The 129,785-nt window shown below is 42.0% G+C and overlaps 2 protein-coding genes, 1 non-coding gene and 1 pseudogene across 9 annotated transcripts; 3 read left to right on the top strand and 1 right to left on the bottom strand.

Moving 5' to 3' along the window:
- The first annotated feature begins 18,333 nt into the window (after positions 1–18,333).
- On the top strand, positions 18,334–92,447 carry Phc3 (polyhomeotic homolog 3). 7 transcript variants are annotated; one of them, XM_057756849.1, is made up of 16 exons: positions 18,334–18,357; positions 22,204–22,369; positions 26,803–26,958; positions 31,261–31,338; positions 37,674–37,832; positions 39,980–40,078; positions 47,062–47,305; positions 54,346–55,217; positions 55,505–55,552; positions 60,064–60,217; positions 64,428–64,678; positions 73,124–73,283; positions 77,943–78,057; positions 80,140–80,272; positions 80,363–80,594; positions 84,583–92,447. In XM_057756849.1, the coding sequence occupies exons 1-16, from the start codon at positions 18,344–18,346 to the stop codon at positions 84,735–84,737; spliced, it is 3,036 nt and encodes a 1,011-aa protein (XP_057612832.1). In that variant the 5' UTR covers positions 18,334–18,343; the 3' UTR covers positions 84,738–92,447. The 7 variants fall into 7 exon arrangements, with proteins under 7 accessions (XP_057612832.1, XP_057612838.1, XP_057612835.1 ...); XM_057756850.1 differs by lacking the exon at positions 18,334–18,357 and adding an exon at positions 18,359–18,488; XM_057756855.1 differs by lacking the exon at positions 26,803–26,958.
- A 1,715-nt stretch (positions 92,448–94,162) lies between these two features.
- Positions 94,163–109,011, bottom strand: Gpr160 (G protein-coupled receptor 160). Its single transcript, XM_057757123.1, has 2 exons — positions 108,878–109,011; positions 94,163–95,422 (listed from the first exon to the last, which is right to left on the bottom strand). Exon 2 carries the CDS (start codon positions 95,357–95,359, stop codon positions 94,268–94,270), a length of 1,092 nt encoding a protein of 363 aa, XP_057613106.1. The 5' UTR covers positions 95,360–95,422; positions 108,878–109,011; the 3' UTR covers positions 94,163–94,267.
- LOC130866136 (U6 spliceosomal RNA) lies at positions 103,724–103,827 on the top strand. The gene has a single exon (XR_009056311.1). It is a non-coding gene; the product is annotated as a U6 spliceosomal RNA (small nuclear RNA).
- On the top strand, positions 104,246–108,979 carry LOC130865948 (CDK5 regulatory subunit-associated protein 2-like; annotated as a pseudogene).
- Positions 109,012–129,785: the final 20,774 nt, after the last annotated feature.

The raw sequence follows: 129,785 nt of genomic DNA, 5'->3' as shown, positions 1-129,785 counted from the left end.
TGGATTGGGCAGAGGCTACCTCCCTCTTGGATCTGCTCTGTTCCCTTTAACATAGAAGTTTAAACTCATGACTTGAGATTACTCTTGATTTCCTAGTATAAATAATCATAACAAAGGGACTATTTTGAATGCTTCTTCAACTGTACCCATACTTTTGGGGTCATCCATCTCACAGAACTTCCTCATTTTCTTGTGATTTCCAGAGAATGTTGTTTAACCTTCACTTTTGGGACGGTGACAAATTTCCCTCTGATGCTGGTGTCTAATACTGTGGTCAAAGGACATGCCTTTAGTTGTTTCAGTCCATTCAGCTTTATCACAGCTTGTTTTATAGGGAGCACTGGGAGAAGATTCCGTGAACTTGAGAAGACTGTGTGGTCAGCTGTTGACAGGTGAACTTTTCTACACTCCCGGCCCACTTTAGTGGTTTTTTTTTTTGTTTTTTTTTTTTTTTTTCTTTTTAGAGACAGGGTTTCTCTATGGCTTTGGAGCCTGTCCTGGAACTAGCTCTTGTAGAACAGGCTGGTCTCGAACTCACAGAGATCCGCCTGCCTCTGCCTCCCAAGTACTGGGATTAAAGGTGTGCACCACCACCGCCCGGCCCCACTTTAGTGTTTTTGTTAATGCCCTGGGGGCAAATGTTCTGCCGTGTTCCTTATGATGTCTCCTTTCCTTTCCTCCCCTCCCCTTCTAGGGTTTCTGCTATGCAGTCCAAGCTGACCCTCACACCTCAGCCTCCCAAATGCTCGTATTACAGACGTGAGACACTGAGATTACTTTTTACTTATTCGGAGTTTTCCCTGTGGTTGTGGTGAGAATGTCCATAGGGTTTCCTTTACTCATGAAGCATTCTGACAGTGGTTTTATATGTAATGCAGTTGAAAATAGATAATGTAATATACAAGCAGTTAAACGGAACACAGAAATGTAATTTTCAGTAACAAACTACTGGAAAATATTGAGAAGATTGAGGCAACTCCTTTGTTGTTGTTGTTGCTAACCTCTTTAATTAAAGAAAATAAAGGTCAGTAGAAGAGAGCCTTTTGTTGCTTGGTTGTTTGGTCTTGAGACACTATCGCACTATGTAATCTGAGCTGGCCTGAAACTTACTCTATAGATCAGGCTGGCCTCAAATTCATAGAGATTCGCCTGCCTCTGCCTCCCAAGTGCTGGCATTAAAGGCCTGGATCACTGAGCCCAGAGCAGCAGAGCTGTGAGGACCTGGCCTAACTGGAATCATATCTTAAGGATATGAGTATCTTATACTCATAAGGAGAAAGAGTCTAAGGATAATCGTACCTTAAGAAACATTCTGCCTGGTTAACGGTGGCGCACGCCTTTAATCCCAGTATTTGGGAGGCAGAGGCAGGTGAGTTTGAGGCCAGTCTATTCTATGAAGTGAATTCCAGGACAGCCAGAGCTATTACACAAAGAAACCCTGTCTCGAAAGAAAGAAAAAAGAAAGGAAGGAAGGAAGGAAGGAAGGAAGGAAGGAAGGAAGGAAGGAGAAGCAAAGAAGCCTTTTTTTTTTTTTTTGACTCTCCCACTGATGGACTTTTATATTCATTCTGAATTAGCTCCACCCCTGTGTGCCCTTCAGATGGGATCAAATGTGGAAAAGGGTTTGCTCTGCCCTTCAGGTGGTCGTGAAAATCTGCCACTAGATCTTTACTATCTGTTTCTCAAATGATACAACATGGGAAGCCTCCCAGTCCAATTTTCCTGTTTCCTGAATGTTATAGACCCTTAGGCACACTGCAACAGTAGAGCGTTTGCCTAGAGTGCATGAGGCTCTGAGTTCATTTCCTTGTACTGAGGGAAGAAATCAATATCCTCAACTTGGCATAAGCCTCCACCCTCTGCAATTTCACTGAAACTGGGACAACATCATTAAAAGGAGAGAAAACTATTCAGACTGGAAACCCTGGTCATTTGGAGGGTTTTATTGCCTTATCGAGATAAGCATTGGCAGCTGGACTCAACATACTTGCCTCTGACTGCTTGTAATACCTGTAATAGAAAATCAAATTCGTGCTAAAAACCCATATGTTTAAGAGACTTAAAAGTATTATTTGCAAATGTTCTCTCATTTTGCAGCCATCAGAGAGCTTGTCCCATTCTGGAGCGAGGCAATAGCCTGTCTGGAGAATGGTGAGAGAGAGAACAAGTGATAGACACAGATTCTGTGGTCATGCTTTAATATCATGTCATTTTACTTAAGCTTTGCGTGTGGGGGTTGGGTGTGTGTGCATAATAGTATGTGCATGTAGTAAGGAGGCCATTTGTTGTTTCCCGGCTGCTTAGCCCCGAAATTGTAGAGAGCCGCGTGAAGTCACACCTGATGGCAATGTGTAGAGAGCTGCGTGGAGCTGCACCTAATGGTGCTGGCTTCCGCCCTCCGCTATCCCGAAAGCGAGTGTTCTCTGTGATAATCAACTCCTAATATCAACTAGGTCTGACTTATGCTATTATCACGCAATGATCGTCAGCTGCTTGCATATGCATGGACCTATGGGCAGTGCCCACCTGGCAATCTGGGGTTGGCAGGCCAGGCCTACTTAAGGGCTGGGAGAGTTTGCCCGGGGAGAGCGAGCGAGCGAGCGAGCGAGAGAGAGAGAGAGAGAGAGAGAGAGAGAGAGAGAGAGAAGTTGTGAATAAAGTCCTGAATAAACTGCAGTAGGAAGAGCTCCGGTGTTGCGTCCTTCTTGCTGGCCAAGAGGGACCGCGACAAGTGGTGGCCTCATACGGGGAACCTCCAAACCTCTCTCCGTGGAGCCCAGAACTTGCTGTAGTCAGGGGATGCACCGGATAATCCTCAGGTAAAGACTGGGGATCCGTGAAAAAAGCGGGTTTTCCGCTCTCGCCCGTAAGAAGGGAGAGCGGGGAAGTGAGAGCCATGACAAGAGTGGACGGGTCAAAGTGAAACTAAAAGAAAGGATTTTAGAATGGGCGTTTCAACATCACACCTGAATTTTCTGGCTCTTAACGAGCTGTTACGGAGCACATTGGAGAAGTTTTTGGCTGAATGTGACACAATTGCACCTTGGTTTGCGTCTCTGGCAATCTTAATGTGTCATCCTGGGACAAACTTGGTAGAGATCTGGATTTTACCACCGAACAAGGTACGCTAAGGAAGGGAGTTATATTCACGTGGTTTGAATTACTGAGACCTCCTGAGTTAGCAGTGGAGTGTGAGCAGCTACGGCTCCAAGGCCAAGGAGCTCCAGGCGGCAAGTGCTGAGGGGCTGCAAGCGTGCAAACACCCGGGACCTGCCTCAGGACACAGAAGCACAGCACAACCCGCACAAGACTCGTTGGCCTGGACCTCTGTCCCAGCCTGGGGCAACCGCCGCCCCACCCCGATCTCCTGCTCTATACACACCAATTATACAGTGTTAAAGCATGAATATAGTTTCACTTTGAAATAGAATTGCTTTATTTTTAAATGAAGCATTATTAAAAATATTTTGTTTCTTAATAATCATAAAAATAAAGTTAATTTATTGATTCCAAAACACATGCATACACAAGCATGCACACACATACAGGTATCCATACACAAAATAAAAATAAAATCCAGTAAAAAGTTATAAAACACTTGTCTAGCCAGGCAGTGGTGGTGCATACCTTTAATCCCAGCACTTGGGAGGCAGAGACAGGCAGATCTTTGTAAACCTGAGGTCAGCCTAATCTACAGAGCGAGTTCCAGTATAGGCTCCAAAGCTACAGAGAAACCCTGTCTTGAAAAACCAAAACTAACCAACCAACCAAACAAACAAATGAAAAACTCCACCTATCTAATGAAGACAACCAAATACCCAAAGAGGTCTAAGAAAGTTCAGCTAGTAGTACCTTCTGTGGGTTAAATTGGTGCCAGGCACCAATGTAGTCTCTTCTCTTTCAAGCAAAGTAGAGTCCAGATGTGCTATCAGGACACGAGCTAATAAAAAGAAAAAGGCAAAGTAGTGCCCGATACAAACAATAAGTAAGAACATTTCCTAGAGTGGCATTTCTCTTTGAGAAGGAAACAACACATTGTTTCCAGTTAGACTAAACGGAGGAAGTTGACCTGCAAATGACATGTTGGAGCTGGAGAGATAGCTCAGTAGTTAGGAGTATTTGCTGCTCCTAAAGAGGTTCCATGTTGGGCTGGAGATATGGCTCAGCGGTTAAGAGCACTGATTGTTCTTCCAGATGGACCCGGGTTCAATTCCCATGCACCTACATGGCAGCTCACAACTGTCTAAAAATGCAGTACCACAAGATCTGACACCTTCACACCAATGCACATAAAATAAAGTTAAATAAATCATTAAAAAAAAATAAAGAGGTCCCATGTTCAATTCCCAATATCCACCTCAGGGTAAGTCATGACTCACTGTAACTCTAGCTTCCAGGGATCTGACACCCTCTTCTAGACTCTGAGGACACAGTATTTATGCACATATACTCACACTCAAACACACACACAATTAAATTTTTTTTAAAAATGTGGATGATGTGACTAAAAAGCCTCTGTCCAAACGCAGAAATTTCTTCTGAAAGTTGTTTGTTTCTTTTGAATTGAGTACGGAGAACCGAGCTTAGGACCTATCACGTGCTAAGACCACACTGACCCAATAAGCTACAGCAGAGAGCACAGAGACGTCTCACTGCTTAACGTTATTTAATGGTGTCTGCACAGTGCCAACCGTTCACCTTAAAATAGAAATTACCTTCCGATTTAGAGAAGCAGAACTTTCCTTAAAGATGGCATATTACACTGAAAATGGAAACACATTCTAATAATGTCTCTGAACGGGCAGCTTGCCACAGTCTCCTTCAGGAGGGAACCAGTCCTCTCTCTGATAAAACTGCTGGACTTTCCCTGTCTCTCAGAAACCACCTCTGCTTGCTTCCCATTGGACTCCAATATTTCTGTATTGATTTTCTTCTGATCTTCACTGGGACTAAATCAGATTTGGGGGCCACGGATAAATCAGGGGAAAGATGGAGCTCCCAGTTCGGAATGGTTTCCTGTTGTCTGCCCGTGGGAGGGCCGTGGGAGATAAAGCCACCAAGTTCATCAGCACACTCTGCTCTCCACCCAGTGACTCGACCGTGTGACTGCTACTAAATGGTCTCCTGTTCCAGAGAACCAACTAGGAGGGAACCAGTAATTACATCGCAGAGCTCCACACTCAGCCTTTTGAAGCAAGCTGCCATTTTCTTTGGTTGCCTCATGGAGCAGGAATGTTACTTTGTAAAGTCTTGTTGACACGCAGAAAATTACTGGACCTTCCCGTTTGTGGTTGTATCTAGTCAGTTACTGGATCTCTCGGCCCCCACATTAAGAGCTGCTTTGCATGTAGAGGCTACACAAAATCAATCTATTTTGATTATACGGTAAATGCTGCAGCTGCCATTTGCTAAAGGAGAAGAAAGTAGAAGAGGCTCGTGAACTTTCAAACAAAAAGATTGGTTTGAAGGCTAAACCGCGTAAGCAATGTCCATGCTGGGCTGGAGATGTAGCTCATCGGTGGTGCTTGCCTAACACATGAAGTCCTGGGTTGGATCCTCTCAGAATTTCTTTTTGGGTTGCTGTGATAAAACACTAACAAAATCAATTTAGGAGAGCCAGGGTTTATTCTGGCTCACAGTTCCAGTTCCAGTCCACCGTTTGGGGAAGTGGAAGCGGCAGGAGCTCCCGGCAGCCAGTCACATTGCATCCATAGTCAAGAAGCAAAGGACAAACTATGCTTACGCTCTGCTCGCTGTCTCTCTCCTTACCCAGTCCCCAACCCAGCCTTTGAAACGGTGTCACCCACCTTTAGGCTTTGTCTTCCCACCAAAATTAACCCAATTGGAAAGACCCTCGTGGGTCTGGAGAGATGGCTCAGGGGTTAAAAGCACTGGTTGCTCTTTTAGAGGACCTGAGTTCAATTCCTAGCACCCATACAGCAGCTCACAACTGTCTGTAACTCCAGTTCCAGATCTGACACCTTCACACAAATTTATATAAAATAAATAAATTTTAAAAAAGAAAGAAAAACTTCCGCAGGCATGCACATGGTCCAATCCAGTCTAGATAATCTCCTATGGAATTCCCACCATAGGGGTTCCAGGTCCTTCTGCCAAGTTGACAACGGTGATTAACCATCACAGATGCCCAGGAAGTGAACCAAGTGCGGTGGGGAAGCTGTAACCTCAGCCCTGGGGAGGCAGAGGCAGGACGATCAGAAGGTAAAGGTCATCCCGGGCTCCACAGGAAATTTGAGGCCATCCTGACTACACAGAATGATCTGTGCCCATCCACCCCATTTTGTTTTTGAAATCGAATTCAGTGATTGGCAAAACTAGCTTCTCTTGTAGAGGACCCGGGTTTGGTTCCCAGCACCCACGCCAGGCAGCTCACAACTGCTTGTACTCCAGTAACTATTGTCTGTAATCACATTCTAGGGCATCCGATGCTTGTGGGCACCTGAATGTACCCAGTGTACAAACATATGTATAGGCACACACAAGCACATAAAACAACTTTAAATCCTTACAAAAATGTGGCATGCTGAAAAATGTAAATAAGATAGGCAGAGAGGAAAAATAGAAACGTCAGAGGACTGGCGGGGAGACTCCACATACATGTGGACATACATGCACATGTAGTGATTCAAATAAGAGAAGGCTTGGGTGAGAATGATCTCTAAAATCTGCTTTGTTGGAGTTGACTTTCTTAGAAAACCACTACATATCAAAGATCTACTAGGGGGACACTCTTGCTCTTCCGGAAGGCCCATGGGACATCCTGAGCGGAAAGCGTCATTTCAGCTGCCGGACTTGGTGTGAAAAGTCATCCCATGGCTTCACTCTATAAAACTTGGGGTATCGCTTGCTAAGGCACAGTTACTGGGGTGAACGTGAGTACGCTGGGCCTGTGATGCAGAAGGCGAGGTCTCTTGGGGGACGTATGTTCAGATTAGCAGCTATCTTGCATGTGATGGATGTACACGTATGGGCTTACTGATCTGAGCGTGGACTCACATATGTAACTCCTGTTGATAGCTGAAAACCAGAAATCAAGCAGGGAAACCATCATTGCTGTGATCTTCCTGAATACTGCCAAGCAGCACTGGGTGTCTGCAGTTATCAAGAGGACTGCTTAGGACCGGTGAGATGGCAGAGTGGGCTAAGGCACCTGCTGCCAAGCCTGACAACCCAAATTCAAGTCTGGGAACCACATGACAGCGGCAGAGAACTGCCTGCCACAAGCTGCTTTCTGACACCACACGAAGGCACCCTACACACAGACACAAATAAATAAGATAAAAATGATTTTAATTTTCACAAACAACTAATTATTACATCATAAAAATTATAATGGAAAGATAATATTTGTATTGACAAATGGAAAAGTAAACCATTGTTTATGTCTACTTCAACACTAAACCTCAGTAGGACAGGAAGGAAGTCGGTAACATCAAATAAAGCAAGTCTTTATTTTTTGCTTTTCTATCATTAATCCCACTGCTTGAGAATAAGACCACCACCGCAGTTTATAGCCAGATTTGAAACAAGCTTTAATTAAATACTGGCCAGGTGGTGGCGCACGCCTTTAATCCCAGCACTTGGGAAGCAGAGGCAGGTGAATCTCTGTGAGTTTGAGGCCAGCCTGGTCTACAAGAGCTAGTTCCAGGACAGCTAAGACTGTTATACAGAGAAACCCTGTCTTGTAAAAAACAACAACAACAACAGCAACAACAACAAATCTCTTCATTGTAGGTGTTCGTGTACACGTGGAGGCCAGAGGACAGCCTCAAGAGTTGCTCCTCAGAGCTGGGCGATGGTGGCGCACGCCTTTAATCCCAGCACTTGGGAGGCAGAGGCAGGCGGATCTCTGTGAGTTCGAGACCAGCCTGGTCTACAAGAGCTAGTTCCAGGACAGGCTCCAAAACCACAGAGAAACCCTGTCTCGAAAAAGCAAAAAAAAAAAAAAAAAAAAAAAAAAAGAGTTGCTCCTCAGGGTAGGCAATGTCCACCTTTTCTTCCGGGAGGCAGGGTTTCTCAGCAAACTGGAACTTGCCAGTAGGCTAGGCTAGCTGTCTGCTGTCTCTTGTTTCCCCAGAACTGGGATTACAAGTGTGTACCACCGTGCCTGTTTTTTTAAATATGGGTTCTGGGTATCAATCTCAGGCACTTATGTTTGCAACACAACTCCTTTATTCTCTGAGCTATCTCCCAGCCTGTTGTTTGGAATCTTTCAAACAGAATCACGGGATGATTAAATTACTAACTGGAAGTTGTTTTGTTATCCATGCCTCTTCTCCAACATTAATATGCACCTAAGTCGGCTGTGGCCTAGAGGGTTTAGAATTGGGTCTCAGAGCCTCCATTTCAGACTGGTTTCACGTGATGTTAATTTTGTGGATCTACAAATTACAGTTTGAGGTATTTAAGAGTTGGGGCTGGAGAGATGGCTCAGTGGTTAAGAGCACTGGCTGTTGTTCCAGAGGACCCAGGTTCAATTCCCAGCACCCACATGGCAGCTCACAACTGTCTGTAACTCCAGTTCCAGAGGATCTGACACCCTCACACAGACAGACATGCAGGCAAAACACCAGTGCACATAAAATAAAAATAAATCTAAGTAAACGTCTTCATTTAATAAATAAAGTTCAGAACAGTGAAATGGCTGATTTTATAACATAGTGGGGTTTTCCAATCTTTGACACAACTTAAAAGTAGTTAAATATGTAACTTAGTAACCTGTTCCTTTAACAACCAGTAGGTTCCCTACATGCGGACCAGTGTACGTACTGAGAGCCATTTCTTCATATACCATTTTTCTATTCAGTCAGCTTTTATTTATCCTTTTCAAAAAATTGTTAGTAAGGGTTCGCTAGATGGGTCCACAGTTAAGCTGAATCCTCCAGTAAGCTCCGAGCCGTAGCAGTTGAGAGCACTGAGTGGGCTTTCAGTCTACCACCCACGTCTCTGACTCCATTTCCTGGGGATCTGGTGAATCCTGGCCTCCAAGGGCACTAGGGACGAACATGGAACATAGTCATACATGCAGGATTAACACCCAGACATGGAAAATAAGGTAAAAAAAATCTTTTAAATTCTATTGTGGTTTTCATTGTCATTTGTTTGTTTTTGAAACAGGACCTCACGTATTCCAAGCCAACCTCAGACTCCCTATATAGGTAAAGATAGTCTTGAACTGCTAAGCATCCTGCCTCTACCCCCTAAGCGCTGGTGTTCCAAGCACTCTACCAAACTGAGCTATATCCTCAGCAATATTTCATCTGGATTTTATGTTTTAACCTAGTTAGACAGCTCTGAAATCTGATTATGTTCAGGCTGGATTATTCCATCTCTTTCTATCACACAATTAGGAAGCAAGCGTGAACTAGAAAGGGGGCAGAGTGTATTTTCCTTCACTCTTAATAATTTAAGACTACAATTCAAACTTCTCTTAAAAGTGAGTTTTCTGACCTTTAGAGGGAAGTCTATGTTTTTTATCTGTTTAAAAATTTTTCTAGAAGTGTTTAAAAATAATACTAAGAAATACTTTACACATATTCTTTATTAGGCTATTGGTCTCTCTGTTGCTTCCACAGGGAACTGCTAGAATGTTTCCAAATGAAAGCGGCTGCCTCTGTTGAGTCTCCCACTTAAAGCAACCTCCGGTTTCTCTTTCCTGTCCAAGCACTAAACAAGCCTGAACCTGTTATGCTTTTGAGAGGAGAAAATGGACTTGTTCAAGGTGAGACAGCTGCAAACTTAGGAGCCCTTTCTATGGTAGGGAAAAGAATGGAACTTAAGGCTGGTAGCCTCCCTCCCTCCCTCCCTCCCTCCCTCCCTCCCTCCCTCCCTCCCTCCCTTCCATCTTTTCTTCCTGTCCTGCCAATTAAACTCAGGGCCTTGCTTGTGCTATGTTTACCACTGATTTATATCCCCAGTTGAATTTCATAGTTTTGAAAAAGGAATTGTTTAAATGCACAAAAGATATCATGAAATATCTGTTTCTGGAAGATCTCTGTGAATTTGAGAGCAGAGTGGTCGACATAGTGGATGCCTAAGGAAGAAAAACAGAAAAAAAGGAAAGGAAAAGAAAGTTACTGTATCCACTAGATACAAACTTCTTTTCTTTTAATAAACTAAGAGATAATGTTTCTGTCCCTCTAGTTGGTGCAGTCCTCTTGGAAAGGCCACACATCAAATAGCAGTAAGACTGTGTAACAGTCCCAAGCTATAGAGCAACACCAAGGAAACTGTTAATCTTGGGAGAACAGGTAGGATCTGTAGAAACCCAGGGCTAGGTTAGAGAACCAAAAAACAAACAATGACAAATGAAACTCTCTGATAAGTTATCTCAGAAACAGAAGCAGTCCCCATTCATTTAGAAAAGACTTTCATCAAGACTAAAATAAAAGCCACCTTATCAGGAGCTAAAAAGCAAAGGTTGGGCGTTTAGTTCAAGGACAGACAGGAGCCTCCTTTCACAGGCAACAGGCTAAAGCCTGCTTTTAGGCTGTTCAAGCCTGCTTTTCCTCAGCAGAAAAGACAGGATTGATGATCTTCAGGACTAATGGCAGTCTATAATTCTAAGACTCGAGCCCCATGCTGGGAACCTTTGATTTGAGAAATCCATTCAACTTTCACCTTCACTTATAAAACCTTCCTGTGCACCTAGCATGGTCTAGCTTCAGCGTTTTTGGGTCGATATTAGAAGTTGTAAATCAGCTTTTCACCCATCAGATATGTTTATTGAAGGCTTATTATATACTTAGTCCTTTGCTAGACATTAGGTAGGAAAACATAAACCTTACACTTAAGTAGATCGCAGTAGCCGGAGCTCAGCCAATATTTACTTAAAGGCGTGTGATAAGGTTCAAGGTAAGTCAGTGGGGAAAAGAACAGTTTCACTGTTGTTGCTTTTAAACAAATGATTCTGGGACAGTCAGCTACCCATCCCACACAAAGGAGTGAAGGCAGACCTCTACCTCAGCTACTTATAAAAATGAACTTAAAGGAGGTCAAAGACCTGGATGGAAGAGTTTATTCTAAAACACTTCGGAGAGATTGTCCTTGGTTTATGACTCGAAGTAGAGAGCGATTTCTTATATATGATTCCGAAACCACAAACAACAAAAGAAAAAAAAATGGGCCGGGCTTGGTGAAGCACAGCTTGAGTCCCAGCAGAGGCAGGTGGATTTTTGTGACCTGCAGACCAGGTAGGTTTACACAGAGAATTCCAGGACAGTTAGGGCTGTGTAGTGAGAACCAGCTAAAAAGGAAAAAAAAAAAAAAAAAAAGATGAATTTGGCTTCATTGAATTAAACGTGCTGAGCTGGTAGGCGGTGAGGCACCTTTAATCCTGCTGGGCTTAAAGGCATGCGCCACCACCGCCTGTGATATGATTCTTTTTATATTAAATGCCCAATGGGCAATCCGCAGAGACGGAAAGCAGGTTAGTTGTTTTTTTTTTTTTTTTTTTTTTTTTTTTTTTTTTGGTTTTTCGAGACAGGGTTTCTCTGTGGTTTTGGAGCCTGTCCTGGAACTAACTCTTGTAGACCAGGCTGGTTTCGAACTCACAGAGATCCGCCTGCCTCTGCCTCCCAAGTGCTGGGATTAAAGGCGTGCACCACCACCGCCCGGTTTTTTTTCGAGACAGGGTTTCTCTGTGGCTTTGGAGCCTGTCCTGGAACTAGTTCTGTAGACCAGGCTGGTCTCGAACTCACAGAGATCCGCCTGCCTCTGCCTCCCGAGTGCTGGGATTAAAGGCGTGTGCCACCATCGCCCTGCAGCAGGTTAGTTGTTACCTGGAGTAGCAGGAAAGTCAGAGAGAGGAGAAATACATGATCAGCACAGGGCTGCTAGAGGGGTGACAGAAATTACAGCATGCTAATGATTATGCAATCATGTGCATATACTCACACACACTCCTGAATGTTTATTTTAAATAAATTTTATGTTATATGAATTATATCGCAGTTAAAAAAAAGCCTTGGTAAGTGCTATGCGTATTGAACACTATAGGAACAGCTGATTCCATCTGGGAGAGGCTGTGAGAAGTGGCACAAGAAAATGGTATGTGGAGTTTAAAACACAATACCAAGTGAAGACAGTAGGTAGAGGAAGTGAGCCAAAAGCCCGCCTTTGGGTGCTGGTGAGACGGCTCAGTGGGTCAAGGTGTGTTTGTTACACAAACCTGGCAGCGTAAGTTTCATCCTGGGACCCCACAGTGGTAGAAGAGAATGACTCCTGAGGGCTATTCTCTGACCTCCGCATGGGCACGTGCAAGCCCACACTCATATGCATCGTATGTACACACATAACTAATAAAATAAATTTTAAAGAAAAAAAATCACACATGCTAGTCCTGCCATTGAGTAACTATGCGGCCTTGCTAACACAACTTAATCTTACTAACGTGACAAAGCTCTTCTGCAGGGTGAAGACCGAGGTCTGCTTCACGGATTGTTGCGTACAGTGGGTGGTAGAGCCCATGCCAAGCAGTCGTTGGGGTTCGGTGCGTGCTGTCTTTCCTCCTCCTCAGTATTTTCTTACCGCTAATTTTGGTAGGGCTGATGGTGACTGTAAAGACTTAGCAGGGGAAAGACTTTCCTTGTGTTTGAATGGTGAGGATTTGATGAGGCTGGTGTCTAAAGGCAGCAGGAAGCAGACACTGGAAGATGTTTTTGAATAAAAAGACTGTTTTTAAAAAACGGTCCTTTAGATTTAGTCTTGAGAGATGCAGAAACCAGGGGACATTTGCAGGGAGGAATAGAGTGCAGACTTGAGTCTTTAGATGAGACCAGAATGGATCAAGATGTTGCTCGGTGATCTCATTAGAGGATGCAATTCGCAATTTCTTGACCACATTGAGTATGAGCCAGTGCCTGACATCTTAAAGGCTTTTTTTTATATATATATATAAATGCTATCTGAATATGACCTTGAATTTCTAGTCCTTCTACCTTTACCTCCTAATTGCTGGGAATGACACGCCCAGCTACCCTTTTCCAAATACTGAATTACCTGGAAAATATTCTACTCCCTTTCCAAAATACATTGCTTCTGGGCTCCTTCAATACTATGTTGAGGCTTAACATTTGTTGTAGAATAAATAATCTGGTGTAAATCAGCTTTCTGTTACTATAACAAAATAACTGAGGTGAATAACTTATAAAGGAAATGGCTCTTGATTTCAGAGGTTTTAGTGGGGACATATGCTTTCTTTGGATAGGTGCTTTTTTGTTTCTTATTTATTTATTTGGTTTTTTTTTTTTTTGACAGGGTTTCTCTGTAGCTTTGGAGCCTGTCCTGGAACTAGCTCTTGTAGACCAGGCTGGTCTTGAACTCACAGAGATCTACCTGCCTCTGCCTCCCGAGTGCTGGGATTAAAGGTGTGTGTCAATACTGCTCAGTGGGACAGGTGCTTTTTGGTCTGTGGTGAGGTGCAATATCATAGCAGAAGTGTGTGGTGAAGGTCCAGACTGGGGAGAGTGAGGAAAGCAGAGAGAGAGAGAGAGAGAGAGAGAGAGAGAGAGAGAGAGAGAGAGAGAGAGAAAGAGAGAACAAGAGATAGAGATGGAAATAAGAGAGTGTTCAAACATGCCTCTCTCAGGTCCGTGCTAAGAATTCAAGGCTCTGAGAGGGGTAGGATGGAAAGACACTGGAGCGTTTCAGCAGCACCGTGTCATACTGTGGTTTACGTTCCATCTGGGAGCTACTGTGTGAACAACAGAGCACAGAACAGGAGCTGAAACAGGGTGACCTGTAGGTGCACACTGCTGCGGTCTGGGAGAAAGAGAATGGTAGCTTGGCCGAGGCTGGTGAACAAGTTTCCCTTCTGCTGATGGGCCAAAATACCCTGACAAAAATCAACTCGTGAAGCCGGGCGGTGGTGGCGCACGCCTTTAATCCCAGCACTCGGGAGGCAGAGGCAGGCAGATCTCTGTGAGTTGGAGACCAGCCTGGTCTACAAGAGCTAGTTCCAGGACAGGCTCCAAAGCCACAGAGAAACCCTGTCTCAAAAAAAAAAAAAAAAAAAAAAATCAACTCGTGAAGAAAGGGGTTTATTTTAGCTAACAAGTCCAGGTGACAGCCTGCCATTATGGGGAAGTCAAGGCAGGTTATCAAACAGTTACTCACACCTATCCACAGCCAAGAGCCAAGAGAAATTAATGCACACCTGCTTGCTTGCTTGAGCTCAGCTTAGTTTCTCTACCCCTATACAGTTCCAGAGCCCTTGCCTGGGGAATGAGGCCGCCCACAGTGGACTGGATCTTTCCACATCAGTTGGTTTAACCCAGCAGCCTACAGACACACCTAAAACAGACAGTTTCTTACTGAAGCTCTCTTCCCATGATTTAGGTTGCATCAAGTAGACAATTATGGCTAACTACCATAGTTGGTAACAGTGGAGGCGGTATACAATGACAACTTTGAACTTTGGTGAATTCATTTGTGCCCATGGTGGTGGGGACATAGATGAACATATCATTTGAAGCTGTGGCTGAATGGATTTCAGGGGTTTACAAATGATGATACGACAGAAAAAGGACTCAAACTGGCTTCATCCTAAAGTCCCACTTCTCAAACTCTCTGGGATGCTGGAGTGTTAAATGCACACCATACAGAAAGGCTGAGCAGGAACGGTCCAAGGTGTTGTTGAGTGCTTCTTGGGTATTCTACTTGTACTGAGGTCTCGTGACAAAATGCCTCTATAGTGGGTGATGGGTGGTCATGGTCCAAATTCTGCAGTTAACATGGATTTTTTGCTACGATGGATCACATGACAGCTAAGTGCCCTTGCAGTTTAATGCTCTGTGCTGTCAGTGTTCAGCATCCGGGGAGCCAACAGTGTACGCTGCTACTCACAAGTGTACAAAGGAAGATAGGACTGGCAAGTGTGTGACTGACAGAGAAGTGGCAGGCTATAGAAATATTTTAAGCTTCTAGATTATTCGATTTAGTAAGTGTTTGGTTATAGCACATTATTTTTAATAAGAGAAAGCAAGTCTATATGCCTTTTTCTAACTTATATAGTGGAATTTTATGCCTCATGCATCCAAACATATAATTGTGCATCCCCCCCCCAACTAGTATATAAAACTTTCCAAAGGGTCTTAATGATTTTCAGTAGGTCTGAGACAATCCAAAATCATGTTTAAAAATTACTAACAGGAGGCCGGGCGATGGTGGCGCACGCCTTTAATCCCAGCACTTGGGAGGCAGAGGCAGGCGGATCTCTGTGAGTTCGAGACCAGCCTGGTCTACAAGAGCTAGTTCCAGGACAGGCTCCAAAACCACAGAGAAACCCTGTCTCGAAAAAACAAAAAAAAAAAAAAATTACTAACAGGTTGAAAAAGAGGAACAGGGACATTGTGGGGCCACACAGGAAGCGCTACCCTCCCTTCCAAGGTTAAGTGTAATTTTCACTCACCCATATCATAATTAAGATGGGTTTGCAGTAAAACTGATTTTCTCAGTGAATGTGTGTGATGGCTATTCTTGGTTGTCAACTTGTCTATAGCTGGAATCACTAAAGTGCTCATGGCACCTGTGAGGGATTTTTTCTTAACTGAGTCATTTGAGGTGGGAGGACCCCCTTTTTTGGTTTTGTTTCTTGAGACAGGGTTTCCCTGTGTACCTCTGACTGTCCTGGAACTTGCTCTGTAGACCAGGCTGGCCGCCAACCCACAGAGATGCACCTGCTACTGCCTCCTGAGTGCTGGGATTAAAGGCGTGCAAAGGCATGCGCCACCACTGCCCAGTTGGGAAGACTCATTTTTAATCTGGATCTTTTGCAGTGGGAGGAGTCGCCTTTAATCTGGGCACACCTTCTTCTGGTAGCCTATATAAAGACACGGGAGAGGGACCCTCCATCTTTGCCTGCTTGTCCTTACTCTGGTTATCAAGTCCATTCCTTTTCTGGCATTAGAGCCCACTTCTTTGGGATTTTGGCATATACTGAAGATCATTTGAGACATCCAGCCTCGTGGACTGAACAACTACTGAATTCTTGTGGTCTCTGCTGGTAGACAGCATTGTAGGACTACAGCTTGTCAGCCACTCGAATAAATCTCCTTCCTCCTCGCCCCCCTCTGTGTGTGTGTGTGTGTTTCAGTCTATGAGATCTGTTCCTCTAGAGAACCCTGACTAATAGAGATTTTGGTACCAGGATTGCCATTGGGTGTTCAAAGCTTGGCAGCTGTTCTGCGGCCTCGGAAGATAAGAATGCGTGTGAAATGCAGAGGCTGGAGGCCTCTCGGCTTGTGAAGTTCCAGAGGGAAGTTTGAGTGTAGCTGTTGCACAATATGAATTAAGTTCTGGTCAACTGAAGAGTCAGTCGTGGCTAACAAGAGAGCAGAACCATTGAAGAAGTGGGACAATTGACGGCAGCCACCCGGTGCTGAGAAATTAGCAGGATTAAGAAGAGACCAGCATCATTAAAGTGAAATCTTCTGGGAAGTTTTCCCTCAGAGCCAGCATACAGAAGCTGCGTTCCGGAGGTGACCAAGGTTGTAGCTCTTGCAGACAGCTGACTTTGGTAGTGTAAAAGTCATGCAGGTGGTCCTAGTTTTGAAGACATGATGGGGTCAGGAAGAGCAGCTTGGGCTTGGCACTGGGAGAGGCCAGGAAAAGCCATTGGTGAAAATGCAGCCACAGTAACAGTTAAAGGAGTCACACAAGGAAGTTGAGGCTTGGCACCATGAAGACAGCACAGGAGAGGCTATTGGGGAAAGTGCAGCCCAGTTGCCACAGAGGACCCCAGGATTTTGGAGATGTCAGTACTATGAGATGACCACCAAAACCGGCGACAGTCCTGGAGCCAGCTAGAATTAGAAGCCCAGCTGTGTGTGCTGTAGAATGTGGAGCCAGAGACTTGACCTGAGCCCTTCCTTCAGAGGATCTCAGTAGATTGTGAGTGGACTCTGGACATCAGACATTGAGGAATTTACACAGTTGGAGTCTTTATGTGTGATCTTGGGGATGAAAAAGAATGGAATGGTTGTGGCTTACCAAGTGATATGTTTCTGTGTCAAATTGACAAGGGGTCAGTTGTACTGGCTAGTTTTATGTCAACTTGACACAAGCTAGAGTCATTTGAGAGGAGAGAGCCTCCAATTAGGAAATGCCTCCATAAGATCAGGCTGTAGCAAGTCTGCTGGGCATTTTCTTTCTTTCTTTCTTTCTTTCTTTCTTTCTTTCTTTCTTTCTTTCTTTCTTTCTTTCTTAAAGATTTATTTATTTATTATGTATACAACATTCTGCCTCCATGTATGCCCACATGCCAGAAGAGGGCGCCAGATCTCATTACAGATGGTTGTGAGCCACCGTGTGGTTGCTGGGAATTGAACTCAGGGCCTCTGGAAGAGCAGCCAGTGCTCTTAACCACTGAGCCATCTCTCCAGCCCCTGGGCATTTTCTTAATTAATGATGGATGTCCAGCCCATTGTGAGTAGGGTCACCCCTGGGCTGGTGGTCCTGGGTCCTGTAAGAAAGCAGGCTGAGCAAACCAGTTCGCAGCCTCCTCCAGGACCTCTGTATCCATTCCTGCCTCCAGGTTCCAACCCATGTTTGAGTTCCTGTCTTGATTTCCTTTGACGGTGAACTGTGATGGAAGTGTAAGCCAAAATAACCCTTTCCTCCCAGAGGTGCTTTGGGCATGGTCTTTCCTCACAGCAACAGTAACCCTGACTGATCCCAGCAAACACGAGACATTATTTATGATCAGTATGCTTCTTTTTCTGTCAAGAACAGAACTGTTACATGCTTCACGGATCTGTGAAGTCAAGTGATGTATGTGTACATATGTCTACAAAATCCATCCAGCAGATTAAGACTACTTCGGATACACATATTTATAATATTTTACAGTTGTAGTAAATTTTTGGCTTTCTTTTTCAGAGGCAAGGTCTCCCGTTTCATATAGCCCAGACTAGCCTTTCTATATAGCCTAGGATGCCTTTGGATTTTTATAATTTCTCCTGCCTACATTTTCCACGGGTCCCGCCCCACCGGTGCTGGGGATTGAACCCAGGACTTCCTGCAAGTATTTGATCAACTTCTACATTTCCTGCGCTAACCAGAACTTTTTCTATTTCAGTCGCAGGCCCTGGCCTCAGGCAAAGATTCTGACTAGAACTAGCGGGTGGCTGCGAATGACCGCTACTGATCCGTAGGGAGACTCGGGCCACTTCGCAGAGAGCTGAGGTGGGAGGGAGACAGCGACTCGCTGGCCTCACGTGACCTTAGGGGCCCCCTGGGCAGCTCGGATCCCGCCCCTCGGCTCGGGCGAGGGGGGGGGAGGGGAGGCGCATGCGCATGCCGTGTTAGTGATGGAGGAGAGAAGATGGCGGAAGCGGAGTGAGTGACTTGCTGGTGACTGATGTCGTAACCGGGGGGCGAGTGAGGGCAGCGACACGTCCCCCCGAGGGAGCTCTCAGGGCCCCGAGGCTGACAGTGCAGGGCTGAGAAGAGGCGAGAGTCCCGGCGTGGTGAGGGAGCCGGGCGGTGGAGGAGGAGGGTGGCAGGTCGGGTCAGCCTCCCCTCGGGAGTGCGTATGGCGCGGTCCGGCCCCGCCGCCGCGCGGCCCTACCCGTGCGGCCACCCTGGGGGCCCGGGCCTGCGGGGTCTCCCCGGACGCGAGCCCTGGGGCGCTCTTACCGGGCTGTCACCCTGGCCGCGGGCCCCGCCGAGGTGTGTCGGGTTTGGCGGCCGCCGCCAGGCCTCCGCGCTGGCTCCTGCGGCCCTAAGCTGTCCGTCCGTCAGTGTGGCGGGACCGCGGAGCCGGGGGACGGCGGGGGACCGCGGGGAGGCGTCCGGGCGGGCGGCAGCTGCGGCCTCGGCGGCCGAGGCACCGGGCCTTTCCTGGCGGGCCCCTCCGGGCTCGGGCTGCAGCGGCGTGCCTCCTCCCTGGAGGGCCGCATTCTTGGGTGGCGCTGTGATGGTATGCTAGGTTAGCGACTCGAAACTTCAGTGGTTCCCGGGTAGGCCTCTGGGGGGGCAGAGCCGAACGGTGCAGGTATTTCCACGCCAAGCCCATGCACTTACCGAAAGTGTTCTTTTGTACCAGGCCTCGAAACGTAACGCGATGATTTTTGGTCAGTTGCACTCACCAATGTTTAGAATTAATGTCTAGGTTCTCTGTGACCATTTTTGGTTAGTCAGAACTACTTGCCATCGCATTTGGGCTTGAGAACACAGCTGAGCAGAATAAGACTTTGAAAGTCCAGGGTCTGGGCTGGGATTCTGGATGTCATTGGTACATGGTGCAGACGTGTCATGACAGAGGGTAGTCGGAGTAAGATTTTACCTTACCGCTGATTGCGCGTCATATTGAACAGGTGCCGGATGATATTGTGGTTTGCTGATTAGAAGGCAATTAAAAAAAATAGCAACGAAGTATAAAAGTGTACGGTTCAACTTACAATAAAAGAAGTAGTGAGAAATCACTCCTCTCCATTTTCCCCTCCTTCTGTGTTTTTTTTGTTTTGTTTTTTTTTTTTTTTTGGGTATTTTCGAGACAGGGTTTCTCTGTGGTTTTGGAGCCTGTCCTGGAACTAGCTCTTGTAGACCAGGCTGGTCTCGAACTCACAGAGATCCGCCTGCTTCTGCCTCCCAAGTGCTGGGATTAAAGGCGTGCGCCGCCACCGCCCGGCTTCCCCTCCCTTCTGTAAAGTGAATGTTAATTCAGGGGTGGTGGGCTGGAGAATGAGTCTCACTGAGGCCAGCCTGGGCTACATAGTGATCCGTTGCTTTGTTTTAGAAAGACAAGCAATGTCCTTGTTATATTCTTGTCAATGATGGGAATGTCACTTTTAAATTTTATTTCTCAGGAGAAAAAGACAGATAAGGAAAGGGGAAACTAGTAAAACCTCCCGTGGTTCTCTGACCCTGGAGTGACAGCCAGAGGGTTCCAGTTTGGAACAACGTTGACCTCAGAGGTTCGAGTTTATCAAAACATTTAGTTAGGTGAAACTTTGTGCCGTAGCATAAATGACACAAGATTGTAATACTGGGGGAAAAAGATTGTAAAGTTTGCTACAAAAATGTATTTTACTAGCTCTATATAGGAAAGTGAGTCAGTTCTATTCTACCACCGCCCCAAATTTTAGAGCAATTCTCCATGAAAAAAGATTTTTGTAAGGATGTAAGAAGTTGCGCTGGGTGGTGGTGGCGCACGCCTTTAATCCCAGCACTCGGGAGGCAGAGGCAGGCGGATCTCTGTGCGTTCGAGGTCAGCCTGGTCTACAAGAGCTAGTTCCAGGACAGGCTCCAAAGCTACACTGAGAAACCCTGTCTCGAAAAACCAAAACAAACAAACAAACAAACAAAAAAGAAGTTGCTTTTATTGACTACTTCATTTCCTTCAGTGGACTAATCTGTTAGTAAGCTAAACTCTCTACTAGAATTAGTAAGGACAATGTTGTAGACTAATAAAAAAAGCTACAGAGAGCTGTAAAAAAATTAACTTAAAATGTTTATATGTATGGGTATTTTGCCTGCATATATGTCTCTGCATTACTCCATGGTTTGTGGCTGGCTCCTCAGAGGCCAGAAGAAGGCGTCTGATCCAGGGACTCAGTTCGGAGGGTTTTGAGCCTCTGTGTGGGTGCTGAGCATCAACCCAGGCTTTTTGCAAGAACAACTAGTGGTCTTAACCATTGTACCATCTCTTCAGCCCCACTAACTTTTTAATTTTTATTCTTTAATTAATTACTTTTCTTTTTAAGAGTCAGGATCTTGGTGTAGCCCAGGTTGGCCATATTTAGCTAAGGATGACCTTCCCTAAATGCTGGAATTACGTGTGTGTGTGTGCGCCACCATACCAGGTTTCCTGAGACTTTTTAAATAACCGTGTGGCACCTACAGTTAAACTAATGATTTTAAGTCCTTAGGAATCTTCTCTAAAGTATAGCTAAGAATGACTTTGAGGGATGGAGAGATGGTCAGCAGTTAGCAAAGGACCCGAGTTCAATTCTCGCACCCACATTGTGGCTTAGAACTGTTCATAACTCCCCATATGCATGTAGAGGAGCACACAGACACATATGCACTCTTCCCTGCAGACATCCAAGAAGGCATAAATAAGCAAAGAACTCTGATATTGCTTGGTTTCAGATCTATCAAATCTATCTTCTCTCTCTCTCTCTCTCTCTCTCTCTCTTTCTCTCTCTTCCTCCCTCTCTCTCTTTTTGAGGCAGAGTTTCTCTGTGTTCTGTGTAACCCTGGCTGTCCTGGAACTCTGTTTGACGATCAGGATATCCTCGAACTCGCAGAGATCTGCCTGCCTCTGTGCCTCCTGAGAGCTGGGATTAAAGGTGTGCAACACTACCTCTGGGCTTCAAATCTATCCTTTTTATTGAAAAATGTTTTCATACAATATATTTTGATTATGTTTTTTCCCTTTCCAATTCCTCCCAGATTCTCCCTATCTCCCTACCTACCCAGCTCTGTTCTTTTCCTCTCAGTCTTTTTTAAACAAACATAAAAACAAAAGCAAAACCCAGAAACAGCTGGGTGGTAGTGGCGTGTGCCTGATCCCAGCACTTGGGAGGCAGAGGCAGGTAGATCTCTGAATTTGAGGACAGCCAGGGCTACTCAGAGAAAACTTGTCTTGGGGAATGGAAAGAAAAAAGAAACCCAGGAATATATTACCCCACCACCCCCAATGACCCACAAAAGCGAAAATCAAAATAAATAACCAAAAGATCAATTCTAGACAAAAATTGCCAAAACAAAGCAAAATGAAGCAAAAGGTCCATAAAAGTTCATTTTGCATTGGCTGACTTCTCGTGGGCATGGGACCTGCCCTGAAGTGTGCCTTGATAGATATATCCAGTGAGACTTCTTTGGAGAAAATTTATTTTCCCATTGCCAATGGGTGTCAATTGCAGATAGCTTCTTGATTAGGACTGTGTCTACTTGCCTGTCTCTCAAATCTGTCCTTTTTCAATAATACAAACATGAACTTCAATCTAGCCTTGGTCTCAGTTACTGTTCTAAGTCATTTGAATTCCGTTTAGCAGATATTACTATCAACTATTCTGTGTACAGAAGAAATATGTTTCCCTTCTATTTGGTGATTGTGTGCTAGTTTTATTGTATTAAGACATTTAGACTCTTAACTAATTGTGTTTGTAGTGAGTATTGATTAAAGTTCATAAAATAGTGCTTTTTACCAGTACTGATCCTTTGTGTTGTCTGCAGATTTAAGGATCACAGTGCAGCTATGGATAGCGAACCAAACTCTGGAACATCTTCAGTGTCAACAACAGCCAATAGCACTACCACCACCACTATCACCACTTCCTCCTCTCGAATGCAGCAACCGCAGATCTCTGTCTACAGTGGTTCAGACCGACATGCTGTTCAGGTATTTCAGCTATATGCATGGGGAGGTTAAGACTGAAGATGGCGTACTGTTTTGTTCCTAAGTCAGTTGTATGTGTTGATTCATATCCTAAGATAGAATTGCAAAAGTTCAGTTTGGGAATGCAGCTCAGTGGTTGAGTGCTTGCTAGTCTGTGTTTGTTCTCTAGTATTGTCAAAAATCAAGTAAAAGAAAAGAAATAATATTAAGTTTTTAAAAACCAGTAAAGGTATTTAATAATTGTACTGTTGAGAGGCCTTACATTTATCCATGTGAACCTTATAAGATTATGTGTGAGGCAGTGAGAACCAGTACAGGACCAAACTAGACCCTCTGAGAATGGGCGACAGTCGTATGACCAGGGCACTGAGGGTCCACTGGCAGCGGCACCAGGATTTGTTCCCATGCTTGCACTGGCTTTTTGGAAACCCATTCTCTTTGGATGGATACTTTGTATAGCCTAGATGTGGTGGGAAGGGTCTTGGTCCTGCCTCAAAGCAATGTGCTAGACTTTGTTGACTCCCCGTGGGAAGCCTTGCCCTCTCTGAGGAGTGGATGAGGAGTGGGATGGGGGGTTGGAGGGGAGGGAAGGTGGAGGGAGCAGGAGGAGGGGAAGGAGTAGGAAAAGGATTTGACATATAAAATGAGAAAAGGTAGTTTTTTTTTTTTTTTTTAAAAAGATTATGTGTCAGGAAAATTGTAATCGAATGTCTCTATGTGCTGCTGTGAGAGTGGAAATATTATGTGTAAGATGTTTAGGATAGCTGCTTTTCTGACTTATTTAATATTTGAGCCCACCAGTGATTTAGAGAGGACGTCTCACCTCCAGGCAGTGTAAGAACTCTAAGCAGGACGGCTCTACAGCCTCTTGGTAGAGAGGGAAGAGAATATTTTGAAAGATGTTTATGCAGTCACTTAATTAAGAAAGTAAAATTGACTCAGTTGAACTTTATACCAGTAGAGACAATAAAGTATTGTTTTAAAAAAGACACGAGTGTTGCAGTCTGATGGGTTCTTTGTTTGAACTCTGTTTTCATTATTCTTAATATCTGTGTGTCCTTGGGCAAAAGACCTGATTGTCTCCCTGAGCCCCAGGAAACAGTAAGATGAGGATAACACTGTACTTTTATCAGTTACTGTGAGAATTAATGAAGCATCTAGAACTGTGTGGGGGACATACAGTTTCTAATAAATGACAGTAGTGTCTGTCTGTTGAACAACTTTTTGTGCCAAGCATTTAATGAATGCTTTCCTTATGTGGATTATTTTGTTTAATCCTCAGCAGACCTCTGTGCAGTAGGCATTTTACAAATGGGAAAACCAGAGTTTCAAATAGGCTAAATAATTCCAAAATCACATTGCTGGCCGGGCGGTGGTGGCGCACGCCTTTAATCCCAGCACTTGGGAGGCAGAGGCAGGTGAATCTCTGTGAGTTTGAGACCAGCCTGGTCTACAAGAGCTAGTTCCAGGACAGGCTCCAAAACCACAGAGAAACCCTGTCTCGAAAAACCAAAACCAAAACAAAACAAAATCACATTGCTGGTAGGTTTTCTGACTTCAGCTTCTGCTTCCATGTTACTTGCCTTCATTTTATAGGACTCTCAGTTGTGTTCTTTAAAGTTGTGTGTGTTTTTTTTTTTGTACTGGGAATCAAAATGTTCTTTAATAGTTGCTTTCTTCACTGTTTATGCCACACTCCTCCCTGTGCTCTGTCCTTCATGGTGGATAGAGGACAGTTTTAGTCCAGTCAGCACAGCAGAAATTCAAACTCGAATGCACAGTATGCTTTCAATGCCTTCTGTTTTCTCTGTGTGAGTGATATGTGGAAGGATATTATATTGAAGAACATACAGATGGTATGATATTTGACTATGCTGTTTTTTCATTTTCCACTTAAACTGGATAAATTCATAAATGAAATGTTACTGAGCAGGCACTGATAGGTCTCTCAGGAAGCTCAGACTCTTGTTATTACAGATCACTGAATTACCTCATCTAAGATGTCTTCAAAGCCATATTCATTGACCCAATTAAGTATCTTCTGTTTTCGTTATGTGGATTCTCTTCACCCTGGTTCCGTAGAGAAACAGTAAGAATGGTGTGCTGTGCTGTAACTTGCAGTTTCAGTGCTGGGTGTCTGTGGTACGTAGACCGCTGACACCGGCGGTACTGAGAGAACTGGGCATCAGGCTGCCTGTTCACTTGTTACTCAGTGTGAGTTTGTAGAAATTTGTTATGGAATTAGAAGATCATATGTGGATTTATCTGACCAAAGAGAAATACTGTAGGTCTGGGTCATTTAGTGTTTTGTCCATGGTCTTTGGCTACGAGTACTCAGCTAGGAATCTAAGAAGACTTCGTAACAGGAACAGTGTGTAGTTTGAGAGAGATAGGAACACAAATGAACAGTAACTCATGGAAATCTGAGTAAAGGTCATAAAGCTCTCCTGACTTCCTGTGGGTTATAGTACCTTTACACCATGGGTGCTGTGAAACCCTGCTGTAGTGCTGAGATTGGAGCTCTGCTGGTCCAGAGTCACAGTGCGTGTGATGAGGTAGTATGACTTACCTTTTGAACAGACGGGAGGAGGCTTTTCTATTGTCTTTTTAGAATGATTGGCCTCTGTGAGGGCTCAGATTTTATATCTATTAATAATCACTGTAATTTTTATAAGTTTATTTTTAACAAAATTACTCAATGTTATTAAAAAGATTGGATTTATTTATGTAAGTGTTTGACTGCATGTGTGTATGTCCACCAAGTATGTGAAGTGCCCATGAAGGCCAGAAGAGGGTGTCCCGTTCTCTAGAACTGGAGCTGTAGATGGTTGAGAGCCACCACATGGGTGCTGGGAACTGAGTCTGGGTCCTTTGAAAGAGCAAGTGTTCTTGACAGTTGAGCCATCGCTCCAGCCCTATATATATGTTTTTCATGTGTGTGTTCGCCTGCGTGTATATATGTGTACCACGTGTGTGCCACTTTCCCACCCAAAGATGGTGTCAGGTGCTCTGGAACTGCAGTTATAGGCAGTTGTGAACGACCACATGGTCTTGGGAGCCATACTTAGGTCCTTCACTGAGCCAGGTCCCCAGCTCTAGTAGTTGTTAAAATATTCTTCTGCCAGAGTCCCAGGAGCTGGTGAGATGGCTCAGCAGATAAAGGCATTTGTATTTGAGCCCAGCAGCCTGAGTTTGATTCCTAGAGTCCACATGGTGGAAGGAGAGAACCAGCTTCTGCAAGTTTCCTCTGACCTCATGCACACATGCCTTGGTACATCAGTACACAAATAAAGAAATACAGTTTTAAAATAAAGATTAAGACTAGTCCTATGTGGAAACAAAAAATCAGGTATTTGGGGGCTGGAGAGATGGCTCAGAGGTTAAGAGCATTGCCTGCTCTTCCAAAGGTCCTGAGTTCAATTCCCAGCAACCACATGGTGGCTTACAACCATCTGTAATGAGGTCTGGTGCCCTCTTCTGGCCTTCAGGCATACACGCAGACAGAATATTGTATACATAATAAATAAATAAATATTAAAAAAAATCAGGTATTTTTTAAAAATTAAAAAATTATTGAGTCTTTTTATACTTGTTTAATTTTATACAGTGTTTAATATAATTGAAGGACTTTCAGACACGTGTAGAAAAGTTCAAACCAGACACTAATTTTATCATACTTACCTTGTTATTTACTTGAGTATTTTAAGACCAAATGGTATCCTACTCAGTGATTTTTTTCACCTTGAAATATATTGGTACGTGGTATCAGATAGCTCTGTATCTGCACTGTATAATAGAGAAGTCACTAGGCATACCTGTAGCAATTTATATTAAAACTAAAATTCAAGTTCAGTTGAAAGTCAAACCTACTTCTTTGCTCCAGCCATTTTTATGTACTTGCTGGACGTGTAGCTGGTGGTCATTGCGTTTGTCTGTATTACTGTTGGTAATGACTGCATGGTGAAAGTACCCTTTTTACATATGCCCTGAAACCTACCAAGTTGTATTCAGAAAACCTATAAAACTTAATACTAGTGTAGGAAGGATTATTTTTGTAGTCAGTAGTAGTATTCTTTTGGATCTTTGTCCATCCTATAGGTATAACTTAACATATCCCTTTCATTAGTAATTTTTTTGACTACTAATGAGATTTTAAGATTTCATGTATTTTTGCCATTCTACTTTAAATGAATGATCTGGGTAATTTAACCTAGTGATATGTAACAATAGGTAAATGTCTCAATAAGTTTAATGAGTATTAAAATAGTAAAAACTTAAACTGCACTTTTTATCCTCAAGTTTATGGTTAAGCTGATGGTTGATCTGAAGTTTCAATGGTGGAGCCTAGACTCAGCATGCATAAAACCTCAAAACCAAAGGGGGAAAAGATAGAGATTGAGACGCTGATTTGACATAGGGTCCTTACCTTATCACAGGTAATTCAACAGGCATTGCATCGCCCCCCCAGCTCGGCTGCTCAGTACCTCCAGCAGATGTACGCGGCTCAGCAACAGCACTTGATGCTGCACACGGCTGCTCTTCAGCAGCAGCATCTCAGCAGCTCCCAGCTCCAGAGCCTCGCTGCTGTCCAGGTGAGAACACAGCGGGCAGTGTGTCAGAGAGTCACAGCTGGAGTACATAGGCAGGTGTCCTGTCAGCGTTCTTCACGGCTGTGATTGTCTCCCCTAGAGGGGAGGAGAATGGATAGGTTTTGTATGTTGTCTTGTTGTTCTTTATCCAAGTTAGATAAATGTTCTGTATATGGTGTACTTTTGTCTCTGAAATTTGAGGGACAACATTGAATACTTAATGTTACATGAATTACATTTTTTTAAATCCAAAAGTAAGCTAGTTTTTTTTTCTTTTTATGTCTGTAGTTTATATTCATTAAAGAATATCAAGTGGGGCCGGGCAGTGGTGGCGCACGCCTTTAATCCCAGCACTCGGGAGGCAGAGGCAGGCGGATCTCTGTGAGTTCGAGACCAGCCTGGTCTACAAGAGCTAGTTCCAGGACAGGCTCCAAAACCACAGAGAAACCCTGTCTCGAAAAACCAAAAAAAAAAAAAAAAGAATATCAAGTGGAATAAAAGTACAAGAGGAAAATGAAATCAGTCCTATCAGTAACATAATTTTATCATTAAATGTTTGTGTCTTAAAAACATTTTCGCTAATATTGTACAATTTAAACTTTTTGTGAGATTTAGTTGTTAATCTTAAATCTCAACAAAAAATAATCTTAATTCGCAGAACCTGAAAAAAGATGTTTTTTTTTTTTTTTTTTTTTTTTTTTTTGGTTTTTCGAGACAGGGTTTCTCTGTGGCTTTGGAGCCTGTCCTGGAACTAGCTCTTGTAGACCAGGCTGGTCTCGAACTCACAGAGATTCACCTGCCTCTGCCTCCCAAGTGCTGGGAAAGATGTTTTTCTGATTGTAGGTATTTTGCTTCTTTTCAATAGTGTACTTTTGATTTTTTTTTCTTTTTTCGAAGACAGTGTCTTCTTACTTATGTAGCCCAGACTGGCCTCATTCTCATGGAAATCCACTTGCTTCTGCCTCCCAAATGCTGATATTAGAGATGTGTACCACTATGCTAGGCTTCAACAGTAGAATTTTTTTTTTGTTATTGTTTTGTTTTGTCTTTTTGAGACATGGTTTCTCTGTGTAGCCCTGGCTGTCCTGGAACTCACTCTGTAGACCAGTCTGACCTCAAACTCACAGAGATCCTTCTGCCTGCCTCTGCCTTCAGAGTGCTGGGATTAAAGGCGTGCGCCATCATCAACTGGTAGTAGAATTTAGAATACTGTTTTGAATAATACTTATGTATATGATTTAAGAAAATTGAAACCTGCCGGACGGTGGTGCACGCCTTTAATCCCAGCACTTGGGAGGCAGAGGCAGGCGGATCTCTGGGAGTTCGAGGCCAGCCTGGTCTACAAGAGCTAGTTCCAGGCCAAGCTCCAAAGCTACAGAGAAACCCTGTCTCGAAAAACCAAAAAAAAAAAAAAAAAAAAAAAAGAAAATTGAAACCCATTGACTTGCTATAGCTTGAGTTTCTTTTTCTTTCCTTTTCTTTCTTTCTTTTTTTTTTTTTTGAGGCAGGGTTTCTCTGTGTAGCCCTGGCTGCCCTGGAACTTGCTCTGTAGACCAGGCTGTCCTGGAACTAGGGATCTGCCTGCTTCTTCCTCCTGAGTGCTGGGATTAAAGGCATGCATCACAACTACCTATTTTTATTTCCTTTTAAAATAAAATTATTAGTGGTTTTGGTTTGTTTGAGATTCCCTATGAGTGTGTGATTGTATGTATTTAAATGTGCAATGATTATACCCATGTGTGCACATGTGGAAGCCAGAACAGGATGCCAGGTATCTTTAGTTTTCTCTCGCTATAGCTCTCCTATCTGTTTGCCTTGAAACAGGGTCTCTTAGGAACCAGAAGCTCACTGTTTTTTTTTATTTTTTTATTTTATTTATTTATTTATTTATTTTTTTGGTTTTTCGAGACAGGGTTTCTCTGTGGTTTCGGAGCCTGTCCTGGAACTAACTCTTGTAGACCAGGCTGGTCTCGAACTCACAGAGATCCGCCTGCCTCTGCCTCCCGAGTGCTGGGATTAAAGGCATGCGCCACCACCGCCCGGCCAGAAGCTCACTGTTACAGCTAGGCTACCGCCTGCAGGATCTCCCTGCCTTTGTCCTTTAATACTGGGTTTAAAGGAGTGTAAAGCCATGTCTGGCTTTTTATGTGAATGCTAGGGATTCAAACTCAGTGTCCTTGGGCTTACAGAGCAAGTGTTCTTACCCTCAGAGCCATCTCTGCAACTCTTCGTTTCTTTTTCATGATGGAGTAGGAACTCAACTTCTTTTTTAAAAAATTTATTTAACTTTATGTGCAATGGTACAAAGGTGTTGGACCCCAAGAACTGGAGTTACAGACAGTTGTGAGCTGCCATGTGGGTGCTGGGAATTGAACCTAGGTCCTCTGGAAGAGTGGCCAGAGCTTTTAACCCCTAAGCTGTCTCTCTAGCCCCAGAACTCAACTTTTAAAGATAACATAGAATGAAATTGATGATGAGTGTTCTTACAGTCTGGAGAATGACCTACCATAGTCTTATTTTTTTGTTTTGTTTTGGTTTTTGAGACAGGGTTTCTCTGTGTAGCATTGGCTGTCCTGGTGAATTTACTCTGTAGACCAGGCTGGTCTCAAACCCAGAGCTTCACCTGCTTCTGCCTCCCAACTGCTAGGATTAAAGGTGTGCCCTACCACCACCTGGCTTATTTTATGTTTTGAAGTAATGAGTTTGTTAAGTAGATAGTAAGCGAAAGTAAAGTATAGATAAATAGGTAGAAATAAAAACATCAAATTAGGTGCTCAAAATAGCCAGCAGGGCAAGCCCCACTGAGGCCGTCAGTTGGAGTTCCTAATGGAACGCCCTGGGTTAAGAAGAGTGTCCTGTCAGGTAAGACTCCCAAGTACCAGCACAAATAACAGAGCAGAAAAGTAATATCACATCAGGGATTTGCAAAACCAGCAAAAACCCAGCCAACTAGCTGAAGTTCCCAGTGGACATGGCCAGTTGGAGCAGAGTATCCTGTTGGGTGAGGCTTCCAAGTAAAAGAATGCATAGTAATGTATAAAGATAACATCATCAAATTGGTACTTACAGACTCCAACAAAAACCAGCAAAGAAAGAGTCATCTAGAGTTTTCTCTGTATGGTTGAGCTCCACCTACACCCTTTCCCCTATGACCAAACTTTCAGCTTTTCTTTCCCTTTTATTTTAATATTTACATATTTAAGTATTTTATTATTTATTTATTTTTAAAATATTTATTTACTTATTATGCATACAGTGTTCTGTCTGCGTGTATGCCTTCTGGCCAGAAGAGGGCACCAGACCTCATTACAGATGGTTGTGAGCCACCATGTGGTTGCCGGGAATTGAATTCAGGACCTTTGGAAGAGCAGGCAATGCTCTTAACCTCTGAGCCATCTCTCCAGCCGCCTTTATTATTTATTTATGTACATGTGTGTGTTTGTATGCTCACCTATATGCTAGAGCCTGTGGAGGCCAGAAGCGGGCATTGGATCCCCTGGAGCTGCAGTGTCAGGCAATTGTGAGCCACTGTCCATGAATGCTAGGAACCCAACCCTGCTCCATCTGCAAGAGTAGCTCTCTTAACTATTGAGCCATCTTTCCAGCCCCAGTTTGAGCACTTTTATTTCATGGAATAGACAATAATAATATCTGAAGGGAATGGTTTATGTTTTCTTCTCTTGGGCTATTTTGCTTCTTTCTTCCCTTCTATCCCAGAGTTTGTGAGGTCCAGCTCATTCCCAGGCAAGGAGTCTCAGTAGACACTTGACATAATGAAACATGCTTGGGGCTGACGTTTGTAGGGGGCAATCCTACTTCTAGTACTAACTGCTCAGTGAACTCAGACAACATATGACAATTTACCAACATAGTATACATTATGAGAATGCAGCTAATAAAGCAAGATTAGGGTCTTTGAGATGGCTTAGAGGGTAAAGGCACCAGCTGCTATGCTTGGCAACAGATGTGATGAACTGAGTTTGGTTCCTTGGACCCACATGGTAGAAGTTGTGTTCTGTGAAGCACGTGTGTGCAGTAACATAAAACCAATCCATACAGAAATGTAGAAGTAAGACCAGTCAGTGTGGCCTTTGTTTTCACCTTTGTTTTTTTCTTTTTTTTAAAAAATGGCCAGGGTCAAGCCATGTTGAACATAAAATGATTTGTTTCATAGATAGGCTTGAGAATTTTTATTGTAGTTTTGTATTATTGTGACTCAAGGAAGAGTTTGTTCCCTCCTCCCCCCAGGAAGTTTTTAGCTTTATGTTTTACAGACATGTCACAATAGTTTTCTTACTATTCTAGGCAAGCTTGTCCAGTGGAAGGCCATCTACATCCCCGACAGGAAGTGTCACACAGCAGTCAAGCATGTCCCAGACATCTGTGAGTATCCTAAAATTTCTTCTAGATTTAAAATTTTTAATTATTGTTTTGCAAAAGTAAACTTATTAGTCATGAGGCTGTTGTTTAGTTAACGAGTGCCTGGAAATGGGAGTAATAGGTTGGAGATAGAACTTTTGAAAATGTGAGGTTTTTAAAAAAGGCTTATTTTTCCAGGCAGTTGTGGCATATACCTGTAAACCCAAAGCTCTGGAGGCAGAGGCAAGTGGATCTATGTGAATTCACAAGGCCAGGCTGACCTACAGAGTGAATTCCAGGACAGCCAGGGCTACACAGAGAAACCCTGTCTCAAACAACAACAAGCATTTTTTCTATGACTTTATGTGTGAGGTACTTACAGAAACTGTGATTCCAAGTGAATAAAAAATTTGTTTTTTGTTTTTCGAGACAGGGCTCCCCTGTGTAATAGTCTTAGCTGTCTTAGAACTAGCTCTTGTAGATCAGGCTGGCCTCTAACTCACAGAGATTTACCTGCCTCTGCTTCCTGAGTGCTGGGATCAAAGGCATGTGCCACTACCTCCTGGCCGTGAATATACTTTTTTTTTAACACTTAACTTTTTTTTATGTTTTCTTTTTTTTATTGATATTTATTGAGCTTTATATTTTTCTCTGCTCCCTTCCCTGCTTCTCACCTCCTCCCTTAAACCCTCCCCCAAGGTCCCCATGCTCCCAGTTTACTTAGAAGATCTTGTCTTTTTCTACTTTCTACTTCCCATGTAGATTAGATCTATGTAAGTCTCTGTTAATATCCTCATTGTTGTCTAAATTCTCTGGAATTGTGTTTTGTAGGCTGGCTTTCTTTGCTTTATGTTTAAAAACCACCTATGAGTGAGTACATGCCATAATTGTCTTTCTGTGTCTGGGTTACCTCACTCAAAATAATGTTTTCTAGCTCCATCCATTTTCCTGCAAAATTCAAGATGTCATCATTTTTTTTGCTGTGTAGTGCTCCATTGTGTAAATGCACCACATTTTCCTTATCCATTCTTCGGTCGAGGGGCATTTAGGTTGTTTCCAGGTTCTGGCTATGACAAACAAAGCTGCTATGAACATAGTTGAGCACATGTCCTTGTGGCATGATTGAGCATCCTTTGGATATATTACCCAAAAGTGGTATTACTGGGTCTTGAGGAAGGTTGTTTCCTAATTTTCTGAGAAGTCGCCACACTGACATCCAGAGGGGTTATACCAGCTTGCAATTCCACCAGCAGTGCAGAAGTGTTCCCTTTTCCCCACATCCTCTCCAGCATAAGTTGTCATCAGTGTTTTTGATCTTGGCCATGTGAATATACTTTTAAATGGCATAATGATACTTGTCCTAAGATAGATAGCACTGTACCATGGAGTATGCCAAAACTGAATGGCTTGTTGGGTACAAGAAGTATGAAGGGAGAATAGCTGTTTTGTTTATTGTTTTGGCGAGCTAGCTCTCCCACAGGTGATTTGACCAGAAGCATATTACAATGGCTAAGTAGCTTACAAAACTTGGTTCAACAGTAGCAGAGACATGTAGTTGGATTTTTCTCTGGATTGTCAGCTCCCAAATAACAACACAGAGACTTATTATTTTGAAAGCTTGACCTTATCTTAGGCTTGTCCCACTAGCTCTTATTGCTTAAATTAACTCATTTTTTTAATCTACATTTTTTCTAAATATTTATTTATTTATTATGTATACAATATTCTGTCTGTGTGTATGCCTGCAGGCCACAAGAGGGCACCAGACCTCATTACAGATGGCTGTGAGCCACCATGTGGTTGCTGGGAATTGAACTCAGGACCTTTAGAAGAGCAGGCAATGCTCTTAACCTCTGAGCCATCTCTCCAGCCCTAAATCTACGTTTTGTTATGTGACTTTTATCTCTCGCCCATTTTGTGTATCTAACTTGTTCTGTAGTGTCTTTAGTGTGCCTAGATTCAACTCCTCCTCCCTCTCTCTGCCTGGAAGTACTACTGTACCTCCTGCCCAGCTGTTGGCCATCCAGCTCTTTAATTAAACCAGTCATAGCAATAATGTATCTTTACCCATTGTGCACATATCCCACAACAGAGACAGATGTGGTAACAGAAGTAATAATGAGCAATGAATTATTAGGTGACAGTCTACTCATGCTCTTGGTGATCTCCTTCCCCTCCGACTCCTACAGTCTTTTCTCCCCCTTGCCCATGGGGGTTTCCTGGTAGAGGCCTCTGCCCCTGCTCCCTTCTGCTGCCGGAGAAAGACTCATTAAGACTGAACAAGGAGTATAGCAGAATATCATTAGGAATCATTTCGTTGCTTCTGTTTTTTTTTTGTTTTTTTTTTTTAATCATTCTTGTCTACAAGAGCTAGTTCCAGGACAGGCTCCAAAACCACAGAGAAACCCTGTCTCGAAAAAACCAAAAAAAAAAAAAAAAAAATCATTCTTGTTTAGTTCTTCCCTAGTAACCAGTCTCTAGTTCCTGGCCATCTAGGCAGTGTGGGGTAGGAGCTCCCTCTTGTGGCATGGACCTCAAGTTAAACCAGACATTGGCCGGCCACTCCCACAAATTCTGAGCACATCTAGCAGGCAGGACAGATTGTTTGTGGAGGGTTTTGTTATGTTGTGATCATATTCCATTTTAATTTTTGAGACAATGTTTCTAATTGAAACTGAGCTCCCTGCCTGCCTCAGAATGGCTATCCAGCAAGTCCCAGGGATCTTCCTGTCTCTGCCTTCCCAGAGCTGAGATTATACATGTGTGTGTGTTCCACCTTTTCTGTTGGTACTGGAACCAACATCCTTGTGCGACAGGCACTTTATTGAATCTCTCCAGCCTGTGTTCAGTACTTTTTAATGCTGCTGTGCTGTCAGCCACAGTATTGAGTACCAAAGATACAAGTAAGTAGTCAAAGGCTATTATGGTGGGCATTCTGTTTGACAGGCTGTTTTCTGATGCCTTACTTGTAGTATGCACATTGGTGATAAACTTGAATCCTTAGTATGCCTGAAAATTTGTAATTTGTATCTTTTGTAATTATTTTAACAAAGGTGTTGTATTAAGCACTTTTCAGGAAATTTGAAAACAAGGATGATTGTTTTCAGAATTTTAGTTATTAAGCCTAAAAATGTAACTTGATCATAGCATGCCAGACTGCAAGGACTGAAAACAGACATCTACTTCATTACAGACAGAAACAGAAGCAGCAAGGATCAGAGCTGGGGTAGACAGGGAAAAGGCCAAGGAGCTGTAACACACTGAGAGGACAAAAGTCATCCCTGCTGGCCCTAGCAAGATAGATTACGTGAACCTAACAAAGAATTTCAGATAGCTGCTTTGAGGAAACTGAAAGCTTTAAATACAGAAACCAATTCAGAGATTTCATCAGAGATAGTTAACAGATTAAAATTTAAAACAAAAAATCCAACACAAGTCCTTGAACTGAAAAATACATTGAAGAAGAATGAAAGAAAAAAACGAACCCAACATCAAGAGTAAAACTAACCAAGCAAAACAAGAATCTGTGGACTTCAAAGACAGATAACTTGAAAATGCAGCCTGGGTTATAGCCTGTGATCTCCAGGAACGCCTTAGCCCCACACTGGAACCTTCTGATTCAGCACTAACACCTGTAGCCCCCACCTCTGCTCCTGAGGTTTGTATGCAATTCAAGTCTTTGCAGGCAACTAAATTTCAGTTCATATTACAGAGTTTATGAATCCTATCTAGGGCAAGGGCAGGTTGAAAGATTTAGTCAGTGGGTACTAGTCTAGAATTAGGGTTTTTAGGGGTTGGAGAGTCTGCCTGGGCTGGGAAGGGGTAACCCAGGTGATGTAAAGGGTTTCTTCTCTTCAGCAACGTCTTTTCTTACTGTGCCGTGACGTCTCCTGTGTGTCTCACCTGGGTCTCATGAAGGGAGTTTCATGTGCAGATACTTCAGGTTGACGTTTCCCTGATAGAATATTGCTGAAGAGCGCTGCTTCACCGTTTTATTCCATCAAATGCTAATGTATGAGATTATATTAGGGGACTATGCAGGGAGTGTGAATTTGGATTTTATACCCACACATGGTAAACCCCTGAACTTTTGAATCTCTTAGATGCCTCTCTCCACTCTTCCAGTACATCAGGACAGGTGTAACAACTTCCTAGCTGCTTCTCAGCATACATGAGTGGAACTTTTCACATATTGATCAGCCTTTCTCAGAATCTTGTTTCAAAATAGAGATCTCACTTCCAGCTTTACCGTATAATAGACCAATGTGGACATTCCATCTTTGTAGGCTTAATAAACCTAGAGGTGCGTTGGTGTCGTTTGTTGCTACATGTCTGGGTTTGCATTTCTGACTGACCCCTGGACATTTACCTTCCCTGCTCCCTTGTGCATTTCAATTACGTTTCATTTTCATGTCAATTTGAGCATTTCAGAGAGTATCTTTGAGACATGAATGTGTACTCACTTCCTGAATCAGAAGTCTAGTAAGCTATTTCTTAATTTTGTTCTCTACTTTGTTCCACAAAAACGATTTAAGGTGAGGTTGAATTATGTTATTCTCTGCAATTGTTTAAGAATGGGTGGTACATGAACATGAAATGACTTGGAAAGACGAGAAAGGATGTATGTATCTCTCTTTTCCCCGTTTCTCCACCTACCTCTTTCCATTTCCCCTTCGCAGATCTAAGCAAGTTGACAGTTTCTAATCTATTTTCCAGGGATCTGTTAGTCTATGCACTTTCTATTTTTGAGCTAGGATCTTGTTATGTAGTTCATGCTGGCCAGGAATTTGAAGTGCAGCTTAGTTCAGACTCACCATGAACTAGTAGGTCTCCTACCTCAGCCTTTCTAGCTCTGGATTACAAGCTTGTGTCACCCATTCAGCTACATACTAATTTTCTCTCTCTCTCTCTCTCTCTCTCTCTCTCTCTCTCTCTCTCTCTCTCTCTCTCTCTCTCTCTTCTTTTCTGCCCAGATCTCATGTTCCCCAGGTTGACCTGGCACTTAATCATCAGTAGCCCAGGGGCTGGCCATTAATCCACAAGCCTCCTGCCTTACCCTCTTGAGTGCTGGATTACATGAGACATAAATCACTACCTCTGCTTGCTAACTTGCTAAGTATTTCCTTTTTCTTTTCTTTTCCCTCCCTTCCTCCCTCTCTCTTTCTTTTTTTCCCTCCCTCCCTCCCTCCCTCCCTCCCTCCCTCCCTCCCTCCCTCCCTCCCTCCCTCCCTCCCTTCCTTTCTTTCTGCTTTTTGAGACAAGGTCTCTCTGTAACAGCTCTGGCTGTCCTGGAACTTGCTTTGTAGACAAGGCTGGCCTCGAACTCACAAAGATCTGCTTGCCTCTGCCTCCTGAGTGCTGGTATTAAAGACATGTGCAACCACTGCCTGGCTTCTAATTAATTCTTTTTTTTTTTTTTTTTTTTTTTTTTGATTTTTCGAGACAGGGTTTCTCTGTAGGTTCCTGTCCTGGAACTAGCTCTTCTAGACCAGGCTGGCCTCGAACTCACAGAGATTCACCTGCCTCTGCCTCCCGAGTGCTGGGATTAAAGGCGTGCGCCACCACTGCCCGGCTCTAATTAATTCTTTTTTTTTTAAAAAGATTTATTTATTATGCATACAATGTTCTGTTAACATATATACACCAGAAGAGGTACCAGATCTCATTATAGATGGTTGTGAGCCACCATGTGGTTGCTGGGAACTGAACTCAGGACCTTTGGAAGAACAGCTAGTGCTCTTAACCTCTGAGCCATCTCTCCAGCCCCTCTAATTAATTCTTAAGCATGACTTTAAACTTTAAAATGTTGATACATTAATTTCATAGCCAATATTCAGGATTTTTCCATCTGTTTAACAGATAGCAATTATATTTTCTTTGTTTTCAGAACCTTTAAGTTAAAACATTACAGTAATTATACGTTACCCACATGTTTTTCATATATGAATGAATTATTTGTGTTTTAATTTTTGTTCACTTCAGAAGCTCCTCAAAATATGACAGTGTGACAAAACAATGTATTACAATTAGAACTTTAAAGTGACTCTGTGTAATATTAAAGTAATTGGACATTATCCCTAGTTTTGGGGGAGGTAGTAGTAAAGCCATTTTTAAGTTGCTAGAAGTCTTCCTGAAATGTGGATGTGTTTGAAAGTTGTTCCAGTTAGTAAGTAGTCTGTGCTGTGTGTTTTCATGCAGTCTGTGCTTGTATGCAAATTGATGCCCAATATGAAGGGCTTTGTCGAAGATCAAAGCCTCTCCTTGAGGTTTCTACCATTGATTGTCTTGCTTCAGCTTCCTAAAGTTGAGAATATGGAGGTAAAACACGGAAGCATGACCTGTTACGTTTTCTTTCTTAGATCAACCTCTCCACTTCTCCTACACCTGCTCAGTTGATGAGTCGCTCCCAGGCTTCCAGTTCCACCAGCGGCAGTATTACCCAACAGACTATGTTACTAGGAAGTACCTCCCCTACCTTGACGGCCAGCCAAGCTCAAATGTATCTCCGAGCTCAGATGGTAAGATTTAAGATACCAGCTCTTCAGTATCTGAGGACTGGAGAGTTCCAATGCTTTTGGATTTGATGCAATAAGGCATTTTTAATACTTAAACAGTATTTATCAAGTGAGTGTGTGTGTGCGTGTGTGTATGTGTGTATGCTCAGCCTTTGAACACTTATAAATATGCATAAAAGTTCCACTGTGAATTAATAGGTCTTGGTAACAATATTTTTTAATACTGGTACTGATTTTAAAACCTTTTTTATATTTTGAGATCTCTACAATTGAAGAGCTTTTTATTACTGATGCCATCTTACAGTTTTATTATTTACAGTGTTATATAAATCAATTATTCTGCTGACATTGATGATTTGAGGAAATAGTTAGAAATATTAAAAACTTAGTTTTCAATGATAAGTAAGAATTTATGTCCAAGGACCTTCTGAAATCTGGATTGGAGTTCTGATAGTTTTTCAAATAATTCATAGCTTTGGTTATTACAGTCTCAAATTCTGTAAGGTTGCATTCTTATGTTTACTTCAGCTTTTATTTTTATTAATATAGGAATGTTAATTGATAATTTTATAATTAGATACCTACTGATTTCCTGATTTAATTGTTGACATTTTTAAAGGCATGTAGACATTGGCTGACATAATTTTGTACAGTTAAGCAAATGTTTTAATATATATCTTTTTATTTATATAAGATATATATATATATATATGAACCTAATTAGTTAGTTAGTTAATTTTGCAGTATCAGGGATTGAAACCAGGGCTTCATGATTACTAGAGAAGCATCCTATCAATACTCACCATCTTCGGCCTCCTTAGTATGCAGATTTTGACCAATGAACTGATTATATATCTGATCCCTATTCATTGAAAATTGGAAAGCAAGTTTTCAGTCTTATTTTTGGCAGGAATTGATGATGTGACACAACTTTTGTTCACAAATTATAAATATCACCTCTTCTGGATTACTTTTCTCTTATGAAATTGTCTTTAATAATATGATTTGAACCATTTGAAATATTTTTGTTTTGTTTTGATGATTTTGACCTTTAAAATGGGCAATTCATATGACTCAAACAAGAAAATCTTCGTTTTTGGGTGGAGTGCTTTTAGGCTGGTTGCATGCACCAAAAAGTAAGAAAATTTGTTGGTGAATTTACGTAGATTCAGTAAGTAAATGAGTAAAGAATCCAAATGTAAAAGGGTTTAGAGGAAATGAGGGGTTCAGGAAGTGAGGGGGATGGTAAATAGGAGCAGGGATAGTGAATATGATGGCCATGTATGTGCATGCTTGAAAATCACAGTGCAACCCAGTATTGTATTTAATACATGCTAGTAAATGTTCAGGGTTAGAAAAAGTCCCTAATTGATTATTTTAGTTTAAATAGCAGGAAGGTAGCGAGTACTTCTTGAAATGACTTTAAAAATAGTGTGTCTCCACACTTGAAAGCTTGCCGTTATTTACTAAATCCAGTTAGATTGAGTAGATTGTATTGTCTTAGAAATTAACGGTACTTGTTTAATATTAAAAGTTTGAAAACAAGATGGTGATGTATGGATTGTTTTTCTCTTTTGTTGTTTTGGGGTGAAGGCCTTTGGTTGCTCCTCTGTTTTAACATTCGAGCATTTATATTTAGAACAAATTGCCCTTTACAAACAGGGTTAACATCAAGAGCAACCTTACTTGTCCTAAGATCGGTCCCTTGTAGCTGAGAAACATCGTAGTATGTGGCACTGTTACTGTGTGGACTGAAGAGACTTTTTGGTATTTCTTTGCCTGTTTCTTACCAAAATTAATCTGTATCCTAGTGCAGTTTTATTTTCATTTCCATCTTAGGAATCCTGAGGTAGTAGTTTTTATTTGGGACAGAATTTGGTTTGAGGATCTCATCTCACCAAAACACATTCTTTTCTTTGAGTAGTTTTCCCCTACTCTCAGAATTGTGAGCGATTTCAAAGCTGTTGGTGACTTTTTTTGAGCTCTGTGATCACAACTTTGTTGTCGTGTGAAGCCTTTTGCGTAGGAGGTAGTCCTGACTGCACTGTCTCTCTGTCACAAAGTTCAGTCTCTTGCCTGCTTGCTACACACTGTGTGTGGGACATGTTCTTTAGTCTTAGGGTGTTATTTTTGGTTTTCTGTCTGTACAGCTGATTTTCACACCCGCTACCACTGTGGCTGCTGTGCAGTCTGACATTCCTGTTGTCTCGTCGTCATCGTCACCTTCCTGTCAGTCTGCAGCTGCTCAGGTGAGATTGTGTATCACAGTGTGGTACTGGAGGTCTGGGTCTCTCTCAGTGGAAAGGCGGTCACTGCGTTCGTGTTTCAGCTCCTCTGCTTCAGAGTGCATTGCCATGCCTTTCAGGTGAAGTTCATAAAGCACTGAGCGCTCCAAGAGCATGCTTGTTTTGTAGAAATGACATATAATCAAACAGATTTAGATTATTAGGTGTTGATTCATCAAGATTAACACGAGTTTTATTATTGACACTGTATTTTTAGTTTTGCTGTCTACCAGATTTCTTTCTTACATGTGGTATATTCTTTTTTGTAGATTTCCTTTGCAAGCAGTTACATAACAGATACGTCAAAGTAGATGATAATTTTAAGTTTAAAAATGAGTTAAATCAGGCAAATTTGAAGTTAAAAACATAAGTAGAGTATTACTTTATTTGGTACTATGGAAAAAATGAAACTTCTCTCTTATTCAAAGAGTAAACTAAAAGTAGTATGTAGGCCTAAAGGTAAAAATAAAAAATTTAATCTTCCAGGAGAAAGCGGGACAGCATCTTTGCAAGTCTAGGGTGGGCAAGATTTCTTAGGGCACAAAAAAGATGAACTAGAAACAAAAATAAGTGATAAATTGGACTTAAACTAAAAATTATTCTTTAAAGAGACATTACAAAATGAGTATCTAGGATACAAGCTGAGGGAAACTATTCTCAATATATGTATCTGACCAAAGATTGTACCTAGAATATAAAAAAATGCTTATAGTTTAGTAATAGATCATGATATCAGTTAAAAATGGAAACAATATTTGAAGAGATAGTTCACACAGAACTCTAACTATATAGGCCAGGTATGGTGATGCATGCCTTTAATCCTGGCACTTAAGAGGCAGAGGTAAATAGATCTCTGTGAGTTTGCGGCCAGCCTGGTCTATGTAGTGAGTTTCAGGACAGTCAGAAGTACAAACAAACAAACAAACAAACAAACAAAAAGACAGTATATAAAAGGCCAATGAGCACAAGATAAAAATGTCCAACATCATAGATCACAGTGAGCATCGTCATACATCCATCGGGGTGGCTGAGATGAAGACTGACACTGTACAATAGTTTTTAGTGGCTAAGTATTCTAATGCTGAATGTACAGACAGATGGTGTTATAGTCATCAGTGGAATAGTGCTCAGAGGGGAAACGAGCAAACCACTAGTACATCTCATAAGCACGACTAGCAAATGAACTAGACACAATAAGTATGTCCTCTGTGATTCTGTAGTTTTAAAATTCCAGAATCAGAAAAACCCTCCATAGTGAAAAAATTATGTTAATAGAGGTAGGAAAAATTGACTAGGAGGGATGTTCAGTGTGATGGTTGGATGTTCAGTGTGTTGGTTCCATACCTTTTTTTTTGTTTGTTTGTTTGTTTGTTTTGCTTTTGACTTTTTTCGAGACAGGGTTTGCTGCAGCTTTGGAGCCTGTCCTGGAACTCACTTTGTAGACCAGGCTGCCCTCGAACTCACAGAAATCTGCCTACCTCTGCCTCCCAAGTGCTGGGATTAAAGGTGTACGCCACCACTGCTGGCTCTGATTCCATAACTTTTGACCTACTGTCAAAACTTACAGAATAGTTGCATCTTATTGTAAGTCATATCTCAGTAAATTTCATAATGATCATTTAGATTGAATAAACTTTAAGTTAAAATAATTGAATAGACTGTTGCTTTATGTGGTACTATTTTGTTGTTTTTTTGTAGTAAATGTTTATGACAGATATTCACTCATATATTGGTCATCTTTGGCCTTTTATTTACTTACACATTTAAAAATATCTTTTGTTCATTTGGGGTATATTTTTAACTTTCTTTTTTAAGAAAAGGTTTTGGTAGTAGCCTTGGATGGCCTAGTACTTGATATTATGCCCCAGGCCTTCAATTTGAGACAATATTCTTGTGTCAGTTCCTCAGTGCTAGGATCACAGGCATGAGCCACTCTGTGTAACATGTGGGCCTGATTGTTGGGGTTTCTGTCCTGCCCAGTTCCCACAGTCATTAGGTCCCAAAGAAAATCACACAGATGTCTACATAGGTTATAAACTGATTCGCCCATTAGCTCAGGCTTCGTATTAGCTCTTATAATGTATTCTTATTCTTATCCTGCCCATTATTCTTATCTATGTTAGCCACATGGCTCAGTACCTTTTGCAGCGGGGCAGGTCCCATCTTCCTTCTTCCTTGTCTGGGCAGGACTGCAGAGATAGCTTCCTTCTTCCCAGAATTTTCCTGTTCTCATTGCCCTGCCTCTACTTCTGTCTGGTTGTCCTGCCTATACTTCCTGCCTGGCTACTGGTCAATCAGCGTTTATTTAAAACATAATTGACAGAATACAGAATTGTCCCTCACCAACTATGTGTCAGCTTCCCCAGTGCTGGGATTACAGGCATGAGTCACCATGCCTGGTGCATTTTATTTCTCATTTCATACTCCGGCTTTCTGGTAAATGTAAGAAATGAGATAGTAACTGGGCAGTGGTGCACACGCCTTTATTCCTAGCTCTTGGGAGGCAGAGACCGGCGGATCTCTGAGTTCAAGTCCAGCCTGGTCTACAAAGTGAGTTCCAGGACAGCCAGAACTACACAGAGAAACCCTGTCTTGAAAGACCAAACAACAATAAGAAGTAAATGAAATAGTAATAATTAATATTTTTAATTTTTTTAATAGAACTTCTATGTATTGATACATTTAATAATAAAGACTAATTTTCATGTATTAGTTATAAAGATTGTAGCTGAGTAAACACAGAGTTTTCTTAACTTGTTCCCTGGCTCTTTACAGTTACTTAACAGGGTCTGCTAGGTAGCGCTCACTAAATGCTAATTTTAAGATGATCCTTGCTCAGCTCCAATTGCTTTACTTTATATTGGAAATGATACCCCTCAGCTGTTACAAGTGGCAAGTGAGGCAATCAGAAGCTTCTCATCACAGTGCTGCCACATAATGAGGTATCTTATCTACTGACTACTGTTATTATTTGACATTGTGTGAAGACAAATTACACATGTGGTTCTTAGCTTTCAAGAAGCTAGAAATGAAGAGATAATAAATAACCATTTAAATGATTGATAGTTTCTATGATAAACCAACCAGCTGCTTAGGAGATAATGTTTCTTTTTAATATGGTACTCCATTTGCTTAGTGTTTCTCACGACGAAAACATTCTTATGAGTCTTTAATGCAGCTAATGTAGTTTGTGAATTGGTCTTCTGGTGACATAGGATGTGACCTGTCCAAGGTCTGTGGCTGTGTGGGTCTGACTTGGTTAAGGCTTTCAGGGGACTGAAGGGATCTCTCTGTGAACACTGATTTTGCGTGACAGTGAATGAGGCTGGCAGTGATAGGTGATGCTGACCAACAGAGACATAACTTCAGGTTTAGGACTATTGGGTATGAATGTTTGTGTGTGTGTGTGTGTGTGTGTGTGTGTGTTTGTTTCAAGGCAAGGTTTCTCTGTGTAGCCCTGGTCTGTGTGTACGTATGTGTGTTTCAAGGCAGGGTTTCTCTGTGTAGCCCTGGCTATCCTGGAACTCACTCTATAGCTATAACAGGTTGGCCTTGAAGTCCGAGATCTACCTGCCTCTGTCTGCTTTCCGAGTGCTGTGACTAAAGGAGTGTGCCACTATGGCTCTTTTTTATTTTCTTTTTTACTTTTCTGCTTTAAAAAAAATAAAGTATGTAGTTTAAAAATTGTGTTTTTTAAAATTAAGAGTATCAGATTTGTAGTTTAATGTTATTATTTAAACTACAAAAGTCACTATATCAATTCCTTTTTCCTCAGTAAAAATGTTTTTTTTTTTAGACAATCCTATTGTATACTTCTGGCTGATCTGGAAAACTATGTATAGATCAGGCTGACCTTGAATTCACAGAAATCTGTCTGCTTCCACATCCAGAGTGCTGGGATTAAAGGTGTGTGCCACCATGACTGGCACAAAAAGGATGTTTATAGAAGAATAAGATCCTGCTTACCAAAGGGCAACCTAGGGAATGCTGATTTGGGGAGAAGTCAGCTCAGCAACACTAACCCCCCGCCCCACCTCCAGTCCCCTCTTCTGCAGAGAGAATGCTGCAGTAATGTCTGCAGTGCTTGATTTCAGTTAAACGATTCCGAGAATTATTTTAGTAGTGATATATTCATTATATTTCATAGGATGTTAGAGTGAAGTTAGCAAAAATACCTCATGCATGATGTCAAAGTTTCTTATAGAATCATAGGCTTGTTTCAGGGGAAATGAAAATTAAGACTAGGATGCCCATTACTCCTCTTCTGGGGATGAATTCTCTCTCCCTAGAAAGATACTGTCCTGGAACATGTGGTCTTTCCAGTAGTGAGTGAGTGTTACTTTGGTGCTGCAGTTTCTACAGTGTAAGTTATTTACTTTAAGTTAGTATTTGAGTGAAGATGGCAGCAGGTTATCTAAAGTCTACAAGTTCATATAGAACATAATATCATACTTAACTGTGGAGGCATGAACATTAACTTTCAGGATTCCAGGAAGCAGTGTGGTGTGTAGGTATTAGGGGTCATTGTGTCAGATCTTCATTTACTGTTCAGATGCTATTCATCCTGAAGGAGCCATTCAAGTTTTTTGGCATATTTGTTCTCAGTTATCATTATTATATGGTCTACTGCATGAATCATTTGTGGAAAATGCTATATTCTCTATTATTTAGCTCTTTCTGGGTAAATTTATTGTTTTACTTATTTATTTACTTACGTATTTTAGAGTCAGGTTTTGCTGTATGGCCAAGACTGTACTGGAATTAACTAGGGTTCTTAGACTGGCTTTGAATTTGTTTGTGTTCCTCCTGCTTCTGCCTCCTTGTGCTGTGATAATAGGCCTGTGCTACTATCACTATACTGATAATAGTTTTTTGTTTTTTCTTTTGTCAAACCAGACATGGATCCCATGGCCTCATACATATTAGGCCCACCTAGCTACATCTCTGTCCTTCCTGAGATATTTTAATGTGCCTCCACCAAGATATTTAATGAAGTTTGTTAGTAAATATGAACAAATTGTAGTGTTAGCATAAGAGCCATAAGTGGAACTAAATAACCTTTCAAATATCTATATGCTGTGATTTCAAAATCAGTTGTAAGAGAATATCCCAGACTTAGGAAGTTCCCAGTTTTTGTAGTTCTGAATTGCTAGGGGTGCAAAAGTCAGTACTGGAGGCACTGGCCCTATTAGCTGAGTCTCCTCTCACCATTTCACAAATGTGTATGTTGGTCATGTACAGACAAGCTAGACATTGTGCTGTAGGCCAATCTCACTCAGATTCCATGGAAACAACCCGAGGTGAAAGGGCAAATTCTTCACAAAGAACTCCAGGAAGCTCTTCTGAGAGAGCCAAGCAGATTATTGAACTGCTAATAATGGCTTGAGAAAGAATGTTCAAGCAGAGCCAGAACAAAAGGCACCAAATGAAGCAAGTATATGGTGTATTTATAGGACAGTGAGAGCAATTTGGCAGTTGTATAAGATTGTAGACTGGAGAAGAGAAAGTGGATTCATAGTGGGTTGGGCCTACATTGTTGACTTTGAGTGGCAACCCAAGGGATACAGTACATTTTACTTTCTGTATGAGACTTTAAAACCAATGGTATTTGATACATATTGACACCATAGGAACTATGGGAGGGAAATCAGAGAGGATGCTCCATATGTTCTCACTTAGAGGGGTTTCCAATGATTGTTGTATTAGTCAGTTTTTTTTGCTCTGATAACCTAGGAGAAACAATTTAAAAAAAATAAAAGAAATTTATTTTGGCCCGTAGTTTTGGTTCATGGGGGGCTGGTGCTGTTGTTTTCTGGGGCGTAGAGGCGGGGTGTCATGGCAGGGAGTGTGTGTTAGAGCTAATTTGCTTACTCCTTGGCAGCCAGGCAGAGAGAGTGACAGAGGAAGGGATCAGGGTCCCAGTTCTCCTTCAAAGATATTCCCTTAGTGACCCACTCTCTACAGCCACTCCCTTCTGCAGCTCCAGAGCCTCCCAGCACCGCTTGTTCTGGGACCATGCCTATTCACATGTATCTTTTTTGAGGTGGAATGGTGAGGAACTTCATTTGCACACATTAACAGTAGCTGTAGAATTGATAGAAACTTGCCTGATGTAACTGTTTATTTACCTTCTGTTGATACTATTTTGGCATTTGGACCGGGAATAGAGCCTTGAGCACCAACTAAGAAGTTAGACCTCAGCAACTTGTCATTCATTAGCTTTGTCTAGGTGGAGCCTCCTTTGACCCTCCGAGACCATTGCTAGTACTAAGTGTATTTGGTACATGTTTCAGATAGGCAAGAAGCTACTGTTGGTGAGGCATTTTCTGCCTTGCTCTTTGGAGAGGTATAAGCTCAAGTGAGATGAAGTTGGATAATCCTGTCAGTTTACAGCGTTTACCCATTTCAGAGCTCTGCATAATGTTTCAGCTCAGAAAAGCCAGTTCTCAAAGACATTGAGTGGTCAGTAGCAGAATTTCAGTTTAAGAAGCTTTCGGAAAATGCTCTCATGGTGTCACACCGGAGCAGATGCTTAGATAAGTCAGTTGTCTTACAGTACTCCCTCTAACGCATTTAGAACTGGTCACTTTCCATGTAGTGCATGACAGAGCCGTTTCTTCATATTTATACTGCATTTGCCATCAGCCCCTCCCCTTAGTGTTGGTTTGGTTTTCATTTAGTTCTTCCTGGTCTTCCTGTCCTGCTCTTTCACTCACAACTGTCTTATACCCACCCTCTACGTCCTTTCCAGCCTGCCACACAGTAGTTAAGACATGCTCATGTGGAGCGACCTTTCTGTAAGGGTTTCCTTAAAGATTATTGGTTGTCTCAGGAGTGTGGACCTCTTTGTGTAGGAGGCACAATATTAATTACTGTCATTATTGTAATGATTGCTGTATCAGCTAAAGCCATGTTTTCATCTTTATTTTTTGTTATGTGGTTCTTAGGTTCAGAATTTAACATTACGCAGCCAGAAGTTGGGTGTCTTATCTAGCTCACAGAATGGCCCACCAAAAAGCACTGGTCAAACTCAATCATTGACAATTTGTCATAATAAAACAACAGTGACCAGTTCTAAAATCAGCCAACGAGACCCTTCTCCAGAGAGCAAGAAGGGAGGAAGCCCAAGCCTGGAATCTCGAAGCACAGCGGTCACTCGGACTTCAAGCATTCACCAGTTAATAGCACCAGGTGGGATGAATGTTCGTCAGAAATAGTTGCCTTATTTGTTTTCTTAGCAGACAGCAAAACAAAGGATGCATGCTACTTGAATAAGAGTAACAATTTTAAGACATTTTTAAGTGAGAATTTTTGTCAGCTAAAGAAAATCTCACTAAGTAGTTTGAAAAAATTTAGAAAACCTAGTAATTGAAACAAGTTATACAGCAAAACAGTGGTCTCTCATTGTTGTCACTTGGCACTTAACGTCTTTATGATGTGCTGCTCTCTTCATATTAATTAAATCTTTTCCTTTTAAAAAGAATTGTCTTAATTTATTTAGTATGCTTTAGTGGCACATATTTTTAAGCTTTTAGTAAAAAGTAAGTGCATCTTAATTAAGTCATTAGTGGAAATTTGTTACTAAAACAGATTGGGCAAATAAAGAAATTATTTTCCTAACTTCTCATCCACTGCTACCAGTGTGGGATGCCATCTGAGGGAAAGCTGTCAAGGAAGCAGTCCTTTTCATTCTTATTCTGCCATGCGGATCTCTTTCCTGCAGGTAATCCTGCTTCATGGTTCCTCAACCAGAGTGAGCTTTCTGACCCTTGTTCTATAGTATTGAAGTCTACTTTTCCCCCTAGACTGATTCCTCTGTGTGTTTGGTACTGAGGATTGAGTCTAGTGCCTCCCACACATGGCACACAGCGCTCTAATATGGAGTTACAGCCCTTTAACTTCTTATGTTTCTTCTGTGTTAGGATTGTCTTAGCTCTACAAACTCTCAAAATCTTGGTATTGTCTGATTCCTCTAAGTTGAAATGTCTCTTTACTTTGACCTGTTACAACTGTAGTGCTTTCTGAACCCAGACCTCTTTACTGGACAGCGAGCTCCTTGCGGGTGCTCTAGTAATGGCTGTGATAGGCCGGTTTTCAGGACTCCGTTGTATCTTTTCACCTTTTCATAGTAATAGCACGAAGGTTTGTCTTCTGTTCGTTTGCCTGTGATAGGTACGCGGGCATATTTGGACTAACCACCCAGTTTCCACACTGACGCTTTGGAAATTATCAGTCATTCCCCTTAGCATTATTTAGCTACCACCATGCTTAGGATTGTTATGAATGAATCTTAGAGAAGTGCTATGAACTTTGCTAGTAAATCCATTCATGCTATAGTTAGATATTGTTTCTCTCTCTGTAGTAAATGTCTGTACGCTGTTGTGTGGTCTGGTCTGTGTTGTCTCTGGCCAGATGACTGCGCTTTTGCACAGCATCGCCCGAGCATTCTCAGCCTCACAGCAGCACCAGGGCTCGAGTTGTGTAGAGCAGCAGTGCCTGCTGTGCCTGCGCTGACGGGTCAGAGGGCAGGGTCCAGTGAGTCCCGTCTTCTTATTCTTTCCTTAGCTAGACCTAGGCCAGCAGTCATTTTAAATAGAGAAGAAAACAGACCCTCTATTTGTATTATTTATATCCTAATATGATTGCCTAATAGGTACTGTAGTGGAGATGGTTACTGTTTTCTTGCATGTAATTTTAGGGTCTAAAAATAACCTGATTTTCTTGACCATTTCTCCTTGAGGATGGAAGCTTTCATGTGTTAGCGATTCTGTTTATTTATTTAGAAGACAGTAGACCAGACTGGCCTTGAACGCATGACAACGTTCCTGCCTCAGCCTCCTACTGTGCCTGATTGATAATTTTTTTTTTCCCTCTGAGACAGGGTCTCTCTGTATAGTCCTAGCTGTCCTAGAACTCCCTCCCTAGACCAGGCTGGCCTCAAACTCATAGAGATCCGCCTTTCTCTTCCTCCCAAGTGCTGGGATTGAAGGAATGTGTTACCACACTTGACAATAATTTTGTTTTTAATATATAAAGGCGAGAATTCACCTTTGACCACATCCCTAGAAATCAGGAAAGGGGTTTTCTGTGCAGTTTTTAGAGGGCTTTTTTCCCCCTTTTTTCTTTTCTTTAGAAATTTATTCAACATGCAGTGAAAAAAATCCTCTAGTGGTTTGGTCTGGCTGCCACCAAGAAATGTTATGACCTTGGAAGTCTCAGGTCAAAGTCTGGTCATTCCCACTTTCTGATGAGGACTGTCTTTTTACCTTGCCACTTGCCACTTTCTTTTTGTCCTCACTTGTTGTAATATGAGCGGCAGGGCTGCGTCCCCAGCACCCGACCGCACGCATGGCTTGCTTATGCCCCGAAATAATTACACGGAAACTGTATTCTTTTAATCACTGCCTAGCCCATTAGTTCCAGCCTCTTATTGGCTAGCTCTTACATATTGATCTAACCCATTTTTAATATTCTGTGTAGCACCATGAGCTGGCTTACCAGGAAAGATCTTAACCTGCGTCTGTCTGGAGTGGGAGAATCATGGCGACTCCCTGACTCGGCTTCTTTCTCCCAGCATTCTGTTCTGTTTACTCCACCCACCTAAGGGCTGGCCTATAAATGGGCCAAGGCAGTTTCTTTATTAAATGAAAGTAACTCTCCATCATTTCCCCTTTTTTTGTTTAAACAAAAAAGAAAGGCTTTAACTTTAACATAGTAAAATTACATATAACAAAACGGTTATCAAACAAGAATTACAGTTACAATATTTATATCTATTTTATCTTTTATCATAACTAAGGAAAACATAACTAAGGAAAACTATAACTATAACTAACCATTCTTCAACTCCATCAAAGACTCCAGAAGGATATAATATTACCTAAGTAAACAAGAAATAAGAAACTTTAAACTTTAGAAATGACAGAGACATCTCACTGCCTGGACAGTCACCCAAAGTTTTTTTGTACCGTTGGGGCATCCATCTTTGGCCTACAGGTCCATAGTATCCAGCAGACACATTTTCATGAAGCAGGAAATTTCAAAGACAGTTCAGTCACTATCTGTTGTGTCCTGCAGAATGTCTCACAGACCCTTTCATGAGTCAGGAACCCCGAAAGATCATCTCACCTTTAGGCAAGTTCAGCAGTCCTCTCTCTGCGGGTTCTTTGTATCCAGTTTATGCATCAGTCCATGCAAGAGCAGTTTCTTGCCCAAATGGCTATCAAACTCCTTAAGGAGCCTCTTCGGTGCCCATCTTCCTCTTGAAGTAGATTGGTGCTGCCAGGAGCAGACGTGTCTCATTATCATGAAAAGCCCTAAGTTATTAAAACATTAAATGCCATATTCTGCAGTCTTTGAAAGATATGAAGAATGCCTATCTAGCTGAAATATATCTATGCACATCTAGAAAATCTAACTAACATGACTAAAAGCTTGACAATTATCGATGATTATCCATTAACAACCTATATACATTACATTTTTAAATGAACTATACAGTCACAATACCTTAATCAAGATCAGAAATACATATACATATAACAAAATTGACCTTAAAATCCATACCAATGCAAATTATTCATATCTATATCATATCCCCCTTTATATGTAAAAGAACATTTATAAACCATATTTGGGAACATGGGCGCGGCGCCACTCTGTTGTAATATGAGCGGCAGGGCTGCGTCCCCAGCACCCGACCGCACGCATGGCTTGCTTATGCCCCGAAATAATTACACGGAAACTGTATTCTTTTAATCACTGCCTAGCCCATTAGTTCCAGCCTCTTATTGGCTAGCTCTTACATATTGATCTAACCCATTTTTAATATTCTGTGTAGCACCATGAGCTGGCTTACCAGGAAAGATCTTAACCTGCGTCTGTCTGGAGTGGGAGAATCATGGCGACTCCCTGACTCGGCTTCTTCTCCCAGCATTCTGTTCTGTTTACTCCACCCACCTAAGGGCTGGCCTATAAATGGGCCAAGGCAGTTTCTTTATTAAATGAAAGTAACTCTCCATCACTCACTTGGACTTCCCTGTGTGTGCACAGTGAGGGAGGAGAGCTCTGATAACTTCTTTAAAAACATTGTTTTGGGGGTACTTACTTATTATTTGTTGTAGGGGTAGGACAGGGGCATGAGCATTTCACAGAGTCCATGTTGAGGTCAGAGGATAATTTGTAGGAGCTGGTTCTTTCTTTCTATCATGTGAGTTCCAGGGGTCAAACTCAGGTCATCATGCTTGACAGCAAAGGCCTTTACCTGTTGAGCCGTCTTACCAGTCCTAGTATCTCTTTTTATTGGTATACAAATCTCTGCTGTGCCAAGGCCTCACTCCCAGTATCCCATGTGACCTTATTTCCCTGCCTTCTCCATCTCTACATGTAGCCACTTTGGGGTTGTCGTTTCAGCATGGTGAATTTGGGGAAGGGGCACACAGTTCACAATAGAGCCCTCAGCTCAGGCTGTAGGACTCGTCTGATAGTGCTTTCAGTTGGTCCGTCATATACTGCATTAGTTTAGTGTCATTTCTTCTTTATGGGGTTGCAGTAATTGTTGAATGAAATGATATTTTAATAATAAGAGAAACTAAGTCAGTCATTAATCTTTCAAATATTAGGCTTCTCTGACAATAATAAAGTGTTCGTTAAAGTCAGAAATTAACCAGCAGGACACAATTTTGTAGACATTGTCAGCTTTTCTTGCTCATAGTTCTCATCCTGTATTCTAGGACTTGTTCTTGCACTCTGACTTCTGATCTAAGAAGAATTTAATTTAGATAAATTATAGACTGTTACTCTATTGAAATATCAGATAATTTACCTACAACAGCACAAAAACTCATTCTAGTGTTGTATATATCGCCTGTGTTCAGGACCACGAAACATGTGGGGCTGGAAAGAAGATTCAGCATTTAAGAGTGACTATTCTTGTAAGGGTGGTTCACAACTGCCTGTAACTCCCAGCTCAAGGGAATCTTGATGCCCTCTTCAGGCCTTCTCAGGGACCCACACACAGACACATAAGTAAAAATTAGAGTACTTGACAAAGATTTTAAAGTTAATTATAACATTCTTATTAAAAATGGAGGCGAAAAGACCATTTCCTCATTTGAAAGAAGAGGTGACAGCCACTTCCTCCAGCTGTGACCCAAGTGTTGAGAACGGGAAGCCCTCTCTGGAGTCACAGGATCTGGTCCGTCTCCTCTAAGTCTGTATCACACAGCTGTCGCGCATTTGTGGAGGCTGGCAGTCTTCATCTCAATTACTAGCTTACTTGAAAAATTATTTTTAGATTAAATTTTAGAACTCATTTTCCCTTTTTTTAGTGCTATTTGAGCCCATGCCACACACATGTGTTCTAGTATTGAGCTATAACCCAGCCTTTCATTTAAAAATAATTGATAGTGAAATTGTAAATTTTTTTTTCAAGACAGGGTTTCTCTGTGTAGCTTTGGAGCCTGTTTTGGAACTCTCCCTCCTTCCTTCTTTCCCTCCCTCCTTCCTTCCTTTCTTTTTCTTTTCTTGTTTTTTTGTTTTTAGACAAGGTTTCTCTATGTTGCTCCAGCTATTCTGGAACTCACTCTGTAGACCAGGCTGGCCTTGAACTCAGAGATCTGCCTGCCTCTGCCTCCTGAGTTCTGGCATTAAAGGTGTGCAACATTGCCTGGCAAAAATTTCTTTAAAGAATCTCTGTAATTTTTTTTTCTTTTTTCGAGACAGGGTTTCAGGGTTTCTCTGTAGCTTTGGAGCCTGTCCTAGAACTTGCTCAGTAGACCAGGTTGGTCTCCAAGTCAAAGTCACAGAGGTCTGCCTGCCTCTCTCCCAAGTGCTGGGATTAAAGGCATGTACCACCACCGCCCGGCTAGGTTCTCTATAATTTTTAAACATATTTTATATGTATGACTTTTGCCTGCATATATATGTATATCATATGTGTGCCTGGTACCTCAGGAAGACAGAAGAGGGTATCGGATCCCCTGGGACTGTAGTTACAGATAGTTCTTAGCTGCCACATGGGTGCTGGGAACCAAATTCAGGTCATCTGGAAGAGCGACCAATGTTCTTAACTGCGAAAGGTCTCATCAGCTTGATCCCTAAATTTTAAATTATAATAAAATGTAAAAATGTTCAAGAAAAAAGTTATTAGAAGTTTGTATAAGGCTGTTGCCATAACTGTTGTTGAATATAAAAGGATGTAAAGTGCTATGTAACTTTTATATTTACATTGAGAGATAAATTCTGTCTTTATATTTGATTTAGATGACTATTTTTTGGGTGTGTGTGGGTGGAGACTTTGAGACAGGGTCTCCTTATGGTCCTGACTGACCTGGAACTTGCTATGTATGAAGATCAGGCTCACCTCTACTCAGAAATCCATGTGTCTTTGTCTTGTGAGTGCTAGGATTAAAGGTGTGCTTACCATGACAGCTTAAATGTGTCTGATTTTTGTGTGCTATTAAGCAGTCATTTTAGTTATCTTCCAGTGCACTCGGTTTTCAGTCCTAGGCGTAAAGAGTCAGCATGGTGGGCACTGTCCCCGTTGTGAGGAGATCTGATCGATACCACTCAGTGCTTACCACTCACTCTGGACTTGCCATTGAGTGCAAAGGAATAAACACCGTCCCTTATTTAGGCATCATGATCTTACTCCTGCATTCTCTGCAAAAAATCTGTTGCTCACTTAGGTTTGGAATGGCCCCTCCACTATAAGATTAAGCCATGTATTTTGCTTAATTGATTGACGTTTTATGTGAAACAATTTCATTCTGATCAAATAGTAAAGACTTCATCCAAGCTAAAATGCTCAGTTAGGAAACTTTCTAGCTAATTGATTATGCTGTTAGTTTGGGACATGTTTTGTCATAGATGGGATGAGATCTTATCTTGAAGTCATCCTTGAGTGCTATACTTCCCCTTCAGAGAAGAGGCAGACTCAGGAGACTCAAGTGCAGAGACCTAAGTGCTCTAAGCTAGTAAAGCTGTTCTGTCAACTGGAAGAGTAGAACGTGGGAAGCTGTACATATGTGACTAGATTGCTTTTCTGTCAGTGTTTCACAGCATAGCTTATTCATCTAGTATTTTAGCCTTGCAAGGAGAATGTCATAGAAGACTTGTAACAGACTGCTAATGACTCTGACTCTCTAATGTGAAAACTCTCCTCCTTTAGATTTATGTAAAAACTGTTTTGTTTTGAAATCAGTACTAATTGTCATTTTTTTCTCTCACAGCTTCATATTCTCCAATTCAGCCTCATTCTCTAATCAAACATCAACAGATTCCTCTTCATTCACCACCTCCTAAGGTTTCCCATCATCAGCTGATTTTACAACAGCAACAACAGCAGATTCAGCCAATCACCCTTCAGAGTCCAACTCAAGATCCGCCCCCATCCCAGCACTGTATCCCGCTTCCAAACCATGGCCTTTCTCCAGCTCCTAGTAATGCCCAGTCACAGCATTGCTCACCAATTCAGAGCCATCCCCCTCCTTTAACTGTGTCTCCTAATCAGGCACAGTCGGCACAGCAGTCTGTAGTGGTGTCTCCTCCTCCACCTCATTCCCCAAGTCAGTCTCCTACTATAATTATCCATCCACAAGCACTTATCCAGCCACACCCTCTTGTGTCTTCAGCTCTTCAAACAGGGCCAAATTTGCAGCAGGCTACTGCTGATCAGGTACAACCCACAGCACAGCTGAATCTTCCATCCCATCTTCCACTTGCAGCATCCCCTGTTGTACACATTGGCCCAGTCCAACAGTCTGCCTTGGTGTCCCCTGCTCAGCAGATTGTGTCTCCAACATCACACCAGCAATACTCAGCCTTGCAGTCATCTCCAATTCCAATCGCAACCCCTCCACAGATGTCGACATCTCCTCCAGCTCAGATCCCACCACTGCCCTTGCAGTCTATGCAGTCTTTACAAGTGCAGCCTGAAATTCTATCCCAGGGCCAGGTTTTGGTGCAGAATGCTTTGGTGTCAGAAGAAGAGCTACCTGCTGCAGAAGCTCTGGTCCAGTTGCCATTTCAGACTCTTCCTCCTCCACAGACTGTTGCGGTAAATCTCCAAGTACAGCCACCAGCACCTGTTGATCCACCAGTGGTAAGCCCTCGGCAGCTCTTTGACTTTCTTGCTGAACTGAACGTAAAGCTGGTTCCCCCACACTGTGCTGTACTGTTAAGTCTAAATGTCTATGATTTTTTAAGCTTGCCTTTTTCCTGTGTCAGTATTCCAACAATGTATTGTATGGGCAAAGGAAAAAAATGTCGTTTGTTGTAGTATGGTTGCATGCTTTAAATTTGTGATGGTTATTAAAGTCCCTCGTTAATTTATTACTATTTAAACAAATCCATCTGCTATCTTTACAGAGTTGATTTTTTTTCCCCAAGGGAATGCATTTGAACCAGTGTCATCTGCACAAAGTTTTTTCTCTTAAGGTGATTATCCTTCATAGATCCCTTCTGTATGTTTTTAAGCGCATGGTTTATCTAGCTAACCTTTCAGTTGGGTGCATTTGGAAGTCCTGGGCCTTGAGCAGCTTTTCTTTCAAGGAAGAGGTATGATTGTATGATATAACTTTCTTGACAAAATTGTGTTTTGTAACTAAAACTGTAAAAACATTTATTCCAGGGTAGAATTCAACTTTGCAAAAAACAATTGACTTTTTAAACTTTCTATCTATTAAGAGAAAATATATATTTAAGTTATTTCTCAGTTAAAAGGCTCAAAACCCTGAGTCTCTGTCTTTGATACTGAGAGTAACAGAAGTGCGCTACATGAAGTAAGAATTTTGAGTAATTGGGATTTCAATGGAATGTGTCAGAGTGAGCCTCTCGAAACGGACACGTGAGGCCTGAAAAGGGAGGTTATCTTGAAAATAGCTTTTTTCAAAATTTTCTCTGAAGGACTTATTAAAATTCATTAAATGTTTTATGCAGAAATTGAAATAAGGTCCTTATGAGATTAATCAGAATGACCAGATTCAGTTTCTTATTCAGGAAAAAAAAATTTCTAAAAGGAAGTTTTGTGTCAAACTTTGAACATCACTGAAAGTCAGACCAGTTCTCGGGAAGCTGGGGCATGAGTTTGGCCATCTTGGGTTGTCCAGTGAGTTCAAGAGCAGCCTTGGCTACAGAGTCCATACAGAATATTTCTAAATTGAAATATTTAGATATCAAGTAACATTAATCTCAGAAAGGAAAGGAGTCTTGCTCTCTTCATTAGTAGAAACATTTGTCTCTTATGACTCGATTTTGTAGTTTTTCTATCCTAAGTGATCTTAACAGACACGGAGCTGCTCAGTTTTGCCTGTTACTGCCCTGGAAAGCCAGAAACCAGGAGAAACGGATGTTAGAAAACCCTGTTCTTTGATTGTCTCTGTGTTTATTTTCATGGGTTTTTAGAGCTCTTACAGTAGGTTTCGCTTTGAGGATATGGTTGAGTGGTAGAGCACCTGTTTAGCATGGGCCAGGCCCTGTGCAGTCCCCAGTACTGCCAAAACAAAAGCATGGAAAACAGAGGTTTAGGAAAAATTCAGTACCTTCAAAGGAATCGAATTTCATTTCATTTTCTTAACATTTAATTAGGAGATTGGTTTTCAGTGAGTAAACAATAAAATTTCCATATTCCCTATATCCTTTTTAATAAGAAGACTTTGGGCTAACATAATTAGGGCAGAAATGCCCAAAATAAAACACTTTAAATACTGTGCCGAAAATACTGTTGGGCCTGTCTTGCTGATTTTGTCCCGTTACTGTGTGAGAGCAGGCCGCTTTCCGCACAGTGTCCTCTCGGTCCTTTCCCAGCAGCTGCTCACTAAGTTGCTGTTTTGTTGTCGTTCCCGCAGAAACACCATTTCCACCCTTGATTATTTCAAGTACTTAAGTGTAGATATATTTCTTTCTAATAAGATGTAAAAATTGAAAGAAAAAGGTGAATTATCAAACTAAATCAGTGTGTTTTCAAAAAGATATTTCTATAAAAGAAACAATTTTTTTTTAAAAAATTGGGTGTAAATAAGATATGTTGAGGATAGATGATTTAGAACTAATAAACACATGTTCCTCAGTTTATTTAGGAAGGGAGACAGATGGGAATGTGGACTTTACTAAGGTAAGTTTGGCGGTCTTCGTTATTTTTAGAATAGTTACAGTTATGAGCTAAATAGGACTTGTGTAGTTTGTCGTGATCTTGCGAGCAAAGCCTCCGATCACTACTTTCCTCAGGAGTCTAGCTGTTGCATTTAGATGTTTTTGTGCTGATTGTATCAGACATGTGTGACAAATTTCTTTTGCCTACTTTAATTACCTGTAAACTTGTTTTCTTTTATATGGGAGATTATAAAGAGCTCTCTTTATTTAACCTCACCATAAGAAGGAAAATTATTTTATAGTGTTCTTTGATTGATAATTTGAAAAATCAGTGCTATTTGTATTATGGTCTTGTTCTTTTTTAAAAACTACTTTTCAAAAAGTCAGAATTCTGTGCACGGTGGAGCTCTGTTTTCTTAAAAGATAGTGTAAGCAGATGCTGCAGCAGCAGGTGGCCCAGCATTGAGGGACAGGGTTAGCAGCTTGGCTGTGGCCATCTTTGAAAGAACTGTTTGTGAGGGAAAGAGTGCCATGGACTGAACTGGCTAAGAAGCCACTCTTGCATGGCTGCCCTCAGCCAGCTCTCCAGCTGCTCCTCTGAATTAACTCCGCACCGTCTAGGTTGTTAAAGGTGCCACAAACTTTTTTATTTTTGTTGTCGTTTGTTAATCCCTGGGTATGCTGGTAGTGATGTATTCTATGCTGAGTATTATTCTATATTATTAGTATATTATTTAGTATATACTAAACCTTGCTGTTAGCATGAGCAGAGAAGTGGCTGTCAGTTGTGTAGCATACAGTAACAATTGACTTGATTCCACTTGTGCCTGAGGTTCTCGTGAAGCAGTTTTCTGTTTCTGGGTTGCAAAAAGATATCTTTTAAAAAATGTTGCCTACTTAGTACCTAATTAGGATCATGGTTTAAGATATCATGTTAAATATAAAATAACTCTGGTGGGATTTTAGGGTTTTGTTTTTTGGTTTTTTGAGACAGGGTTTTGCTGTGTAGCTTGGCTATCACTGAACTCACTCTGTAGACCAGGCTGGCTTTGGACTCAGAGATTTGCTTGCCTCTGTCTCCTGAATACTGGGACTAAGAGTGAGCACCACTACCACCCTCAGAAATTTTATTTATTTATTTTTTAAGCAAAAATCATGTTTAATCCTTTTTGCTGTTGTTTAGATGGGCTCTTGCTATGCTCCCAGGATGGTCTTGAACTCAGTATTCTGTCTTAGCTTTCTAAATGCTAGGATTGCAGAGTTGTGTCACCATTCCTGGATGGGTGTTTTATTTTAAGTAGATGCTTTGAGTTTTTGTTTCTGTTATTTTTTTATTTGTTTGTTTTTTATTAAACCAGTATTACTTGTGGTTATGCACATCTTCATAAATAAAACTTTATAGTATTTTACATGGTTTATGCCAGATTTAAAAATCTTAATTATTTTCATATTAAATTCTAGACACCTCAAATTATCATTTTTTCAACAGTTTAACTAAAATGGATGTCACTTAAAGTTAACTTTGTGAATGTTACAAGTTCTTTTTAACTGTTAAGATTTACTTCAATGTTAGTTAAGAAATCTTAAAAAACCCTCAATCTTTGTAAATTTAAGCGGAAGCTTTGCCACACGAATGGAAATGAACTGCCTTACGTTTTTGTGTTAGTACATTACCTTTCATAAATAGCAACAAACCAAAGTGCATCAATTAATTTATAGAGACACTTTGAAAATTAATCCTTAAGTTTAATAAAACCTTAGTTGAGTAATTTAGCTCTAGTTACATGGTTTCTCCTCTGTGATTTTCTTTTTTTTCTTTTTTCAAGACAGGGTTTCTCTGTGTAGCCGGGGCTGTCCTGGAACTTATTCTGTAGACCAGGCTGGCTCAGACTCACAGAGATCCACCTGCTTCTGTCTCCTGAGTGCTGGGATTAAAGGTGCGCGCCACCACTGCCCGGTTTCCTCTGTGATTTTGATGTCAAAGTCTTTCAGTAAATCCGTTACAGTTGCATTAAAGGCACTAAACCTTCTCCGTGGGAACCGAGAGGTAGAGCCACATAGCTTAGGTTATGTGTTCAGTTTTAAAGAAAGTTCTGTATGTATTGTACTAACTCTAAGAATTCATTTGATTCTTGAGTAGAGCAGAAAGGGAATGAAAATATGATTGCTGACTTTTCTGTAGTTTTATATACAATAATTTTCCTAATTTAGTTTTTATTAACAATGAGTAATCTTACATATAATTTTTGGCATTATATTGCCCTGGCATATATTGTTTTGGAAGTTTACTTAGAGTGTCTATAAAGTACTGGCCCCTCTTTTGATTCATGATAGGTTGAAATTAACAGAAGCAATGGTTTTTTAAAATAGTTATTTGATTGTATAAAGCCAAAACCCTGTTTTTTTTAATTCTTGAAAATATGTTCAGCTATGGTCATTATCATTTGGAAAGCCCAGTGATTCCGGGGTCACATAACTGGCCCACAGTGTGCTTTCAGTGGTGCACTGCTAAGTAGTGTAAACACTTTGAGTGATTTCAAAGTTTTCCTTTCAGCTTGTCAGTATAGCCGTTTGCCCTGTTTTTAGTTTAATATATTTAGAATTAATTTTTTTTAAATTCAGAATACCGCACTAGATGTAGTTTTTTTTTTTTTTTTTTTTTGGTTTTTTGAGACAGGGTTTCTCTGTGGTTTTGGAGCCTGTCCTGGAACTAGCTCTTGTAGACCAGGCTGGTCTCGAACTCACAGAGATCCGCCTGCCTCTGCCTCCCAAGTGCTGGGATTAAAGGCGTGCGCCACCACCGCCCGGCTAGATGTAGTTTTGAAAATATTTGAAGGCAGTATGACTTGTCATTGCAGGTTTATCAAGTAGAAGATGTGTGTGAGGAAGAAATGCCAGAGGAGTCAGAGGAGGGTGCGAGGACGGACAGAACACCACCACCACCCACTTTGTCTCCAGCAGCCATAACTGTGGGCCGAGGAGAGGACCTGACATCTGAACATCCTTTGTTAGGTGAGGAAACAAAATATAGGAGGAGATTCTTTTTGATAGACGGCAAAATAGGAAATGTTCTTTTCATTGGAGATGGCATTAAACTGATATTACTGTTAACCATAGTAAAACATAGATTATGCCAATATTGACTCAGGCTTGGCTTAAATTGTTCTGTGTTTGATGATTTCATGGCCCTCATGATTGTTTTTAATTAAGGAAAAACACTGTCCTAGGCATGGAAGCAAAACGGTGGGGGTCTGAGGAGGTCTGATACAAAGTAGCACCTGCCTGCCTTTTCTCTGACCATGCTGTGTCTGTTTTGCTCCCTTCTCTGAACTTTATTCCCTAAAGTGAATATCCAGGAAGGAGAGAAGAGGGAAATCAGCTTTCTTCTCTTTTCTCTCTTGAAAATAGAAAATATGCTGGGCATGGTAGCTCACGCCTCTAATTCCATCAGTCATGAGGCAGAGGCAGGCAACTCTGAGAGTACATAGTGGTCCATTTTAAAGAACTCCTAACCATACTAGGTGTGGTGGTGCACACTTGTACTCTTAGTACTTTAGGAGGCTGAGGTAGGAGGATCATGAGTTCAAGGCTAACTGGTTGTCTGAAGCCAGCCTGGGCTACACAGGAGACCTGTCAGCAGTCTCAGATATTTTTATTTTCTGTTGTTTTTAAATCTTTTTTTTCCCCCAAAAAAGACAGGGTCTCTTATAGTCTTGACTGGCCTAGGACTCTATGTGTAGCCAAGGCCAGCCTTGAATTCACAGAGATCCTACCTGCTTCACATCTCCAGAGTGCTAGGATTAAAAAAGGTGTGCACCATGATGCCTGTTTTCGCTTTTTTTTTTTTTAAACTTTACTTTTTGGTGGTGCTGAGGATGAAAACCAGGGTCTTAGGCATGCTAGCAAGCTCTGCTCGTAACCTACATTTTCAGCCAGTGTGTAAAGCTTCTTTACTTTGAAAGCATTTGTTGCTGCAGATGTCCTGAAGTTTTGATTCAAAAGTAGAAATATCATCTTACTTGAGTGTACTTCTGCTTTTATTACAAATTAAATGTGGCTTTTACTGCTAATACCAAATGTGAAATGTTGGAACACGGTGGCCTTCATGACTTTTCCCTCGTGTATTGTCCGAGACCCTTCCAAGCCCGTCTTTCTGGCTGCTGCCAGCTATGGTGTCGACACGTCAGTCTTCCTGTAATTTACTTCATTCCTCCGTGGTATGCGGAAGGGGGAATAACCTGTCAAATGATGGAACTAAGTAACTTATAAAAATAGACTTGTTTGGGGCTAGAAAGATGGTTCAGTGGTTAAAAGCCCTTACTGCTCTTGCAGAGGATTGGCGTTTGGGTCCCAGAATGGACATGGCAGCTCACAATTGCTTGTAATTCTAATTTCAGGGGATCTCATACCCTCTTCTGGCCTCCACAGGCACTGCACACACTCATATATAAATATAAATATATATATAAGCTTATATATATACAAATAAATATAACAAATCATAAAAACCAGACTTGTTTCCATCCATGATTGAAATTTTAAAAATCTATAAAAAATCTTTAAAAGTTTCCATGTTAAAAAGGAAGGACAAACTCACAGCCCAGTGTGTATCTGTAAATAAATCCAGCAAGCTATTCCAAAGTCATAGAGCTGCCTAGAGGGCAGTGCAGTAGAGTTTCTGTCCTGTGAATTGGCAAATACTCCATGTCAGGTTTTTATAAAGACAGGAGCTTACAGATATGTTTTTTTTTTTTTTTTTTTTTTACACAACTTGAGAGGACTTTACTCATAATCTAAAGATTAATTCAGCCGGGCGGTGGTGGCGCACACCTTTAATCCCAGCACTTGGAAGGCAAAGGCAGGCGGATCTCTGTGTGAGTTTGAGGCCAGCCTGGTCTACAAGAACAAGAGCTAGTTCCAGGGACAGGCTCCAAAGCCACAGAAAAACCCTGTCTCAAAAAACCAAAAAAAAAAAAAAAAAAAAAAAAAAAGATTAATTCAGATTATCATTGAGCAGTATTTTCTGAAAAAACTCTACTTAATGCAGTGTCTTCGTCCATTTTGTGCATTTGACCTGGGTATGGTGAAAATGCCTGTAGCACCAGCACTTAGGAGACGGAGGAGGGAAGATGTGGAGTTTGAAACCAGCCTACGCTACCTGACAGGACCCTTGGCTTGTGTTTCTGAAGTGTGGGTACTGTAAGGTGCAGGTGCAGCACCTGGCAAGGACCTTCCTGCGGAGCTCTTACATGGTGGAAGCATCACCGGGAACGTGGGCATCCCAGACAGTTCCTCCATGTTGGAAATGAGGTCCTGCTCACACACCATAAAGTTCTGCTTCTTCACACTGCTGTTGAGGATTAAGTTCCTAACACAGGAATTTTGGAGTGTCCATTTAAACCATAACATGTAGTTTTATATTTATTGAGCAAGAAAGTGTCTTTAAATCGGTAAGAGTTATTTTGAATTTTATTTTATTTTAGTTCCCCATAAATTTTTTTTTTCTGTAGAAAAATAACTTTCATCCATACCTAATAGTGTTTTTTTGGTCTTTTGTCCCATAGAAGTATTTGTGATGATTGAACACATGGATAGGGATATTGTCGTGTTTTTGCTTGATAATACATGTGGATAGTTGTGCATATATTCACAGACATGAGCAAGTTACCAATCTATGGGTGCTTTGCTTTTCTTGCTCCTTCCTTCTTCCTTTTGTCTCTCCATCCCTCCTCCCTCCCCCTCTTTGTCTTTCTCTCCCTCTTTTCCTTATTTTGTGCATGGGGGGTTGGTTGTTTTTGATACACTGTCTCACTCAGTAGCCCTCACTGGCCTGGAACTCTCAGAGAGATCTTGCCTGTCTCTGCTTTGTAAGTGCTGGGATTAAAGGCATGCACTACCATGCCTGGTCAATTATATGGCATTAAACAACAGTTTCAATATTTTATCTTTGTGAAAATAGATTACTTTATTATTGCTATAATAGTGTTGGTGAAACCTACAGCATATTAATTAGATTGGTCTTACTAAGGGTGAGCTCTTTGTGTTTCCATTTTTTCTTTTGAATTTTAATATGTATTTTGTGGCACAGGGGGTTTATTCTTTTGCTTCCTACTTATGCATTTTCCACTGATCAATAACCTCAGTCCCTGCTTTATCAGTTGAGTTTTCTGTTTTTTAAAGAGCCTATTCTTTTTTCTCTTCTACCTAAGTCAACTATATTTTTAGCATTATTAACTGGTAGTGGTTTCAGTCCTTGTTTTTTGAGACAGGGTTTCACTGTGTAGCTGTGGCTGTCCTGGAACTCACTGTGTAGACCAGGCTGGCCTCCATCTAACAGAGATCCGCCTGCCTCTGCCTCCTGAGTGCTGGGATCAAAGGTGTGTGCCACCACCATTTGGTTGGGACAGTGCCCCAGTTTCATTGCCTGTTTGTTGTGTGCCATTGAGGCAAGTAAGTTAATCTGTCTGTGTCTTGGTTTCCTTATTTGTGAGATGGAGCTGATTACATTGATCACCCATAGGCTACTTGTAGATTGAGGTACAGCGTGAAAGCATTGAACATGGCACCAGCCACCTAATGCTCAGTGAGGGTCTTTGCACACATGCTTTCTGTTTTCTTCAGAAATTTGTTTTCACTAGTATGTCTAGATAGAAACTTCTCTCTACTGTAGTACTGACAGTCAAGGGCTGATGCTACTGGTGGCAGTGACTCTTCGCCCATCAGATTGTCAGCTGACCCTTCCTGTGGGCTGCCAACATTTCCCCGTCAGCACATACAGCAACGCTAGAAAACAAAACACATTTGAGAAGATTTGGAGGGCCTCCCAGCTTTGCAGTTACAGTCTACAACCTGCCTAATCACTGGAATTCCTACTTACTTGGGGGGTTCTCCATCCTTTTTAATTTTTCAAATGATTATCTAGGTATCATGTGGAATAAAGAGGAATGTAAGGTATTTTATCTGTATAGCTTAAAAACAGACAAATTCAACTGATCATTTTTGAAATTACTTTGAAAATGATATTTAGGGCATTTTCATGTTTTATGGGGATAATAAAAATGGTTTAGATGATAATTTTGAGCATGTTAGTGTACGTCTATAGAAAGGGGATATTGTGCAATGAAATTATACAGTAAGCATAATGCTCCTGGAAGACAGCAGGTCTGAGTGAGCTTCCATCTCTGCGGGGCAGGTGGCTAAAGGTCCATCCCTTTTCTTTCAGAGCAAGTGGAGTTGCCTGCTGTGGCCTCAGTCAGTGCTTCAGTGATTAAGTCTCCATCAGATCCTGCCCATGGCTCTGTTCCTCCACCACCACTCCTAATTCCAGCTGCTGCCACGAGGGGCAATAGCACATCTATGGCCAGCAGCGCTCCCAGCCTAGAAAACAAACCTCCACAGGCTATTGTCAAACCTCAGATCCTGACTCACGTGATTGAAGGTTTTGTCATTCAGGAGGGATTGGAGCCATTTCCTGTAAGTAGAAAGCTTTTGTGTTTTAGAAGTTATTTTTAACCGTACAACACCATCTTAAAAAAAATTGTCTGCTCCTGTTCTCTAAGAAAATACTTATAATCTTATTTTAAAGGTTGATTTTTTTGAGTATTTGAAAGAATTTTACTCTCTAATATTTTATATAGGTTCTGAGGCTATATCTAATATCTATATAGGTTCTGAGACATTTTGTGTTAACCATTTCTGATCTTAATTTTGCTTATCTGCCTGATGGAGATGCTCTTTGGGTGTGAGAATTAAATATGCTAGCATTATTCTTTGCTGTACCATAGCAAAGAATAATGGTAATAAGTAATAGCTACTAACCATAGCTATTACTTATTATTATTAATAAGTAATAGCTACTAACCATAGCTATTACTTATTATTATCATTGTAGTGATAATTACAACTTAGCTTTTTCATGTTATGAAAGTAATTCATGCTTTGAAACTTGAACTATCTAGAACAAATAATAATATCACTATGCATATATATTCACATAATCAAGATTATTATTATGCATACAATTCCTTTTTTACTTCATATATGAGTATTTATTTATCAATAACATTTTTGCACATTTTGAAATGTGACATAATCCACCTTATGTACAACCATAATATATAAAATCCTCTCAAACACTGTTTTCATCTTATCACTGTTTAAATAGTCTAAGATACAACTTAGTGATAGGATGCATTTTTAACATGTTTGAGGTGCTTGTTGAGACTTTCAGTACCCCCCACTCACGTGGGGTGGGTAGAAAGATATTATACGTTTTTATGTAAGTTATCCACATTTTAAATAGTTTTTGTAGCGTAAATTCCTAAAAGTAGTAGTATTTTGAAACATTATTTTATGGAAAGTTTGTTTCCTCATCTGCTACAAGCATTGCTTAGTAGAATTACTTCTATAAATTTTGCTTGAGGCATATTAAGTTACTGAAATAAGTACAGATGTTTTAATTACACAATTTTGATTCTACTTTAATAGTTTTTTAAAAAAAATATTTTATGGGTATGGTGTTTTGTCTGCATGTGGCTGTGCACCATGTGTGTGCTTATGGCCCTCAGAAAGCAGAAGAGGGTTTAAGACCCCCGAAACTGGAATTACAGGTGGCCGTGAACCATCATATGGGTGTTGGGAATCAAACCAGGGTCCTTTGGAAAAAGCAACTAGGGTACTTAACTACTGAACATCTCTCCAACCCCTGTAGAAATTTCCAGTAGGCCATGGTTCCCTCCCGTTCTACAGCCAGTCTTCTTTCCAGGTTAGCTGAGGGCTTGCCTAAAAAGAATCAGTACATTTTCTTGGTTTAAAATTTTGCTGAAAATATTTCTAAAATAAGGATTCGCGATGCTGACCACAACGACTATTTGTTGTTGATGTTATTATCTCAGTGTTTGAGGAGCTTGTTTGTCCTATAATTACAGTGATTAGCTTGCTGAAGACTTAAGTGCTAGTCTTGAAGTGCTTTGTAAAGAAGTAATCTAGCCAGGCGGTGGTGGTTTACGCCTTTAATCTCAGCACTCAGGAGGCAGAGGCAGGCGGATCTCTGTGAGTTTGGTGTCAGCTTGGTCTACAGTCTGAGTTCCAGGACAGCCAGGACTGTTACACAGAGAAACCCTGTCTCAAAAGACCAGAAATAAATTAAAAAGAAGTAATTTAAACTCTCTGAACATTAGTATCATTATCTATAAAATATATAAAGTATGAACTTAGGGTATAAGTCTTTGGTACAGTCTTGCTTAGCATGTATGTGGCTATGGCTTTCATCTCTAGCATTTAAAATGTTCATCTTTGTGTGTGTTGCATTTATTATTATTATTATTATTATTATTTTATTTTGAAGGAAGAACTTGAAAACATGCTTAATCAGATTTTTTCCCCTTTTATTGAAAGTAGCTTTTGCCAGGTGGTGGTTATGAACGCCTTTAATCCAGCACTCGGGTGGCAGAGGCAGGCAGATCTCAGTTTGAGGCCAGACTGGTCTACAGAGTGAGTTTCAGGACAGCCAGGGCTATTCAGAGAAACCCTGTCTCAAAAAACAAAATAAAACAAGTAGTTTTTATTTTCACATAATATACCCTAATTATGTTTTCCCTCCATTTCTCTGTCCCTTCGAACTCCCATCCCATATAGATCTGCCCCCTTCCTGTCTCTCATTAGAAAACAGGCTTCTAAAGGATAATAATAAAATATGATCAGATAAGACAAAAACTAATACATCAGAAGAGGAGAAAGAAAAAAAAAAGAAACAGAAGGAAAAGAGATCAAGAAAAGATACATGAAACATTTGACACAGAGACCCACTTGTTTGGACACTCAAGAATCCCATTAAAACACTAAACTGGGAGCCATTTATATATATGCAAAAGATTTGTAGGGTAAAAAGAGACAGAAAAATATCCATAAATAAAATAAAAGTAAAAAATAAGATAATTAAAAAAGTAAGCCCTGATATGATACTCCTAGACAAGGAACCTCCAGTAATGCTATTGGACGTGTTTTCTGTTGACCTGCAGCCTACATGCAGACTGTTCTTGAGTAGTTTGTTTCTGCAGGGAGACTCCCTTGGAGAAAACTAAACTTTTATTTGCAAGTGGTTATTAGTTAGGGATGAGTGCATGTGTTCACTTCTCCTTTTACCTCTAGGACTCCATTTGGAACAGACCCATGTAGGTCCCGTGCATGCTGCTACAGTCTGAGTCTTTACAGGCACTGATCCTGTTGATTTGGAGGATCTTGCTTTCTTGGTGGCCTGTCCTCCATCCCCTCTAACTTATACTCTTTCTGTCTCCTCTTCTGTGGGTTTCCTGAGCCCTAAGGAGGATTTGATGGAGATGTCTTGTTTAGTGTTTGAATGTTACAAGGACTCTCATTCTCAGCAAATTGTCTGACTGCAGGTCCCTGTGTTTGTTCCTATCTGCTGCAGGAGGAAACTTCTCCATTGTGGCTGAGCAAGGCACTTGATGAGTATAGCAGAATGTCATCAGCAGTCATTTTATTACTTTATTGTTATTATTATTTTAAGTAGGACAGTAGTATTTGATTTTGCCATAGATTCCTGGGCTTTCTAGTCTCTGATTCTTGGTCACCCAAGCAGTTGGCTATGGGTTCATCTCATGGAGTGGGCCTTAAGTCAAATCAGATAGTGGTTACTCCCATAAGATTTATGGCACTATTGCACTTGCATATCTTGCAGGCAGAATATCATTGTAGATCAAAGGGTTTGTGGCTAGGTTGGTATTTATGTTTCTCCTTTGATATCATGCAGAGTACCCACCCTCCTGTATCAAAAATGCTAGACCATAGGTCTGAAGGCTCTATGTAGACACGAGCTCAACTTCTTCATGTTCAGTGAGTTGTGTAGGTATTGTCTTCAGCATCGGGGTCTTGCTGTTTGTAGAGAGCAGCCTATAGTCTTGGCAGCAGCTTGGTTGTTTGGAATTCCCATGGGACAACTTTGCCCAACAACTCAAGTAGATGAAACCTAACCCCAGTACTGGAAGCACTGGAAGCTTCATTTGGTGACAAGTTAGGGCTCTGTCTACTTGTTATTTGGTGATTTCTTTTAGTATGTCTATATTTTAGGAGGCTTCTACTGTATTAGGTTTTCATACTATCCTGTAGGAGGAGGAGGGCCACTTGTCTGTCCTGGCCGCCTGGCTAGCTTACACCTGAAATAATCACATGGAAATTGTATTAATTAAGACACTGCTTGGCCCATTAGCTCTAGTTTGTCTAGTTTGTTATTGGCTAATTCTTATATCTTAATTTAACCCTTTTCTATTAATCTGTGTATTGCCACATGGCTGACGCTTACCGGCTGACGCTTACCGGCAAGATTCTAACTGACGTCTGTCTGAGGCAGAGGATCCATAGCTTCTCTGACTTTGCCCTTCTTCCTCCCAGCATTCAGTTCTGTTCCCCGTTCCCCCCTCGCGCCCCCCCCCCTCCGCCTACCTAAGTTCTGCCCTATCAAAAGGCCAAGGCAGTTTCTTTATTCATTAACCAATGAAAGCAACACATAAACAGAAGGATCTCCTACACCACTATCCCTCAAATTTTAGTGGTCTCTCCTCATGTTTCCTCCATTGTACCCCTCTCCCTCCACCTCCCCACTTGATTTTCCCATTCCAGTCTCCTGCTCCATCCATTCATAACTACTTATTTTATTTCTTATTCCCCCTCCCCCAGTCCCTTACCTAACCTCTGTGGTTCTATGGATTGTAGCTTGCTTATCATTGACTTAACAGCTAATGCCCACATAAAATTGAATACATACCATATTTGTCTTTCTGGGTCAGGGTTACCTCACTCAGGATAATATTTTTTCAGTTCCATTTGTTTACATGATGTCTTTTTTTTTAAACAGCTAAGTGATATACCATTGTGTAAATAAATGTACATTTTATTTATACGTTCATCTTTTGAGGGGCATCTAGGTTGTTTTCAGTTCCTGACTATTATGAATAAAGTAGCAGTGGCCATGGTTGAGCAAGTGTCTCTGTGGTAGGATGGAGCATCCGTTGGCTATATGCTCAAGAGTAGTGTAGCTGGATCATGAGTAAAGCAGCTCACATCTTCCTGAGGAGTTGCCACATGATTTCCATAGTGATTGTACAATGAATGAATGCTTTTACCTTACTCCACATCCTTGTCAGCATGAGTTGTCATTTGTTTTATTGATCTTAGCCATTCTGGTAGGTGTAAGATGAAATCTGTAAGTAGTTTTGATTTACATTTCCCTGATGACTAAGGATGTTGAGCATTTCTTTAAATGCTTCTCAGCCATTTAGATTGCCTCTTTTGAGAATTCTGTTAAGATCTGTACCCCATTTTGTCTCTTACTGAAATTTGATTTCTTTTTCTCACATAATATATCCTGATTATGGTTTCCCCTCCCTCTGCTCCTCCCAGTTCCTCCCTACCTCCTCTGCCATCTGGATCAACTCCCTTTCTGTCTCTCACTAGAAAAGAAACAGGCTTCTAAGGGATAATAAATAAAATAAAGCAAAACTATAACTTCATAGTTGGACAGGACAAAAGAACAGAAGGAAAAAAGTCCAAGAGAAGGCTCAGGAGTCAGAGACCTACTCATTTGCAAACTCAGGAATCCCATAAGAACACTAAATTGAAGGCCATAAAATAATATGCAGAGAACCTGGTTCCGACCTGGGAAGGTGCTTGTTTGCTGCTTCAGTCTCTGAGTTTATGTGACCCTTAATCATGTTGATTTTGAGGGCTTGTTTTCTTGGTGGCCTCAGTCCTCTCTGGCTCTTACACTTTTTCTGCTTCCTTTTCCACAGGGCTCCCTGAACTGTGAAGGGAGGGATTTGATGGAGACATTCCGTTTAGGGCTGAGTATTCTGAGGTCCCTCTCTGTCTGACTGTGGGTTTCTATATTTATTCTCATTGATGAAGAAGGAAGCTTCTCTGATTATGACTGAGCTAGGCACTGTAGATCTGTACCCATTTTCAAATTGGGTTGTTTCTTGATATCTAGTTTTTTGAGTTCTTTATATATTTTGGATATTAGCCTTCTATTGGATATGTAGTTGGTAAAAATCTTTTCCCATTCTGTATATAGTCTGCTGCTTTGTTCTATTGATGGTATTATTTGCTGTGCAGAAGCTTCTGAGTTTCACCAGGTCCCATTTATTAGTTGTTGATCTTAGTGTCTGTGCTAATGGTGTTTTGTTCAGAAAGTCTTCTGTGCCAGTGAATTCAAGGCGGTTCCCCACTTTCTCTATGAGATTCAGTGTACGCAGCTTTATGTTGAGTCTGGTCCATTTGGACTTAAGTTTTGTACAGGGTGATATGTATGTCTCTATTTGGATTCTTCTACATTCAGCCATCCAATTTGAATAGCACCATTTGTTGAAGATGCTGTCTTTTTTCCAGTGTGTTTTTCTGGCTTCTTAAAAAAAAAAAAAAATCAGATGTCTATAGGTGTGTGGATTCTCTGGATCTTCAATTTGATTCCATTAATAGACATGTCTGTTTTTATGCCAATGCCATGCTGTTTTCATTCCTATATAGTTTACAGTACAATCTGAGGTCAGGGATGATGAGACCTCCAGAAGTTCTATTCTAGTCAGGATTGTTTTGCCTATCCTGTTTTTTTTGTGTTTCCGTATGAAGCTGAAAATTTCAAGATCTGTGAAGAATTGTGTTGGAGTTTTGATGGGGATTGCATTGAATCTGTAGATTATTTTTGGTAGTAATGAGCATGGGAGATCTTTCCATCTTCTGATATTTTCTTTAATTTTTTTCTTCAAAGACTTGAAGTTTTTATCATACAAGTCTTTTACTTGCTTGGTTAGAGTTACCCCAAGATACTTTGTATTATTTGTGGCTATTGTAAAAAGTGTTGTTTCCTGGGTTTCTTTCTCAGTCCATTTGTCAGTTTTATTTAGGAGGGTTACTGATTTTTATGAGTTAATTTTATATCCAACTACTTTGCTGTTTATCAGCTGTAGGGAGTTCCCTGGTGGAATTTTTAGGGTCACTTATATATGCTATCATATTATCTGAAAATAAAGATACTTTGACTTCTTCCTTTCCAATTTGTATCTCCTTGATAAGGATTAAATTTGGTTTTATCATAGAATGTCTTACTTTTTCCATCTATGGAGATTGAAAGTTTTAGTCGATATAGTAGTCTGGGCTGGCCATCCATAGTCTCTTAGAGTGAGTAGAACATCTGTCCATGCCCTTCTGGCTCTAAGAGTCTCCATTTAGAAGCCAGCTGTTTTTCTGATAGGTCTACCTTTATATGTTACTTGGTCTTTTCTTTTGCAGCTTCTAATACTTTCTCTTTTCTGTGTATTTAGTGATTATTATGTGCCAAAGAGAATTTGTTTTCTGGTCCAGTCTGTTTGGTGTTTCTGTATTTTTAAAAGCCACTTGCAAGATAGTGCAGCAGGTAAAAGCCATTTCCATGCTAACTTGGCAATCTGACCCACAAAGAGGTAGAAAGAGCATACTTAACCCCATAAATTTGTTCTCTTCTGTCCACATTTGTGCTGTGGTACATCCTTACCCCCCCCCCCCCACACACACACATGCGCGAGCTAATGATGATAAGTTGGGTCTGGTGGCACAGGTCTGTAACCTCAGTTACTTAGGCTGTTGATGTTAGAGTTCAAGTTCAAGGCCAGTCTGAGCAAGATTCCCTCTTAAAGTAAATAACACACAGACATTCTGGGCAGTGTGAACTGGGGAAAAGGCATCCCCTGTGCAAGGATGAACACACCACACCCATGACTGTTCCCCAGTCTTCACCACCAAATCATAAAATGTTTGCAGATGCATACAGCCTTGTATTAGAAAGAGCTAGTCTCGTGTGTTCAAGCTTTGGGAAAAAGAGATGGTTGCTGAACTGAATAGTACCATGAAAAGTGAAGCTGGACATGGGTTTTGCATAGGACTGTAATCCCAGCACTGGACAGAGGCTGAGACAAGAGGAGCTACGTAGTGAGAGGCTATCTTCAAAGCATTCTGAAGAGGGGCTGGAGAGATAGCTCAGGGGTTAAGAGCCCTGACTGCTGTTTCAGAGGACCCATGTTCAATTCCAGGCACCCACATGGCAGTTCCAGGGGACCCAACACCAATGTGCATAAACAACAGCAACAACAAAACATTCTAAAGAAACAGATGTGGGTATAGTTAGTGCAAGACCTTGGATTCAGTCCCCAGAACTGCAAAATAAATCAATCCAAACAGCAACTGCTTCCCTTTCACTGCTTTCCTATTGTGCAGGATAATTTGATTGCTTCTGTTTTTAATATTACAAATGTAAGGAATCACTAGATTTTAAGACTTTTTAAAAAATCTACTTGCCTAATGCAGCAGTGCATTGTATATGACTGCAGTGTGTATTCTGCTGCTGGCTAGCAGTAGTGCATATGTATAGAACCTTCTACTTGATGATTTGCCCTTAATTATTGGATTTGATGATTGAGTAAGTGAATATCACAATTACCATTCTTTCAGAGGGGTCATTTTAAAAATTAGACTCATTTATTTCTGATTAATTTTATTTATTTATTAAAGATTTCTGCCTCCTCCCCGCCACCGCCTCCCGTTTCCCTCTCCCTTCCCCAAATCAACTCCCCCTCCCTCATCAGCCCGAAGAGCAGTCAGGGTTCCCTGCCCTGTGGGAAGTCCAAGGTCCTCCCACCTCCATCCCGCTCTAGTAAGATGAGCATCCAAACTGCCTAGGCTCCCACAGAGTCAGTACGTGCAGTAGGATCAAAACCCAGTGCCATTGTTCTTGAGTTCTCAGTAGTCCTCATTGTCTGCTATGTTCAGCGAGTCCGGTTTTATCCCATGCTTTTTCAAACCCAGTCCAGCTGGCCTTGGTGAGTTCCCTAATTTTTAGAGATTATTTCTTTTCATTCTCTTTTCCATTTAAAGGTGAGTCGCTCATCTTTGCTGATAGACCAACCTGTGAAAAAGAGGCCTCTTTTGGATAATCAGGTGGTGAATTCTGTGTGTGTTCAGCCAGAACTACAGAATAACACAAAGCATGCAGATAATTCATCTGACACCGAGATGGAAGACATGATTGCTGAAGGTCTGTGGCTCCCATCAAACCTTTTCTTTAACTTTGACTTTTATTGCTTGAAATAGGATAAACTTTTTATTCTGCATAGGTTTTCACTTGGAAAGAATTTAGTTTTGCTTACATACAGCGAGTATGTGAACACTCTATTAACCAGAATAATGGGTGCGCTAGCCACTCTGATAACTCAGTAACTAGGAGAGCAGTAAATATTGGTGCTGATTTGTACAGTGTTAGATTTCTAGTGAGGGAAAAGCAATTTAAAAGTTTCTGAGTCAGAACAATCAATTCTTGCTTTTAATAAGTAACAAATAAGTTTTTACTGAATTTACTTCAAAATATAGAGCATTTAGGTGTGGGTTTTAGATTTATTCTTGTGATGGGTGTTATAAACTGGGTATTACCGTTACATTCAGGATGTTCTCTTCAGCCAATAGATGATAACATTTGTTCTAAGAAACAAAAATACTGTTAATCTCCGTACTGTCCCAGCTCCTTTTCAACTGACTATACTCTAATACCAGATATCCCTTAGAAGTCAAACTGATAAAAATGGTTGAGGTAAAGCAAACACAAGTAAACACAAAACTGATGTTCTGTGCCTTTTAGGTGACCTATTTATAGTTAGCAAAGCTTGTACTTTTTTAAAAATGAGATTCTGAATGTGTGCTTAAAGAAATAATCAATGAAACAAAACAACCTAGCTGTATTGTGTGGGAGTCTTCGTAAGAGATTGTTCTTATCATTTGATCATGGCCCTTCAGTTGATGGTATTCAGTCTGAAGTGTTTAGTCAGGGGCTTATAATGGTGAACTCATTAACATCTTTGTCTTTGTAATTATCCTTAGGATCTCTAAAATTAATTTATTCTTTTGCAAATACTCATTTAGTTTATGGTACTTTATTGTGTTTTTTTATTTATTTTTATTTCACATGTATTGGTGTTTTGCCTCCATGTATGTCTATATGAGAGCGTCAAATCTGGAACTGGAGTTACAGAAGGTTGTGAGCTGTCATGTGGGTGCTGGGAATTGAACCTGGGTCCTCTGGAAGAGCAGCCAGTGCTCTTACCTACTGAGCTATCAAACCCAGTCCCTTATTGGATATTTTTACACAATGTTAAATTTACCAAAGTGGCATGTTGGTAAGTAAAACTGTCATCCTTCAGACTCTTAGAGGGTGGCACCTGCCATTGGTAGTGTTTTATAAGCTATTGTGAAGTAGTCAACATTTTTACTTCTTATTTGAACCACCAAGCCTGTAATAGTATAACATTTGACTTTTACTAATGTTTGGTTATTTTGAGCTCAGTTTGATTTTTTTCTGTGTAGAAGATTCCTAACCATGAAGCGCTCTAAACATGCATTCAGTTAGAGAGAGCTGTGTGCTCTTCCCTTATCCCTAGGTCCATTGCTATGAACGGTCTCATGTCATACATCTTTTTGTTTGCTTCTCTCCCAAACTTCCTTTGCTGCCTTTCTTTCCTACTTCTCCTCCATCCTTTCCTCCCTCTTTATGAAAGTTGTAGCCATTTTATTTTACTGATATAGTATGTATCTCTTAAAAGCAGATACTTTCTTACATAATTAAATAACAAAATTAATAATTCTTTAGTGTAATACCTGATCCACATTCAGATTTTCTTAGTTATGTGAAGCATGTTCTTTCACAGTCATCTGATTAACATCAGGATCCAAACAAGATCACCATGGTGACTTTCATTATTAGAATCTAATTTTATTTATTTTAATTCTCAAATACATGTTTTTAATTAGTTGATTATATGAGGACATTTCATATTTTAGATGAAAGTTTAGGTTTTCTTTTTTCTTCTTTTGCTTATATCTGTAAGAAGTATATAAATGAAAGTTCTGGGCTAAAATGTGTTTGTCATGTCAACCCTGCTGAATAGACAGAAGGAGCATGGACTTCTGGAAAGTTTTAGAACATGTTTCATGATATTTGTAGTTTATAAAATATAATGGGCAACATATAACATTGCTAGTGTGCCGACATATGAAAGGTATGTACAGAAAGACATGAAAGCATACCCTCCTTCCCATAAGGAACTGTTTGTTTTGTTGGAGATTAGGGAATCTCCATTCCAGAGCAGCAAATGTTAGATAACAAGAAGACAGAACTAGCTGAAGTTATTTTCAGCTTGGTGAACTTCTTATATTTATGAGTTTGATCTCTGTTCTGTGTTAAACGAGACAAGGAGCAAGCTTGGCTCTAAGATAACAGGCAGGAAAACAGTTCTGATCAGGCCGTGAACAGATTACAGAGGATGTGGATACTAAGGAACTGTGGGAGCACAGTGAAATTCACCAACTGTAAATAACAGAAGGACCCTGGGTGAAGACCTCGGGCTTGAGGGGATTTTGTGGATGAAGACCTAGGACTTGGGGGGTTTATTCAAGTTTTTGTGGCAGTTGTAACAAACTGAAAAGGGTTTAGCACTGTGCTGGTCATCTCTGTTGGATGTATTAGAGGTCTGGCATATGACTGACACCTGCAGTCTAAGTGGGGAGAGGAAGGGAAGGACTAAAGGGAGACAGGACAAGATGCTACAGAAGGAGAAGAAAATCTAAAGATGGCTAATATATTTCAGAGTAGAGAACTATTACACAATGCCGGGTGGTGGTGGTGCATTCCTTTAGTCCCAGCACTCGGGAGGCAGAGGCAGACAGATCTCTGTGAGTTTGAGTCCAGCCTGGTCTACAGATCTAGTTCTAAGACAACCTGGGCTACCAAAGAAACCCCCCTGTCTTGAAAAACCAAACCAAAACAAACCAAAACAAACAAGCTAACATTTTTTTTATTGATTTTTATTGGGCTCTATATTTTTCTCTGCTCCCCTCCCTGCCTCTCCCCTTCCCTTCAACCCTCTCCCAAGGTCCCCAAGCTCCCAATTTACTCAGGAGATCTTGTCTTTTTCTACAAGCTAACATTTTAAGTCTTTCGTAGTTTTGATTTTCCAAGGCCATTTTATAATTTCAGCATTTTTATTGTATAAACCAGTATTCATGCAATAAAATTTAGAGTAAAATGGTGCGATCATTTACTTTGTGGCTGTGTTTTTTTGTGTATAATTTCAGTTTAAAAACCACTCATTTTTAAGATAAGCAAATTATTAAATTCATGGTACATTCCATTTGCTTCTCTGCTACTGTGATAACCGTGGCCAAAGCCAGCTTGGCAGGGGAAGGGTTATTTCAGCCCATTATCAAAGGAAGCTGAGGCAGGAGCTGAATCAGAAACCATGAAGGAACACTGCTTACTGACTTGCTCAGCTTGCTGATTTTTACAAAACCCAGGAGTGGCACTGCCCACAGTTGGCCCACCTCCATCTTTTATTTAAAAAAAAAAAAAAAAAACAAAACTCCAAAGACATGCCCATAGGCCAACTGCTGGAGGTGATTCCTCATTTGAGTTCCTTCTGGTTGACAAAAAAATCAGTACAAACCGGGCGGTGGTGGCGCACGCCTTTAATCCCAGCTCTCGGGAGGCAGAGGCAGGAGGAACTCTGTGAGTTCGAGGCGAGCCTGGTCTACAAAGGGAGTTCCAGGACAGACTCTAAAGATACAGAGAAACCCTGTCTCGAAAAAACCAAAAAAAAAAAAAAAAAAAAAAAAGAAATCAGTACAGTTAATGCAAACACTTTTAAACTTTAACCTTTCCTTTCTTGTGCACCTCAAGATCCCATATTAGTATCACAATATGAAACGTATTCCCACTTTTATGTGTGAGTGCTCTGTCTTTATGCACACCAGAAGAGGGCATCAGATCCCTTATAGATGAGTATAGATGTGGGTGCTGGGAATTCAACTCAGGATCTCTGGAAGAGAAGCCATCTCTCAGCCCCAGTACTCTTAGTCCTTACGTGGAAACTGTGAAGTGGAGCAGACATCCATGTAATAGTTACTTCAGCTCTTTGGGAAAGGTCATGAAGATTGAGCTGTTTGCTTTAGGTGCCTGAAGGAAGAGGTGATAGTGAAGGAGAGGGTTTTAGGTTGGGGTTGGAGTTAGGACTAGCATTCTTACTTAGCAGGGAGCACCCTAGAAAATGCACCAGTAGTTGGACATTATGACACTGTTTGAGATTTTAAAAGCAGAATTAATTTTATTTAATACTAAAAGGAACTGTTTTATAAATTGACAATATATCTTTATAAAATTGGTCATACACTGTACATGATATTTTATATGTCTTACTAAAATCAAACATACAAAAGTTTCTCCATTTTGAAGCCATTCTCCTCTCCATAGGAATTTAAAGGGTTTCTCTGCTGTAAATCTTCATAGCGTAGGGCACCAAATTCATATGTCACATTCTGCCTTTTGAAAATGTTTCTTTCTGGTGGACCATGAGTACATGGCACTCATTTCATTTCTCAGTGTTTGTAACTCATACATTGCTGTTTATACATTCTAGACATGCTGGATTCTTAGCAAAACTAGCCTATGCTTATTTGTATAGATGAATACTTATTGTATAGAAAAAACCATCATTCTTATGTAGAAACAAGGAATTAGTAGGAGCCCAGCCAGAGTAGCTCTGGATCCAAAGAAGGTGAAGAAATCTTGATCTGACAGTGTTGTGTAACTAAAATTAGAGGCTGAAAGAAATTTTGACCACTCAGATTTTTGGCTTTTCCCTTCTTTTTTTAGAGACATTAGAAGAAATGGATAGTGAATTGCTTAAGTGTGAATTCTGTGGAAAAATGGGATATCCTAATGAATTTTTACGGTCAAAACGATTCTGTACTATGTCATGTGCCAAAAGGTATGTTGGTGTTCTTGGATTTGTTTATGAGAACCAGTAACTTTTGCAAAAATGTCAAGACGTGGTTATAGATGAGCTTTGGTAGGAGTTAGCTATGGTAACAACAGGGAAGGTTAGGTCAGCAGCCACTTACTCTGTGTCTCGTTACTAGAATTTACTAAGTAAATTTTATGTACTAATAATGCAGTTTCATAGTGAATACTCATGAAGCATCAGTCATCTGGTACAAGGATATGCTTTGGAGAATCTCTCCTATAGCATATATAAGTATATGATAGAATATTAATTTTTGTGTTTTAAAAATCATAACTAATTAATTACTAATTAATTTTGAAATTAAGTTTTTATGTAGGGTCTTGTATTATAGCCCTGGCTGACCTGAATTGACTGTATAGACCAGGCTGGTCTCCAACATTCTATGGCCCTCCTGTTTCTGCTTCCCAAGTGCTGGGATCATAGCCATGTACCACCATCCCAGATAGAACCCTGGTCTGTAAAGATTAATACTGGTCATAGCAATGTACCACCATACCAGATAGAACACTAGTCTATAAAGATTAATACGGGGCCTGGAGAGATGGCTTAGCAGCTTCGAATACCAGATGCTCTTTCGGAAGACCATCTGGTATTCTTAGGTTATTTCGGGTATGCTTAGGTTAATTATTTTGAAATTTATATTCTCTTAAGAAGCCAGTGAATTTCTTGTTTGACCATACCATTTTGTATACTTGTCACAGAACTACCTTTAGTGAGAATAATAAAAGTAAACTTCTATCAAAAGTGGACTCATTGCTTCAGTTCATTACTCAAATGTTTATTCATAGTTAGTAGTAGGTCTATAAGATTATGTGGGATTTATGCTCTAACTTGAATTTCACTTTGCATGAAACACATGAAAGAACAGCAGGTTTCTAATGCTGGTCAAACCTCTCACAAATTGGGAAATGGTCTGTCTTTCAGGGTACTCTGAACCTCTTGGATGTTTAGAAGTATACCAGGATACTTAACACTGTCTGCCACTCCCTTTCCCAGACAGTGACTACTTCAGATGAACCTCTTTCGGTCAGGGACCTAGCACAGTGAAGCCTGGCTGACAGAGCAAGGAAGAGAGGAAGAGTCAGGTCAGGGAAGTGCTTAGCTGTCATTCTTGGAGAGCTAAATATATAAGGACTAATTGCCAGGCACAAGACTAGTTCTCTCCTTTCTTCAGTAGTAAGTTTTGTCACCTGATATGTTAGTTATAGCAGAACGTCACTTTACTGAGCCCACAGATAAACCCATATGAACACAGCAGGACTTCTTCAGTTATTTCAGTGGCTCTCAGGGACATTTGCATCTTTAGAGAACAAATAGTCTATTATTTCTCAGAGTTTTCCTTACTTCCATCTCTGATATTTTCATAAAACATAGGTAAACAAAATTACATATATTATTCTAGAATAGTTATCAGTAACAAAATTAATATGTGTGTGTTTTGCCTCTAAAAATATATGTGCACTTTGTGTGTGTGCCTGATAGAGAAGCCAGAAGAGGGCATTGGAGCCCCTAGACTTGGGGGTTCAGGCAGTTGTGGGCTTTCATTGTGTGCTGAGAACCAAACCCTAGTATCCACATGTGTAGATATGTCTGCACACATATGTACTCCAGTACCTGCATATACATTAAAAGCAAAAGACAAAGCAAAACCCCAAATATATAACTTGTTAAATAGTTTAAATAAGCTTTGGAAATATTTATTACAAAGTATCTCTTCTGGAACCATGAATTTTCTTGCTATGTTGCAAGTTATCTTTTGCGTTTTGCAGGTTTTTCATTATTCTTCTATAATCAGGAGAAAATACCATTACCTTGTTATAGGTGTCCAGTATTGTGTTGAGAGATATTTTATAATATACACAGAGGCCATTTTTGACCTATAGGTTAAATAAATCCATTCAATAGGATAGCTGTACTTTGTGAGATATTATAGTCCGTAATAATTGTCTAGTACTTACTATGTCACAATTGTACTTTAAAATTACAGTTAAATTCTAAATTGGTTGTCCCATATTTTGCTTGATTTTTCTTTCTTGAATTTCTTAGGTACAATGTTAGCTGTTCTAAAAAATTTGCACTTAGTCGTTGGAATCGTAAGCCTGATAATCAAAGTCTTGGGCATCGGGGCCGTCGTCCAAGTGGCCCTGAAGGAACAGCAAGAGAACATATCCTTAGGCAGGTCTGTAGAAAGCTTGCTTCAATGTACAATGTCCTTTTCAGAAATGCAAGGGAAGTGCAATGCTGTATTTTACTTTACTGCATTTTCCAGCTTCCAATTACTTATCCATCTGCAGAAGAAGACTTGGCTTCTCATGAGGATTCTGTGCCTTCTGCCATGACAACTCGTCTGCGCAGGCAGAGTGAGCGGGAAAGAGAACGCGAGCTGCGTGATGTGAGGATGAGGAAAATGCCTGAGAACAGTGACTTGCTTCCAGTTTCACAGACAGAGCCCTCTATATGGACAGTCGATGATGTCTGGGCCTTCATCCATTCTCTGCCTGGTATGTGACTCCCTTAGCCTGGATGCTTTCCTTGTGCCTTCACAAGAAAGTGACGTTACGTCCATCCACAGCTTTGGCATTCAAGGCTAGAGAAACTGTGTTGCGTTTGCTGTTGAAATGTGACCTGCTCCCTCTTACCTGTCCTCAGAATGACTGTGCACTCCTTCATGCCCCCAAACGAGTGAAAAACAGACTGACTAGTCCTGCCATTGCTCTGGTGCCCAGTCGGTGAATAGTAAGGTGCTCTCTTCTCTGTCCTGATCTCTGAGGGCAGGAGAGTGAATCAGACACTTCTCCCCTTCTGCTTGTCTATTTTTTAATCATTTTCCTCTTCATTTCCTCAGCCGATTCTTTTAGAAACTGAAACAAGAAAGACCATATTTTTTGTGCATATATTTTTGAAAGCTAATCAACACTGTAGAGTAGGACAAACTTGATTTCTTTGTAAAAATGTGACATCCATTCTAATGCTGAGGGTAACCTTCTTATGTCTGCCTGCTCTCTGATACTTCCCCACTAGCTTCAGCTTCCCCTCCCCCTCTTTTGGGTTTTTGAGACAGGGTTTCACTGTGTAGCCCTGGCTGTCCTAGAACTTGCTCTGTAGGCCAAGCTGGCCTCGAACTCTCAGAGATCCATCTGTCTGTCTCTGCCTCCCGAGTGCTGGGATGAAAGGCGTGCCCCACCACCACCCGGCTAGACCTTCTTGTTTTACTGAGTTCATTTGCATTTAAGATCATTACATATTATTAAGAAGAGACAGCGTTGATTGGTTCTATTTAGGCCATCCTCCCTCCCTCCCTTCCTTGCTGATGAAATGGGAGTATTTATGAATTGCTTTAACCAACCAAATAATCCTATTTGTGCAGTCAGTTATTGCCTTTCCAAAAGTTTATCTTAGAGAAGCTTAGGGTAAATCTTACACTAGGAAAATGTGTTTCGCTTTCTTTCTGCCTCTCTGGCATTTATAAATATCTTTCTGTGCTCCTTCAGGCGGTTTCTTTTTCTTGAGTATTTTTACAAGCTTTTCTCATAGTGGGAACAAGCGTATACATTTTTTGATCTCTTACATTTTCTTTCCAGATAGAATGAGCTTCCTTGTAGTCAGGGCCCCTGTATTTTTATTCCTGGGTTTCTGTTATTTTTGTGTTATCATGTTATTAAGTACTCAGTGGGTCTATGTTAAAGCACCCAGGTAGGAGATTCAGTCTCAGAGCTGTTAGGGTGAGAAGTAGCATGAACTTATGGGCATAGAGCCCTTCTGGTTAACCAATTGCAGGCTATCTTCTGTACTGTCCTTTAGTGAACTGCCCTTTCGGAAAGACTGTTCTATGCTCATCTGTGAATCCATAGATTGGATTTCTCTGTAGGAATGTAAAGTAGGAATTTTTTTAAAGTATATCTTTTTCTGTATATGTCTTTGGGGACATGTTTATACAGCAGTATTGAGTGGCACTTGGTATCTTTCCTGCAACTTTAGTGAGGTCAGTTTGTGCATAGAATGTTTTGATTTAGATTTCAAAGTGGGAGAATTGATTGTGGACACTGGAAAATTCAGGTGGGACATGAGCAGGGCCAGTGTGTTACCTACAGCTGTTTACTCGGTCAGGAGGCAGCAAAGCTGCTTGGCTGCCTCCTTTGTGTGTAATGTACTCAGTGCTTGGCCTCAGGGTGTTGGGCTCTCACAGAACTTTTACTCAGAGTATCTTGAATACTTAAAAAACCATCTTGTTTTTCCTCAGTGAGTTTCTAGATGTGTGCTTGTCTCCTTTCTATAAGTCACTTTATATTTTTTTCATTTCTGTGCTAATGATACTTTTTGTGGTTGGCTTGAGAAAATTGGGATCTAAAAATGATAACACATATTATTTAATCATGCTGTTTCCCAATACACTTTAAAACTATTTTGCTAGCTCCTTTACTGTCTACCTACAAGCTGACATCTGTAAATGAACCCTAGTCAAGAGGAAGAAGAGCATGCTGAGTACTTCCTCTCAGGAGCCTTTCATTTCTCTTCCCAGTGCAGCTTTTGTGGTCCCCTCTCTTTTACTCCTCATTTCTGAATCTAAGTAAGCCTATCCTCTCTCTCTCTTTCCTTCCCTGGTTCTTATAAATAAGACTGGAGAGAAGAACCTTAGTTCTTCCATAAAAGAAGGATGAAGTCACAACTAGATGCAAGATTAGTCAGTTTTGTTGAGAGCTTCCTCTGGGAAAAGAAAAAGGGGCTTTTCTATGGTGAGTAATCCCGTTTGATCTATATGTGTGGTACTTGGGCAAAACCATACAAATCATATACAGGACTTTGTTTTTTTGTTTTTTTTTTTTTTTTTTTTTTTTTTGGTTTTTCGAGACAGGGTTTCTCTGTGGCTTTGGAGCCTGTCCTGGAACTAGCTCTTGTAGACCAGGCTGGTCTTGAACTCACAGAGATCCGCCTGCCTCTGTCTCCCGAGTGCTGGGATTAAAGGCGTGCGCCACCACCGCCCGGCTTCATATACAGGACTTTGAAATATAAATTTTTGGTAATTTTGGGAAATTACCAAAATAGAGAAATGAAAAGCTGGCTGCTCTATGAGATGCAGTAAAGGAAGAAATAACAGCCAGTAGGGACACTGAGGAAAATGATGGACACGTGAACACATGCGTGAAGCATGTTACTCCACAGACAGCTCTCCTCAGTGGATGACGTTTTTCCAGTCTGTCATTTCTTCATCCATCCTTACGTAAATGTCTGCTGCACTGTAGTGCTTTGGGGGTGCTCCTGGGTCTGTGGGTAGACCTTGTCATCTTACAAGCTCGATGACGACATTCACAATGGAAAGGAGAATCATCCTAGCAAAGTGTTGTATTCCAAGGTGCAAATTAATCATTTTCTTTTCTAATCATCTGTTTCCGTGATTCCCCCTTGGAATACTGATTTGAATACAAAAAGGCCGTACAGCTGCTAGGTTTTGTTCTTAAGCTAACTTTATACTTTCACTGTTTGTAAGGAAGCTTTCATGTTTTGGCATTCTCTTCTCTTTGGGCTCTTTAGTTCATTACTGAGCTTAGAGGTCTCTTTCCTATGATAGGAATGATTGGGTATTTTGGTAGGCCATAGAATAGTTGGGTTTAGATAGTAAGAGCCTACTTTAGGTTGAGGCTTTTGCACTGCTTGCTTGGCTGAAGATTGCCAAGTAAGATTTCATGATTTCAGAGACAGCTTGCTTTGCATTGTTTTATTTTTTTTACCAAAAAGTTAAGGTGAAATGTGCTAAGGGGTGTGGTGACGTGTTCAGAGGTAGAGCACTTGCCTGCCATCCTCAGGGATCTGGGTTCTAAAAAAACGGATTGGGGCTAAGGCACTTTCCTGTAATCCATGCATGTATGTAGGAAAACAAGGTAAGTTCAAGACCAGCCTACAGGCTAACAGAAAAATGAGTAGAAATGAGTTGAGTGATGTTAAGCTTTGAAGTTGACATTACGAGTTGAACAGTATGGTGTATGTCAGCAGTCCTGTAATATGTAATACTGGGGGGTTTGTTCTCTTCTGAGGGAGCAATGCAAATATTTTAGACACACTTGGAGTTATGTGAATTCAAAGAAGGTTTGGGTGGTTATGGAAGTTTAATCTGACACTTGAGAAAATATTTCCAGATTATTATTTATGGTACGACATTTTATTCCTCTCTGCCTATATGTGAAGTTATGTTTTGGTAAGATGAGCCCATGAGGTGTAAAGCCTCAGAATGAAGTCATTTTTTGCATGGGAAATGCAATGTATTGACTGATTGCTCTTACCTATTGTTATTATTTCTGCACTGTTTTTAAAAGCAAGATTTCCAAGTAAACTTTCCTTGGTTTTGACTTCTTCAAGGATGAAGCCCAGGCTTACCAAGACAATGGTTTATTAGCTTCTGTTGCAAACTCTCAGACCCAGGGACAGAACAATTGTCACTGTTAGGAGCTCCGTCTAATTGTGTGTAACTCTAACCTTCTTCTCCTGGAATTCCAGGCTGCCAGGATGTTGCAGATGAGTTCAGGGCACAAGAGATTGATGGACAGGCCCTGCTCTTGCTAAAAGAAGACCATCTCATGAGTGCAATGAACATCAAGCTGGGCCCAGCCCTGAAGATTTGTGCACGCATCAACTCTCTGAAGGACTCTTAACAGAAACCCAAGACGTTGATGTAATATCGGTTTTATCACTCTTAATGGTAATGGTAAAGCCTCATTTGGCTGAGAATATCAGACTGATGATGGAAGGCCAAGCACTTTGGGACCGCCACTTGCAGTGCCAACACTTCTCTTCAGATACCCTAACTCATCATACATTTTCATAATTAGCCAACGTTGGTAAAGTTAATTTTACCAGTTACATACAACACTGAAAGACTTGTTACAGAGGCCCATATTTTTCAAAGAAACATGTTATACTAGATAATTTTTTAAAGGTAATGTTTATCATTAGTATAAAAGAAGCCTTTTAAAAATAATTATTGATTCACACCCCCCCTTCTTTGATTCTGTTTTCTTAAACATTTTTCTACCCTGTTAGTTTTCCAAAGGTTATCATAGAGATATAAGGTAATTTAGGAGCCCATTGACAGAATCGAATGCAATGAAGTATCAGTATGTTTAAAAAACCTATCTTCCTGACAAATGCTTTGTCTTTAAAACAGGATTGTGTTCTTGCATAAGCAGTATTTATGGAGGTCACAAAAGTCTATATTCTAGACTTCACCCAGATCGGCATGACTGACAGTTTTCCTCTTGGTTTTGTACATTAAGAGCAATAGTTCTCAGTGGAGAGGTCTCTTTTTGTCCTCCAGGGGGCATTTAGCAGTCTCTAGACACATTGTGGTTACCACAGCCCGTGGCTGTTACAGGAACCGAGGAGGTGGCAGTGGCAGTGCACAGGACTATTACCAAGAGTGACCTGTTAGAGATGCCAGTAGTGCCAGGGTTCAGAAGCTGGTGAGCAAGGAGTGCTGCGTGTTGGTCTTTTTCACGTGCAGGGAACATAAAGATAAGGTCTGATAAGGAGTACATGTATAGTGAAGTATTATTCAGATGGCATTAATGTTCTGCTGAAGTTTTTTTTTTTTACAGTTTAAGTGTATACTAGAAAAGGGAAGAAAATCCGTAAAACTGGTCTACAAGATTAGTGTAATTTACAGAACATGTGACTGATAGGGTGTACGACACTGGTCACCTTTTCCTGACTGTTGCCCTGTACTGGTGAGGGTGGAAGATGCAGTCATGCCTGGGAGAGTTGGCAGTGGGGTGTGACCCGTCCGTGTGCTCTCTCGGAGCGACCCTGCTTGAATTCTTCCCATAAAGCATTGAAAGTGACTTCTCTTAATCAAGTGTTCACTCAGTAGTTATTTTCTGTAGAGTTAGGACATTAAGACAGAAATTTCTGTGGGTGCTCTGAGAGCCTTAAGTGCTGGGCATCAGATGAGAAATCTCAACAGTTAAAGGAGCGGCTAACAAGCCCTTGGCCACAGACGTAAGAGACAGCAGAGTCTAGCTTACTCGTTTTCACTGCTCTTTTCAGAGACTCTGCTGAGCCAGTAGAAGGCTAACAGATGTCACAGAGGTATCACAGATATTTATCTTTTGTCTTTGTGTACATTAGAAATGTTGGTTATTTTTATACAAAAATATAGTGGGTAATTTTTTTAATCTTTAGATGCCTCTTGTTCGAATGTGTGCTTTGTGGGGTTGTTAATGTAGTTGAAGAGTATTCACCGGCAGTCCTGTGTAGACTCAGAGTGTGAGAGTAGCGGGAGGCTCGTGTTTCAAACCTACAGTAGTATAGTCTCCGTTACATATTTCTTTGCATCACATTTTGTTATTAACGTTTCTAGAAAGGTAGGTACTCTCTAGTCCATCTCATTTATTAGTAGTAATGAGTCGTCATGGGAGTTGTCATAGATTTTCCCCTCATCCTCCTAAACATAGACTAAGCAGCACTCAGATTGCTACTATATGAAGGAGGCACAAAGGTAGATTTCCTCTGGAATTAAAACTGGATTGTAGTAATCTACAGTTAATACAGAGTTGATTGTCCAGTATAGACCTCCAGCAATAATGCTTCCCTCCTGCAAATGCTTATATATATAGCCTTTAAGGTATTAACTCTACAGTTCTACTAGAATCAGCCCACTGTGTGCTTATGAGAAGCCCCTGGGCCTAGCACTGCCTTTAAGTATCCCTAAGCAGCGTACAAGAAGAGTTTCTGCTGGAGAATGCCTTCTTGTCCTTAATCTTAGATGTAGTCCAGATCTTCTGTTGTCTGCACTTAAATTCAACAAGAAAATACACTTTTTCCCCCTACAAGTGGGTTGTTTTATTAAGAAATGGCTTGTTTGCTGTCATTTGGTAGTTCTCCCATTGCTGCAGGTATTTCTTTAATTTAATCATCCTAATTTGAAAGCTTTAATAATATGTATGTCCCTCTCTCTCCTGAACATTAGACTGTTCAGTATGACATAGATAGGAAGAATGCCATTTTCATTCCCTGTTGTATTACTAAGTGCTTTAAGAATTTTCCTGACAAGCAGAGAGGAATATGGGTTCATCCTACTTTTGCTACTCGAGTTTTCATTTCCTTACTTTAAACCCCTTTTCCACTATGGGACATACCTTTCACATTTTATTTGTTTTAAGTTCTATGTTCTTAGGGAAATAAACAGCTGGCTTGTAAAAGTTACTTTATATGACAGTACTTACAAGCTTTGTGTAGAAATGTGCAGGGCACAGCTACACAGCTTCATTATAAATCAGCACAGCATAGGAATGCTGTCTTCGTCCGTGACAGCTTTGAGGGCATGGAACTGCGATGGTTACATTCACTTCCATTTGCTGTGGAGTTCTTTCTAATTGTGACATGCGGGTTAAAGCTTCACCTGGGAGGAGAGATGCAGAAAAGAGAAGAGAGATGGCAGTGAATGAGCTAGAGAGCGGCTAAGAGGCAAATGGGACTTCCCACTTGTGTTAGTTCCATTATTGCAGCATTGAACACATTTCTGCACTTTTTGGGTTACCTAAATAAATAGAAGTGGTTTTTGTGTGTGTGTGTTTTAGGAATCCTGCTGCTTTCCTCTTTTTGTTGTTTGTATTGGACCATGCTTTTGAATAATTTTTTACATAGTCAATCTTCATATAATAAGTGCAAAATTGTTAGTCACAGATCTGTTTACAATACGAGTCTTGGATTGATGTCTTTCACAGGACACAGTTTCTTACAAGTTTGTTTAGTTGTGTGCCTCAGAACTCAGAGCCATGCTTTAAGGGACTCAGTACGATCCTGAACCAGAGTGGTAGGGAAGAGATAGAGTCATGTGATTTTAGGCTTTGATTTCATGTGTATACGTGATTTTAGAAAGAATAAATTATTACTGATGAATGTGAATGAAGCTGATCTTGCAGCTGTTGTCATTGTGTGAACTCTGACTGGTAATACTGTTAACGCATTTCAGACATGCTTTCAGCCTGAGAGGCTGTATGTTGCGGTTTTAAGACTTTCATCCTTTGTGATGCCGGCAACACTTGCTGCCAACTGGTATTGTTAGTGGCATGGAATGGCTTCACCTCATTTCCTTCACTAAGCCTCTTCTGCCCCCAATCCTACCCCAAATAAGCTGCATAGAGCTTTCTTATTAGTTCTTGGCTTGGGGCTGGGTAGTATCCTGCTTGGAAATCTTCAGGATTTTGTAATGGGCTAGACCTTTATAACCATACCAGTTGTATTTCAATGAAAGGTTTGTCCATCTATGCAAATCATTTCCTAGGTATGTTTCTTGTGCACCGTACATCTAACTGTGTGACTGGTTGGACCTTGGACCCATCTTTTTTTTTTCGTGTGTGTGTGTGTGTGTGTGTGGTTGGGAGCTGACAGGAACATGACAAGGCTAGCTAAATGAAGACATTTAACATGATGGTGGTCATTAGCAGCTTAGAAAGACCCATGGTGCTGGGTAGTTGGACTCCCATTGTAGCAATGTGAAGGTTTTACAGTGTTAGTTGTTCTGTTTGCTGGTACTAGGGTCTGCGGTCAGGGCTTCACACTCCACCTCTGAGCTTACATCCTGTGCTTTCTGCTTGATTGCCTTTACTAACCTGGAATTGTGATCCTCTGGCCTTCTTTCAAGTGTTGGAGTGCAGGTCTGTGCCACCATGCCAAACCTAGCCCTGGTGGTTTTAAATGTCAAGATTTGCCTTTAATCAAATGAGTTCTTTCTCTTATCACCTGACCCTGCTCTGAGGTGGGCTGATGTTACTGGTACCACTGGTACCCAAGTGAGTAGTCCTGGATTTCTAAGGATAACTGGTAAGAGGGGGAGAGGGAGTGTATCTGTCAGAGCTTAGAAGTTGTTGTGAGTAGACAGAAATTAGAGGAGTTTCCACATTGGATATCACAGTTGACACAGTCTTGCAGGGCACTGTAAGGCAGTTTGTGTCTCAGTCTGAGGATCAGTGACTGGCTCTTTTCCCTGACTGGGTCCCAGTAAGCACAAGCCTGCCTGTGTTCATGACATGAGCTGTTTAACTCACAGCCACCAGTATTGATATCAGTCCATTTAGAATATTTTGTTTCATCTCAAAGATTAGTTTTCAGTTTAGATGAGTAAAAATAAGTGTTAGAAATAGTAAATATGTTACTAATATTTAATTTTAACCTATTGAACCATATATCTTAAATTCTCTGGGAAGATATTTCTTTTGTGTTAGAAGATTATAAAATGCATTACCCTATAGTTTATAGTTGAAATAAAAGCTGTTTCTTCAATTTAAAATGTTGAAAATGACATTAATTTTTTTAAAAAGTTACCTAAAATATTAAGACCTTATAAGTTGTGCGTATTAGTTCTAGAGTTCAAGCTACTTTGAAATTATACTAAGAGAAAATTTTCTTTTTCTTTTTGAAAGTTACAAGGTACCAATTGAAAAACAATTACTACCATCATGTTCCAGAGTACAATATTAGGAGGTCCTGCCCTCTGTCGTGAAGTGGTCCCAGCTTCCCTAAGACAGAGTCCCATGTGTGTACACACTCTCTGGCAAGTGCCATAGTTACGGGAAATTATTTCCATGGTGATTTTATTTTTTTTTCCCTTTTGGTAGCTTGTGGACATTGTGTTTTATTTAAAAATGCAATTAAAGTAAAATGTTAGGTACAAAATGAGATTCTAACACCTTATATTTAGGCAGAGGTCTTTCTGTTGCTTTTCAAGTGTACACCTACTGCTCTCCGTGATATTCCTGGTATTGGGTATGAATCTGTAGAAAGAAAAATTTTAAAGAAGGTATGTAATGAATGAATTTTAATTTTGAAACAATCAGTATAAGTTTAAAACATGCTAGCATGGCATAACTTATGAACTGTAAGAGGGATGGATTGAGTCCTTTTATACTGTCTAAGTCAACATCAGCCGTCATCTTAGATGTCATAGTCCCTGTTGGCTTGATGGAGTACGGCAGTGTCAACTGTGCTTTGTGGACGTTTCTCTGACACTGGTGAAAAGGCGAGGAGATCACATCATTGAAACAAACATGAGCCCACTGTAGAAGGAAGGGACTTTTGTAGTCTTGCCTCAAGTAAACTAAATATGTACAGTGTTTAAAGTTCATGTACTTAGTACCTGTGTTAAATGTTTTGGTAGTACTAAAAAATGAGCAAAATTGCTATTTTTCTTTAGTAGTGAGTAACATAAATCCACTAGCTGCATTGCCCTGCTGAGTGGAGATGAAACACTGTGGCTGTGAACTTGGGATTGCTCCCGATGGCAAGTTAGCTTGGTTTGTAATCTCATCTGGATGTGCAGTGTGATTCCTGCACTGCTGACTTTTGGCTTAAGTAATTACTGAATAAATATCCTCCCCCAGCTCTAAAACTAGTCCTGAGCTCCATAGTTGGGATGACCACAGGTGACTGAACGCACTTCTTCATCCATTTGTCACTATTGGACACTTCGCTGTGTGCAGCATATATGACTAAAAAGAAAATAACAAACCCAGTCTTCCCAGACAACCTCACTGCTGCATAAGCATATATGTACTTACTCCCAGTTAATGCCGTTGCCTGGGAACAACCGAGGGGTCCAGTCACATCACCCCTCAGGCTGCACATCTGTTGACAACAGTGAGCACACCTGCCGTGACAGCTGTGAGGGCTGTGACAGGCAGTGTCAGACTAGTCCTGGGCATGGCGTGTGGCAGATGAGAAGCTGATGTGGAATCTTAGACATCTTTAGATCCAGTATTGATAAGAGCAGTTTTCCAAAACAGAAACAGCTGAGAGGAGGCCAGAACAGGCTGCTGCTGTTTCTCCAGTGTTGACTGTGGTGTGCGCTGCTGTCAGTCAGAGGAGGGATGCACTGCATCATGACACACAGGACTGGTAATAACGCAGGTCCTGCTGCGCTGGCAAGTGTTTGGGGAGTAAAGATGGAGTCACAATCAGTTATAATTGGGTAAATTCTCTTGTAACTCTGGGATTCTGTGAATCAGGTTGTAATTTTTTCTTTAAATACTAATATCAGTTGATGATACTAACATTCTTTATAAAGATATAAAAATATATTTTAAAAACTTTTATGTATCATAGCTGTAGCTTTTTAAGGTGGGAAAATGTCCAAGTAAAGTGTTAGATGACTATATATAATGGATGCATTCGAACAGATTTTCTTTTTCTTAAGGTATACTAATCTAAATAGCTCAGTAATCTGGCCTTTAAATTGTTCTGTGATGCTGGTTACTCTTAAAGTGTTTTAAATTCTTTAAAGTATACCTAAATTGTAAAATATCCCATGCTATTTAGATCTCTGTAGCATTAACACTGATTTTGTAGATGTATTCTTGGAACTTCATACTTCAGCCAAGAATACAGAAATTGTAATTTTGTGTGTGATTTCTCACATTGATGGACTGCTAATCACCTCATTCAAAAGATGGGTCTTATTGTTTTTGTTTTTTTTTCCAAAATTGAGACGTTCTTGGAAAGTGCAGGATTGTGCTAGGAATGCAGGTTGTGTGTTGCAGACAGTGTGCACAGGAGCGGATGCTGACAGTAGGAAAGGACTCCAGCCTCTTGATTCAGGTAGAATGTTCTCTTTACTTCTTCAGATTTGTTCCACAGGGGCAAGTTGCTGTGATGAACTACTTTTTAACCTTTTAAGCACATTTAAAAAAAATAATCTTAACTTTTGATTCTTCCCATTGTTCTATAATCAAAGTTTCATAATAAAATCTCAAAAGATGATTCATCAAGGAAAAAAGCACCACCAACGGGGAAAGAAAATGTGTTTTAATCTTAGAGAAAGCAAATATTAAGGTTATATGGATGTGTCTTACATGGGATGTTGTATTAGAGTCCTCACAGAAAATGACATAGTTGTAGTACCTTACATAGACTTCCTAGACTGGTGTTCATAGCTACAGTTTTACGATGTATAACCTGAAAATGAAGTTAATTTTGCATTATAAGAGCACACCATTATCTATGTAAAAACTGTTCATTTGATGTATTTTTTTAAGAAAAGAGAAAGCACTTTCATATTAAGTCGCATGTGTATGAATTTTAGACTTCCTGTTTGTATGTCTATTCAGTGAGTAAAACGGAGCATCAGATGTTTGCTGGCGATGTTAACTGCTAATGGAAGCACCTTATACTCTGCTGCTTAAACTTGCTTGGATTGCACCTTTGTTACCTGCACACTTTCACATAGAGTATTGTAACATGGCTTTGAGTGGGTCTGGGTGGAAGATTAGTGGTGGGCCTGCAGGATCTTTTATTTATGTTGTTTATATTACAATAATATATTGTAGACCAGTTGTAACTTCAGTTCTTTACAAATAAAAACCTGATTGGTTATTGTATTTTTACTTCTTTAAGCTTTTGAGATATGGGAAAATCTAAGTAAAGACCTTAATGGAGGGCTGAACTGGTTATACATTTCCTAGCATATAATCTACTAAAAGTATACATTAAGTTCAATATAGCTAAGTATGGTTTATTCTCATGTCATGGCCATTGGAAGGCAGAGACAAACATGGCGAGGAAAGCGTGCACCACAAACTACAAGGCCAGCTCCTGACATCTGAGCTCAGTGTACCATCACAGGAGCATGTCTGCTGCCCTGGGTTCAGTTCCCAGTGCCACGCGTCACAGATGAGCATATGACTTAAATCAGGTCAGCCATTCACTGAGGTTTTATATGAAAATAGGAGCCATAAATTGGGATAAGAGCTCAGGTTATTGGCAGCTGGCATTCCCTCTGCATTAACAAATGAAACGTGACATCCCAGCGATAGTCTCCTAGTTTATCTCACCACCTCACTGTGCCAGCGCTTTTATTTAGTTAGTTTTGGTTTTTTGAAACAAGGCTTCTCTGTGTAGCTTTGGAGCCTGTCCTGGAACTTGCTCTGTAAACCAGGCTGGCCTTGAATTCAAGAGATTTGCCCACTTCTACTTCCTGAGTGCTTGGATTAAAGGCGTGTGCCACCGCGACCCAGCCTGTGCCCTTTTTCTTAGAATGACTCAGGTTAGGTTTGCATCACAAGGTGTTGTCTGGAATGTTTGATATCTTAACTTGTTAAAACATCTTGCTTGGTGGGAGAGAGACTAAAAGATCTCAGGTGGCCCAGGCTGACCTCAAGGTTATAAGGATGACCTTGAATTTCTTGTCTTCCTGCTTACAGCTCCCTAGGTATTGCAGGCACACACTACTACACTGCAGCATACATAAACTTTGTGTGTGCTGTAAGCACTCTTCCTAGTGAGCCTAGCCCCAGCCTCTAAGCCACTCATGTTAGAAATGCTAGGGCTGGTTCTTGAAACACACGGTGTTTCTAAAGAGCAGCCAAGTTATCTATGTAGCTTAATTCATAATATGAGTTCAGCTTATTCTGACTTACATTGTTTCTCTTTAGAGGTTTTCCTAGGAGATTGGAAGTGATGAGGAGTTGTGCCCAGGAGGTTTGGGAATATGTGATTGCCACTTCTGGGGAAGGTGTCATTGGCATTTATACAATGTGTGGGGTTACCCTAAAAGACAGAATCATCTAGCCCCAAATAAGAGTCTGAGGCTTTTTATAGTCTATGTTGCTAACATGATTATGATCTGATATAAATGAACATGCAATTGGCATGTTAATGGCAACAGCCCCTATGGATCCCAGTTCTATAAGCTGAACAGCTGAAACTTTCCAAGAATATCTATATCTTAGCTTTATTTATTTATTTTAAATATTTATTTTGTATACAATATTCTGTCTGTCTATACCAGACCCCATTACAGATGGTTGTGAGCCACCATGTGGTTGCTGGGAATTGAACTCAGGACCTTTGGAAGAGCAGGCAATGCTCTTAACCTCTGAGCCATCTCTCCAGCCCCCCCTTAGCTATATTTAAAATGAGCTAATATTTCTCTTAAAGTTTATTTATACCAAATAATTTTAAGTCTATTTTTTTCTCTAAAGTTGATAAAATATTTAAGTTCAGATCTTAAAGTTGGCAGTGAAATCTCAACTTGGAGTAAAACATCAAGCTGGCCACACGTTAATGTGTTTATTTTACTTTTGGATTAACATCAAATACTCACACAGTGTTGCTGAACAGGCATAGAAACTTTGTTGTGTCCTTAGCACTATTTAATATCCACTACAGAGAGGCTGTGCTGAGAAGTTCTAAGTTAGGGGGACACGAGCTTCAGTTCTGTGTCCGGAGCCACCAGGTCTGTCTGTGGTGCTTCTGGAGTTCCTCCCAGCACAGCAGCCTGTGAACAGATGATTATGGATACGGGCCTCTCCACTTGCTTAAGTCTATGGACTGGAACAAAACAGCATTTCCAGTTGACAAAAGGATCCAGAGGTAATGTGCTGTCCCTTAAATAAACCTTTTGGCAGTTAAACCAAGAAACTGCAGCAATGAGAAAACTGTTGACAAAGTACAGCCAGGGCACGTTCATTTCTATGTATGCTGGGATTTGAACTCTGAGTGAGAGGGTGAGGACCTGAAGTGCTACAAAGGGAAACCAGGTACCAAGAAAGCACACAATAAGCCTGGGCAAGAGTGCTTCTCTAGCGCTCACTCCAGAGTGGGATGGGAAGGGACAGTAGAGGATGGTCTTGTTCATATAGGATGCTATCCTAATAGCTTGTACCATGGCAACAACTTCCGGCCATGAAATCAGAAAAGCCACACATAAAACTACCAGCATAGACAATGACAGCCAGTAACTCTGTGTGCTGACATAGGAAGGGCATTGGTGCAGAGAAGCGCTGTGTGTCTGCAGGCTTTGTGAGATGGCTGGATCTCCTAGAACATACGCAAAGACTGAAATCCAAGTGAAAATGACTGTCAAGAAATAAAATAACTTTTGCCACTTAGATGAGCGCTTGGTGGCTCCAGACAGAATCAAACAGTAATCTATACAAGCTAGTAAGCAAACTGGATAATGCAAAAAGCCATAAGTGAAGGAAATAATTTGTGTGAGCAGACAAATATGATACTGTGTAAACCTAATACCTAGAACTACAAAGTCCCTGAAGTAGAACAGAATGGAAAGGTTAACCCACAGCAGAAGATCAACAAATGCTAGTGAGAAGCAAAAGCACTCCATAAAGCCCCAGTGGGTGTCTTTCCTTTTCAGCCCTAGCATGAGGATATTCAATAACGTTTTCCCAAGTATGATGAGGAACAATAGACAGCTAACATCTATGGGCTGCTTCGACTGGTGTGACAGGTGCTGGAGAGAGCAGTTCTCTGAAGGAAGAGCTGTCATTTTAATTCAAGACGATCTGATGAAGACATAGGAAAAGAAACAGCTTCACTTTGTTTTCCTTCCCTGCAAAAAAGAAGAAAAACCTTGATGTTATCTCGGTGGTCTCTCTACTGTAAAACCTCACATGCTTCTCCATCTGCACAGACTTGTGACTTGTGAGTGAAGTGGCTCTTCTAGTGACAAACAGATGCACAGACAGTGATCTCTCCTAACATTATGAATAGAGATCACGATCAAACGTGGTCAGTTTTTGAGTTGTCTTTAAATATTACATAAAAGTTTGACTTCTCTATTAAGTATGATTTTTAACAACTTGCATTTACCTCAGTCGGAACATTAGAAGAAGCAGGCTTAGGGTAATCAGCTGCTCCAGACAAGCTCTCTTTGTCCTTTTGACAGTGAAATTTAGAGCTTATGTGTAGGGGTCATTCTGAGTAGCCATTTTCACATTTTTCCATCTAGATTTCTCTGAAGCTCAAAAATGGCTAGGTTGAGAATAATGGGAGCCTATGAAAGAGCAGGATCTCTCCTCAGGATACACTTGTTTAAATGTGGCAGCTGGGGAGAGAACACAGGAAAGAGCAGGATTGGAGGCATAGGTGCCTGAAAACAAAAATACAAGAGCAAAGGGCGGGAGCTGAAGCTTGAGTGTCAAATGCATGGACAAGTGGGAAAGCAGTCAGAGAGGAAGAAGATTCCAGAAATGGCCTTTCAAGAGAAAGAGATTGGATAAAGTTTATTGTCTGGAATATACAATACTCCTCCTGGGTTTGATCCCCAGCACTCTACCCCCTCAAAACCCCAGACAGCAACATATATCTCAAACACACACACCAGCAAGAAAAACAGCAGAATCCTAACAACAAATCTGAGGGATGTCAACAATTAGGTGGGTTAAGCTAACACATGGTAGGCATATCATTAAGATGTGCTGTATGCAGCCATTAAAACATCAAGGGCACAGTGGTAGTACATTTGCCTTGTATGTTCACAACCCTGGGTTGCATCCCTTCTACAAGAACAACATTAAAAAGCTTATTCAGATAGTAAGATTAATTCTAGTGAAAGCACTATTTCTATTCTTGTTGAAACTTCACACATTAACGATAAATTTCTACAATATTTTAAGTGAAACACAAGGTGTAATATTACGCAACATAGAGGCATAGTGGCATGTGTGTTGAATGAATACCAGCTCCTAGGAGGCACAGGCAAGTGGATCTTTTGAGTTCAAGGTAGCCTGTTCTACACAGACAGAACATCCAGACCAGCTAGGGCTGCAGATAGCTCATATAAATAACTTAATGATACACTTGAAAGCTTTAAAAAATAAGAACAGACACCCAAAAGAGTAGACAGGAAGAATTAAACTTAGAGGTGAAATCAATGAAATAGAAAGAACAACAATACAATGAAAAGATGATTTAGTTCTTTCAAAACATTAATAGTATTGACAAACCTTTAGCCAAATTAACCAAAAGATCAAAATTAATATTAGAGATGAGAATGGCATTACAGCAGACACTGAGGAAATTCACAGAATCATAAGGACATGCTTTAGAAATGCATTTCTGTATGTGTACAACCTATCAAAGTTAAAAACTGAAATAGACCCATAACATCTAAAAAGATAGAAGCAGCAATTAAAAGTTTCTCAACTAAAAAAAGCCTGGGCCAGAAAGAGTCAGTTTGGAATTTTACAAAACCCTTAAAACACCAATATTCCTCAGGTTATTCCATTATACAGACCAACTAAAGGAAATTAAGGACCAATATTTCTTATGAATGTAAGTGCAAAGATTCTCAACAAAATACCTACAAACAGAATCTAAGAAGACATAAATGTTAATCACTATGATAAAGTTGGCTTCCTCCCAGAGATATAAGAGTGGTTCCATCTAAGTTAATCAATAAATGTAATCCTTCACATAAATAGAAGGACAAAACCCACATGATCATCTCATCAGTTACAGAAAAGGCCTATGACCAAAAAAAAACAAAAACAAAAAAACAAAAAACAAAAAACAAAACAACATCCCTTCTTGATATATTTTGGAGAAGAGAAAAATGGAACAGGAATGATAAAGTGGGGCAGGGCTTGGGAGCCATAGTAGAGAACAGACTATGCTGAGGGATAGCCAATATTAAAGGCCTTTGAGTCAGTGGTGGTGCACATACACCTTACATTCTGGTACTTGGGAGGCTAGCCAGGTGGGTGACTGAGTTTGAGGCCAAGATAGTTTACAGAGTGAGTTCTAGGACAGTCAAGGCTACAGAGGCTGTCTTAAAAAACAAAAGGCCCTTGGAAAGTACAAGTTTAAATGGAGTTATGCTGGGAGTGATAGGCAATACCCAATTAGATGCCATACACCTTCCAAATCAAACCACCAGTACCTGGGATGGGCCACTTATTATTTTTGAATTGTTTGTCAATGATGTTCATACACCTGCACCCAAACATCATAACCTATTGCCAATGTATTGGTTGCCCTCTAGAAATTGATGGTATAACCCTATTGCTAAGCCGGACAATGGTGGCGCACACCTTTAATCCCAGCACTCAGGAGGCAGAGGCAGGTGGATCTCTGTGAGTTCGAGGCCAGCCTGGTCTACATAGCAAGTTTCAGGAAAGGCTCCAAAGCTACAGAGAAACCCTGTCTTGGAAAAACAAACAAGTAAACAAATCTCTATTGCTGGAGATAACACATACTTGAGAAATCTAGCTGGTACTGACCTGGAAGCTATCCCCCTACTGGCTAGTTTTTATGTTGCTGGAAGATACTATATGTGCTACCAGAAGGGAAAAGTAATTGTCTCATCCAGCTATAACCCTGAGCTATAACAACAACCTGCCTGGTAATAGTGGCACAAATGTTATAGAAGCAACCAACCACTTTTTGATTGGCTTTAAGGCCTGTTCCACAAGATAGAACCCATACCTGAATCTCAATAAGGTCCAAAACCTGTGGTTAGATAGACAGAGTTTTGAGTCCACTGTGTCCTCAAGGGCCTGAAGGGATGGCCCAGGATTGAAGGCTGGGGTTGACGGGCTGGCACCATTCAGTAGGAACTGCCGCCTCGGTTGACAAAGGGGCCTCAGAAGAGGCTGGGGGGCCAGGCCGCCCCAGAAGTGAAGGGCAATCAGGTAGGGGAAGTAACGGTTGGGGTTTGCAAAGATGGTCTGGGTACAGAAGGGGCTTCTTTGGGCCCACGAGGGGCTGTTTTAGGTAGGTGAGATTTCTCTGGGCTAAGATGTGGACACTTCTGTTGTGACTGTCTAGGACTCAGCAGGGTAGGCTTTGGAGGGCTACTCTGCTCTGGGCCTTCAACTAATTGCTGGGGCTGCTTGAGGCCCACCAGTGACTGTCGGCAACTGGACTGACCCAGGAGAGATCTACGGGCCGGCTCTGCTGACTCAGTGTGGATCTTCTGACCTAGCACCATCAGTTTTGTGTGCCATAAACTTATTAAGGTGTACAGTTTATATAAAAATGTAAAAACTATGTTAAAAATACAGTATTTTAAAACTATCTATAGGTATAAAAGAAACCCAAGAAGCAAGCACTCAAGGTTCCCCCATCCTCACTTCAGTTTAACTTGACCCTCTCTGAAAACGGTCCATTCCAGATCTAGCAAACAAGGACAAAGAAATGTAGCTGTCCGGACACCTGATGGATACTGCATGCCCAATGGGGGTAGCCTGAAGAAGGAAGGAAGCCTGGAGGGAAGGACAGACCACACAAAGCTCTCCTTGGAACAAGAGACACATTGGCTTAAATTTAAACATGCCAATGTTGTTTTAAAATGGGAGAGAGGGAGGAAAATGCTGAGGGATCACATTTATAAAATCCTGGGCCAGGAATTGGCTCAGTGGTAAAGAGCAAATACTCCCATAGAGGAGCCTGTTTGGTTCTCAGCATCCACACTGGATGTTTCATAGCTATCTGTAACTCCAGTTCCAGGGATCCAATGCTTCTGGTTTCTATGGGCAGCTCGATTCAAGTGTACACAAACACAATTAAAAATAAATCACAGGGGCTGGAGAGATGGCTCAGAGGTTAAGAGCATTGCCTGCTCTTCCAAAGGTCCTGAGTTCAATTCCCAGCAACCACATGGTGGCTCACAACCATCTGTAATGGGGTCTGCTGCCCTCTTCTGGCCTGCAGGTATATACACATTCAGAATATTGAATACATAATAAATAAATATTTTTAAAAAACAAATCATAAAAATTCAGGGCAGGTGAGCTGGTTCAGATAGTGAAGGTGTCTGCTGCCAAAATGACCTCAGTTGAATCCACAATCCCATGTGATGCAAGGAGAAAATTGACCATTCAGGTCGTCCTCTGACCTCCACACATAGACTGTGGTTCCTCCAAAAATGAATGAAAATTAGCAATTTCTTTAAAGTCCAGCCTTAAAAGTGTATCTCTGGAGTAAAAGAAGCAAGAGAATGCTCTATCTTTAGCGATTCTATTGCTTACATCATCCATCCAGACTGGAATTAGCAAAGCCAGAAAGCGCTGGCTAATGTCTGGAGCACCCAGTGTTCCCCAGGGGCTCAGGAAGGCTCGGTTCTAAAACCTGCCTGGAATGGCTGGATGAGGAGTCTGACACAGAGTGTGTGGGAGAAAACCCAGGGAAGGCACACATCTGGAGGTGGAAAAGCAATTAAAGGGACCACGCAAGAAGTAAAGTTCTGGGTCATTTTACAGTGGTTCCTGAGTATGGCTATAGAAAAGAAAACTTTCTCAGGTGAAATATTTCTTAGAGAATTTTATATATGTAGTCCCTTCTTGCATAATCTACTACAAATATCCAAAAATTCCAATATTTTCTCCTTTCAGTAGGCTCCCAGAATGAGGCGAAATCACCTTCTACTCTACCTGTCTAGAGTTTCCCTTGAGAAGGCTCCACAGGGGTTCAGAGATGTGCAGAATAAGGTCCTTTCCTGTATCTGTTCGTGTGCCTCAAGTGCAACCTGGAGAGCACACATGGAAGTCCTTTCCCAGGCATCTTGTCTTTGAGACAGCAGGGAAGTGCTGGCAGACCTGCGGGGCCCTTCTGTGCTTTCTATCTATAGCACCGCATAGCCCTGGACGTCCTAGAACTCGCTCTGTAGACCAGGGTTCACCAACCCCTGCCTCCTGAGAGCTATGCTAGACTTGCTACACTAACATGCTATTCTTAGTATACTACACTAACATGCTATACTTAGTATACTACACTAACATGCTATACTTAGTATACTACACTAACATGCTATACTAACATGCTGTACTGACTCTGCTACACTAACATGCTATACTTAGTATACTACACTAACATGCTATACTTAGTATACTACACTAACATGCTATACTTAGTATACTACACTAACATGCTATACTTAGTATACTACACTAACATGCTATACTTAGTATACTACACTAACATGCTATACTAACATGCTGTACTGACTCTGCTACACTAACATGCTATACTTAGAATACTACACTAACATGCTATACTTAGAATACTACACTAACATGCTATACTTAGTATACTATACTAACATGCTATACTGACTATACTACACTAACATGCTATACTTAGAATACTACACTAACATGCTATACTTAGTATACTATACTAACATGCTATACTTAGTATACTACACTAACATGCTATACTGACTCTGCTACACTAACATGCTATACCGTTGGCTCCTTGTGTGTTGCTCCACTTACAAAAGGTGTGCTAACCTCTGTGAAGGGAAACAGAAGTGAGCATCATTAACAGCCTTTCTAGCACAGTCTAAATGTCCCTGTAGAGAAAGCCCAACTGCTTCCCATCTCGGTTTCTTTGAGTAGGAAGGGGGAGGCCTGTACTTAGACTGACAGTCCACTTGATGCGGAGTTGGGCACAGCTAACACAGCATCTGCTTAGAGAAATCTCACAGTACAGCAGTTTCCCAGTGTCCACACAAGTAGTTCTTACTGTTTGGTTTAAGGATTTCCTAACACTTTTGTTCTAAATAATATTTTTAAATGAAAAATCACTATATTTTCCCAAACCAAAAACAATTGAGCAAATTTACAATTTCACAATTGTTTTAGTATTTAGCTGAATATTAGCTAAATTCTCATCTGCATTTAATCTGTCTAGATACCCCACATATTGTACTGCTTCTGGAAAATTCTCTGTACATTCGTGAGAGTTGGAGAGTAAAAAGGGTTAGTAACTTCAGGTACTTTTATAATCCAGCAATCGTGTTGCAGAATCTCATTTCTGATCCTAAGTTTCTGCACTGATTGCAGCAGGAGACAGGTGCAGCCGGTGTCCGCACTGGGCCTGGGGTGCAGGACACGGACAGTGCCACAGCTGTCTGTGTGAGGCTGCTGCATGGAAAGGACCTGCGGAGAACACTCCTGAGCTTGTCAGGGTTCCACATACCCTATTCCTAAAATCAGTCATGGCCAAAACCACAAGTGGAAAGGAAGAAAGGGGCCCAGCCTATCCATGAAAGCACCATCTAAAAACAGGCCCCATCCAAATGCAGGGGCTCTGTCACTGCTGTACCCACAGGTTGGCTCAGAAAACTATCCTTCCAAAACATAAATGCACACTCTTTGAAGATGTGATTCTTGTTTGATAGTGGTTTCGAAACTTGTTATATGTAACTGATAAGGTACAACACTGAAGCTCCTGAAATATACACAATGAAAATTTCCCGTTTTATTTAGTACTTCAGCAGACATTACACACCACGTACATATGCACATTAATTCCTAGGTTCTCACGGGTAGATGGGCCATGTGGGGGCATCCTTCAGTGTTCTCTTCCCTGCCACATGCTAGGTGATACAGTTCCGGATGATGGAGGCTCTGCCAGTGTGGGCCCTGGTTATGGGTAGGATGGCTGAGGAGTCACAGTCGATGCACCGCATGAGCACACCTTTGCTGCATTAAGCCACTGGGATTTTGAGATGACTGTTAAAGCCTACCCTGACTAGTTCTCTGTGTTCCTTTGAAAATGTTTTTAAACTCACGTTATTTATTTCACAACAGAAAAACTATTAGAGAAAACTGTAACTTTGAAAAGCAATACAAATGTAAGAAAATTGGTTAAAATTACAATTCAATTTTAATTTAGGTATTCTAGTAGCTTTTAGGTTTCCTTCTGACTTGTTCAAACAGGAAAAGAATATCTCAATTCAGCCGGGCGGTGGTGGCACACGCCTTTAATCCCAGCACTTGGGAGGCAGAGGCAGGTGGATCTCTGTGAGTTCGAGGCCAGCCTGGTCTACAAGAGCTAGTTCCAGGACAGGAAACAGGAACCAAAAGCTACGGAGAAACCCTGTCTCAAAAAATCAAAAAAAAAAAAAAATCTCAATTCAATGATCTGAATTTGAAAGTCAAGAAACGAGTGTTGAAAGAAGGACATACTAAAGAGCAGAAATCAATAAAATTTAAGAACAGCAACAGGGCTGAAACTTCTGTAATCATTAAGAAGATAATTAATGACTATTTTGAACCATTTTTTTCCAATAATTTAAGCATTTGTGATAGCCAGGGAGTGATGGTGCAAACCTTTAATCCCAGCACACAGGAGGCAGAGGCAGGCGGATCTCTGTGAGTTCGAGGCCAGCCTGGTCTACAAGAGCTAGTTCCAGACAGACTGCAGAACTACAGAGAAACCCTATCTCAAAAAAAAAGGAAAGGAAAGGAAAGGAAAGAAAGGAAGAAAGGAAGGAAGGAAGGAAGGAAGGAAGGAAGGAAGGAAGGAAGGAAGGAAGAAAGAAAGAAAGAAAGAAAGAAAGAAAGAAAGAAAGAAAGAAAGAAAGAAAGAAAGAAAGAAAGAAAAGAAAAAAAGTCACATCTTGGGGCTGAAGAGGTGGCTGTTTTTCTAGAGGACCCAGGTTCAATTCCCAGCACCCACATGGCAGGCAGCTCAGAAATGTCTGTGACTTCCCGTTTCCTGCTGAAAAACACTGATGCACATAAATTAAAAATAAACATTTGTGATGAAACAGTATAGATACTACCAAAACTCATCCACAAAAAGAGTGCTAAATATCTTTATTAAGGAAACCAACCCCTGGCTGGAGACATGGCTCAGCAAATAAAAGCACTCACTACTTTTGTAGAGGATCTGGATTTGGTTCCTAGCACCCACATAGCGGCTCGCAGCCACCTGTAAGTCTAGTTCCAGCATCAGCAGGCAGCAGGCACATCTGTGCTGCATGTGCACAATACAGGCGCAAATACCAATACACATAAAATATTTTAGTCTTAAAACATCTGCTTAAAAGCCTTTCCTGAAAAACTTTCAACGTAGTTGCTTCCCTTGATTGATTCCACCGAATGTCTAAGAATAAGTGTAGGGGCTCTCGCTTCGGCAGCACATATACTAAACTGGAACCATACGGAGATCAGCATGGCCCTGTGTAAGGATGGCACATAAATTTGTGAAGTGTTCCATATTTCTAATGGAGTGCTCCCAAATGTGTCAGGAGAAAAGGTCTGTGCTATCAGGGCCTGGAACATGAAGGACTTTGAGAATCAGATCACTGAGCTGAAGGAGGAGATCAACCTGAAACTCCGCATCTACTTCCCCAGGAAAGGATGCAGCAGGAGTGTGCTGGCCACACTGAGCACGTCTACAGGATGGACACTGGACTCAAGGTGGAAGGGAAAGTCTGAAGCAGGGAGAGATCAGTTGCTTATCAGTGCCTCCAAAGCAGTGGAGAGCCTCGCCGAAGGTGCAGCAGGTGGAAGACCTCCTGACGGAAAGATACATCTTCTAGAAGATGTGAAAGCCACCCAGGCAGAACTGGAGAAGGCCTTTGCAGAAGACAGAAACAGAGAAGGTGTTTTGCCTCAGCTGGGAAAGCAAGTTCTCTGCGATGAAGAAGATGCAGACGGGGGACCTGGAGTTGACTCTGGCTCTGGAAGACAAGGACAGACTGAGGAGTTGAAGCTGTCTTTGAAGAGCAGAGAAGCTTTAATTCAGTGCCTTAACGAGGAGAAATCTCAGATGGCATCTCCTGATGAGAATGTGTCATCTGGAGAACTCCGGGGACTTTCTGCCTCTCTGAGGAAGCAAAGGAGAGAAACGCTGAGGCTGCGCAAGGGAACAGCAGAAAGAGAGACATCACTTGGAAGAGAAGATCCAGGCACTTCGGGAGGACCTGAGAGAGAAGGAAAGAGAAATTGCTACAGAGAAGAAAGAAATAAAGAGGGATAAAGCCATTCAGGGCCTAACCATGGCATCAAAATCAAAGGAAAAAGAGGTTGAAGAACTTAACTCCAATATGAAAGAGCTCACTGCTGCTCTCACCAAACCTGGGGAGGCTCCCTTGATAACACAGGCCACAAAATTCCAGGGGTCTGAGGGCTATGAGGCTGCCCTGGCAGAAAAGGAAGCCTTGTTGACGGAGCTGCACTCATGCTGAGAACCGCAGACTGCTGAGGAATGTTAAAATGGTCACCCAGGAGTTGAGTGACCTGAAGAAGGAGAAGCTGAGACTAGAGAGGGACCTAGAGGAAGCCCACCAAGAGGGGAGCAAACAGGCCCACACCTTAGTGAAGCTGAAAAACTAAGGAACGAAGTGAATGGGAGAGAGAAGGCGGTGGAGAGGCATTGCAGGAGTCTGCCGAGCAAAAGCAGTACAAAGCTCCTCACTGCAGAGCAAGTGCTCGGGTGTCTAACAACGTGGAAGTCAGAAGAACCTGCTGCTTTGGGAAAAGCAACAATCAGACTATGAAGGGCTGACGGGGGACTTAAAGACAGAACAGAGCATCTATGCCCATCTGGTGAAGACTCTGCAGGGCTCAGATAGTATCAGCCACCTGCAGGCTGAACTGAACAGCTGGAGCAGGATGGGCCTGCCTATCGGAATCTGCAGAAGGCCCCGTAGGAGCAGCTCAGTGAAATTCGGAGGCAGGAAGAAGAATCGTTTTTACTTCATAGTGATCGGACATCATGTCTGTTTGCCTTAAGAGCACAATCAGTTTCAAGTGGAGCATTTTTCTCAAGTAGAACTCAAGAAAAAGGTCAGTGAGCTCATATAGTTTGTGAAGGACCTGCACACAGACAACCAGCACCTAAAGAAACCCATTTTTGATCTCTCTTTCCCATGGGTTTCCAGGGAAATGACAGACTTGAGTCAACAAAACAGAGATCATGGAGGACTATGCCAAGAGTGACTGCAAAAATGAATATTTAAGGCATATGGATTCCAATATTTTAGACCATGATGGGGCCAACACACTTGGTATCCTTGGAGACCAGAGCCTGGAAGACAAACTCTTAGGCCTGTTTGCCACTTTGTTCCAAAAGAAGGCCACACTGTTGCTGGGAGCCAGACCAGATCTTCTGAAAGCACTGGGTGCCTTGGTTTTGGAACGAATATACTCAGGAGAGCAGAAACTTTCTGGAGATCACCTTGATAGTAAAGCTAAGAAGGCACTTCAGCAAGTAGCTGTTCAGCTGAGAGATGAACTTGACCTTTCCTTCCCAGACAACTCATTCTCCAAGTCACACAATGAACTCAAGTCAACATGGGGGACCTGGCTAGCAAAGACAGATGACAGAGCCGAGGTGGAGCTGAAGAATGCCCCAGTGCAAACTGTCACCATAGAGGACACCTCCATGAATTCAAATCTAAGGGAAGAGAGAATCTTGGCAAGAGAAACCAGAAGAGGCCACTTTCAGCACTGGCCCTGAGTCAGAGGCCTTGTGTGAGATGCAGAGCTATGAGCCACTCCCCTTCCATTTCCTAGTACAATCAACAAGGATGCTGAGAAGACAGACCTGATGCTCCAATTAAAAGCTTCTGAGTTACTGGAAAGTGTGTATGACCTTCCTGCTTCCCCAGAGGTGGTAGCTCAGCTCCAGGTTCTAGAGCTGCAGGGAGCTGGAAGAGTGTGAACCACGTAATAAGAAACTCCATGACAAGCTAATCCTGGCAGAGGCAGTGATGGAAGGGATACACTATCCAGCCCTGCGTTGAGGAATGGGCCTGCAGCGGCTGTGAGAGCAGTCTACCAGGACAACCCAGGAGAGCAAGAAGGACCTGAAACCACACACTCTGCTTGGAAAGACAAAGAAGCGGACAAGTGACCAATACACGAGCTTTGAGATGGGTCCTGAAATGTGTCCACCCGATGACCTTGCCCTATTACCAGCATGCAAAGAGAACACTGGAGACTTCTTAGGCCCAACCTCTGTAGCCACTTACTTGAATTCTAAGAGTCAACTCTCCATTAAAGACAGTGTGATTGGGACTGACCAGTCTGAGAACATCAATATCCCCAATGACACAGAAGCCTTAAAACAGAAAACCCATGCCTTGCAAACCGAGCTGGATAGCTACCAGAACGTCATTGTCCAGTTACAGAAGCCTCTCAGTGCAGTGAGGCCATTATCACAGATTTTTGTGGGGCAGATGGGGCTCAAGATGGCTTGAATAAGCCTATGGGCCAAACAGATGATGAAGAGATGACAGTTTCAAGTTTGCACCAAGTACGGTATGTGAAGCATATGAAAATCCTGTCCGCTAACCCCAGAGATGATTGACAGCTGGATGCCAGAGAGCCTCACTCAGCAGCTGGTGGAACAGAAGGAGTTACAGAAGGAGCAGGATTTTAACTTGAAACTTTTCAGTGAAATCCATGACCTGGAGAACAAGTTCCGAGACCACTTCCTGTCAAGATAGGATTCACTGGTTCAGTCCCAAGCCAGGGAGCTCCCCCTTCAGGGGCAGCAGATTAAGGATAGCCATGACATCTGTCATTTACCATCAACACATGAGCACCATGATCAAGGCATGCGAGGAGCTTCTTCAGGCCAGCGATGTGGATAGTTGAGTGGCTGCGGGCTTCCGGGAACAGCTAACACAGTGTGCTGAGCTGCCTGAGCAACTGGAAAAGCGGGTTCTCCATGGAGCGTTGGCCAAAGTGGAAACTGCAAGAAAGGTTATGAACTGAGAAGGACAACTTAACCCATCATCACCTCCTGCCTGACTCTCCTGGGCCTTCTGCCTCTCACGCACTGTCAGATGGTGAAATGTGTGGTAAGTCCTTCCTGTCCCGAGACCAGAGGGCAGACAACAAGACTGGGAAGCTCCCGACTATGGAGAGCCATTTTCTTCAAGACTTACTAATGGAACACACACAGGAAATTCGAACTTTGAGAAAGCGTTTGGAAGAACCTATTAAAACAAATGAGAAGCTCCGGAAACAGCTGGAACGGCAGGGGTCTGAGACTGACCAATGTTCCACAAATGCTTCTGCTTATGGCTCAGAGCTGCACAGCTCTCTGGCATCAGAGATACATTTCCTGAGGAAGCAGAACCAGGCCCTCCGTATGATGCTCGAGAAAGGGTCCAAAGATAAACAGAAAGGAGATGGGAAATGACTTGAGTCCCGGTCTAGGAAGGCTGCAGGTCTCGAGCACCTTCAGGTAGAGCACACCAGAGTGAAGGGGGAAAATGAGAGGTTACAGAGAGACACGATCGGCAGCTGACCCGGGAGATCTGCAGCCGCCAGGAGCTGAGCAGGTACAGGAAGAAGTGAAGTCAAGGCAGCAGCTGCTCTCACAGAACGATAAGCTGCGCCAGCCCTCCAAGTGGAGCTGAAGGTGGATGAGAAGCTGGATGAGGAACACAGGAAGCTATAGAGTGAGGCCCAAGGCGAGGCATCTAGAGAAGCCTGGAATGGGCCCGATTCTTTCAGCGACCTGCACGGCCTCCTGACAGAGATGAGGGCCCTCCGTGAGCAGCTAGAGAGAAGCATCCAGACTAACGGCGCCCTGAGGAGCAGCTACCACAGGGAGCAAAGACGCCCCAGGAAGGGGCCTCACTCTGGCTGTCAAGGCCCTGTCACCGAGTGGTCCCTTCAGCTGAACAAACATGATGGCAATAAACATACTCAGTGATAACTCATTTGATCTATTTGAGTCCACCCAGGCAATGGCACTGAAATCAGCTTCCGAGACTCCTCTGCTCTCTGGAACTGACGCGGACTCCCTCTCCTGTGACAGTAGCGTGTCTATCATCAGTCCTCCTTGCATGCCCTGCCTGGTGGCTGAACACCATGTGTGGGCAAGCAAGAGTGGCCACCGTATGCTGGGCCTGACTGAGGACTATGATGCCCCCCACAAGCAGATCAGCCGTGGCCAGGGACTTTGCCGAGATGGACATTCACACTCAAGAGGTTCTGAGCCCCACAGGTCAAAAGCTGGGGCCAAAGATTCCACTCTCTGTGCCTCTGAGCAAGTTTCTCTTCAGCATAAACACAGCCAGGCTGATCCCGGAAGAAGCCTCAAGATTGCTGACACTCTTCTGGAAGGTTTCAGTCCCCAAAGATGGCCAGTGTTCACTTTACTGTGAGCAGATTGAAGAAATGAAGGCAGAGATCGCCAAACTACACAGAAAGTTGTTTGAACAGGAAAAGAAGCTGCAGAACCAGCAAAACTTCTGCAGCAGAAAAAGCACCAGGAGAAAGTCATGTGTGATCAGTTGGTCATGACTCACCAAGTCCTTCAGAAGGCCAGTCGAAACCTGGAACAAAGGACTAGGATCAGGACCAGGACTGCCCATTCGGGAACATCCAGTTCCAGGAGTCCGGGCTCATGAGGACATCTTCCGGCTAATAAAGCTTGTGGTTCTGAGAAGAAAAAATAAGTATAGACTGTGAACAGTAGTTCAAGAAAAGTGTACCATAAATCAACACACTTTATGAACATAGTAACACAAACCTTTAAGAAAACACTCACAATGGAATCTACCAACACAAAGTGCTACAGAACCAGTGCCAGTCAGTTTAGAAAATCTAGTAACTCACCATGTTAGCTGAGGGCAGGGAAAGCCTCAAGATCAACGGAGGAAATGCAGAAAGCACTCCATAAAGCCCAACAGGAAACAAACTCACAAGCCACAGACAGGAGCTTTCCCAACCAGACATGCAGGATTAAGACACACCTACACCTCATGCTTAGTTCCCAGGGTAGCAGTTTCCCTTGAGATCATCCTATACCACTCTCCATGCCTACTGAGTGTTCACTAGGGACCCCCACCCATGCAATGTGCAGGGATAGGAACTCAAAGGAACACAGACTAAAAAGAAGTAAAACTGCCTTCATTTGTGGGTGACATGGCCATGTACTTGGGGGATTTTATGGAACCAAACAAAATAAAGCTTGGCTAATTAACACAAATCATGATTATATTTATGTAATACTACAAAGCTGTACAAGAACAGGACAAATCAGAAAAACTTAAGGATACAACTGACAAAGCACAATATTCTGAAAACCAAAAATTATTATGGAAGAGAAGTCCTAAATCAGTGAAGAGAGACACAGACGAGAAGACTCAGAAAGCTTATCTTGTGGAAACCGACAAGCTGACTTATGATTTATCTAGAAAGATACATGTCTTGGGAGAATGAAAATAATTTGTATGAATGATTTTATGTAACATTTTATCTAACAATTTATATAACTTAACTTTACTTGCTGTAAAGTACAGAAACAAAAACAGCATGGTATTAGCATAAGGACTTTCCCATAAGTCAGTGGCACAGAAAAGAATTCAAAAAACAGATCCAAAAAGTTATGGTCAATTAATTTTCCAAGAAAGTGCAAGGTGATTTAATCCGAGAAAACAGCGTGTTCCTTGAAGGCTGGTCTTTTCTACACAGGCATGTGCACACACACAGAGAAAATGAAGAAGAAAGCCTTATTTGTGACATTGGAGGACACTAATCACCAAATCACTGATTCTTCTTAAATGAGAAAATACTGAGTGGCATGTTTTTGCTGGGTTTCCTGCACTACTACGCCACCTGGAGACGGAACAGTGCAGACAAGCAACCGCCAAATAAAGGATAAAACCTGAAAAGGGTCACTTTGCAGCCCTAGATGTTCAAGATGGAGGGAAGTCACTTGTCAGAGGAGGAGATGAAAGAATCACTGTTATCTACAAAGCCAACCTGCCAAAGGACCTTCAAGTTCAACGGTAATTTCTCATACAAAAAGAGGACAGGAGCCGGGCGATGGTGGCACACGCCTTTAATCCCAGGTAGAGGCAGGCGGATCTCTGTGAGTTCGAGACCAGCCTGGTCTACAAGAGCTAGTTCCAGGACAGGCTCCAAAGCCACAGAGAAACCCTGTCTTGAAAAACCAAAAAAAGGGACAGGGAAGAAATCACCCACTGGCAATCTATGAGACTTGTTTCATTGGTAAAATTCAGTGACCAGTGGGAGGGGAGGTGGGGGATTCTCTGAAGAGCTGGGAGAAGAGAAACTATTATCAGAATAGACTGTATAAAAAACATCTATTTTCAATAAAAGAAAAAATATAAACCCATCAAAGGGGGACTTGAGATATATATGAAGGTACAATGTATAGAACTTATTGGATGAATTAAAGCAAAATTATAGTCAAGTTGGGTGCTAACTAGATATTTTAGCACACTAAGGAGTTTTTAATTTTGTTGTGATCTGAACTCTGCTTCCTTCAAATTCAGATGCTGAAGCCCTAAATGATAGTACCTCAGCGCGAGACTGTATTTCTAGAGTCCTTACAGAGGAAATGGAAATTAAGAGTTTTAAATATGCATATTGAAGAGTTTACTAGAATTTGCCTCAAAATCTGAAGTGTGAACATGGGGGAGAAATGTGTGGAGGGCAGTGGGGATAGGGCAGGCTTGGCCATCAGTGAGGTTATTCAGTGTACCTGCATAGATGTTAGAGTGTGAAGATGTAGCTCAGGAGAGTACCTGGGTTCAATCCCCAGCAACCACCCAAGTCCCCCAAACCCAAAAAACAAGCAAAAAAAAAAATCTGTCACCTGTATGTATTGAAAACTTTTAAAAGTACTTTGTTCTAAAGGAATAAATCTTCTAGGAGGAAACTCTAGAAGCTGGAAAATGAGTGAATGACTAGTAAATGACCCGTGTGTAGCGTGCGGCACAGACAGCAGATGTAAGGAGACTGTCACGGACAGACCTGTGTGTAGAGTGTGTGTAAGGAGACTGTCACGAGAAGACCCGTGTATAGAGTGTGTACAGACAGCAGATGTAAGGAGACTGTCATGGACAGACCCTTGGGCTGGGGAATGGAGCCCATAGGCCCCACAGCCTTGCTAGCTGCAGACTGAACAGCTCCTCTCTTCTGGTTCTGCTGTGCCTGCAGTCTGCCTCCTCCATGTCCCTCCTTCCTGGCACGTGACTTTACTCTCATTCTTTCATACACTGCCCTCTCGGCATCTTCCTAGAAGAACTTGGGCCTTCCATATGAAGAGCAGAAGGAGGGAGAACATGAGCAAGGAAGTCAGGACCGCGAGGGGTGCGTCCACCCACTGAGACGGTGGGACTGATCTAATGGGAGCTCACCAAGGCCAGTTGGACTGGAACTGATAGAGCATGTGATCAAACCGGACTCTCTGAATGTGGCTGACGGTGGAGGCTGACGGAGAAGCCAAGGACAATGGCGCTGGGTTTTGATTCTACTGCATGGATGGGCTTTGTGGGAGCCTAGTCTGTTTGGATGCTCACCTTCCTGGACCTGGGGGAAACAGGGAGGACCTTGGACTTCCTATAGGGTAGGGAAACCTGACTGCTCCTTGGACTAGAGAGTGGGGGGAGGGGAGGAAAGTGGGAGGAGGGAAGGAGGTGGAAATTTTCAATAAAAAATAAATTAAAAAAAAAAAAAAAGAACTTGGACCTTGCTACACACTTCCTGGCTTCCCAGGATTGCCTCTGAAATGTGGTCGAAGCCTTCATGAGCCTATGACTTTGGCATCTTGCAAGTCTGCAGAACCGGCCTGACATGTATGATAGCATGGTCCGCCATCAGCTTGCATCCATCTTACTGGCGCCTGAGTGTCCTCATAACGAGCAAGGTAAATACTGGCAGAGGACTTTGAGAACCTAGAGCCGTGTCTTTGATTCACAAGGCGTATAGGTACGTCTCTGTGTGATCCTGAAAGCTCAGCACTCAGGAATCAGAGCAGAAAGCCTCTGGTTCTGAAAGTCTAGAGCCATGTCCCTGTGCCTGGCACCTGAAGCCAAGAGCCACCCACAGCTCTAAGTGCTGTTAAGTTTCTGGCTTTGAAACCCCATCTCATAAGCCTCTCCCACTCAGCACCTGGAGGCTGCCCATGTGTCATCCCCCCCCCCCCCCAGAGAGGGTTCCTCTGCTGATTGGTGACAACGACCTGACCACCAACCAATCTTCCAAGCTTGAGTTTCTGGGCCATTTTGACAAAATTGCTAAACTTAAACTTTGTCCTGTCCTCTGTCCAGCAGCTTTCTCACGGGGTTTTCAACGCTTTCTGCACATTATTTGCCTCTAAGCCCCTGGTGTGGTGTGCTTGCCTGTGGGGGTGCGTTGAGGTCAGTGTGTCTTCCACTTTATTCTTTGAGACAGGGTCTCTCGCCAAATCTGGAGCTCACCAGTAAGCACGAAGACCTGATTTTGATCCTAAAGACCCACATGGTGGAAGGAAAGAACCAATTCCTCCTGCAAACTGTTGTGTGACCTCATGTACACCATGGTGCATGTGTACACACACACACACACACACACTGATAAATAAACGTACTTAAAAACAACAGCAACATCTGAAGGCTAAGGCTTATACATGAGCCTTGTTCTGGGGACGCTTTACATCCAAACCATCATACTTTCCATGCCCAGGCACACATGGTTTCTAAAACCATGCTGATCATTGCTAAAAAAGTGATCTAAGCCAACCATCTGAAGGAGATCTTCCAGAGCAAACTGGACCTATGCCAGTTTGCTCTCCTGTCATAATCATGTGCCCATTTTTATAACTACTCCCTCACAATCCAGGATATATACAGATCTGAAGCTGACTCCGGTGGGTTAGCAGAATTTGGGAGGGATAAGCAGAACCCTCAAGCCAAATCATTCTACCCAAACAGATATGGTGCTTTTGAGTTTACTGATGTAAAGAGATCTGTGTATGGCATATGTGTGCCTTTAAACTCTATATTTTATACCGTGTGTGCAGATGAATGTGCACCCCAGGATGTGTGGTGATCAGAAGACATGTTTGGTTTTTCCTCCACCCTGGAGACCGTGGAGGCTGTCAAGCACCATTCCCCACTGAGCCATCTTCTGCACCGTCCACCATACTTCTTTAAAAAAAGCTTTTATTTATTTATCATATATACATTATATATGCCTACAGGCCAGAAGAAGGTGCCAGATCTATTTACAGATGGCTATGAGCAACCATGTGGTTACTGGGAATTGAACTCAGGACCTCTGGAAGAGCAGGCAGTGCTTTTAACTGCTGAGTCGTCTCTCCAGCTCCCAACCATACTTCTGAAGAGACGATCTGTTACTGAGTAGAATTTGCTATTTATCCTAGATAGCTAGGATGGATGGATGGATGGATGGATGGATGGATGGATGGATGGATAGATAGATAGATAGTTAGAGATAGATAGATAGATAGATAGATAGATAGATAGATAGATAGATAGAGAGGCTTACACCATGGTGCCAGAGAAAATCCTGTGTGGTCAGGCAATGTAGCAGAAGCAGATTCTTTGCTATGTGTGATTGTGAAGGTGAAGTGAGATCTCACCTTTTAAAATATACCTTTAAAATAACCATTCCTTTATCTTTGAATTGTTTCTTTGTAAATTAGTGTAAAAAAGAATGGGTATCACTATGACACATCTGTCCTCTACTTGGCTCATATTCATCCCTGCGATGCTTTTTACGCCCTCCCCACAGGCCCCTTTCTGGCCCTAGTAATAATCGTTCCTTTTCACTCTTTACCAAACTTCATCCCTTCAGGTTATGTGGAACTTCCCGTCACAGTCAGGGTTTTCTCTGAGCGCATCAAGTCACTCCTCGGTTCAATTCCTCACGCTCCCACACTGAGATCTGTGTAGCTGGAGTTCAGACAGTGCTACCATTTTGGTGAAATGACCCTCTTAGTAGGCAGATTTCTCCTGTCATGTTGGCACTGTAGATGGCCACCACAGAACAGTCTCCCTTTAACTTCTTTGGTCGTGACTAATGATTTCATGTAGCGTGTGCAATGTGCGCAGCCCTGGAGGTGAAACCCACCGACTCCTCTGTGGAGCACACCAAAGCAGAGAGGGCACAGCACAGAGTGGGAGTCACAGCCCTTTCGGACAATTAAAGCTGCTCAGGATCTGCTGACGCGAGCTTTGCTATAGCACAGGCTTTCAGCATGACCGGCTCCAGCAGTGTGCACGGGGTAGAACTTGCCCCTGTAACCAATCAGTGATGCAGACTGACAGCAGCATACGGTCAGACAGGGTGCGTGGGTAAGGTAGCAGGCACTTCCTGGGTGAGGCAGCAGCAGAATCTTGGTGCTCCTTTGTGCTTCTATAGTGCACCCAGGTGGACTACGCAGCCGAGCTGAGTACGTTCTCTTTGGTCATGCTCGTCTGGGGACTGGTCAATGCTGGACTCCATGGGATGTCCAGGCCCCCTTTGGCACAGCCGCATAGGCAGACCAGCATGAGCAATGCACTACTGCTGACGATGAGACTTGGGTGGGCTGCACTGGGAACAGATGGCGGGAGTTCGTGGGCCTTCATGAGCCTCCGTGCTTATGGCTAGTCATGGCTCCTGACAGCCAGCCCTTCCCAAGGGAAGGCACCCTGGTGTCCTGATTCTAGAGGGTGACACTGTTCTATCACAATGCCTGTCCCTACAATATAGGGCACAGTGAACGTCTGCAGAGTCAGGTGAGGATTTGGACTCCAGATATCCCTTCAAGCTGGCTTTAGTAATAGCACCCTGGGGCATCACAGTGGACTACGTAAGCTCCTTTAACTTGCACATTCAAGGTTCTGACATCAGGAAACATGAAGGTTACGCAAACTTCCAGGAGTGAAAACTGCGAGCACACGCTGACTCTGTCCTCGCAGGGAGGCTGGTCTCCTCGAGCTGTGAGTGTCGAGTGGCAGGCACCAAGACATTCGTCTTCCTTACTGTGCTGTCATCCTGGCCTCAGATTCCCACAGGAGTCCAGTCTCTCTAATTCCCAGACACTCCAATGGTCACTCACCTCGGAACACAATTTCGCATCGTTAGCTTTTCCGTGTGGAGGAGGTGAGCAATGAGGACTTCTGTTCAGCCATCCGTCAGGAGGGTATCTCTGCAACCTTTAGAGCAGGCAGAAAAGAAAAAAAAAATCCTTACAATGTTTTTAAAAGCACAGAAATTGATTAGAAACTCATTAAAATCAAATTCTAATCATAGAATGCCAAAAGAGCATAGGAATTATTTGGGAAATATTTTTCTAATACATGTATCTAATGAATGACACATGGCCACACTATGAACACAGAGCATTCTGGACTCAGAGCAAGGTGACTCATAACAGAATCAACGAAACTGAAGCACATTGAGCAGAAAATGAGTAAGCAGCCAGCGACATCTAGAAACTCTCCACGGCCGTCATAAGGAAAGTGAAAGCCACAATGGCATGCAGCCTCGCATCCCCAGAATAGCCAAGTTAAAACCAGTAATACCAAACACCAGAAAAGAGGCCCAGCTGGTGCTGTGTTTCAGGGTTTGAGTCTGAACTGTCCCCCGAAGGCTCGTGTATTGAAGGCCTGCTGCCAGCGGCTGGGATTTTAGGAATTGACTGCACTGGGGGCTCTGACTTCATCAGCAGATGACAGGGACCCTGGGGATGTGACTCTAAGGGTCTATCTTGCCCTCAGTCTCCACTTTCCCTGTCTCGCTCCTCTGTCTGGCTGCTGTGAGGTGATGAGCTCTGCTCCAGTGTGTTCTTCCTCACCACAGTCTGAAGGCAATGGAGCCTCTCTACTCATAGTCGCTAAGATGCAGAAACCTAAACGTCCTTCCACAAATGAACGGATAATGAGACTTTATACATATACAAACAGAACACTATTCAACTGTAAAGAAAATGAAATCATGAAATTTACAGGTAAATGGGTGGAACTCGACAAATGCGGCATGTTCTCTCTCACCTGTGGTTTCCAGCCCTAAATCTTCACACAGGAGCATACAGCCTGGAATAACTGCAGAAGCCGGGAAGTGAAAATGAACCTTTGGGGTGGAGGAGCTCTGCAGACCAGAATAGCAGGATCCGGGTGGTTTAACGTGAGAGGCGGGAAAAGGGAGGTATTAACTGGGGATGTTTGAAATAGTCGCAGGGAATGTTACTTTATATACAGTACACATATGTAAGCGCATGGTTGCTTGAATGAGGACAGTCGCCATAGGCTCACACATTTGAGTGTTTTGTCCCTAGTGTACTGTTCAGGAAGGATTAGGAGGTGTGGTGGTGGAGTGGGTGTGACCTTGAGGATGCGTGTCACTGGGGGTAGTAGGCTTTGAGGTTTCCTAGTCTCTGTCTTAGCCCCCTCCCTGCTTTGGTCCAGGATGTAAAGCTCTCAGCTACGGCTCCAGTGCTATTACTGTCTGCTTCCTGCCGTGATAACAATAAACTAACCTCTGAAACTAAGAAATCACTCAGTTAAATGCTTTCTTTTCTAAGAGTTGCCTTGGTCACGTCTCTTCACAGCGATAGATTAGTCACTAAGACAAAGTGTAGGTACGCACACACACACACACACACGAAGGGAAGCTACTTATAATAATGCTCTTTCTGAGAGCTGTGGACTAGTTGACAAACCCCAGTACCGGGTCTGAGAAACCTCCTTTCGGGCTTGGGTCGGGGGAGTCTAAAAGGCTCCCCAGATAACACAGGTTATGACTGTTGCCCTGGGCTGTCTCCCAGGAGTTGAAGGTAAGTCCTTATTGCTGAAGACAACAGTATATTTGGCTCACAGGATTCACAGGGTTCAAGCTGGACCTGGCCTGAGGGCCTCCTCCTGAGGACTAGCTTCTATTACCTGATGGTGCTATGAAGGCTGCCAAGGGGATGCTCATGAGCCACAACGGCCAGCAGGGCACGCTATCCATAAAGGTGCAATAGTGGCGCTTATATTCTGGCAGTAACAAACGGCTGTCTAGCTGGGTATTAGGTCTCATCAACAGGTAGAAAATCAAGCCTGGGACTGGAAACCTAGCAACCACTCCTGGCCAGAGGCATCACGGATCTCAGAGAACCCACTGCTGCCACTCTTCCAACTGAGCACCATCCCTAACTGTATTCCAGACACTTACACCACAGCTCAGTGTGGCTCTCGCCCCTCCACGCATCAAAACGGCTTCCTTCTGAAGCAGATGGAGACCACTGCAGAAACCTACAACTGCTCAAATGTAGAGAACAACTGGTGGGGTGCCTGAGCTGAACCAATACATCCATGACACAACCCCCGATGTATGCTGTGAATGTTTTATTACTGTTGGTTAATGAATGAAGCTGTTCAGGCCAATGGCTTAGCAGAGCAGAGGTAGGTGGGAAATCCGAACAGAGATATTTAGAGAGAGCAGGCAGAGTGAAGGAGATGCCATGTAGCTGCCGAACGAGAAAGACGCCGCCAACAGAACCTTACTGGTAGGCCACATAGATTAATAGAAATGGGTTAAGATGTTAGAGTTAGTTAACAAGAAGCCTGAGCCAAGAGGCCAAACAATGTTGCAATTAATAATAGTTTCTGTCTATTTATTCAGGCTGGGCAGTCGGGAAACAAATGAGCAGTCTCCAACTACAAAATGGTGCCCATGGGTTTGGGGCTAAAACACATGGCTAGCCACACACTTTGGGTCCAGGTGCTTGTTTACTTGGGGTTAGGAGCAAAGTAGCTGAGAGCATGCATACTGCTCAGCACCCTTGCCTGGAAAAGCAGCTGGATCAGGTCTACTAGGTGTGCACAGGTAGGAAAGCATGGTGAATTCCTGCTGCCACACATAGAGACATTTCCAGGCCACACAGCATGCTGCATGGCAGATTTAGCTTTTACTGAGATAAAAAGGGTTTATGTGCTGCACAGTGCTTCCCAGAGCTGGCGATAATGTACCTCTGCCATATTGAAAGGTCAAGAGAGGTGGAAACAGCATCTAGGGCTTTGCAACCACACTGCTTACCATTTTAAAATGTTCCTTGTCAGAAAAGGATTTCAGATACACAACAGGACACATTCAGACATAAAAGACCTCTAAATGAGATACAGTGTGTTTTAAAATGTACATAGGCTTGGGAGAGAGAGGAAGAAGAATACAGACAGTTATAAAAAGAAGTAAATTTTTTTTTGTTTTGTTTTTTCTTTGTTTTTCGAGACAGGGTTTCTCTGTGGTTTTGGAGCCTGTCCTGGAACTAGCTCTTGTAGACCAGGCTGGTCTCGAACTCACAGAGATCCGCCTGCCTCTGCCTCCCAAGTGGGGATTAAAGGCGTGCGCCACCACCGCCCGGCAGAAGTAAAATTTTTAATGAGACAGTAAAAGTAATATAAAAGAGTACAGACAGTCATAGATTAAATGAGTAAAAAAATAAGCCATGTAAAGATGGAAAATACACAGAGAGACTGGATTATGTATATTGTTGTGTTTTCTTTGAATTTTTTGACTGCAGGGAGACATTTGATTTTGGGAGCTGCTAAGCTAAACCAACATATATATTTTAAGGGTGTCTTGATTTCAAAATTTGAGTCTAAGGGTATGTTACTTTGGAAAAGAAATTCTGCTTTTGTTTTCTCAGAGGATGGGAACCTGTAGATTCCTTCCAGGCTAATGTGGTTTGATAGAACAATACCCCCCTAAAAGGTCTCCATGAACCCCTAAAAATACTTACCACAACAAAGAGCAGGAAGCAGCTTGAGCAAAATGATGCCCAAATTCCAAAATGATTGTTTATAAATGTTTGTTTTCATCTAAAAGGGGTTGGGTATAAATCGTTAATGGTCATAGTCAATCTCTCTCTCTCTCTCTCTCTCTCTCTTTCTCTCTCTCAAAGGGAGATATGATATAGGGATAAATACTTTGCATTGGTATGGATCTTGGCCTATTGATACAAATTTAAGGGCAATTTTGTTAAATGTATTTCTGTTACTGTTTAGACAGCTTGTTTAAAAATGTAATGTATAATTAAAAATTGCAGATGAATAGGTAGTCCTAATAGTCAAACTGTAGTCATATTAGTTAGGTTTTCTAGATAATATAGAGATATATTTCAGTTAGATAGATCATTTTCAACACTTCAAAGACCTACAGAATACGGCATTTAAAATGTTGTAAGAACTTAGGCTTTTCTCAACAGTGAGACATGTCTGCTTCTGGCAGCACCAATTACTTCAGAGGATGGGCATTGATGGGCTTTGATAAAACCTGTTATGGAATTTGCCTTCAATGTGACAAGGCTAGCCATTTGGGCAAAACTGCTCTTTCCTGGACTTCTTGATGGTATGCTGTATGAACTGGACATGCAGGACTCACAGAAAAGTGACTGCTGAACTTCCCAAAAGATGGGATGATCCTTCAGGGTTTCTGCTTCACAGAAGAAACTGCCAGACATTCTGCAGGATACAGAAGAGAGTGACTGACAAACTGCCAAGATAGGCAAAACAGCCTTCCAAATTCCCTGCTTCATGGAAAAGTCTGCCAGATGCTATGGGCCTGTAGGTTGAGGTTGGATGCCCCAATGGTATAAAAGAACTGTGGGTTACTTTCCAGGCAGTGAAATGTCTGTCAGTTCTAAAACTTTGGAAGGTGCTTACAATGCCCTTCTGGTTTACTTGGGTAATATTATATCCTTCTGGGGTCTTTGAAGAGTTGAAGACAGACATAGCTTTCCTTAGTTATGATAAAGGATAAATTAGATATAAAACTTTAGATTCACAAAGACAGAATAGATGACTAAATATTGTAACTGTAATTCTTGCTTGATACCTTTTTGTTATATGTAATTTTACTGTGTTAAAATTAAAACCTTCTGACGGAGGAGGGTCTATGTGTTACTTTCATTGGTTAATAAAGAAACTGCCTTGGCCCTGATAGGACAGAAAATTAGGTAGGCGGAGTAAACAGAACAGAATGCTGGGTAGAAGGAAATGAGGTCAGACGCGATGGAGCCAGCCGCCAGATCAGACATGCTGAATCTTTTCCGGTAAGCCACCACCTTGTGGTGCTATACAGATTATTAGAAATGGGTTAATCAAGATATGAGAATTAGCCAAGAAGAGGCTAGAACTAATGGGCCAGGCAGCGTTTAAAAGAATACGATTTGTGTGTTGTTATTTCGGGTGTAAAGCTAACCATGCGGGAGCCGGGCGGGACGAAAAGCAGGCCTGCTCGCCTCATCACTACAACCTTCCTTTTTAATTAGACAGAAAAGGGGAGATGATGTGAGATTCTCTTCTGTATGCTGTGAATATGTTTTATTATCACTGGTTAATTAATAAAGCTGTTTCGGCAGGAGAAGAGCTAGGTAGGAAATCCGAACAGAGATATATAAAACAAGTAGTGGGAAATCTGAACATGTATGTTGTGTATGTACAGATAGAGAGAGAGAGAGAGAGAGAGAGAGAGAGAGAGAGAGAGAGAGAGAGAAGGAGGAATCAAGAAGATGCCATGTAGTTGACAAAGGAGAAAGATGCCACCAGAACCTTACTGGTGGGCCAGTCTCATGGCAATACACAGATTAACAGAAATGGGTTAATTTAAGATATAAGAGTTAAGAAGAATCCTGACCTAATAGGCCAAACAATGCTGCAATTAATACAGTTTCTGTGTGTTTACTCGGGCTGGGCGGCCGGGAAACAAACGAGCAGTCTCTGACTACAAACTCCTGCACTAAGGTCAGGGAATGTCCCAGATGATGGTGCAGACAGATTGTAAGAGCCAGAGGACCAGGAAGTCCGCTGCATGATTGTGTTTTCTAGACAGGGAAGCTACACCCATGAAGTCACAATAGGGTTGCTGAAACAAGGCCTGAGCAGTGACACCACCAGCTGACATGCAATGTGAATGGGGAAGTTTCACAGAGCTCCGTCTCTAAATGAAAAGCATTCCCGAAATGGTTGTCCAATACTAAGAGGTTAGCCCTGAAGCACGATAATAAAAACTCAGAGAGAGAAAGTGGGGTTCAACCTGAAGGTCAGAAAAACAAAGCAGCCAGCCAACTGGTTCTTACCTCGACCTCAGTACGAAAATGGCGATCCTGCCTCCAGGATTCTCAGACTGAGACTGTGACCGAGAACTGTCTCCTCCTGTTTATAATCCTCTCGAGTTCTGGGATTAAAGGCGTGCACCACCCAGTTTCTATGGCAAACTAGTGTGTCTACTGGGATTAAAGCTGTGTGTTATTGCGGTCTGGTCTATAAGGCTGGACAATATGGCTGTTTTACTCTCTAAACTTCAGACAAGCTTTATTTATTAAAATATAAATGAAATATCACTACACAGCCCTAGAAACATATACATACAAGCAAAACTAAATGATTTAGCAGATTGCCACCCCGTGTGTGTGTGTGTGTACGTGTAATAGTAATAATTAAAAAGAGGCCATTAGCTGGGTGGTGGTGGCACACACCTTTAATCCCAGCACTTGGGAGGCAGAGGCAGGCAGATCTCTGTGAGTTCGAGGCCAGCCTGGTCTACAAGAGCTAGTTCCAGGACAGGCTCCAAAGCCACAGAGAAACCCTGTCTCGGAAAACCAAAAAAAAAAAAAAAGAAAAAGAGACCATGAATTTGAGAAGGAGCTGGGAGGAATGAAAGGGATGGAGGAAGAAGGCAGAGGAAATAATGATTAATGATCAGATGGAAAAGTCCTCTACATCATTCATCTTTAAGAAAATCATTCATCTTTAAGAAAATACCAATTAAAACTACTGTGCCAGGAGGGCCTGAGCAGCTCAGCTGCCACCCCAGCCCAGACATAGCGCTTTGAGTCAGTCAGCTCCAGCACCTATTCCATCTCCGAGCTGCTGGCCCAGATCCAGGAGCACATCACCACCACTGAAGATGAAAACCCGAGGCACGGCTGTGACTGCAGAAGTCTCAGTGGGCCAGGAGAGGCCTTGAGGCAGACTTGTGGTAATTAGGCGTTTGCACGTAGAGCTGTGTGGGTGAAAAATAAACTGAGGGATGTGCTAGTTCCCAGAGCCACTGGGAGGAGCGGGTTCACGATGGAGGGGTGGGAAGGACGGAAGAACTAAGTGGTGCACACACAGTAGAGAGAAGCTGAACCACTGTCCACGTCCTAGGCCTGAGCTACTGCTAGAGGCCATGTTGACGTGCATGGCCTGGCCTGTGCTGCCACCTGAGGCCATGTTGACGTCTGTGGTTCATATGGTTACTGAGGGCCATGTTGTGGAGGCCAGGTGGATGTTTGTGGGTCGGGTGGTTGCTGGGGATCATGTTGGTGTCTGGTCCACGCCACCACTGGAGTAACTGAGGTCTGTGGCACGCGCTGACGCTGGAGGCCAGGTGGAGGTCTGTGGTTTGTGGAAGTCCATGATCCGTGTTCCAGCTGGCTGTAAAGGACAAGGAAGCTTCTCCTGCGGTGGTATTTCAATCATCATCTGGGCTTCACAGTCCCACAGTCAATGCCCTGATGGCCTCTCAGGTCATGGCCTAGAGGACCTTCTGGTGCCGTGGCTGCCAGAGCCATGATATATAGGTTTAAACTAAGTATCTATCATTCTATTTGCCAGCAAAGACTTGGAAGTCAGATGGGTGTGTGTGGAAACCTGGTAGATCAAAGAAGCTGAGAAGCAGCAAGCTGACCTTGCGTTTTGGCTGGAGACCTAACAGGAGTTGTGTTTCTTCACTGGTCCTAAAACCAAAAGGAATCACCAAGCTCAAGTCCTTGCCCTTTCCTTCCTGTGCGTCTTCTCTACTCAAACTGTTGATTTCTCTATGGCCAATTCCAGTCAGATAGTTGCTAGCTCCACCCCCATTCAAGGTAAACTTTATTTACAATTGTCTTGGAGTGTCACAACGAGATCAAAATTCCCACAACAGGTGACCAGGGTGCATTATGTGAAGTTCCCAAATAATCAATAAAAATTATGTTAATAAAAAACTGTAATGCTACACTGTCACATGCTCCAGAGAATGGTTGTGTGCTCTCTAGGCTGAGTGGTGGCACACGCCTTTAATCCCAGCACTGGGAAGACAGAGGCAGGAGAATCTCTGTGAGTTCGAGGCCAGCCTGGTCTACAGATTTGGTTCTAGGACAGTAGGCTGTTACACAGAGAAACCCAGTCTTGAAAGACAAAAACAAAGAATAGCCCCAGAGGCTCATATATTTGAATGTTTGGTCCCCACCTGGTGGAACTTTCTGGAAAGTGGTCTTGGAGGAGGAGGTGCATCACAGAGAATTCTGATGTTTCAAAGGCCCAAGCCATTCCCAGCTATGTTTCTTCTGCCTTGTGGTTGTCTCAACATGCAAGCTCTCTGCTACTAGTCTAGAATCATGCCTGTCTGCCTGCTGCCATGCTCCCCACCATAATGGTCATGGACTCACCCTCTGAAACTGTAAGCCCTGGAATTAGGCATTTCTCCCCCACCTGCCTGTTTCTAAATACCCAGAGGCCATTTCCCTGAATAACTCACTCAGAGGCATAATTTAAATTATAAATGCTCAGCTAATAGCTCCAGCTTATTACTAACTAGCTCTTACACTTTAAGTTAACCCATATTCCACATTTATGTTCTGCCACATGGTAGTTTCTTTATTAATATAGTGCGTTCATCTCCTGCTCCCTCTGTGTCTGGTTGGCAACCCCGACTCCTCGCTTCTCCTTCCCAGCATTCTCTGTTTGGCTCTCCCATCTTACCTTATTCTGTTCAGCTATTGGCCAATTTGTTTATTAAACCAATCAGTGACAAATCTTCATGGTGTACAAAGGGAATATTATTCCACAGTAAAGCCCTATTAAATCCTTTCTTCTATAAGCTTTCCTTGGCTATGGCGTCTCAGCACAATAGAAAAGTAATGAAGGCAGGCTATAATAAATATGGCCAGCACTTGATGTTGCTGTGAAAGTGGAGAAATCAAATCCTTCGCACACTGTTGCTTGGAGTCTAGCACTGCACAGACACTTGGGAAAATAGTTTGTCAGATTCTTAAAAAGTTGAACATAAACTTGATTCGACAACTACACTCTTAAAAATTCACCCGAGCCGGGCGGTGGTGGCGCACGCCTTTAATCCCAGCACTGGGGAGGCAGAGGCAGGCGGATCTCTGTGAGTTCAAGGCCAACCTGGTCTACAAGAGCTAGTTCTGGGACAGGCATCAAAGCTACAGAGAAACCCTGTCTCAAAAAACCAAAAAAAAAAAAAAAAAAAAATTCACCCGAGACATAAAAATGAAATCTATACAAATACATATACACAACAACATTTTGTTCCCAGAAGCATTTGTAATAATCAAAACCATATAAATAACCAAAACCAAACTAAGGAAACAATTAAAATGCCTATCAGTTCATAAATAGATAAGAAATTATGTTGTTTCATTAAAGCAAATCCTTTAACAATACAAAGGAATAGCTTACTACTGATATATTCTACAACACAAATTATTCTCAAAAATGGAAGTTAAGAAGTCAAACTCTGGGGAGCTGTCTCCTCTACTAAAGCACTTGTGTGTCATCATGAGGGCCTGAGTTCAGCCCCAGCATCCACACAAAGCCAGGCCTGGTGATGTGTGTTTGTGATCCAGCTAGACAGGCGCAGACGGGGATCCCTAGGCCAGTGAAAGAACACGTCTCAGAAAAGACTCCTGAGAAATAACCGAGGTTGTCCTCTGGCCTCGATGAGCACCCACACCCGTACACACTCCCCCATCAAAAGTCAAGTCCCCAAAACCATGTTCTAAGATTCCATTTGGATAAAATATGAGACAAAACAGATTGCTGGCTGCTCAGGGCCAGCAGAGGGAGGATCAACATGAAGGTTTGGGGACAACAGGAATTTGTAAACTGCACTTGGTGACAACAGCTCAAATCTTGAAAAACACAGTCTGAAGAACTTACAAGTGGGCTTTAATGGCATGTAACTTGGCTTCAGTAAGATGGTTTTAAAGATTTCTACAAGAATGTTTACAGCAGCTTTATCTATGATAGCTCAGTGGAATCTCAGCGGGCCGCAAAAGATACATGGAAAAATTATGATCTATTTAAGGAACAAAATATTAATTGTTAATAAAAACTACTTAAGAGGGGCTGGAGAGATGCTCAGAGGTTAAGAACACTGACTGCTCTTCCAGAGGTCCTGAGTTCAATTCCCAGCAATTGCACTGTGGTTCGCATCTATCTATGCTCAGTTGGTAAGAACTAAGAACAACTGCTGACCAACCATGGAGATCTGAGTTCAAATCCTCAGCAACCATGCAAAAGGCTGGGTATGGCTGTTACACCTGTAACTCGGTACTATGGGAGATTTGCGTGGGTTTACCGGCACTAATCTATCTCCAGGTTGAGTAAGAGACTCTGTCTCAAGGGAGTAAGGCAAAAAGTGGTACCCCAGGAGTTCTCAGCCTTCCTAATGCTACAACCCTTTAATACAGCTCCTCATGTTGTGGTGACCCCAACCATAAAATTATTTTCGTTGTTACTTCATAAGTGTAATTTTGCTACTGTTTATGAATTTTAATGTAAATATTTGTGTTTTCTGATGGTCTTAGGTGACCCCGGTCAAAAGGTCATTCAACCCCCAAAAGAGTCACGACCCACAGATTGAGAGCAGCTATGATAAAGAAACCATATGCATCCAACACACTCACTCTTAAACATACAGCCACAGAGATGAATCTCAAAAACAACACGCTCTGGCCTGCCTCCCTCCCTACCTCCCTGCCTCCTTCCCTTCCCCCCCTCCCTCCCTCTCCCTGTCTCTCTCTCTCTCTCTCTCTCTCTCTCTCTCTCTCGCTCTCTCTCTCTCGCTTTCTGTGTGTGCACAAGTTCAAACTCTAATTGAATCACATTTATGACAGTTGACTTTTTCTTTATCAAAAAAAAAAAAAAATCTTAGGACACCTTCCAGAATAAAGTTTACATACTATGAGCACCTGGTGTTCTGAAACCTAATAGTGTCAGACTTAGGAAGCAAATCCAAGCCTGGTCACAGTCACATTCTACAGACTTGGGGATTCCAGACTAGTGAGTTCACACCGGCAGTTACCATAGGTAGACTTCACGCCTGCACCCTGGGGCACTGGGAGGAAAGTCACACAGCACACATACCACGGAAGAGGCCACTTCCCAGCCAGTGGTATCTGTGACCACGCAGGACTCGGCCAGGAAAGAACCCTGCCACCACAGGCAACTGCCCATCCCTCTGTCACTTATGTTCCCTTCTCCATTCACCCTGAATGACCTCAGCGTCTGCTCTGAGCCAGTCCTGGAGGCACGACAAAAATGGAGCCATAAGCTCTGCTCCCCCATCTGTCCGTAGACCACTCCCACAGGCCTAGGCTAGCACGGGGCACCTTGCACACGCCGGGAGGACATAAAGAATATTTATAGCAATCGTACCTTTGGTCCAATAGCAGCATTCTAAGAATTAACTAAAAGGAAGTGGGGAAGGAACCACCAGAACAGCTCATTCTGGTGTATTTCCAACAGCCATAAAATACCCTCCCTGCTGAGAATCAAAACAACCTGCTAACAATGGGAATCAGTCAAACGAACTATGCCACAGTCAGTAGAGAGACTATTTCCTGAAGCCATGAGATACATGCTCTGGAGAAAGAGAACAAACAGGAAAAGACCGTCACTAACAGTGTCCAGTGATGGAAGACGAAGTCATGAACAGCAGGCCTTTCATAGGCAGGCTTGACAGAATTCCCTAGACCCTCAGGAAGGGTAAAATGAGGCACAGTTAAGAGAAGGATCTTGGTTCAATGTATGTTGAGGTTGGCCTAAGAATCCGCACTCTATCAAGTTCCCAGATAAGGTGTGCGCCCCTGTCACTAACCTAAGATGGCTATCTCCAGGTGAACACAGGAGAACACCGGCACAATTTACTTTTCATACCATCTTACATGTCCCATAAGGTAAAGTACATTTGTAATTCTGCAGGACGTTTGAATATATAACTATTTTTATGGCAACTGTCTTAGTTAGGGTTACTATTGCTGTAAAGAGACACAGAGACCATGGCACCTCTTATAAAGGAAATCATTTAAGTGGAACTAGCTTACAGTTCAGAGGCTTGGTCCATTATTGTCATGGTGGAAAGCAAGGCAGCACACAGGCAGAGAAGGTGCTGGAGAAGTAGCTGAGAGTGCCACCTCTTGATCTGCAGGCAACAGGAAGTGAACTGTGTGCCACAGTGGGAGAAGCCTGAGCATGTGAGACCTCAAAGCCCACCCCTACAGTGAGAAATTCTTCCAACAAGGCCACACCTAATAGTGCCACTCCTTATTGGCCAAGCATTCAAACACATGAGTCTATGGGGGCCATTCCTATTCAAACCACCACAACAACCATCTTGAATACTCTGAAATGGGATCAAAGGTTTATTATGGTCAATAAAGAATAATTTAAAATAAAAATGAGCAATGGCATAAATAATTAAATTTTATTTATTATTATTATTTTAGCTCTGGGGTTCACACTCAAGGCTTTGCACATGTTAAATGCTCTGTATTTAGCCCCAGCCCTCTAATTTTTTTTTTGTTTTGTTTTTTTCGAGACAGGGTTTCTCTGTGGTTTTGGAGCCTGTTCTGGAACTAGCTCTTGTAGACCAGGCTTGTCTCGAGCTCACAGAGATCCGCCTGCCTCTGCCTCCCGAGTGCTGGGATTAAAGGCGTGTGCCACCATCGCCCGGCCCCAGCCCTCTAATTTTTAGGAGAATGGTTGAAAACTGCTAAAAGGCCATGAGGTTGTTAATATTTACAAAGCATGGGAAAACAAAATGGTCAACTTTAGTCATGGCATGACAACTGGGTTAAAATGCCAACACTGTTTGTTAAATGTACTAAGTTTAGGGGAAAGCTGGATTACATCTGCCATCCTAGCACTCGGGAGGTTGATACAGAAAGATCACCTTGTGCCTGAGGCCCACACGGGCTACAGCATGAATCTATCTTAAACGAAGAAGGAAATATACCAAAATGTTAGTATTTTTGGATCCTTGAGGGGGGTAAGGCATGTATATTAGTCACTTTGTTGCTGTGAGAAAGAGCAGGAAAAACCATCATCTTGGGCCAGTGAGATGGCCTCGTGTGTAAGGCGCTTCCTGAACAAGTCTGATTAACTGAGTTCAAGCCCCAGAACTGACTCTCTGAAGTAGTTCTGTGCCTCTGTATATGTTCCATGGCACATGTGTGCTGGCATTTATACACTTACACCACACACACCCCACCACCACCCCACCACCACCAACAATCTTCTAAGAAAATCATCTTACTGAAGGAAGCATTTATTTTGGCCCATGGTCAGCTGGCTCCACTGCTCCCATGGCAGGCAGAAACCTCTTGGTGGAAGGGCCTAGCAGAGAGGGCTGCCCACTTCAGGACAGACGTAAGGAGAGAGAGAGAAGAGGGATAGCTAGTAGCCATGGGCTTCTCTCTTCTTCAGTTTTTGTTCCACCTGGGCCCAGCCCACCCTCAGTTGCTGTCCCCTCTGGAAACACCATCACAGTCACACGAGGGACAAGCTTGAGGACTCTCCTCAGCATCTCTTAAGCTGTCACTGGAGTGGTTACTCATCACACAGGGTTTAAAGGTCCATTTCAGCATGTTTACTAAAGGTGGAAGGACAGAGGCTACCATGGTCCCCGTACAAGGATGACACACAAATCTCTAAGCATTTCACTTAAAAAATATTCACTTCCTTTTAAACTCTGTAGAACAGGAAAGAACGAGGACAGGGTTAGGATTGGGAGGTGAGGATGTCCCTGGAAAATGGCAGGGCCAGGGGACAGAATGGAAACTATTCAAGGCTTGGGAAGGCAGGACCAGGCTAGCTCACTCCCCAGAAGCAGACACTTCTCAGGGATGCCTTAAAGGCATAAGCAATGGACAGGCACGCCACTATCTCTGATAAAGAAGATAACGCCCAGACTGATGCCCAATTCCAGGCTATGTCTCCCCAGAACCCCAGTTCATGTCCCTCTCTCCTTCCAGGCAGCAACAGTGACAGAGGCTGCTGACAAAGCCACCCACCAGAGAGCCCTGTAAGAGGATAGAAGGTGCTTACTACTCAAAGTGGGACTATTAGTTAATAATACAATACTTTCCCAAGTTCAAAAGTAAACTGTACGCTGCTCCGGAGCTTCCATTACAAACTGTGTAAGAACTTCTAGACACAGACTACACAAAGCCTGGCTGTCGGATCAACTCCAGTGTTGTGTGGAGGGCGGAATGTTGCAAGTCCATAACCTAATTCCAATGATCTTGGGCTAGCTTTAATCCCAAACAGTCATTCCTCGGCTACCTCTGTTCTGGCCTTGGACTGTACGAGCAGACCTGTAGTTTCCAGCAATCGAAGGGCTGAGGGTGGTGGTAGCATCTGAGGCCCACGGCAGAGCTGCCCC

The sequence above is a fragment of the Chionomys nivalis genome, chromosome 24, assembly GCF_950005125.1.
Source record: "Chionomys nivalis chromosome 24, mChiNiv1.1, whole genome shotgun sequence".
NCBI lineage: Eukaryota > Metazoa > Chordata > Mammalia > Rodentia > Cricetidae > Chionomys > Chionomys nivalis.
The sequence above is the reverse complement of the archived record's forward strand: the minus strand, read 5'-3'. Positions and strand labels throughout refer to the sequence as shown.

Bases quoted from the DNA above. Each gene is read 5' to 3' on its own strand.
- Phc3 (XM_057756849.1), top strand. The intron at 22,370-26,802 runs GTATTTCAGCTA...ACCTTATCACAG, and splicing joins CAGACCGACATGCTGTTCAG to GTAATTCAACAGGCATTGCA. The intron at 60,218-64,427 runs GTGAGGAAACAA...CTTTTCTTTCAG, and splicing joins ATCTGAACATCCTTTGTTAG to AGCAAGTGGAGTTGCCTGCT.
- Gpr160 (XM_057757123.1), bottom strand. From the start codon at position 95,359: ATGACAGCTCTTCCTTCAGAGAACTGCTCTCTCCAGCACCTGTCACAC.